This window comes from Poromitra crassiceps (genome assembly GCF_964638095.1).
Source record: "Poromitra crassiceps genome assembly, chromosome: 5".
In the NCBI taxonomy this organism is placed as follows: Eukaryota; Metazoa; Chordata; class Actinopteri; order Beryciformes; family Melamphaidae; genus Poromitra; species Poromitra crassiceps.
In genome coordinates this window covers 1,076,014-1,220,192 of record NC_139642.1, presented here as the reverse complement: position 1 = coordinate 1,220,192, position 144,179 = coordinate 1,076,014, and the positions used below count along the sequence as shown (strand labels likewise).

Below are 144,179 nucleotides of genomic sequence, written 5' to 3'. Positions count from 1 at the left end.
AACAGTTTGACAGTGTGTCAGGAGAGAACACCTGTGTTCGAAATAAAATATGTTTGTTAAATACTATATGTTTGTTAAATTCTACTAACTTTGAGTTGGTCTTTTTAATAGGTATATGTAGTTGGTGGTTAGACTTACCAACATGGCAGTTGCTCACTGCAAGATTTGAAGACAATGACAGTAAATGTCTCGACCATGGGAGTTGGATGGGTCTGTGGGGTTCACAGCAGCTTGAAGGTCTGCCATATCTTGCTCATTTAGGGGCATGGGAAATTCTGGAACAACCACCCCAGTATCTGGTAGAGACTCGTCACAGCAAAGGACACTCTCCCAGTCTATCATGTCTAGGTCTTGGAGATCCTAGGATAAAATAAAAACTTTAAACAAACTCAACCAAGCAAAGATTCTCAGTGCAATATTCAAGACTGTACTGCTTCAAGGTATATGCAGGACTCCTGAAGTTAAATTCAATACCTTTTAAGACCTTTTTTAAGGACCCTTTCAATATCATCATCATCATCATCAGTATATAAATGGGAGCTAGGGCTCTGTCTGTTTCTCTGTCCCACTGTGATGTCATAAATCCCTCTGTGATGTCATAAATCTGACATCATCAGTGATGCTGATTGGCCACACAGCAGCCGCGCATCGGCCAAGCTGCGAATGCAAGCTGCAGGGCCAGCTTGGCGAGCTGCAAGATGGGTGAGGCCGTGCAGCGGGCGAGCCTAGGAATCGAGCGCGCGAGATCCCGAGTATTTTAAAGACATCAATGCCACGTTCAGCAATAGGGGTGTTCATCACAATACGATATTCTATTGATTCTTTGGGTGATAGGATATTTGCTGATATCACAAAGTCTGCCACGATACGATTTTGATTCAAATCAGGGCTCTGCAATCGATGATATGCCCATTTACACAATCAGCTAAACACAATAATACCTCATCATATGGCAATTAAGACTTTTTAATGGCCTTAATTTTCCCTTATTTGATTGATCAACTTTTAATACTTTTCAAGACCCCGCGGATACCCTTGTGCTTGAAGTATGTTCAACAGAAATAATTGCAAAAAAGAGTGCACCTCAACATTCTGTGCCTCATCTGTGTGGTTTTGAAGCAGGCCCAACTGCCACAGTTGCTGAGGGGTCATCTGTCCCTCTGTGCGGAGGGGGTGATGGTTCCAGCCCTCAGTAAAGGTGTGAAAGTCGCTGTGGAGACGGGGTAGGAACACAAAGTGCACCAGGAAGATGTGCAGCGCGTTTGAGATGTCCAGTAGTCCCTCTTCCTCAAGACTGTGCAGGACATCGTAGTATGTGCTCGTGACTGCAGTCCACACATCACGCCAAAGCCGTTCGATTCTGTCGAGGAAAAGTATAAAATAATTTTGAAAACAAGCAGTAAGCACCTTTTCAGTTAGAGACAGTGGGGGACTGGGGGGAAAAGGGACACTTAAATTAATCATAATAGTCACACAGGCCTTTATAATCACGCAGTCGCAGATCCCTGTTAAGAGTTCAATCTGCCAAAATGTTGATTCTTACAATTAAAAGAGATAAAGTCTGCATTAGAGAAAAGAGTGTACAGCTTTCCAGTCCTTCCTGTGTCAACTATACTTTTCCCTAGTAGGCCTTGGCTCAATTTGAATGATTACAGACCTTTCCTACAGAAGCTGCTAAGATGTCACATCTTGGCAGAGATTGCAAAACAAGATCCAATATGTGACCAGCCACTATGACTTGGACCTTGAATATCTTAAGTTTCATGTTCACCCATGAATTAAGACTAAGGTCCTTAAGCCACAGGTTAACTAACATCTTTTCATAAAAAAGGGAGGCAAAAGTTACTTAGTCCTTCTCAAACTACTTTCTACAAGGTGCTACTCTAGTCCATCAAAATGTCTAAGCTGTCAATGATTGTGTTTCTCTACCATTGATAAAATGTGATATTGTAAGTCGCTTTGGACAAAGGCGTCTGCTAAATGACATAGTAATGTAACAGGGTAGAGTGGAGCAGAATGGTGGCAGCTATGCCCAGAGTCTTTGCTGACAGACTGTGTTGCACAGTTGATTTCACTACTGTTGACAAAATGTGCTATTGTAAGTGGCTTTGTATAAAAGCGTCTGCTAAATGACGTAATGTGATGTGGATGCAGCTGGGATTCATTCTTGCTGGTTTAACACAGGGTGTGTCGTGTGGAGAAGGGCACCCCTTTCTCTTGTGCATGTGGATACTACTAACCACAAACTCATAAGGTGAGTTGTTTTCAATTTGCAGTTGTAAAATAAATTAAATCAATCATATCTGAGGTCTTGACACACAACTGTAGTAGAGAGAAGCATCTGCACATCCACTATGCAAACCAGGTGCTAGACTAACAAGGCTATACGTTGAAAAGGAAAAAAGTCTGCACTCTGGAGCATACTTATGACTTGAAGGAGTTTTATTGATAACGTTTCGGTTCAACAACCTTCATCAGAAGGATGAAGGTTGTTGAACCGAAACGTTATCAATAAAACTCCTCTAAGTCTTAAGTATGCTCCAGAGTGCAGACTTTTTTCTTGACACACAACTGCACACATACCGGTACACAGAAAAATGAATTACTGTCCGTGCTGACTCGAGGTTAATGTTCTTTTGCTAAACATTTGATTATATTTACCTCTGGTTGTGGACACTTTTGCCTGAAATAAAACTTGCCCGGTCAGTTCCTCGCACAGTAAACATGAAACGAGCAATGTCGACATTCTCCACACCTTGATCTCCTCTGACTCTGGGGAGAATAAGTTATTGGAAAATTTACAATATCAGGATGACATGCACGCCATGCATATCAAGCTAAATTACATCTTGTACATACCTTGAAGGCAAACCATTCCTTTCACAAGAGGTTAGGAAAAAGGTGAGGCCAGTAGATGCCTTATTGTTATTGGCAGGTTCCAGGTACATGATCTGGACACAAATGGAAGCCTTCCTTAAATATAGGACACTATCGGCCTTGTGTTAACTCAGACTGTAAGTCATCGTTACATACTGTATATAATTTTAATCCGAGTACCTTTCTGGAGAAGCCATCAATCCCGCCAAATATCACGATGTTATACCTGTTTAAGAGAAATAGAATGTAATGTATTTATGTGTTTGTTACGGATGATTCATTTATTTTACAACTGCAATGTTAAAACAACTCACCTTATGAGTTTGTGGTTAGTATCCACGTGCACAAGAGAAAGGGGTGCTCTTACAGAGTAGGTTCTCCTGACGACACAGCCTACCTGTGTCAAACGAGCAAGAATCCCAGCTGCATCTACTCTGTGCATAGCTGCTATAATTCTGCTCCACTGTACCCTGTGGCCTAAGGACCTCAGTCTTCCCATGACTAACCTGTAGCCACTGTGGGGCATCTGGGCTTTAATTTCAGACACTAAAGTGTCAAGCTCCTGGTCTGACATTGTACTGTAGGACCCTGCCACAGAAATACCAAATTCCGCCATTCTACGAAATACTGTAACCTTGCTGACTCCCAGCAGTTTTGCTATGCATGCTATGGGCAACTGGGTATCTATCAAGGCCTGTAACTTGTCCTAGTCAATGAGGAATTTGGGCCGCCCCCTTGCCCCTTGGACTGCCTGTATCTCAACAGATGGGATATGTTGCTCATCTTCGATGTGACGTCTAACCAGGTTGCACAGTTCTCTAAGGGCATTTACTATATTCACTGGCAACTCCATCTGCTCTCCCAATGTGTCAGTTAATATCAATTCATGGGTGCACATGAAACTAAGATAGTCAAGGTCCAAGTCAGGCCTGCTGACCACATACTGCAGCCTGTTTTGCAATCTCTCTAAGATGTGACGTCGAAGCAGGTTCTGTAGGGGGGGGGAACACACAAAAACACACATCATTGTGCATTTCTCTGAAGCAAATATAGTGAGGTCAACATAAGATCTGAAATTAAAAATCACACTCAGTAGCCCAGATACCCCTAAGGCAGAGCTCCTCAACTTGTGGCCCGGGGGCCAGATGCGGCCCGCGACAGGGTGCAGAGTGGCCCTCCGACCATTTGCTAATAATTTCACGTTAATTTTCATTGTGAATTAGAATCTAATTCACAATAAAAACTAACGTGAAATAAAGTATGACTGAGCTCCAGCTAAATTGTCAAATACCGCCATCTGCTCGCTACCCAGGCACCTATGTATGTACTAACTATCCGGTGTGCACAACATTGTCAGACTAAACTCCGGCTGACACCCCAAAAACCTACATTCCGCTACAGACAAATTTATAGTTTGTTTATTAACTGGCCCCGGGCCTCCTATCATTTCTCGAAAGTGGCCCCCGGGCAAAGCAAGTTGAGTATCCCTGCCCTAGGGGTACACATACCGCAGTTTGGGAGCCACTGGAGTACAACACTTGGAAGCCAAGCGTGTTATCATGGATGTATTCTTGTGTGGCAAATATGACTTCACCAGTTGATTTTGAAGTGAGTAGCACCATTAACACAAAAATACGTACTTGACTTTGCCTGTCCATGTTGGACAATGCGAACCACTAGACTCTGATGAAGGTGACTGTCTTCTTCTTTGGGGTCCTTCGAAAGATAGGAGAGAAAAACCTCTAGCACGCTGCATGCACACGCACGCGGCGCACACGCAGACACACACACAAAACACCATTGGTCAAACCATATTTTAGCTCTAGTAGACTATGTATAGGATTATAAAAACTTATCTTAGTATAAAAAATATTGTTTGAAATGTTCTAGAACAGTGGTTTTCAAAGTCTGAAACTGCGGGCCTCCCCTCTACCGCCGACAAACCCTGGACACCCCCCCCCCCCCCAGTTTACTTGCTTCGTTTCACTCAATTCCTAGATGCCTATGTGGGATCGTGATTATGTTATTTGATCCAATAGTCTCTCAACAATTGAGCCAAGACAGCCTGATATTGCTGTTTGACTTCCGACTACATCAAATACATAAAAAGGTCTGTCTGAAGGCATCTATTTGTTTCTGACTCTGGGAGTCACACACAAATAGACTATTTTATGTGATCTCCTTTTGATTACTAATGGAATATTTTTTCACTTCCATTCATTGACTCTCCCCTGAAACTATTTGTAGCCCCCCTGGGGGGGCCTGCCTCCCACTTTGATAACCTCTGTTCTAGAATATTTAATAATGTAAGTGATAATTAATTAGGCTCTCATCACACTTTGAAAACCGCTGGTTTAGCTGAAAGAACCATGACTCACTATGATCAGAACCTGGTAGTAGGTATGGGTCTTCACCTCCTTAGCGCCGTGAGCTCCTGGGGTCTCTGGCTTGCTGGGAGAAGGAAGCAACAGACACCAGGATCTGTTATACAAATCGAAACCACAAACCAAGCTGAGCTGGCCCTGCTTGGTGGAGTCTGCTTCGGGGTTTACCTGTCAGAGATGGGAGGGTGATATCTCTGTCGTAGAGTCGGGGGCGTGCCAGGGAAACAAGACGATGCCTCTGTAGCAAAAAAGGAACAGCTGAGGAAAGCACAACAAAGAGAAACATATATAAGATAATCCTACAGGGACTTATCCTGTCAGATAAGACATCACATATAGGCTCTAGTCTATGTATAGGATTAGAATAACTTATCATAGGATAAAAAATATTATTTGGAATGTTCTACATTGTACAATGTAACTGATAATGATCGGTGGTGGATGAGTTGAGTTCCCTCCCCTGATATGTGAAGTCCTTTGAGTGACTTGAAAGGCGCTATATAAAATAAATCTAATCATATAATTATTATAACTCAATGTAAGTGTATGACCAAAAACATAAAAAAAAGTTCTACAATAACAATAAACAGGCTGCCTTATCAAAGTTTGATTAACAAACTAAGGCGGAAAACATGCTACAATGTCAAAGCCCTCGCTGTATACACCAAGGACTACACCGCGACTGCTCCCCGAAAAGGTGGAAAGAGATGTGGCTGCAGGTTGTCTCACCTCTGGCCTAAAGTGACAAGGCTTCCACTGAGGCAGGAGAGGGCAGAGCTCAGGGTGTGGGCTGACGACCGAGAAGGGACACTGGATGCACAAGGACAAAGATACAGGAAATATGTGATATGACATGTGACACACATTTCTGCTATCTAATTGATGACAGGCAAATGCTACTTAAATAGCATATTATATTGATAGAGAAAAATCCTTACGATTCTCATATTGATTACAACCATAACATCCTGCCAAAGTCTATGCTTCAAACAACATTTTTCATGGCTGCTCATCCTAGACAAACTCTCACTAGTGTAGTGTCTCACTGTAACTACATGTATATGTCACTTGGTTAACACCACTATCCCTAAAACACAGTCCACAATGACACCTATACAGAGTTACAGCAAGGCTAGAAACCAATCATACATCAGCACAGTCTGCTAAGTGCTGAACAGATACTGTAAACCAATGGCTCACGTCAAGCACCCCTAACCTGTCACAAATTAGACCACAGACCCCCCATTTGATTAGATTTTCCCCAGGGACCCCCATCTGATAATATTTTTGCTTTTAGATGTTTGATTACAGAAAGTGTACGAAACTCATAACCGAAATGTTCATACATTCTGCCATTGTGTTACTTATATCAATGGAATTATAGTGAAAATAAATGATTCCCCTTTTTGCTGGGAACCCCCTGAGGACCCCTGGAACCCACTTTGAGAACCTCTGCTGTAAATGTAACCCATGTGTTACGCCTGCGTTGTGTTCTGGTGTGTGTGGTGACATTAACGAGGCAGTACTGGGTCTGGGTCTGGTTCTTTTACTGATCTGTGTGACACATAGCAGAGCAAATGCACAACATTAGGGTGGTGTGCATGAGTGTGGTTTCGCTCCCCTCATGGGCATTCAATAAGACTGTTTGACAAATTAAACAATTATTAGATATTCTAATTAAAAATCGGACAAAACAAAATTCAATTACATAAAAATCTGAATAACACAAATACTATATGACCCATATTTCAGTGCTTTAACAAATGTAAAAATAAAACATGATCACAGCATTATCATTAACCTTCAAATGAGATGCACTAAAACTACATAGGCAACTCTGGTGTTACTATAGCAACCACACCAGCCAGACTCTATAGGAGGGATCAGCTGAGCAGCATTTTGGTAAACAAACCGTGTCACTGGGTGGCAACGCAATGGAACCCTATGGAGCCTGAGCTTTGGGAGGCTTCAGTGTCTGACTCTAGCCGGCTGACTATGTTTACATTTTACAAACTGCGACAGTTCACACAACTTTAACACAACATGCATCAATTACACATCAAACTCTTGAGCTAATTCTGCTCTCACTCAAAATGTCAAAATATAAGCGATGTGATGTACAGTTTTTGAGATATTAACGTTTGTTTGGCACAACTCATACTAGTTAACTGCCGCGGGGTTCCGCATTTCTGGGTGGTACATTTCAGGAGAGCGTTTTGAACAGCCTTTCCTCCTTATTGCCTATGGGAACGCTATGTGACCCTAACTACTGCACGAGTGTATATAGGCTACACAAAGTACAATAGTAGGGTCACGTTATGCCTAAGTTAAACTGAGTGTTAATACCTATAAGGCTATCAGGCCTACAGCCTTTCTTGGCACATTAAATAATACAAAACGTCGGAAGGCTGACAGTATTGCATAATAGTCAGGGATCCACAGGCCCAAAAGCTCAAGAAAATGGGTTGAACCTGACATGGCATGCTATACTTTTTTTTTGTGTTTTATCTATTCATTTGGACATTAAGGTCCACTGAATGAGAGGTCTGCTCTGCCGGAAACCTCGCGAAAAAAAGTTGTGGCCATTTTTGGATATGAAGCCTTTATTTTTTGACCGAAAAATGTGAAAGAGTTTTTTTTCCTCAAAGTCCTCAGTGGGTTGCGTAGGCTGTCAATAAATTCATCCCAGGTACACAGAACATGTGTGTTGACAACACCAAGTTAAGAAATACACTTACAAAACCTTTCCAAATGATTTATAGCCATTTTCTATTACAAAAAAGCACTCGTTTTTTGAATTTTCTCCATTATTTTCATCTTTACTTTGTTAGTAAGCAATTATATCCTGAAATATGACATCAGCCAATGTGTCATTCTTTTCAGCAGATATTATAGTCATTCCACACTAAAGATGATTAAAATCAACCCAAAATCAATGGATCTGTGGTGATTTTATTACCTTTATGCTCGAAATTCCTCGAGACATGTTTTTAGTTTTAACAAAACCCTGTACCCCAAAGACAATACTTGTAACACAAGAAATTCAAAACAACAAAATGATTTTAATCACAAAATGTACACTGCATGACAAGCCAAGAAAACAATTATTGTTATACAGCTTTGGATAGATTGTGACCAGTATCTAGAAAACATTAAATTAAACATTAGCTGAACAAAATTATTGAACACAACACATTAAAAAAAGAAAGAAAAAAGACTGGCAACAAGGTCTATAATATAACAAAATTAACTTTGCAATGAACAAAATAACTCAATCACTGTCACTGTCTTCAAGTGTGAGAAATAACTCAATACTGTCACTGTCTTCAAGTGTGAGTTCAATCCTTGAACATTTGTTGGGGTCCCCAGTGCAGAGACATGCGATGACACACTTGACATTGGCTCTCACACAAGAGCATCCTCGGGCACACATGCTTTTCTTGCAGTGACAGTATTTGGTGTGTTTGAATTCTGCAGGTTTTGCCTCCTTCAGCATCATGGTTGCCATCAGCTTACCACTGACAAGCTCTCTGCCGAAGTCAGTTGCAACAGGGTAGGTTGGTTGAGACATGTGTGCTCGCTTGCATACAGCAAACTGATGCAGGGCCTCGGCGAAGGTGTAACTGGAACAAAGGCATCTTCGGTAGGTGGAAGGCAACGCATGTCTCCTGTGATATTGCCAAAGAGATGGGCTCGCAGTGCATCCAAATTACCACTGAAGTCACTCCTCTCATACAGTGACACCATGTACCGCCTAGCCGCTGTCACAACATCTTCTTTAACATCCAGGCTTTCCCCAGGGTTACCGTATCTGCACAGGGGCAGAAGGTCTTCCAGGTGATCAACGGCAGTTTTGTAGGCGTGCTTTTTTCCTCTTCTGTAGAGATAGCTCACTGTGTCATATCCAGTCAGTAGGTGCTGAGGAGCATGGAGGAAAGATCTGCAGCTTGAACATCATTGTTCACTGCCAGGGCGTTTGCGATTGCATGAGCAGGTAGATATCCATCTTCTTTACCCACAGCTCCTGCAGGCCATCCATTTGTGCAATGTAGTATATGCACATCATGATCACGTCTGTGTCAGTAGCCACCACTACAGCCCGTTTGTGGTGCAGATGTTGTAATGAGTATGCAATGTGGGCAAACATCCTGGTATCTGCCTCCTCATGCTTCTCACAGGATAGTTCTGGAAGCTCAACCTGACAATCTGCTTTTAACAGAACAGTGCGACCAGGGTCACGGAAAATTACATGGATGGCCTGCAGGAGCTGTGGGTAAAGAAGATGCAATCGCAGACGCCCTGGCAGTGAACTATGATGTTCAAGCTGCAGATCTTTCCTCCATGCTCCTCAGCACCTACTGGATTCAAGATTCAAGATTCAAGATTTTTATTGTCACTCCGTAGTACAAGTATCACGTGTGAAATTCTTGTGCTGTAGGCCCCGTTACAACATAGTGCAGTATAACAGTGCAAAAACAGGGCATATAGATGCAAGCAATAACAGTAAACTTTTCCTTTTCTTTTCTAGCATAGACACCTTAAAACATAAATAAACATTCTGTTTGCACAGGTGCAAATAACATAGGCATAATTATCATATGTAATGGTAGCAGCTGCTACATGATTGTTTATTTGTGTGTGTTAAGGAGTCTCGTGGCCTGCGGGAAGAAACTGTCCCTCAGGCGATTTGTTCGTGCTTTTGGGACCCTGTATCTCCTCCCTGAGGGTAACAGGGAGAACAGGCTGTTGTGGGGGTGGTATGTGTCCTTGATGATCTTCAGGGACCTCCTGAGGCACCGCTGATTGTACAGTTCCTGCAGTTCTGGTAGCTCACATCCTGTTACGTGCTGGGCCGCGCGCCTCACTCTTCTTAGTGCCCTGCGGTCCATGGTGGTACAGTTCCCGTCAGCAGGCCAGTCAGTCAGCAGGCTTTCAATGATGCCTCTGTAGAAGTCCCTGAGGATTTTTGGCCTTAGCCCAAATTTCTTCAGGCGTCTGAGTCCGTGTAGTCGCTGTTGGGCCTTTTTGACAACAGTGTCGGTGTGGCTGGCCCATGTCAGGTCCTGGTGGATGTTGACTCCCAGGTACTTGAAGCTGTCCACCTTTTCCACCACTGTGCCATTGATGGTGATTGGGGGGGGTGCGCCCCCCCCCCCCTCCTGTAGTCTACAATGATCTCCTTGGTCTTGGAGACATTTAGAGAGAGGTGGTTGTCCTGGCACCATTGTTCCAGGGCCTCCACCTCCTTTCTGTAGGCCGTCTCGTCGCTCCTGGAGATCAGCCCCACGACTGCTGTGTCGTCTGCAAACTTCACGATGGTGTTCGAGGTTTGAGTCGCCACGCAGTCGTGGGTGTAGAGGTCGTACCAGAAGGGGCTGGAGACGCATCCCTGGGGCACTCCTATGCTGATGGTCAGTGGGGAGGAGGTGAGGTTGCCCACTCTCACCACCTGGCGGCAGTCTGTCAGAAAGTCCAGGATCCAGTCACACATTGCTGTGTTTAGTCCCAGGACCTTGAGCTTGTGCTGTGACACAGTGAGCTATCTCTACAGCTAGCTCTACAGAAGAGGAAAAAAGCACGCCTAAACTGCCGTTGATCACCTGGAAGACCTTCTGCCCCTGTGCAGATACGGTAACCCTGGGGAAAGCCTGGATGTTAAAGAAGATGTTGTGACACCGGCTAGGCGGTACATGGTGTCACTGTATGAGAGGAGTGACTTCAGTGGTAATTTGGATGCACTGCGAGCCCATCTCTTTGGCAATATCAAAGGAGCCATGCGTTGCCTTCCACCTACCGAAGATGCCTTCGTTCCAGTTACACCTTCGCCGAGCCCTGCATCAGTTTGCTGTATGCAAGCGAGCACACATGTCTCAACCAACCTACCCTGTTGCCATTGACTTTGGCAGAGAGCTTGTCAGTGGTAAGCTGATGGCAACCATGATGCTGAAGGAGGCAAAACCTGCAGAATTCAAACACACGAAATACTGTCACTGCAAGAAAAGCATGTGTGCCCGAGGATGCTCTTGTGTGAGAGCCAATGTCAAGTGTGTCATCGCATGTCTCTGCACTGGGGACCCCAACAAATGTTCAAGGATTGAACTCACACTTGAAGACAGTGACAGTGATTGAGTTATTTCTCACACTTGAAGACAGTGACAGTGATTGAGTTATTTCTCACACTTGAAGACAGTGACAGTGATTGAGTTATTTTGTTCATTGCAAAGTTAATTTTGTTATATTATAGACCTTGTTGCCAGTCTTTTTTCTTTCTTTTTTTAATGTGTTGTGTTCAATAATTTTGTTCAGCTAATGTTTAATTTAATGTTTTCTAGATACTGGTCACAATCTATCCAAATTAAGCTGTATAACAATAATTGTTTTTTTGGCTTGTCATCCAGTGTACATTTTGTGATTAAAATCATTTTGTTGTTTTGAATTTCTTGTGTTACAAGTATTGTCTTTGGGGTACAGGGTTTTGTTAAAACTAAAAACATGTCTCGAGGAATTTCGAGCATAAAGGTAATAAAATCACCACAGATCCATTGATTTTGAGTTGATTTTAATCATCTTTAGTGTGGAATGACTATAATATCTGCTGAAAAGAATGACACATTGGCTGGTGTCATATTTCAGGATATAATTGCTTACTTTACTTTGAACAAAGTAAAGATGAAAATAATGGAGAAAATTCAAAAAACGAGTGCTTTTTTGTAATAGAAAATGGCTATAAATCATTTGGAAAGGTTTTGTAAGTGTATTTCTTAACTTGGTGTTGTCAACACACATGTTCTGTGTACCTGGGATGAATTTATTGACAGCCTACGCAACCCACTGAGGACTTTGAGGAAAAAAAAACTCTTTCACATTTTTCGGTCAAAAAATAAAGGCTTCATATACAAAAGTGGCCACAACTTTTTTTCGCGAGGTTTCCGGCAGAGCAGACCTCTCATTCAGTGGACCTTAATGTCCAAATGAATAGATAAAACACAAACAAAAAGTATAGCATGCCATGTCAGGTCCTCTCAAATTTTGGGTGACTGGATCCCTGACTATAACGTTTTTAATTGGCCAACTTTGGTAAGGTTAGCTGCTGAATTTGCGTGATTACTATATAGTCAGTCACTGCTCTCACACACACAACACACACAGAACAATCAAATGAGTAGAGATGCCAGATAACCAGATGGATTTATTAATGGGTCTGATAATATGTCATTAGCGTTACGATAAGTGTATCGTTTAACGATCAGGCTTACAGTAGCAGTATAGTAACGTGATATAGTCCTGACGTCAGGAAAGTTACAGCTAGTAGCTAGTATCAATGTTAGCTGCCTTGTAGGAAGGCCTCATGAGAGTGTAAAACACAAAATGCCAATGACCCTACTGTAAGAAACGAACATTAATGTCTGGCTTCTTGCATTAGATTAGCTGGTTGAACCATCGACAGTATATAAATCAACACATTATGCCATGGACAGTAACATTGCTCAGCATGTTTACCTTGATAAACCATGCAACGCTTAGGGCTAGAAGCTAGCTAACATTAGCTAACATTAACGCTTGCTTGTTAGTTAACAGGAATGCCACGATAAAACATAAAATGAACCCAGACACAAAACACCGACTAACATTAATATCTGGCCTCTTGCGGTTGAGGCATCCACAGTAAATACCATCGACAGTATACACATTAACGCTACGCCATGAACCTGAAGTAACATTGATAGCAACATCCAATCGGAGGTAGCAAGCTAACGTTTACGACTAGTTAGCTAACAATCGCTAACGTTAAAGCTAGCAATTGTAGCGTTAGTGAACAGGAATGCCACGATGAAACATAAAATAAACACTCAAAATACCGACGAACATTAATCGCTGGCCTCTTGCGTTAGCCAGTTGACCCATCGACAGGAAATACCATTGACAGTAAAACACATTGACCTGTGTTCTGTGAGCGAATATAAGAGCTAGCGAATATAAGAAGTTCCGGTGAGATTTTTCAAAAAATTTCAAAGTAAAAGAACGATTCTGCACAATTATAGAGCAGACAGGGGCGATTGAAAAATCATTATTTTCCACATTAAACTAATAAACTAAGCATTTAAATGAAGCTATATAATACAAATGATGTTTATGTATGACAATAACTGTTTCAATAACATTGAGAACGTTCTTCTCATTATCTTAATAGATAAAAGCTGTTCACTGGAGTGCATAGCCTTTACAAATTGGACACTGGACAGGTTTGTGTTCAAAGTGGGAGCTTGCCAAACATATGCACGCGCTCTGATAGACCTCCTCTGTGACATCACACTGTCAGCTAACCTGGGGAGGGGTAAAAACAACCATGCCAGGCCGTCAAACCCACCCAGAGCCCAGAGGTCACTCATATTGTCATTTCTGGAGTAATATTGAACACTGTACACCCCTAGTGGCAGCACAAACGATGTATGCACGCGCTCTAATAGACCTCCTCTGTGACATCACACTGTCAGCTAACCTGGGGAGGGGTAAAAACAACCATGCCAGGCCGTCAAACCCACCCAGAGCCCAGAGGTCACTCATATTGTCATTTCTGGAGTAATATTGAACACTGTACACCCCTAGTGGCAGCACAAACGATGTATGCACGCGCTCTAATAGACCTCCTCTGTGACATCACACTGTCAGCTAACCTGGGGAGGGGTAAAAACAACCATGCCAGGCCGTCAAACCCACCCAGAGCCCAGAGGTCATATTGTCATTTCTGGAGTAATATTGAACACTGTACACCCCTAGTGGCAGCACAAACGATGTATGCACGCGCTCTAATAGACCTCCTCTGTGACATCACACTGTCAGCTAACCTGGGGAGGGGTAAAAACAACCATGCCAGGCCGTCAAACCCACCCAGAGCCCAGGGGTCACTCATATTGTCATTTCTGGAGTAATATTGAACACTGTACACCCCTAGTGGCAGCACAAACGATGTATGCACGCGCTCTAATAGACCTCCTCTGTGACATCACACTGTCAGCTAACCTGGGGAGGGGTAAAAACAACCATGCCAGGCCGTCAAACCCACCCAGAGCCCAGAGGTCACTCATATTGTCATTTCTGGAGTAATATTGAACACTGTACACCCCGAGTGGCAGCACAAACGATGTATGCACGCGCTCTAATAGACCTCCTCTGTGACATCACACTGTCAGCTAACCTGGGGAGGGGTAAAAACAACCATGCCAGGCCGTCAAACCCACCCAGAGCCCAGAGGTCATATTGTCATTTCTGGAGTAATATTGAACACTGTACACCCCTAGTGGCAGCACAAACGATGTATGCACGCGCTCTAATAGACCTCCTCTGTGACATCACACTGTCAGCTAACCTGGGGAGGGGTAAAAACAACCATGCCAGGCCGTCAAACCCACCCAGAGCCCAGAGGTCACTCATATTGTCATTTCTGGAGTAATATTGAACACTGTACACCCCTAGTGGCAGCACAAACGATGTATGCACGCGCTCTAATAGACCTCCTCTGTGACATCACACTGTCAGCTAACCTGGGGAGGGGTAAAAACAACCATGCGAGGCCGTCAAACCCACCCAGAGCCCAGAGGTCACTCATATTGTCATTTCTGGAGTAATATTGAACACTGTACACCCCTAGTGGCAGCACAAACGATGTATGCACGCGCTCTAATAGACCTCCTCTGTGACATCACACTGTCAGCTAACCTGGGGAGGGGTAAAAACAACCATGCCAGGCCGTCAAACCCACCCAGAGCCCAGAGGTCACTCATATTGTCATTTCTGGAGTAATATTGAACACTGTACACCCCTAGTGGCAGCACAAACGATGTATGCACGCGCTCTAATAGACCTCCTCTGTGACATCACACTGTCAGCTAACCTGGGGAGGGGTAAAAACAACCATGCCAGGCCGTCAAACCCACCCAGAGCCCAGAGGTCATATTGTCATTTCTGGAGTAATATTGAACACTGTACACCCCTAGTGGCAGCACAAACGATGTATGCACGCGCTCTGATAGACCTCCTCTGTGACATCACACTGTCAGCTAACCTGGGGAGGGGTAAAAACAACCATGCCAGGCCGTCAAACCCACCCAGAGCCCAGAGGTCATATTGTCATTTCTGGAGTAATATTGAACACTGTACACCCCTAGTGGCAGCACAAACGATGTATGCACGCGCTCTGATAGACCTCCTCTGTGACATCACACTGTCAGCTAACCTGGGGAGGGGTAAAAAAAACCATGCCAGGCCGTCAAACTCACCCAGAGCCCAGAGGTCACTCATCTTGTCATTTCTGGAGTAATATTGAACACTGTACACCCCTAGTGGCAGCACAAACGATGTATGCACGCGCTCTGATAGACCTCCTCTTCACTGATAGACCAGTGAAATAAACCTTGTCTCAAATGTGAGAATGTAGAGCGCCCAAACACAATGTATGCTGTGCTAAAATGGAAGGATGAGGAAACCAATGGGTTATAGCACCAAAGTGATTTGCAATACCTCAAAATGAAGATGTACATCTCTGGGTTCACCAGAAAAAGGGGTCTTGCACTTGTGGACAGTTAAGTGCTTTTAAAAGGAAATATACATTTTGATTTATGTCCTCTGTCTTTTATGTGATGTGTATATTTAGTCCATGGGCCAAACACCAAAATTTCACATATCGGTACCACTCAAGTGGGCAAATTCTAATCATGATTTCTGAACATGTATATATCCATAGATGATATTTTAGTATGATAGCCTTTCCAGAATGGTAGCTTTCTCACGGTTATCAGCTCATGAAGTTAGCCAGCCCCTACAATAATTTGGATTCTAGGTGCCGATGCATATCCTATTCTAGGCTCTTTTTAGGACCTTTACTCATGTTTGATGAGAATATCTTTGATATAATTCTAAAGGGTAGCTTCCTAGCTTTCATTTAAGCTCAGTTTTGTGTCTCTCTGACAAATACAGAGGTCACAGGAGCTCCTCAAACTGTCAGTGACATTCGTTTTTCCACAATTTTCGTCTAAACTATAGTTTTATTTCAGCACTGTGGCATCTAGGAACATCAGAGATACAAACAACAAACACTGGAATACTCACAGGACTATAAGGATTCAGAAAAGGTATCATGTGCCCATACTATCCCATCGTGAGGGTTGAATGTGGCCCTTAAGGTAGAAGAATGACTTCTCAAGGGAAATGAGCCAGAGCCCTAAATTTAACAAATCGGTACCAGCCAGGTGGGCAAATTTTACTTGTGATTTTTTAAAATTCATATACATCCCTAGATTATGTTTTTATATGATAGACCTTGATGACTGGTAGCTTATTAGTGCTTATGGCCTCTTAAATTATGGACTGATGTCGTTCAAAACTAGGAAAGTGCCCTCCCTGGAAATCATCTTTCTTTCATTATCCGTTGCCTAGGGTGTGTCTGGACTACTGTTAATATTACATAGATATAGGCAAACTATCCTATGATATTGTACATACTATACTAGATATACTATGCTTGTCTACTAAAGTGGCACATTTCTCAGTCAAAAACAGAGTAAATTGACACGTTTCTCACTCAAAAATAGTTTTATTTGTGTTACATTATATGAACAGCCACATTCAAAATGTTTCCAGTCTTTCAGGACAATATTAGGACAATCTACCCTTCCTGAGACACCATGCCACCCACGAGGGCAACACCATCATCGTCATTCACATCTGAGTGTGCTGGTTGGCACATTTTTGTAGTTTGCACAGGTTTGTGCACTTCAGACCATTATTGAGACCTGTGCACTCTGGTGGTTTGCACGACCTCACACACTTGCAGGAGAGCAACTGCAAAACGGTCTGGTGCTGGGGAACCGCACATCCACTGGATTTCAAGCTGCCCCTCATCGTCTGTGGTCCACCCATGGTCCTTGGGGCTTGGTACAGATGGCTGGGTTTGAAGAGACCGTCTAGAGATTGCAGTCTGATCTTTTGCATGAATGGAATGCATTAATAGCCAATCCTCAAATGGTGGAAGCTGGCTGGACTCGACCTCCCCACGTCTGGTGCAGAAAAGTTGGTATCGGAGGAGGTTGACATCTGTAATGTGTGTAGAGGGTACATATACGTAATACATGTGGCACATGATTTCCAGCAGCTTCTTGAAGAGCTCATTAGAGACATCCCAAGCACGGCCGAGCTCAAGGAAGGCTTCTTGATGTGACCAGGTCTAAATAACTGACAACGCCACCTAGGGAGTTTCACCCAAGGAAATACCAGGGCTTTAATGCCCACAGATAAACCATACAGATTCGTTTACAATGGTGAAAGACCAATGAGAGGAGCAGAGACGTGGTTTCCAGGTATAAAAGTATATTATTTATTAGAAAAAGCTCAGACTAATTGCAAATTGCCAAATTATTAAGATTTATTCAAATAGTGCTAAAAACAGCTAAATTGCAAAAACAGGGAAATGCACCTTTAAAATGTCAAAGCTATTAAGGGGGAAGGGTAAAAGCAAAGGGCACTGGAACTGAAGTGAGAGGGATTGACTGGGTTAAGGGTAAAATATGAGAAAGCTTAAGAGTAAAAGTACCTACCACACCAAGCGTGTACAATATCACACACACACACACACTTAAAGTGCTTGGTGCATAAGGTGCTTAAACAAGACACACTGCAAAGGCACACTCACACGCATGCAATATGAAAGGAAGAGGCAGGTAGGGAGGGCCCGTAGCTCACACCAGTCTAATCCCCCCCCACTCCAGTGGCCAGGCCTATGCGGGGCACAAAGAGGGAAATATTAGTTCTGGACAGTTACAACAACAATTCAATCTTTTACTAAATTACGGTACACTTATACAGCAGTAGAAGGGCAGAACAGCTAGAACAGCAGCTTAGGTTCTGTATAAAAAGAAAAGGCACAATTAGCCACAGACAAACAGAATGACATGTGACATGCTTTTAGCCCATTATTAGACTCACCAGCAGCAGTTAGCATTGGCATACGAACAGCTCCTGCTACCCAGACCCAGGACAGATACACAGTAGTCTGTTTAAGGAATGAAACAAACTCCATAAACACAAGGAGACATGCAATGTGCATCAATCAAACATAATTCTCACTACATACCTTCCTCCAATGGAGGTTTGGAGGGGAAGACACCAGAGAGAGAAGCCAGCCTTAGCCTACACTCTGTTAGGCAGGCTATTTATAGGGGCTGGCCAATTAAGGGGCAGGCCAATTGAGGTAGCCGGAAACACCTGGTGTGTGGAGATTAGTGGGCGGGACCCATAGGTATAGGTCACCCTGCCACATTGATATGTCCTGTCTGTTCAGGGTGCCCACTTTTCCGTGTCCTGCAAATACGCTGACAGTGTTGCAGCCAGTGAACGTGTGCATGCCAATCAAGGCGCCAGCAATACTATTGCCGCGTGATTTGCATAGTTTGGTGATGTCCTGGAACATTGTCTTGTTCTGTGTTCCACATTTTTGGTACATTGGGCATTGGATGTCCTTGCTCCAACCCAGAGTCAGTAGCAGGACATCTGTGTCTGCCATGATGATCACTGCCTTGAAGCCAGACTCTGCTACATGGAGAGCATGCATTAGCATGCAGGTGTCAGCTTCTTCCTGAGAGGATTTGAGCTGTGTTACCTCCTCCCATTGGTTCCTGTTGATTTTGAAGCAGACTACTTCACAGGTAACATATACAGTAAGGCCTTGTCTTGTAGTTTATATCTGTGTTTGGGTCCTTTCCATTCCTCAAACAAGAATTTGATCAGACTGACTTTGCTGGCAGCGCTGTAGAGCAGTTTCCTCCACTGCTGGATGTTGTGGCTGGAATCATGCAGGTTAGCTACATCTGGCGGGGCAACAGTTGCAGTTGACAAGCTGACAAACTCATATTGATCTGGACTGAGTGGATTCACAAAGGAGTTTCCCATGATATCAACAATGGACTGTACTTTAAGGACCATAGGTGGACCACAGATGATGAGGGGCAGCTTGAAATCCAGTGGATGCACGGTTCCCCAGCACCAGGTGCCGTCTTGCAGTTGCTCTCCTGCAAGTGTGTGGGGTCGTGCAAACCACCAGAGTGCACATGTCTCAATAACGGTCTGAAATGCACAAACATGTGCAAACTACAAACATGTGCCAACCAAGACAGTGAAGAAGAGCTTGCTGCACAGCTGGTAGACTCAGATGTGAATGACGATGATGGTGTTGCCCTCGTGGATGACATGGTCTCAGGAAGGGTAGATTGTCCTAATATTGTGTTGAAAGACTGGAAACATTTTGAATGTAGCTGTACATATACCGTAACACAAATAAAACAATTTCTGACTGAAAAGCGTGCCAATTTACCCTCTTTTTGACTGGGAAATGTGCCAATTTAGTAGACAATTAAGTATAGGATATATATCTATCTAGTATAGTATAGTATGGTATGGTATGTATAGTATCATAGGATAGCATGCCTATATCTAGACATGTAATATTAACAGTTAGTAGTCCAGACACGCCAGGGAGAGGATATAATGAAAGAAAGATGATTTCCCATAATTCCCATAAGTCCATAATTTAAGAGGGGTGGTTAAGCACTAATAAGCTACCATGGTCATAGGAATTTAAAAAAATCACAAGTAGAATTTCTCCACCCGGATGGTACCGATATCTTACATTTTGGGTTCTGGCCCATTTCCCTCAAGAAGGCATTCTTCTACCAAATTCAAAGGGCAAAATTCACCCCTCACGATGGGATAGTATGGGTTCATTATACCTTTTCTGAATCCTTATAGTCCTATGAGTATTCCAGTGTTTGTTGTTTGTGTCTCTGATGTTCCTAGATGCCACAGTGCTGAAATAAAGACTATAATTTAGGTGAAAACTGTGGAAAAATGAATGTCACTGACACTTTGAAGAGCCCATGTGAGCTCTTTATTTGTCAGACAGACACACAACTGAGCTCAAATGAAAGCTAAGAAGCTACCCTTTACAATGTTGTCAAACATGTTATCATAGAACATGGTTAAAGGTCCTGAGCCTAAAATAGGTTATGGATCAGCACCTAGAATCGAATTTATTGTAGGGGTTTGCTAACTTCATGAGCCGATAACTGTGACAAAGCTGCCATTCTGCAAAGGCTATCATACTAAAATATCATCTATGGATATATACCTGTTCAAAAATCATGATTAGAATTTGTCCACTTGAGTGGTACCGATATGTGCAATTTTTGTGTTTGAATAAGAAAATGTCCAATAAATATGAAAAGCTACTCCTGTGGAAAGGCTATCATATATTAATTTACTTATATTGAGCCTATAAACAATTTAGTATAGGTAAAGTTTTGCCCACCCATATGGTACCGATATCTGGTCTGGCCCATGGACTAATTAATGTTATATGTGTTTTAAAGTCGCACTTATAGCCACACATTGCGGGGGGGGGAAGCAGCGGGGTTATTTAATTGTTCCTGAGGATGCTGCGCATGTGTGCCGGATAGCCGGGTCTTCCTATACGTTTGCAGTGAAGTGATGACGTTTGCAGTGCAATCTGATTAGTGTGCCCTTGTGGGGTGAGATTTGTGGTGTGAGTTGCAGTGCTCATTTGCAGTGCCCTAAACTGGAGGGGTGGATTTGCTGTGGTTTTGCTGTGGTTTTGGCAATTAGCCCATACACGGGAGTAGCATATACGGCCTATGTTGCTGGCATTCAAAAGGGGGGGGTTTAGAACGCAGACTGTGTCCCTTACCTGTGTGTAAGGCTGATGGTGCCTTAAATTATTAATAAAGATTGTTATATTTTGATAACCCATTGGTTTCCTCATCCTTCCATTTTAGCACAGCATACATTGTGTTTGGGCGCTCTACATTCTCACAAATAAAACAATTTCTGACTGAAAAGCGTGCCAATTTACCCTCTTTTTGACTGGGAAATGTGCCAATTTGTTATATTTTGATAACCCATTGGTTTCCTCATCCTTCCATTTTAGCACAGCATACATTGTGTTTGGGCGCTCTACATTCTCACAAATAAAACAATTTCTGACTGAAAAGCGTGCCAATTTAGACCATTTGAGACAAGGTTTATTTCACTGGTCTATCAGTGAAGAGGAGGTCTATCAGAGCGCGTGCATACATCGTTTGTGCTGCCACTAGGGGTGTACAGTGTTCAATATTAGTCCAGAATGACAAGATGAGTGACCTCTGGGCTCTGGGTGAGTTTGACGGCCTGGCATGGTTTTTTTTACCCCTCCCCAGGTTAGCTGACAGTGTGATGTCACAGAGGAGGTCTATCAGAGCGCGTGCATACATCGTTTGTGCTGCCACTAGGGGTGTACAGTGTTCAATATTAGTCCAGAAATGACAAGATGAGTGACCTCTGGGCTCTGGGTGGGTTTGACGGCCTGGCATGTTTTTTTTTACCCCTCTCCAGGTTAGCTGACAGTGTGATGTCACAGAGGAGGTCTATCAGAGCGCGTGCATACATCGTTTGTGCTGCCACTTCCGACACAGGGGTGTACAGTGTCCAATTTGTAAAGGCTAGCACTCCAGTGAACAGGTTTTAGCCATTTACATACTGAGAAGAGCGTTCTCAATGTTATTAAAACAGTTGGTGTTAAACAGAAACATAATGTGTATTGTATACCTTCGTTTAGATGCTTTGTTTATTGTTTTAATCTGCCAACTAACCATTTTTCTATGCCTTTTAAAAACATGATTACGCCGCTTTTACTCTGAAGGTAACCGGAAGTCTTATATTCGCTAGCTCCGCAACCCGGAAGTAAACCGGAAGTCTTATATTCGTTCTTGTGAGACTGACTTTGTTAGCGCTTGCCTCCCTCTAGTGGCAAAAAGAAGTATGACCATGTTGAGGAGGGTGAAAATGGCACCACCATGACAACTGATTGGAGCCTTTTCACTCTCTTTGGTTTCAGCTGTGCCTCCCATCGGCTGCCTGTCAAGTGCTTTAAACAGACTAGACTCCTGGGATCCTGTTGCAGATGGAATCAAATTAGTGGGTGGGTATATCTCTGGCCAGCTTTATGTGTTTTCTGTGTATTTTTCTTCATCACTGTGATGCTAGCAGTGTTGGGCAAGTTACTTTCAAAATGTAATATACTACATATTACTAGTTACTTTCATTTAAAAGTAATACGTTACTTTACAATATTACTGTCTGTGTAGAGTAACTCGTTACTTATTCCACTACTTTTGCATTAGGCTACTTTTACGAAAACTACAGCAGCAGCAGAATGACAACGATGCCCCGGAACTATATAATTATAATATAATCTATATTCAAGAGGGTGTTCAAGAAATTTGAGAGCATTATTTATCAATTTCACGTTCATATTTTCGACCCTTGGACTCAAAAAGCCCCTGCGTGTGCTCAGATTTACTCTGCTTGTCCTCAAACTATACGCTCGCGCTCAAAACTTTCCGCTCGCGCTCAAAACTTTTCTTTATGGACAGATTTCATGCACTCACATTCAAATATCATGTCCTCGGACTTCGATTTTGTCTGCTTGGGCTCTCAGTCTGTGCTCCCATTCAAATTGAGTGTGCTCTCTCTTGGAATTTCTCCTCTTGGATTTTCTCTTTGCTCTTGGATTTAGAGCGCAACATCAGTATCAAAAAGATAAACCAATAGAAAGCCAGTATAATGTTGACCAATCAAATATCCCTGGGTGGTTTCTGGGTGCATTTGTTTTAGTTTTAGGCTGTCCCGTGTGGGCGGTTTTCTAAACTCCAGTAGGTGGCGGTAATGCACATACATATGTTTGCCAACCGCCATCAAACTCCAAAAAAGAAGAAGAAGAAGAAGAAAGGTCTTTTCAAAACAGCTCGTCAGCAGGTATCGTTACATTAAGTTTATTAGTCACGTTATTAGTGTTTAGACATTTGGTAGATGTGGTTTTTAATCGCTATAGTATGACTAGCTATATAGCCTGGTTGAAACAGGACACCTGGTTTAACGCTATCAGGTTATCAATGTGTTAGCTCCGTTCTATGAACGAATATAAGACTTCCGGTTTACTTCCGGGTTGCGGAGCTAGCGAATATAAGACTTCCGGTTACCTTCAGAGTAAAAGCGGCGTAATCATGTTTTTAAAAGGCATAGAAAAATGGTTAGTTGGCAGATTAAAACAATAAACAAAGCATCTAAACGAAGGTATACAATACACATTATGTTTCTGTTTAACACCAACTGTTTTAATAACATTGAGAACGCTCTTCTCAGTATGTAAATGGCTAAAACCTGTTCACTGGAGTGCTAGCCTTTACAAATTGGACACTGTACACCCCTGTGTCGGAAGTGGCAGCACAAACGATGTATGCACGCGCTCTGATAGACCTCCTCTGTGACATCACACTGTCAGCTAACCTGGAGAGGGGTAAAAAAAAACATGCCAGGCCGTCAAACCCACCCAGAGCCCAGAGGTCACTCATCTTGTCATTTCTGGACTAATATTGAACACTGTACACCCCTAGTGGCAGCACAAACGATGTATGCACGCGCTCTGATAGACCTCCTCTGTGACATCACACTGTCAGCTAACCTGGGGAGGGGTAAAAAAAACCATGCCAGGCCGTCAAACTCACCCAGAGCCCAGAGGTCACTCATCTTGTCATTCTGGACTAATATTGAACACTGTACACCCCTAGTGGCAGCACAAACGATGTATGCACGCGCTCTGATAGACCTCCTCTTCACTGATAGACCAGTGAAATAAACCTTGTCTCAAATGGTCTAAATTGGCACGCTTTTCAGTCAGAAATTGTTTTATTTGTGAGAATGTAGAGCGCCCAAACACAATGTATGCTGTGCTAAAATGGAAGGATGAGGAAACCAATGGGTTATCAAAATATAACAAATTGGCACATTTCCCAGTCAAAAAGAGGGTAAATTGGCACGCTTTTCAGTCAGAAATTGTTTTATTTGTGAGAATGTAGAGCGCCCAAACACAATGTATGCTGTGCTAAAATGGAAGGATGAGGAAACCAATGGGTTATCAAAATATAACAATCTTTATTAATAATTTAAGGCACCATCAGCCTTACACACAGGTAAGGGACACAGTCTGCGTTCTAAACCCCCCCCTTTTGAATGCCAGCAACATAGGCCGTATATGCTACTCCCGTGTATGGGCTAATTGCCAAAACCACAGCAAAACCACAGCAAATCCACCCCTCCAGTTTAGGGCACTGCAAATGAGCACTGCAACTCACACCACAAATCTCACCCCACAAGGGCACACTAATCAGATTGCACTGCAAACGTCATCACTTCACTGCAAACGTATAGGAAGACCCGGCTATCCGGCACACATGCGCAGCATCCTCAGGAACAATTAAATAACCCCGCTGCTTCCCCCCCCCGCAATGTGTGGCTATAAGTGCGACTTTAAAACACATATAACATTAATTAGTCCATGGGCCAGACCAGATATCGGTACCATATGGGTGGGCAAAACTTTACCTATACTAAATTGTTTATAGGCTCAATATAAGTAAATTAATATATGATAGCCTTTCCACAGGAGTAGCTTTTCATATTTATTGGACATTTTCTTATTCAAACACAAAAATTGCACATATCGGTACCACTCAAGTGGACAAATTCTAATCATGATTTTTGAACAGGTATATATCCATAGATGATATTTTAGTATGATAGCCTTTGCAGAATGGCAGCTTTGTCACAGTTATCGGCTCATGAAGTTAGCAAACCCCTACAATAAATTCGATTCTAGGTGCTGATCCATAACCTATTTTAGGCTCAGGACCTTTAACCATGTTCTATGATAACATGTTTGACAACATTGTAAAGGGTAGCTTCTTAGCTTTCATTTGAGCTCAGTTGTGTGTCTGTCTGACAAATAAAGAGCTCACATGGGCTCTTCAAAGTGTCAGTGACATTCATTTTTCCACAGTTTTCACCTAAATTATAGTCTTTATTTCAGCACTGTGGCATCTAGGAACATCAGAGACACAAACAACAAACACTGGAATACTCATAGGACTATAAGGATTCAGAAAAGGTATAATGAACCCATACTATCCCATCGTGAGGGGTGAATTTTGCCCTTTGAATTTGGTAGAAGAATGCCTTCTTGAGGGAAATGGGCCAGAACCCAAAATGTAAGATATCGGTACCATCCGGGTGGAGAAATTCTACTTGTGATTTTTTTAAATTCCTATGACCATGGTAGCTTATTAGTGCTTAACCACCCCTCTTAAATTATGGACTTATGGGAATTATGGGAAATCATCTTTCTTTCATTATATCCTCTCCCTGGCGTGTCTGGACTACTAACTGTTAATATTACATGTCTAGATATAGGCATGCTATCCTATGATACTATACATACCATACCATACTATACTATACTAGATAGATATATATCCTATACTTAATTGTCTACTAAATTGGCACATTTCCCAGTCAAAAAGAGGGTAAATTGGCACGCTTTTCAGTCAGAAATTGTTTTATTTGTGTTACGGTATATGTACAGCTACATTCAAAATGTTTCCAGTCTTTCAACACAATATTAGGACAATCTACCCTTCCTGAGACCATGTCATCCACGAGGGCAACACCATCATCGTCATTCACATCTGAGTCTACCAGCTGTGCAGCAAGCTCTTCTTCACTGTCTTGGTTGGCACATGTTTGTAGTTTGCACATGTTTGTGCATTTCAGACCGTTATTGAGACATGTGCACTCTGGTGGTTTGCACGACCCCACACACTTGCAGGAGAGCAACTGCAAGACGGCACCTGGTGCTGGGGAACCGTGCATCCACTGGATTTCAAGCTGCCCCTCATCATCTGTGGTCCACCTATGGTCCTTAAAGTACAGTCCATTGTTGATATCATGGGAAACTCCTTTGTGAATCCACTCAGTCCAGATCAATATGAGTTTGTCAGCTTGTCAACTGCAACTGTTGCCCCGCCAGATGTAGCTAACCTGCATGATTCCAGCCACAACATCCAGCAGTGGAGGAAACTGCTCTACAGCGCTGCCAGCAAAGTCAGTCTGATCAAATTCTTGTTTGAGGAATGGAAAGGACCCAAACACAGATATAAACTACAAGACAAGGCCTTACTGTATATGTTACCTGTGAAGTAGTCTGCTTCAAAATCAACAGGAACCAATGGGAGGAGGTAACACAGCTCAAATCCTCTCAGGAAGAAGCTGACACCTGCATGCTAATGCATGCTCTCCATGTAGCAGAGTCTGGCTTCAAGGCAGTGATCATCATGGCAGACACAGATGTCCTGCTACTGACTCTGGGTTGGAGCAAGGACATCCAATGCCCAATGTACCAAAAATGTGGAACACAGAACAAGACAATGTTCCAGGACATCACCAAACTATGCAAATCACGCGGCAATAGTATTGCTGGCGCCTTGATTGGCATGCACACGTTCACTGGCTGCAACACTGTCAGCGTATTTGCAGGACACGGAAAAGTGGGCACCCTGAACAGACAGGACATATCAATGTGGCAGGGTGACCTATACCTATGGGTCCCGCCCACTAATCTCCACACACCAGGTGTTTCCGGCTACCTCAATTGGCCTGCCCCTTAATTGGCCAGCCCCTATAAATAGCCTGCCTAACAGAGTGTAGGCTAAGGCTGGCTTCTCTCTCTGGTGTCTTCCCCTCCAAACCTCCATTGGAGGAAGGTATGTAGTGAGAATTATGTTTGATTGATGCACATTGCATGTCTCCTTGTGTTTATGGAGTTTGTTTCATTCCTTAAACAGACTACTGTGTATCTGTCCTGGGTCTGGGTAGCAGGAGCTGTTCGTATGCCAATGCTAACTGCTGCTGGTGAGTCTAATAATGGGCTAAAAGCATGTCACATGTCATTCTGTTTGTCTGTGGCTAATTGTGCCTTTTCTTTTTATACAGAACCTAAGCTGCTGTTCTAGCTGTTCTGCCCTTCTACTGCTGTATAAGTGTACCGTAATTTAGTAAAAGATTGAATTGTTGTTTTAACTGTCCAGAACTAATATTTCCCTCTTTGTGCCCCGCATAGGCCTGGCCACTGGAGTGGGGGGGGATTAGACTGGTGTGAGCTACGGGCCCTCCCTACCTGCCTCTTCCTTTCATATTGCATGCGTGTGAGTGTGCCTTTGCAGTGTGTCTTGTTTAAGCACCTTATGCACCAAGCACTTTAAGTGTGTGTGTGTGTGTGATATTGTACACGCTTGGTGTGGTAGGTACTTTTACTCTTAAGCTTTCTCATATTTTACCCTTAACCCAGTCAATCCCTCTCACTTCAGTTCCAGTGCCCTTTGCTTTTACCCTTCCCCCTTAATAGCTTTGACATTTTAAAGGTGCATTTCCCTGTTTTTGCAATTTAGCTGTTTTTAGCACTATTTGAATAAATCTTAATAATTTGGCAATTTGCAATTAGTCTGAGCTTTTTCTAATAAATAATATACTTTTATACCTGGAAACCACGTCTCTGCTCCTCTCATTGGTCTTTCACCATTGTAAACGAATCTGTATGGTTTATCTGTGGGCATTAAAGCCCTGGTATTTCCTTGGGTGAAACTCCCTAGGTGGCGTTGTCAGTTATTTAGACCTGGTCACATCAAGAAGCCTTCCTTGAGCTCGGCCGTGCTTGGGATGTCTCTAATGAGCTCTTCAAGAAGCTGCTGGAAATCATGTGCCACATGTATTACGTATATGTACCCTCTACACACATTACAGATGTCAACCTCCTCCGATACCAACTTTTCTGCACCAGACGTGGGGAGGTCGAGTCCAGCCAGCTTCCACCATTTGAGGATTGGCTATTAATGCATTCCATTCATGCAAAAGATCAGACTGCAATCTCTAGACGGTCTCTTCAAACCCAGCCATCTGTACCAAGCCCCAAGGACCATGGGTGGACCACAGACGATGAGGGGCAGCTTGAAATCCAGTGGATGTGCGGTTCCCCAGCACCAGACCGTTTTGCAGTTGCTCTCCTGCAAGTGTGTGAGGTCGTGCAAACCACCAGAGTGCACAGGTCTCAATAATGGTCTGAAGTGCACAAACCTGTGCAAACTACAAAAATGTGCCAACCAGCACACTCAGATGTGAATGACGATGATGGTGTTGCCCTCGTGGGTGGCATGGTGTCTCAGGAAGGGTAGATTGTCCTAATATTGTCCTGAAAGACTGGAAACATTTTGAATGTGGCTGTTCATATAATGTAACACAAATAAAACTATTTTTGAGTGAGAAACGTGTCAATTTACTCTGTTTTTGACTGAGAAATGTGCCACTTTAGTAGACAAGCATAGTATATCTAGTATAGTATGTACAATATCATAGGATAGTTTGCCTATATCTATGTAATATTAACAGTAGTCCAGACACACCCTAGGCAACGGATAATGAAAGAAAGATGATTTCCAGGGAGGGCACTTTCCTAGTTTTGAACGACATCAGTCCATAATTTAAGAGGCCATAAGCACTAATAAGCTACCAGTCATCAAGGTCTATCATATAAAAACATAATCTAGGGATGTATATGAATTTTAAAAAATCACAAGTAAAATTTGCCCACCTGGCTGGTACCGATTTGTTAAATTTAGGGCTCTGGCTCATTTCCCTTGAGAAGTCATTCTTCTACCTTAAGGGCCACATTCAACCCTCACGATGGGATAGTATGGGCACATGATACCTTTTCTGAATCCTTATAGTCCTGTGAGTATTCCAGTGTTTGTTGTTTGTATCTCTGATGTTCCTAGATGCCACAGTGCTGAAATAAAACTATAGTTTAGACGAAAATTGTGGAAAAACGAATGTCACTGACAGTTTGAGGAGCTCCTGTGACCTCTGTATTTGTCAGAGAGACACAAAACTGAGCTTAAATGAAAGCTAGGAAGCTACCCTTTAGAATTATATCAAAGATATTCTCATCAAACATGAGTAAAGGTCCTAAAAAGAGCCTAGAATAGGATATGCATCGGCACCTAGAATCCAAATTATTGTAGGGGCTGGCTAACTTCATGAGCTGATAACCGTGAGAAAGCTACCATTCTGGAAAGGCTATCATACTAAAATATCATCTATGGATATATACATGTTCAGAAATCATGATTAGAATTTGCCCACTTGAGTGGTACCGATATGTGAAATTTTGGTGTTTGGCCCATGGACTAAATATACACATCACATAAAAGACAGAGGACATAAATCAAAATGTATATTTCCTTTTAAAAGCACTTAACTGTCCACAAGTGCAAGACCCCTTTTTCTGGTGAACCCAGAGATGTACATCTTCATTTTGAGGTATTGCAAATCACTTTGGTGCTATAACCCATTGGTTTCCTCATCCTTCCATTTTAGCACAGCATACATTGTGTTTGGGCGCTCTACATTCTCACATTTGAGACAAGGTTTATTTCACTGGTCTATCAGTGAAGAGGAGGTCTATCAGAGCGCGTGCATACATCGTTTGTGCTGCCACTAGGGGTGTACAGTGTTCAATATTACTCCAGAAATGACAAGATGAGTGACCTCTGGGCTCTGGGTGAGTTTGACGGCCTGGCATGGTTTTTTTTACCCCTCCCCAGGTTAGCTGACAGTGTGATGTCACAGAGGAGGTCTATCAGAGCGCGTGCATACATCGTTTGTGCTGCCACTAGGGGTGTACAGTGTTCAATATTACTCCAGAAATGACAATATGACCTCTGGGCTCTGGGTGGGTTTGACGGCCTGGCATGGTTGTTTTTACCCCTCCCCAGGTTAGCTGACAGTGTGATGTCACAGAGGAGGTCTATCAGAGCGCGTGCATACATCGTTTGTGCTGCCACTAGGGGTGTACAGTGTTCAATATTACTCCAGAAATGACAATATGACCTCTGGGCTCTGGGTGGGTTTGACGGCCTGGCATGGTTGTTTTTACCCCTCCCCAGGTTAGCTGACAGTGTGATGTCACAGAGGAGGTCTATTAGAGCGCGTGCATACATCGTTTGTGCTGCCACTAGGGGTGTACAGTGTTCAATATTACTCCAGAAATGACAAGATGAGTGACCTCTGGGCTCTGGGTGAGTTTGACGGCCTGGCATGGTTGTTTTTACCCCTCCCCAGGTTAGCTGACAGTGTGATGTCACAGAGGAGGTCTATTAGAGCGCGTGCATACATCGTTTGTGCTGCCACTAGGGGTGTACAGTGTTCAATATTACTCCAGAAATGACAATATGACCTCTGGGCTCTGGGTGGGTTTGACGGCCTGGCATGGTTGTTTTTACCCCTCCCCAGGTTAGCTGACAGTGTGATGTCACAGAGGAGGTCTATCAGAGCGCGTGCATACATCGTTTGTGCTGCCACTAGGGGTGTACAGTGTTCAATATTACTCCAGAAATGACAATATGACCTCTGGGCTCTGGGTGGGTTTGACGGCCTGGCATGGTTGTTTTTACCCCTCCCCAGGTTAGCTGACAGTGTGATGTCACAGAGGAGGTCTATTAGAGCGCGTGCATACATCGTTTGTGCTGCCACTAGGGGTGTACAGTGTTCAATATTACTCCAGAAATGACAATATGAGTGACCTCTGGGCTCTGGGTGGGTTTGACGGCCTGGCATGGTTGTTTTTACCCCTCCCCAGGTTAGCTGACAGTGTGATGTCACAGAGGAGGTCTATTAGAGCGCGTGCATACATCGTTTGTGCTGCCACTAGGGGTGTACATTGTTCAATATTACTCCAGAAATGACAATATGAGTGACCTCTGGGCTCTGGGTGGGTTTGACGGCCTGGCATGGTTGTTTTTACCCCTCCCCAGGTTAGCTGACAGTGTGATGTCACAGAGGAGGTCTATTAGAGCGCGTGCATACATCGTTTGTGCTGCCACTAGGGGTGTACAGTGTTCAATATTACTCCAGAAATGACAATATGAGTGACCTCTGGGCTCTGGGTGGGTTTGACGGCCTGGCATGGTTGTTTTTACCCCTCCCCAGGTTAGCTGACAGTGTGATGTCACAGAGGAGGTCTATTAGAGCGCGTGCATACATCGTTTGTGCTGCCACTAGGGGTGTACAGTGTTCAATATTACTCCAGAAATGACAATATGAGTGACCTCTGGGCTCTGGGTGGGTTTGACGGCCTGGCATGGTTGTTTTTACCCCTCCCCAGGTTAGCTGACAGTGTGATGTCACAGAGGAGGTCTATTAGAGCGCGTGCATACATCGTTTGTGCTGCCACTCGGGGTGTACAGTGTTCAATATTACTCCAGAAATGACAATATGAGTGACCTCTGGGCTCTGGGTGGGTTTGACGGCCTGGCATGGTTGTTTTTACCCCTCCCCAGGTTAGCTGACAGTGTGATGTCACAGAGGAGGTCTATTAGAGCGCGTGCATACATCGTTTGTGCTGCCACTAGGGGTGTACAGTGTTCAATATTACTCCAGAAATGACAATATGAGTGACCCCTGGGCTCTGGGTGGGTTTGACGGCCTGGCATGGTTGTTTTTACCCCTCCCCAGGTTAGCTGACAGTGTGATGTCACAGAGGAGGTCTATTAGAGCGCGTGCATACATCGTTTGTGCTGCCACTAGGGGTGTACAGTGTTCAATATTACTCCAGAAATGACAATATGACCTCTGGGCTCTGGGTGGGTTTGACGGCCTGGCATGGTTGTTTTTACCCCTCCCCAGGTTAGCTGACAGTGTGATGTCACAGAGGAGGTCTATTAGAGCGCGTGCATACATCGTTTGTGCTGCCACTAGGGGTGTACAGTGTTCAATATTACTCCAGAAATGACAATATGAGTGACCTCTGGGCTCTGGGTGGGTTTGACGGCCTGGCATGGTTGTTTTTACCCCTCCCCAGGTTAGCTGACAGTGTGATGTCACAGAGGAGGTCTATTAGAGCGCGTGCATACATCGTTTGTGCTGCCACTAGGGGTGTACAGTGTTCAATATTACTCCAGAAATGACAATATGAGTGACCTCTGGGCTCTGGGTGGGTTTGACGGCCTGGCATGGTTGTTTTTACCCCTCCCCAGGTTAGCTGACAGTGTGATGTCACAGAGGAGGTCTATTAGAGCGCGTGCATACATCGTTTGTGCTGCCACTAGGGGTGTACAGTGTTCAATATTACTCCAGAAATGACAATATGAGTGACCTCTGGGCTCTGGGTGGGTTTGACGGCCTGGCATGGTTGTTTTTACCCCTCCCCAGGTTAGCTGACAGTGTGATGTCACAGAGGAGGTCTATCAGAGCGCGTGCATATGTTTGGCAAGCTCCCACTTTGAACACAAACCTGTCCAGTGTCCAATTTGTAAAGGCTATGCACTCCAGTGAACAGCTTTTATCTATTAAGATAATGAGAAGAACGTTCTCAATGTTATTGAAACAGTTATTGTCATACATAAACATCATTTGTATTATATAGCTTCATTTAAATGCTTAGTTTATTAGTTTAATGTGGAAAATAATGATTTTTCAATCGCCCCTGTCTGCTCTATAATTGTGCAGAATCGTTCTTTTACTTTGAAATTTTTTGAAAAATCTCACCGGAACTTCTTATATTCGCTAGCTCTTATATTCGCTCACAGAACACAGGTGAGTTCGAGGCACTGCGAGGCACACCTCCGGCACAGGCACCGAGGTATGTAATGGGGAGAGAGCTGCAGCTGGGGGGTCGGGGGGTACTTTTCTATAACTTTGCACCATTTATTTCTCTAAAAAAGTAATGTTATTGAATGTAGCTAATGTTGGCTAGGTCAGTGGTTTTCTAGCCTCAACGCTAGACTCATCATCAGTCATTCTTCCTTCAGAGTCTCGGATGCGCGGTGGCGGGTCCTATATCCACTGGGAAACTACGGAATATTTTGGAGTACCATGGCCCCGTAGGGTTGGATAGCAACATTGTGTCTGAGGTAGGTACAGTTTTATTGTGATTGATAACGTGTATATTGCGTGAAGCCATTGGTGCCGACATCCCAATGGATATATGAGGGATCAGCCGAGCAGCATTTTGGTAAACAACCCGCTTCACTGGGCGGCAACAGCAATGGAACCCTATGGAGCGCAAGTGGCGCAAGGTGACTCTAGCCAGTTAACTCTACATTTTAAACACTGCGACAGTTCACACAACTTTAACATGACATGCATATATTATACATCAAACTCTTGAGCTACTTCTGCTCTCACTCAGAATGTCAAAATATAAGCGATGTGATGTATAGTTTTTGAGATATTAACGTTTGTTTGGCACAACTCATACTATTAAAGGAACACTCCGCCCATTTTCAACCAGCTTTGTATCTTGATTAGAACATCAGTAGTATATCAGAAAACTGTAAACTGTTTTGAAGTCTGTCATTTAATTTGACAGTTATTGAGTGGTCCACACTAACTCAAATTAATAACTCATTAACTCAAATCAACTCTCAATAACTGTCAAACTAGATGACGGTTTTGAAGTCATTCATCTAGTTTGACAGTTATTGAGAGTTGATTTGAGTTAATGAGTTATTAATTTGAGTTAGTGTGGATAGGGCTGGGTATCGTTCAAAATTTTTCGATATCGATACCGTTTCGATACTTTGATTTCGATACCGGTTCCTGAACGATACTTTTTCGATACCAATTTTTAGAAAAATCCATTTAAAAAAAATAAAACTGCATTACACATTGACAATTATGATACAAATCTTTAGTTTTTTTTTTCAAGTTTTACAGCAGAAAAAAACCCCTACTGTATTTAACATAACTTTAAGTTGTCTAAAGTTATTGCTGTCCCTACAAAAAAATATTGGAGTACTACAAAGGAAAGAAATGTAAAACAAATAAATCAGTGCAATAGTTTTCAGTGCAAAACGGAGAGTTGCAAATGAGTGTTTAATATTCACTGATGCAACAGAACGCTATTCTTGTCCAAACTGATGAGACAGCTCCACTTCATGCATGGAAGACAATAGTTGAGCATTGACTAGCCTATCAATAATGGCACAAAGTGAATCCCATTTATATTCAACAAACTATCATGACATCAGCGTTTGTTAACGAGTTGCTAAAAATACACAATGCCCGCTTGCGCATAACGTTACCGCGCCAATTAATTAAACGATCTAATGCTAGCTACAACTCACAGCCAGACTGTCAGACTGAGGGATCTGATAACCGCTAACATCAACAACAAACTTGCGGTAAGCTGACCCACCTCTCGATTATTTCTCTTGTCTGTGGAAACCAGTCCCAGTTCCACTTGTCTCCGCACTGCACGCTGCCTGCCTCACAACAAACCCACACCGGCTAAAGTGGGCGTAACTTTCCCTGCATGCTTCTACATGACAGCCAATCACCAGCCGTATTAGAGCGTGGTGTGCAAGCATGTCGCATGCTTATAGGCTCAATGACGCTGTTTTGTTTTGGTATCGAAAATTGGTATCGATTGACAAGGGAGGCTTCGATACCCCTTAGTATCGATGTTTTCATTTCGGTGCCAAGTAAGTATCGAAACTCGATACCCAGCCCTAAGTGTGGACCAGTGATGTCACTGGTCCACACTTTAACACTCAATAACTGTCAAATTAAATGACAGACTTCAAAACAGTTTACAGTTTTCTGATATACTACTGATGTTCTAATGATACAAAGCTGGTTGAAAATGGGCAGAGTGTTCCTCCTGCCGCAGGGTTCCGCATTTCTGGGTGGCAAGTGACGTCACGCTGATTCGTCCTATAGGACCCGCGCATCCGAGACTCTGAAGGAAGAATGACTGATGAGTCGTGCGTTGAGGCTAGTGGTTTTCAAACTTTTTGTGGCTAATGCACACCAAAGGTCAAGCCAAAATCTCAACGCACACCTGTATTCATATCCATGCAAAACAATCTGTAAATGCTTTTTATTTACTAGTTGCCAAGCATATTTAACAAACATAATTCAAGAATTCATTTGAAACTTAAAATGACATCAAACCAGCAACATACCATTTAATCAATCCACTTAATTGTTTAAGCAAGATATCAGAGCAATTTAAACATTGTTATTAAACCTGTAACAGTACTCACATACGGGCACGCCCACCGCTGCCATATAGGTTGAGGCCACGTCTCGTCATAGACGTTTAGCTGGCTCAGCCTGGGTGGGGGCGTGGTCAGGGTGGGGTAAAACCCCCCGTTCTATCCATTCAGCAAAGTTAGAATTTAGCTGCTAGCCCAGCCCAGGCAGACACGAGGGATTTAACCACCGCAGTAAACGCACATCTGAGCAGATGTCTTGTGTTCTGCTCTAGAACCCCCAAACCTGTAGTTTAAAGCTGCAGCACCGTCTTTTGGTGAGTCAGCCCATGAGATATATGGGCGGTTTTACCCCACTCGCGCGCCAGCCATTTAACATTTTGTGGGCGTTCCCAGACATGCGGACTGTCTCTATTGTTGACATTTCCGGGACGCTCACTGTCAAAAGTGACTGACAGCCTGGTGATAGTAGCAGCAGCAGGAGTACGCTAGCCACTGTTACTAGCCTATCTAATACCGTTTTTACTGTGTCAGGAGCTACTTTTTTGATTGATTGATTGATTGATTGATTTTATTCACACACATCGTCATCATTTAGTACATTACAGTATTCATGGCATTTCAGTACTGAAGCAGGGTGTGTGTGAAAGGGTTGCCCCAAGGAACCTATTTAAAGCTTTTAGGAGGGGGCCCAATTACTCACAAACATACAGTAATAACATACATCATACATAATACATAGTAATACGTCAAACGTTTAGGCACTCATCGGAATCTAAGGTACCGTGTAGGAGTGATCAAGACAAGACATTTATAGACAAGACTTTCATACGTGAACAGTAGTTAATCATGTGTAGATATAAGTTGCTTCTTTAAGTTTTTCTTAAAGGTGGAGACAGAATATGACATTTTTAAAGTCCCTGGAAACCAGAAATATTTCTTTATTATTTAGCATTTTTAGTTCATCACATCACAGGACCCTATGTTAATAAGCTACCAGCCAAATTTGAACAATGATGAACGTTGCAAAGTATATAAATTTAGGTTTGACAGGTGTGGCAAAACGCATGAGATTTCATTATTTTTTAGAGTGTACTTTCTCCCGCGGAATGTGTGGGCGTGTCCGTCTGCAGCAGGGACATTTATCTCCTCCGAGAGAGAGAGCGCGAGAGAGAGGGGGGGGGAGGGAAACGGAGAAAGAGATCAAGTTACACAGCACTTGCGAGTGTGTGTGTGTGTGTGTGTGTGTGTGTGTGTGTGAGAGAGCCACCAGCCTGTGTGTCTCTCGCTCTCTCTCACTAGTCGAGAGAGAGAGAGAGAGAGAGAGAGAGAGAGAGAGAGAGAGAGAGAGAGAGAGAGAGAGAGAGAGAGAGAGAGAGAGAGAGAGAGAGAGAGAGAGAGAGAGAGAGAGAGAGAGAAGCAGATGGCCTGGCTGAAACCCGACACCTTGCTAATCTCACAAGCATAGCGCTTGGCAGACGCACACAGAGGGAGACGGACAGCAAGGGAGCGCTGTCACTGGGGGCAAAGAACGGACTTGCCATAGGTGGGTGCGGATTGCGCGCGTGTACAAAGGTTATATAGAGCTTATGACGTCATAAGCTCATGCGTTTTAGCACCTCACGCACTGCTGTCTTCAATGAGGAAGTACTTTGTAGAATCTTGTAGAAAAGTGGCGATTTTAAGGCTTTGGGTTGAAAGTAATGTATAATAATTTCGGAGGCACAAAATTACTAACATAAGACCCTAAATAACATAGTTAGAACGTTTTTGTGGATTTTGGTTTCCAGGGACTTTAAGTTCGCATCAAGCTCATTCCAGATCTGCGGTCCTCTGCACACAACACTGAGGCTGGTGCATTTTAACCTTCGTTTTTTTCCCAGTGATTAGGTGTTTTTCTCTAGTGTTATAGGTGTGCAGGGGAAGGCAGATTGGAACAAGGTTACATAATTTATGATTTAATTTATGGACAACTTGGAACATCATATAAGCATTCTGGAGGTAATTATATTCTACAAGCCTCTTCACAACAGCGATGGTGTGCTGTGTAATAATAGACAGCTGTAGTAAATAGCAGCAATAAAAGCCCGGGTTAGTTTTTAAGCAATCCCTACTGTCCGCAAACGTGAAGGGAAAGAGACAGAGGCTAACATTAGTAGCAAACACTGGGCTAACATGCAAGCAAGCGTCAGATCATTATCAAACAAACATTTAACATTAAGGTTATTTACCTTTGCTGTCACGACAATGTTTGATGATGATGATGTTGTTGGTGGCACAAAAGTAAGAATGTCACAGACCTTGCCACAGATGAAATAGTTATAGGACTCAAGGGATTTGAAAGCCTTCAGCTCCTGAGACGTGTATGCCAATACTGTATTCACAAGGTAGTTATAAATGTCTGGTATGTTATACGTGGGCACCTGGCAATATAATGAGTTTTCTTTACTCATGGTGGCTGTCAGTTTTTTTATAGGGGTCCACACCACCGACCAAACTTATTTTTTCATCACTTCTCTTTGACGAAGCCATAACTGTTGCTATACGTTCAGTTAAACTAGCCGGCCAGATTATGTTACGGCTGCGGTTTGTCAACAATATGGCACCGTCTGGGGTTAGCGAATAAGGTCTATTCACCTTATCATTTGCCCATATTATCAGGACGGTTCTGCATACGTCGTTTTGTAATCGTTATTCCGTTTTAGACCCGGAAGTAGATTACTCCTACCTTTATCATTTTTAGACTTGCCAAAAAGCTGTTTAATCCTGTACCTGGCCTGTGTCCCCGTATTAGGGCTGTCCCAGCGAGTAGACGTAATCGATGACGTCGACTACGTAATTACGTCGACGCACGCTACGTGCTTCGACGCGTCACGTGTGGCTAATTTTAGCGGCTAACTGTTACTTTTCGTTACTTTACATGGCAGTAAAATGCCACTGAATGACCAAATTGATTTAACTTTTAACCATTTCGATTTCCACTTTCAATACGGACCCCCAGCATTGGTTAGTTGTTAACGTCGTGACTATATTTATAACGTTAATAACGTACTCCGGTTTGCGGGCTGAATCTGTGTGTTGCGCAATAGCTACAACCGCACTCTGGCTGTAGACCCGAGTTATAAACTGGAAACCGGAGTAGCCTACGTTATAAACGTTATAAATATAGTCACGTTATAAACAACTAACCAATGCTGGGGTCCGTATGGAAAGTGGAAATCGAAATGGTTAAAAGTTAAATCAATTTGGTCAGTCAGTGGCGTTTTACTGCCATTTAAAGTAACGACAAGTAACAGTTAGCCGCTAACATAGCGCTTACCCATCAGCGCACCGTCATTTGACGTCAGCACACTCTTCTAACAGCCTTGTGTCTGGATGATGTGTGACCATCTTACATGGAGCATTTGTCTTTCTCCAAAATTAAGAGCACTGTTACTGAAAATTGCACACCATTGTACTGTAAGATGATGATTTTATGTTGGACTGCTGCTAAACTCAGTTGACATTGCACAAGGTTTTTGGTATTCCTCCTGAAAGTGACTTGAATTTAATTTATTCTACTATTTTATTTTGAATTGCACTATATTCATTTTATTTGAGGACAAGCTCTTGCTTTAATTTTATATGAGAGATTTTATGTTGGACTGTTAAAGATAATGAGATGGTTAAATAAAATACAGAAATTGAGAAGTTTTTGGTTATTTATTTGTTTTGGGTAAATTTATTGTTATATAATAAAAAAATAAAAATAATAATCGTTAGATTAATCGACTAATCGAAAAAATAATCGTTAGTCGAATCGATAAGAAAATAATCGTTTGGGACAGCCCTATCTATAAGTGACATGTGTGTCTGTTTGAGGCGAGATGTGCGTGAGCCGAGATGCAGTGTCCCAGCCATTTTGAGTGGGGTGGCCCAGGTGGGGCACAGACTCAAGCAAGGGTGGCACTGATTGCAGCATTTAGGAAGGATGTAGAAAGGTTTTCCCTTGCCAAAATCTAGCCTAACGTCACTCTAGCTTAACAATTAGCCTGCTACAGCCTGAAAGACGGTATTGTTGGCCAGCACCCTCAGGATTTTGGGGTGGCCAAGGCCACTCACTAGAAACTCCCCTGCTGAGATGTGTGCACAGGATTTGAACAGTGCACCTAGACTCCTCCCCCCGGCTGTACAAGGATTTGAGAGTGGAGACAGAAAGTGCCACGGCTCAAAGCCGGTGAAACATGCACGCACGCGCACATGCATGCACACACATGTGCGCACACGCACGCACACACAGTGCCAGAGAGAGGAGTGGGGGAGAAGGGTCTGACTTGCGCAAACCTGCATCGCTTCAACACCTAGGATTGATTTATCAGATTAAAAGTCCTCTGCTAATTTCATGTTTTTATTGGGGATGGGGGGGGGGGGGGGGTGCACATGGCAGGGGAATCAAATAGGCTACATTATACATGACCTTATTCCTCCTTTATGAATAAACATTGGAGAAAGCAAATTTAATTTGAGGATTTTGCATGAAATCTCATAAATCCCTATTTTTAAGGGGATTTTGGCAATTTAGGGGTTAATATCTGAAAATGCTCAAGGGTACTCACCGGGCACCCTCCTGTATTTTGAACAGGTACCCCCAAACTACAAGAATCAGCAGAGAAAAAAACTTTATCCGACGAAACAAGGTTCATCAAAAAAACAGCCTTTGGCTCCCGGACTATATAGAAAGCAGGCTAAATTGCACCCCTTCCCCCAATGTGTGACAGTTTCTCTCTTGACATACAGTAACAGGTTTTATTTTGAAAATCGACAGGATGTTTTATTTTATTATTCTCGTGAATTCCTGCCCAGCTCGATCTGCTCTGTGCTGCTTGACGCAACTCAAAGAGAGAAGCAAAAATACACAGGCCGATTTGTTTAGTGGAGCAGAGTGGAGAGCCGTTTCGGGGACGCCTCTGGTGGACACAGGCGTTCACTAGACAGGCTGCGTCCGCCTGGCCTTGCGGTCGTAATGCAACGTTTCCTGGTGGAATCTCAATCTGCCCGGCTGCCCGGCAGAGACTTTAGTCAGAAAAGAGAAAAAACTTGAATGGAGGTGCATCAAAGGAGATTTAGAAGTGAGTAGACGCGAAGAAAATGGATAATAAAGTAGGTGCATCTACCCTCCACTACACCATTGGTGCCGACCATTTCAGTCGCCAGCAGAAGGAAATGCCTTTCCGCTCCCTGCAAGCTCTGCCATTTGGCCCAGACCGGCTCCGCCTATTAAATCGTGTCACTCTCAAATACCTCCGCCGCTGTGAAACAACAACGTGCTAGTGTACACGCTGAAAATGGCAAGTTCTGACGAAGATTTGGATTGTGCAATAAAGCAGGCCTGCTTGGTACTTTCGGTGGATGGTTGTAAATAGGGGTGCTTCGATCACGTTTTTTTGCCACCGATCGCCTATGAGAAATATCTGCCCGACCGATAACCGATTTATCACCGATCACCAATCACGTTTTTTTTAGCAGCTACAGTATACAGTAGGGGGGGGGGGAAATCGATTCACTTGATTGGTGTAAGTTTACCAGTTTATTGTGAAAGATATCCTTCCGCCTTGAGTGACTGTCACAAGCCTGTGTGACAATGCGTCCACCAGGGGGAAACAACACCTTGTACCGCTTTGAGGCACCGGGCTGGATGTGTTGTAGCTTCCTCCATGAAGGGAGATCGATGCTGAGAACGCTGGCTGGTTTTGTGGGGCGTAAACTCTGGCTTGCAGAGGACTATACAAGTATGGTAAGCACTTCATAAGGTGGGCATGAGCGCCATCTATCACATGACAGTGAAAACACTGACGCTCCGTGACGCCGATGGCCGGGAAGCATTGTCTCTTAAATAACGTTAGTGGATGGCAATGGCGGAGAATGAGTTAATAAGCTTAAAATCGCGCAGGTTATCTAAAGTTACAGCTGCTTTTATCTGGTTCAAACAATCATAACATGCAAATGCGCATCACTTTATGTCCGTGGTAATAGCAATGGTTTATTGTGAGACTTTAGGTTGTATTAACTGAATAAGTTGTGGCCAAAGAAGTGTTTGCAGTTATAGCATAATAAGGCATTAACCATACATTATTACAGGCAATACTATAGTATTGTTTCCCATGTCTATATGTGTTTGTATGTCTAATATCCTTGTTTAGGTCTGTATTTGGAAGCTAGACTACAATAAGTAAGGGTTAATGCACGACGAGGTGTCCATTATCACTTTTTAAGGGACGACGTTAGTGCTGCACGATTTGGGGGAAAGGTGCGATTAGCGATTATGGTGGACAATATTGCGATTTGCGATTGTGATTGCGATATAATAAACAAGAGGTATCTAGGGATGTGCCGGCATGAGTTTTTGACGGTATGATAACCTTGGACAAAAATACCACGGTTTCACGTATCACAGACTAAAATACATGAAATATGTTACAATTTAAAATATATTAAAACTAAATAAATAAAACAATTTGAAATAAAATTATCTTTACAAAAAAATAAAACATTTTGAGACATTTGCCTGTCCCAAACATGTAAAAAAGAAACACCAGAAAAATAGAAACTGCACTGTGTTACAGCACATAGAAGATGGCTCAGACTGGCAAAGTTAGTTACATGTCTGTCGAGTAGTGAGGTCTCTAGACCATATTTCAAGCTGAAGGCCATTCGTGCATAATCTAATCCGATCACCCCCTGACGTCAGTCAAGTTCTAGTATGACGTGGTCCGTCAAAGTCTTAGTATGACGTCTGTAATGACGTCAGATATGACGTCAGTTAATTATCATATATATAGCAAGGGTTCTACGTCACCTCTCTCTCTCTGGCCGATCATAGCAGCAGCAGCTTCACGGCAGTCCATCTCCCCTGAGCCGTCCTCCGAAGCGTTGTTTTGCTCCATATCTGCAGACCGAATCAGCATCCTCAAGCCTTCTCCACCCGTGGATATTCCCCGCAGATCTCTCAACGCTCCCCACTCCATTCCTGGTATGTCGAGTTCCGAGCCAGAGCAGTCCATGGACAGTGACGACAGCATCGCTTCCCTGTTCCGGACCGGCCACGGAGCGTACTTGCCTTCCGAGGCGTCTGACGAAGACGTTGGCGAAGCGGCCGGACCACAGGCTGCCAGCATAGCCCCGACGAGAAGGCCCAGCGCGCGTTCCCGTGGCACGGGGCGCGCCACTGCGACGGCCCGTGATAGGAGAGCAGAAGACGAAGCGCCGCGCCGTGGACGCCCAAGAACGCGTGCGAGCGTGCCGGAGGGAGAGGCCGCTCGGCGCGGACATGCGAGAGGCCGCGGGCGAAGACCAGTAGAGACAGCTGCCCCGAGAGCCGGGAGCCGCCGGGGAATTGCAGGCCGCGGGGCTGCCGTGAGACGCCACGTCCTTCCTGGTCGCACTGACCCCCAGGCCGCCGCCCCGGAAGCGGAAGCGGCCCCATTCGTAGCTCCGCCGAGCCGACGGGTCGTCAAGAGCCATTCTGCTGTCTCTGCTAGATGCTAGCAGATCAGTAGAAGCTCGTCTGAGCGCCCTGGAAACCCCCCCCCCCATTCCCCCCACGTCCGCCGCAGCCCAGCTGGCGCAGCAGCCGATCCTGCCCCCGCCCATGCAGCAAGCCGACGTGCTCCCCACCACCACCCAACCCGCCCAGACGAACACCCTGGCGTCCGCCACGCCCGCCATCCCATTCGGTATGCCTTTTGTTTCTCCATGTGCCAATGTTTCTCCCAGGCTGAGGTCCAAGATTTTAAAGGGCAGAGACATTAATTTAGTTAGCATACTCCTGCCATCTCCCGAGTGTAAAAGGAAGGTTACGGGCGACCCAGATGGCCCCGTCTATTTAAAGTCGTCCGACCCCCGCCTGCCCAAAGACCTTTCCTTATGTGACTTCCTGAACACGTTTGGCGTCTACCGTGACGTGATTTGCGAAGTGTACCCAGAGCGCCGCCATGAGCTAGACAAATATCTAGCGCTAATAGGGGACCTCTACTCCAACCACGGTAAACTATTCTACCAATATCATAAAGCATTCTCCGCTAAAGCCGCCCTGATGATCACTCAGGCTAATACGCGGCTTAACTGGTCCATCATGGACATGCAGATATTCACGTCGCTGGTTAGCGGGCGGCCGGCGAACACCTGTGACTCGTGCGGCGAACCGGGGCACTCTGCACAATTCTGCCCAAAGGCGGCCTTTCAGTCCGGCGCCGCGCCCTCCACCAGCGGGTCCTCCCAGGTGCATACCCATACCCCCAGCTCCCTTTGCAGATATTTCAATGAAAACGTGTGCACATATCCCGAATGTAATTTCCTGCACGCATGTAGCACCTGCGGGGACGCCCACCCCCGCTCCGGCTGCCCGCAAAGGATCCCCCCCCCACCAAAAAAGGGATATTGATTTACATTGCTTTGAAAACACCACATGTACTGTAGGTGTCCCTTGTGTTTTGATTAAATAAAGCGAGTTGATTGACAATTTATCTGGTCTGTGATCCGATCATTCCATCATTAAACGCCCACTAATAACAATAGTAATAATACAACTAAGAGGAAGGAAAAAAAAAAGAAAAAAAAATACATACATGTTAAAAGCCGACAACCTCCGGATTCGGATTCCGGACCCCTCATCGTACAATTCGGTTCACCATACAAACCCCGAAGTCACCCAATTCCAACGCCAAGTCAAGTCACCCAGGCCAAGCCGGGAACCCCTAAGTCAGGGGGAAGATCCGGACTCGGATTCCGGACTCCTCGTTGTACATTTGGTTCGCCATACAAACCCCTAAGTCATCCAAGTCCAGCGCCAAGTCAAGTCACTAAGTCACCCAGGCCAAGTCGGGAACCCCTAAGTCACTAAGTCACCAACCCCTAAGTCATCCAAGTCCAGCGCCAAGTTGGGATATCACTAAGTCACCCAGGCCAAGTCGGGAACCCCTAAGTCACTAAGTCACCAACCCCTAAGGCGGCGATCCTCAAAGTCCGGACTCCGGTCCGCATCCGGACCGAGACACCGTCCTATCCGGACCGAGCGCTATAACCTACAAATCATTGATAACTTACATTTTCACGGAGCGTTTCTATTTTAACCGGCACATGCTTTTATAGTATTTACGGTACTACTGGTTTATCTGCCAGGAAGCTCACAGACCAATGCACGCGCTGTAAATCATCACACGTGATGCTACTCGGCCAATCAAATAAGCGAATCGTTTCTCTCTGTTGCTTCGAGTGGTGCTGCGAGAGCACACGGACGGAGGGGAGGCGACGCGAGGAGAGAGATAGTAATTTCACACGGTGTGCTCAAAAGAAACCACTCTTACATGTCCATTCATTGTTCTTACGGGCAGATTAAAACCAGTATGTCTCGTGTGAAGTGCGGTGCGATCCTGACCGGTCTATGGAAGCGCCACACATGAACAAACACACATACACACACCAGGGCACACTCACTGCCCAACGCAACGGCATGTGAGGTTGATCGACAGACAGACAGACAGACAGACAGACAGACAGACAGACAGATAGATAGACAGATAGATAGACAGATAGATAGATAGATAGATAGATAGATAGGGAGCTCACTTCTCTCAAGAGAAAAGGTTGTTTGTTGGCTGAGAGTGTTAAATGTGAAATGGAGTGAAGAAAAGGGGAAACTTATTTCTCTTAAATTTAAGCACTTCATTTTAAGATGCACATTTTTCCAAAGCACTCTGTTGTATGTTATTTTTAAATGCATTATTTTACTTGAAATGAGAAAAGAGAATTTATTTATTATAGTAGGCTAGTTATGTATAATTAATCCAGTTAAATATGAAAACTGTAAATAAGCATTGTTGATGTTTATTTTGATTTAACAGTCAGTTGTTGACTACATACAGACATTGTACCATTAGGCTACTTCAATCATTGAGTTCAATGGCACTGAATCATAGCGTAAGCTACGTTACAATGTTCCGGACCTTTGCTTGAGGAAATTTTCTCTAACTGGACCTCTTTGAATTTTAATTGAGTGCCCCTGCCCTAAGGCATCCAAGTCCAGCGCCAAGTTGGGAAGCGCCAGCCGTAAGTCACTAGGTCACCTACCCCCAAGTCACTAAGTCACCAACCCCTAAGTCATCCTAACTTCTGGAAACAATCTACTCCCCATGGCTCGCGACATCAGGCTCAGGCCTCAGACTGGCCCCCGGCTCCCCCGTTCCTCATCGCACCTCGTCATCACATGACAAGATCCTGGTTCATCCTGCACCTCAAGCGGACGCTCCCGCTGGTCTTCATCAGCTCTCCAGCTACACCCGCCCGGAGCAGGCAGCCATACCGTGGCCCAAAGAACCCTCCTCCCTTAATCGGCGAGCATGGCAACGAACAGTGTCCCGGGCTTCCGTGCCAAAATGTCTCGTTGGTGGTGGCTCCCCGAAAAGCACAGCGCCCAGTAAGGCGCAGTAAATCTCCCGGATCATTTTTGGGGGGAAGAGAGAGAGAGTCGAGAGAGAGAGTCAGGGTCAGTCAGAAGGCCAAGTCGTGCGACGCGCAAGGCCCGACCGAGTTGGGAAGCGCCAGCCGCAAGTAGGGGGATCAAGATCGAAGGCCCGTAAGCCGTAAGTCGTTAAAAAAAAAAAGGTTGAAGGCCAGAAAAGGCCAGAAAAGTACAATCAACTACTAATGTACCAAGATCGAAGGCCCGACCGAGTTGGGAGCGCCAGCCGCAAATAGCTGTAAGTCGCTAAAAGGTCGAAGGCCAGAAAAGTTCAATCAACTACCGGTGCCCGCAGATCTCAATTAACCTCCGGTAATCAGATCTTCCTTTTGGGGGATCTCCTAGCCTATGCAGATGCCCTCCTCTTGCCTCAAGAGCAGCGCCACTGGCTAATGGAGTCATGCGCCAAAGTATTTGCCATGCATGCCGATTGCTAAATAAAGTTCGTTAAATCCTACCAACTGGCCTCTCATGATTGAAGTGAGGTCTCTAGACCATATTTCAAGCTGAAGGCCATTCGTGCATAATCTAATCCGATCACCCCCTGACGTCAGTCAAGTTCTAGTATGACGTGGTCAATCAAAGTCTTAGTATGACGTCTGTAATGACGTCAGATATGACGTCAGTTAATTCTCATATATATAGCAAGGGTTCTACGTCACCTCTCTCTCTCTGGCCGATCATAGCAGCAGCAGCTTCACGGCAGTCCATCTCCCCTGAGCCGTCCTCCGAAGCGTTGTTTTGCCCCACCCACCTCCCCAGTCCGCCACCAACGAGTCGTGACTCCTGATCCCCCACTGGGGGGGGTCTCCTAGCCTATGCAGATGCCCTCCTCTTGCCTCAAGAGCAGCGCCACTGGCTAATGGAGTCATGCGCCAAAGTATTTGCCATGCATGCCGATTGCTAAATAAAGTTCGTTAAATCCTACCAACTGGCCTCTCATGATTGAAATACAATGATACACCCAGTTTATTTATTTTGTAGCGACAGATGGCCTTAAACGCCACACTCACGTGACGCTTCTTGAGAGAGAGGCGAGGTAACGTGCATCTTTCTGCAGACTTTATCGAGGGACCATGAAAGCGTCATGTGACAGGCTAACACTAGTTGAAGCCTGGAGGTGCTGCTGATGGCAGCCGACAGTGTTTTGCTATCAACGTTGTTAATCTCGCTTATTCTTCATCACAGCGGGGCATTACCCACTGTCCACTAGTTCTGCATAAGCACCTGCAGCTCTCTCCTTATTTTACTGACGTTCTCACTAATCACACGGCTGTTTACATGCGTTTCTGAACGGCAAGCTAGTTATTAGCCTGGCTCGCTGTTAGCGATCATGGATGTTCTCTCTCTCCCTCTCGGTAAGATGTAACTTTGCTGCGCATATCATTACTTATTTGCGGAGTGCATGGGAGAAGCCTCCTGCTAGTGTTGATGCCCAGTGTGATGGCAGAGAAACGTGTGTTTGCTGCGTCGCGTGTAATGTTAGTTTAGAGGACACACACACACACTCAAAAAGACGTGAAAAAATAATAATAATCGCACACTTTTGCGGTTATGTAATCGCACGTGCTGACATCGCGATTGCGATTGCGATTAGATTAATCGTGCAGCACTAGACGACGTGGAGGCGTGAACCGTCCGAGGCGAAGCGAAGTCCCTTAACACATTCACTGCCAGCCGTTTTTTTTTTACTGTAGGTAGCTTCTGCCAGAGGGTTTTTTTGAGGATTCTGGCTCATCTTTCAAGACCCGAGGATTCTTTTCTGCTAAGATTTTGTGAACACAAAATATCTCAAAAGAACTAATAGAATGTGTGCTTTCTCTGTCTAAAAGAGTTAGTTTGTAGAGTTAGTAGTTATGTAGGCATTAGCACTTGAATACAGCATGGTTTCAGCGTCTGAAAATTTAAGCTGAGATAAATAGCTTTTTGTGAAATTCGATAGAACAGTCACTTTAACCATTCATTTTTGGCATCAGTAAGACGTCAGACATCTAAACAATAGTTTTGAACAGTAATTTCCTCCATAACAGCAGGAAACACCCCTCTCCTTCAAACTCCTCCCTCCGTGTGTGTTCTTCTTGGCTGCAGCGGGCGTGTCACAAGCTCGTTTCTGCTGCTGCTTTGCTGCTGCTCCTGTCTGCTGGCGGCCGCTGGGCAAGTCTGGATGGGCTCGCTCGTTTCTTGGGGTTTGGGTTGAGAGCTTTGATGAAGCTTTTGCGATTCTGGTCTTATTTATGCTGCGTGTTTCAAAGTGTGTTCCACCCGTAATCTATTATGCAAATTTGCAATCCCGCACTGCCAGCTCCCAAGCGCGAAAGCGAAAGCGTTTTCGCCAATCCATTTTCATGAGAATGGCTTCCTCACACTGCTTTTTGCTTGCCTTCCTCTAGTCTGGAGAGCACTGTCGCCACTTAGTGGGTCGGTGGAATGGGTTGTACACGTTCGGTGGCTCCAATATTTATATAAGAGATGTAAAAGGGTTAGATGCACATCCCACGGTCAAAAAACAACAACGTGTGTTACGACGTGTGTTAACACGTCATTGGCAGTCAACCGTTGGATTTTTTTTGACGTGTTAACACGTCATTGGCAGTGAACGTGTTAAAAAGTGATAATGGACACCTCGAAGTGCATTAACCCGCTTATACCATGGTCACTTGCCAAAGAAACAAAACAAGACCATTCATTTATATTTGCATGCATTTTGCAATCAAAATCTAGTTTTCATAACCTTGAATATGAGTTGAGAACCGGCGAGACAAAATAGTCCCCTCGAGATTAGGCTATCATTGGATAAAATGGCTGCTTTGTTTCTACACCTGGCACAATTCTAGAATCAAGCTAACTAATAATTTCGCCAATCGTAGCCTATGTAACAACATACAAAATAAAACGGCAATGTCTAAGAATGCAACGCCATGTAACTGGGTCGTTTAAACTCGCATTCCAGGGAATTGCGTTAACGTCTGCGGGGTCTTATAAGACGTAAATGGCGCGAGGCAGAGTGAAAACTATCTGCTTTCAGTATGTTGGACTCCAGGTATGTTTTGTACAAGGACGTCTCTCAGTGTGTTGCTGTTAACTCCCCATTTTGTTGTTTTATTTTTGTTGATCTCATCTTTTTCCTCTTTGACTTGATTTGTATCAGTGATAAGAGGCAGCGCACGCTCTCCCAGAGCGCCTGGCTGCTGGTTGCTGCAAGTTGTAAACAGAGGGTTTGACAGTTGACAGCTGAGAGCCCGGCTTCTGTCAGCTGACCAGAACAGAGCTGGCTTCTCTCAGGAGAGGGAATCTCCGAAACGAAAATCAAAATTGTAAATAAGAGTTATTTTTGATAAACTGAGCACACAGGGGTGATTTAAATAGTTACTTTGACCGACTAAATTTTTTTCTCAACTTCCAAAAGTGTCATATTAACCCTTAACGGGGGTATAGAGCTCAAACAGCTCTCTTGATACCACTGTTGAAACTATGGCGCATTGATATGAATGGTGAACAGACCATTGGCTGAATGACTTTACCAACTGTACATTATCACTTTTTAATGGACACCCTGCAGCCAATCAGAATCGAGTATTCACCCAGACCATGGTATAAACATTATTTACGGATGGGTTTTTATATAAAATAAAGATAATACTTTGCAATTAGTCCGAACTGCATTTTTTACCTGCTCTGAGCCCTGGATTATAACAAATCCAGTCATATTTACAAGTTTTAAAAAGCTGCAATTTGACGGCAACCACTTTTTGGCAATCACTTTTTGGGACAATATGTATTGATAACATCAAACAGGGACACTACAGCGGTCCACATATAACATGTAATGAACATGCCTTTTCTACAAGCATGACAGGGAGTAAACAGGTTAATTCATATTGTCACCAAAACACATATTGGATCATAAATTGAAACTACTGATGTGATTTTGTGATTGTTTTTCCAATATTTTATTTTCAATTTGTTAATAGAGCAGTACACAAACAAGACCAAACAAACTGGGTAGAGGAGTCTCTTGCGCTTCAGCCCCTCCACAGAGGGAGGTCGGTGCTCTCAGGACAGGACAGTGTTCACAACAGAAATAAATGGCTAAACCCAAGAAGGACCTGGAGCACTCCATTCACTGGGATACATTCAATTCAGTAGTGCTGCATGATTTGGAGGAAAGGTGCGATTAGCGATTATGGTGGACAATATTGGGATTTGCAATTGTGATTGCGATATAATGGTATCTTGTGCTGGCAGACTAAAATACATGAAATATATTACAATTTTAAATATAGTAAAACTAAATAAATAAACAATTTGAAATACAATTATCTTTCAAAAGAATAAAACATTTGCCTGTCCCAAACATGTAAAAAAAAGAAACACCCGAAAAATAGACACTGCAGCACTGTGTTACAACACATAGAAGATGGCTCAGACTGCAAAGTTAGTCTGTCCAGTAATACAATGATACACCCCGTTTTCTTTTTTCTGTTGTAGCGACAGATGGCCTTAAACGCCACACTCACGTGACTCTTCTTTTTTTGAGAGAGAGGCGAGGTGACATGCGTCTACAAACTTTATCGAGGGACCATGAAGGCGTCATGTGACAGGCTAGCTAGAACCCTGGAGGTGCTGCTGCTGCAAGCAGCTGCAACAGTGTTTTCTCTGCTCTCAACCTTGTTAAAGGGATAGTTCTGTTTGTTTGAAGTGGGGTCCTATCAGCTAGTTCCATACACTAACTGAAATAGGTACAGTGTTCTGGACTGAGCGCACCGTGTATCGAGACCCAGCACTCTGAAGCAGCAGCCTCCAGGGCTCTGTCTCTCTAGGTCAGGGGGCCAAGAACTAAAACGTAATGTAGCCACCTAAAACAACGCCCACCTAAACAAATCAATATCAGTGTACATGGACACTCTATTTTGACAATTTTCAGCGCTTTACTTTACCGTCAAACAGCCATCTCATTCAGCACTACGTTTTCTCCCAATCGCAGAACTACCGTATTACTCCGCCAAACGCATTCACAGCGCCGCGGGGCTCGATTACTCCGCAGATCAGCTGGGATCTGGGTCATTTTTCCTGTTTGTTGTTGAAGAAAACACAACAAATACAATACACAAACGAAAATATGAATGATTTTGATAGCGACGACGATATGCCGTTCACCATGATCTGGTGAACGTCAAAATGAGCCTGCATTTAGACAGAAGAGAAAATAAAATGGCGATAGTATAAGCATGGTTTCATTCATACTTCATATCTCACCTGTGGTCTAGGTACAGTATATGGTAAATGGTAAATCTTCAGAAACTGCTTGTCTTTCTTATCTGCTATTGGTTTTTGATAATCCTCTTCAGAGAAATGTTCACTGCAAACGCAAAGTTCTGTTAAACTTTCTGGAGGAGTGTTGATGTCTCTATTCAGTGCCACCATTGCAGTGCAACAAGCCACAACTGTGTAATACTTCTGTCCTTCAAAGGAATACGGTGAAACTGATACCAGACCAGGATCTTTGTCTGTTTGAACAGCCAGGAAATACACAAACGTTGAATTATTTATGAAAAAAATACTCCAGACTTGCTCGCGATCTATTTGTACTTGGTGAGCTGAGATAACCTATGATCTGCGGAGTAATCGAGCCCCGCGGCGCTGTGAATGCATTTGGCGGAGTAATTAGGTGTGGGGGGGAAAATCGATTCACTTAAGTATCGCAATTCTTAATGTCACAAGTTTTTGAATCGATCTTTTATTCCAGAATCGATAATCGCGTCATTTCTTTCTGGTAATGTATGTGCATGTATTCTCTGATGAGGTGAAATAAGTTACCACTTTCATCCAGCACATTATAGAGCGCTTCCCTCTAGGGATTAGAGCCCGACCGATATATCGGTTCGCCGATATTATCGGCCGATATTGGCCGATCACCGATATATCGTATCGGCCGATATTGTGGCCAATATTGCATTTTTTTTATATATATATTATAGACAGCATGTGGTGTATATTTGTAATTTTTTCTTAACTATTTGTTCTATTTCTTGTGTTTTTGTATTTCTAGTTATTTATAATTATTAAATTCCCAGTTAAAGGACGGCTTTACTGATTTTCAACTAGATTTGTATCTATACTATAATTCCGGGATTGATTTGTCTGTCTGTCTGTCCTTCGCGTATCTCGAGAACCATTGGTCGGATCGACTTGAAACTCGGGGGGTGCGCTGATGGCGACCCGATGGAGGGCGGTGCCCTGTGTCCGTGCGATTCGGATGCAAAACACGTTTGATATTAATACATTTGTGTTCAATCAAGCGTGTGCTCCTTCAAGGCCAGGCTGATCTGGGCTAAGTGTCAACACTGCTGTGAGGACAGTCGTTGAGTAAACAGAGTCGTTAGCTAAATCAACATCAGTCCTTGAGATTGAATGGGGGGGGAGGAGGGGGGGGGGGGGGTGTTCTCTTATAAGGGGTCCTTGGCTGAAAAACATTTGAGAACCTCTGCTCTAGGGCAACACCACTTCCGGGAACCCGCATCCTGTGTAAGTAAAGCCACTTCTTAACATGCAGTGGAATCCGTATTATAACCTGCACCTAGCCGGTTGGCCTGCATGTTAAACAACAATTAGCCGGCCTACGCGCACTCCCGCGACTCCGTATCTTATCTACCTCGACCACCGGTATAAGATCCGCTTCCACGCAAGCGCTGGTCATGTTAAACAGTGGAACGATATGATCCGCATATGTCCGTAGTGGGCGGGTGTGGCTCTTCGTGACTCACTTCACGTTCGCTAGTTTATTAATTAATGAATCGTTCGGGCAATCGCTTATATCAACGAGCAAACTCACGGTTTCCTCAAGTGTTGCAAAAATGGCTTGAATTGTTAAGTGGGGGCTAGAATGACCGTGCTTTCCGAGGTGAGGGCTGGCTTGACTGCAGTTGCAGGCAGCCAGGTCCAGTGCATCAGGAGGGAAGCTGCTGCGTTGCTTGCTTGCTCCCATGTCAGAAAAACAAAGCCTAACGTTTGTGGGAGATTCAAGTTGTCGCACTTATTACTTTTAGCTAACGCTACGTTGTTTTTTCATCAAGGCAATGTCCAGAAGATATGGATTCATGAGTTTCTGCAAATGCAGATAGATAGGCTATAGTAGGAGCATGCATGCATGTTGTCTGTTTCAATAACGAAAGCGTCCTTTACCGAGAACGACGTGCTGACCAATTAAATATTCTTGCTGCGAAATCGGCCTCTTTGACAACACTGCAATAAATAAGATCGACTACGACTATAGAGGCTATAAAGAATGGACTATAGAGAAATAAATGGATTCAAAACGTTTATTTAGGAAACATAGGCTATCAAACTTTTGTGGGGAGAAATACATTTAAAACTAGTCAGATATGACTAGTTGCCACTTGTAAAATAAATCACCCACAGTGATTAAAACCTGACCATTTCCACCACTGCTTATGGATGAGCATCATCTGCTGCATGCCATCGAGAACCGTTGGTCGGATCGACTTCAAACTTTGGGAGTGTGCCCTATTGTGCAGTGCAGTGCCCTGTTTTTGTGCAATTTGGCATAGCGCCACCTACTGGCAACATAGAAAATGTGGTTTATCTCAAGAACCATTCGTCAGATCGACTTCAACTTTGGGGAGTGTGCTGAGGGGAACTCGACACAGTGCAGTGCCAAATTTTGTGTAATTTGGAACAGCGCCACCTATTGGCCACACAAAAAGTGGTTTATCTTGAGAACCGTTCGTCCGATCGACTTCAAACTCGAGGATTGCGCTTAGGGGGACTCAAGGAGGTGCAGGGAGCTGAATTATGTGCAATTTGGCATAGCGCCACCTACTGGCAAGACAAAAAGCGCTTTATCGCCATAGCCATTCATCTGATCGACTTCAAGCTTAAAACTCGGGGAGTGCGCTTAGGGGGACTCAACGGAGTGCAGGGAGCTGAATTCCGTGTAATTTGACATAGCGCCACCTACTGGCAACACAAAAAGCGGTTTATCTCGATAGCCATTCATCTGATCGACTTCAAACTTGGTAAGTGTGCTGCTGGGGACCTGACATAGAGCAGTGCCAAATTTTGTGCAATTTGGCACAGCGCCACCTACTGGCAACACAAACAGTGGTTTATCTTGAGAACCGTTCATCCGATTGACATCAAACTTGGGGAGTGTGCTCCTGGGAACTCAAAGTAGTGCGGCGCTGAATCGGCCTCGACCGGTAGTCCACATAGCCGATTCTGTGTGCCGGTCGGCTTTCCCCTGTTTTTGTTTGGTCAATTACCTGCAGCTGCACGATGCACGCGTTCACGTGACGTGCGCGCACCCCAAGCAGCCAAAAGGAAACACACGCCAGCATGTCCTCCTCATTGTGAAATTTTACAGTTTGTCACACATGCAAGTCGAAAATAAGCCGCAGAGGGGCAGGGTACGTTGCCGAGTCCCGCTCGGCTGGAGTCCACTCCAGTCTGAGCGGCTCGCTTCACCTCACCGGCCCCTCTCTCTCCCCGGCCACAGCGCAACACAGCCGGCTTGGCGAAGTGAAGGTACTGAGCCATGTGTCCAGTATGGTTACATTCCCCAACCAGCTGCAGTCCACATCCCCGCAGCCTGCTGCAGATCAGCTGCTGCTGCTGCTGCTATCTGTCAGTCACGTTATAACGTGGATACAGGAGAGGACTATTTGTTTCGTATTGCGAATAGAACGACGAACATAATAATAAAACGCATTGGACCTGTGTGCAAGGTTTACTGTGTGGTTTTTTTCCGGGTGGCGGATTAAAAAAAAACGGACTGTGTGTAAACTCTGATATTCAAACTGAGTCAACTCAAACTAATTTCCTCATCTACTCAAGAACAGCCAAAATTCACAACTGTAGAGTGGGCATGGCTTCGAAGGTCTGGGCTCCAGACCTATAGGCTATAAACTCCTTGTCCATGGATAACATTTTGATTTATTTTATTTTATTAGTTTGTTTGGCAGGGACATATACAAAAAAACATTAAACCCCATAGGGGAAGAGATGCTTTGTAACAGATTTAGCCATATGCTACTTTCCATCTGGAGCCCCTGTTCTGTTGCACCTTTTTTCTTTTGGAAAAGTAAATGCATGATAGCTGTGAGATATACTGGAATTAATTGTTAGGGCCGGCAGCCGGGCCTATATCATCCCCTCTGTCGCCGGACACATTATGCACGACTCCACACACGGTAATGTCTCAGTGGCGGCCGGCCACTAGAGGGCGCCGCCCCACCTACCCCTGGCCCCTTCTGTTTCTCCACCGGAGTCTGTGTGCTGCAGCTTTGCTCTGTCTGTTTCAACTCCCTGTGGGCATGCCAAGTCCGCCCTCCCCTGTCTCACAACACTCCACTCTCCACTCCTCTCCTCTGTTCAGCCGACATGCAGTGTTGCCAACTTGGCCACTTTGTCGATAGATTTATCTACTTTTCAGACCCACGTGGCCACTTTATTTCTCAAAGGCGACTAGGGACAAATCTGGCGACTTTTTCTGACCATGGGAAGCAACGTTAATGTGTTGAATCTCTACGGATTTTGCCTGTAAATTGTGTGCGGGGTGCTGCTGCAGCGGGTGCTGCGGGCTTTTCCTCCCTCCCTCCCTCTCTCTCTCCTCTCTGCCTTACCTGTCTGTGTCTAGTGACAAAGCTGTCCGTCTGTAAAACCATGTTTACACAGGCAAAAGGGACACAACACGGTCGTCCACTTGCCAAAGCATCTCTCCAACAGACGATCCGACTAGTACAAAGTGTGACAGTTTAGCGAATGTGATAACGTCAAGTCAAGTGAGTGTGATTTATTTTGTGAGAAGCAAACTTTTTTCAGCGTCGTTTGACGAGGCGAGCGCCTAACCTCTGCCAAGGAGGTAGGCTATTGAGTCATGACGGTGTTTAACTCATTGAGTGCCAGCCACTTTTGGAGAACGGACGCTCCCAGTGCCAGAGTTTTCAGAGCGTTTTCAGTGATTTCTCGAGGCCCACAGAATATTGTGTGATATTACTATGTAAACACCGAACACGCACAAAGAACGAGCTGGCTCTATTGTATCATCAGCAAAAAAAAGTTTATTGATACCATTTTCCGTTCTTTAGTTATGAGCCGGAGAAGATAGGTTGTTTTGAGCAAATACAGGCGTTTGAAATTATTAGCTGAGATATTCCGCCTTTTGTGAAATGCAGCATTTCAAGCACATTCACTGAGTCTGAAGATAATATTTTCTGATGTAGTGACGTGGTGTAGTTGTGTGATGCCCTGCGTGCCCCACCCCCCTCTCCCCCCCCTCCCCCCCTCAGCTGCAAACTCCTCCCCACACTACACAGCCTCACGCACCCACTCTATTTTCGGAGTGCTCCGTTTGTGTGTGCCGGGCGGCTCCCAGCGCGACAGGGAAGAGCCAAACCGGACTGCTGAATGGTTTGGCGTCGGGTGCTGCTTTTCTGGCTGCTAATCGTGTGGAGAAACTATACAGACAGACAGACAGAGACAGAGGGGCTCAGTTGTGGGCGCGGATTGACTCCTGTTCGCAGCCAACGTCAGCTCCAGACAGAGCAATCTATATGGCTCTGGCTGCAGCATGCATCGGTTTCTCTTTGATCACGGCTTTTTCCTCCTGTTTCTCCGGACCTGTCTCTAATCTGGAGAGCACTGTCGCCACCTAATGAGTCCGTAAAATAGGTTATACACCTTCAATAGCTCCCATATTTGTACAGGAGATGCCTGAGGCTTTCATCCACGTCCCACCGTCAAAAAACGCATTTGACGTCGATCGACGTCCGTGGCACTCTACGTCACTATTTACTTTGACGTCGATCGACGTCCGTGGCACTCAATGAGTTAAGAGTGATATGAGGTTGCAAACTGTATAACGTTAACTGTTAAAGAAATCACATACACTAAGTATAAGGGACATCAGATTACTGCATGTAATAGCTTTAATAACACTGAAAATTATTTATTTATTTAGAATAATCCATGATTAAGGTTATACTAATTGTCAAAAACTCACCTACATGTATGAACAAACAAACAAGAAAACACTTGACACCACATACCACATAGGCCTACTGTACATTTTATTGTGAAAAATAATAAACATACATGACATTAACTGTAAATCTGGCACTTAATGATCAAGCTCAAACTCAGGATTATACTAAAGTAGACTGAACAGAAATTATTCTATTCTGCACTCTACTGAACACATTTCCTCATTTTCTATTTAGTCAAATGAGATGCCAGCAGAATCAGCACCAACTCAGTTGAGGCAGCCTTCCCCAGCTATCTTTGAACACCACAGAAAGTATGATGAAGACTCAAAACATGCATTTTAACTTCCATGTTCTTCTGTCATCCATTATTACACGACTTTTCCTGTTGTTTTCGCCACATGGGTGACGATACCATGCCGGCCCTATGGCAGGTGTCGACCTGGCCTTGTTTTATATTCATTGTATTTACACAAAAAAGAAAAGCTCTGTCCAGTAACCTGGAACACTTTTATTTTGAGATGTTTTTGAGTGAGATCGTCCTACCTCATGCAAATGATAAGAAATGTGACATGAATCTTAATTTTTTAAAGCAAAGTCAAAAAAAAAAGTCAAAAAATAACCGGCCAATTATTGTTGGGCGGAGTCTTGATGGGTATATAAAACTGATATGGAGAAATGTACCGCATTTTCAGCCAGGCAAGGCTTTTTCTCGCTCAACCAACGGCGCGCGGTCGCCCTCCAGCCCTACTTAAGCCGTTTTCACACATGCATACAGGAAAATTACCTGTAAATCAATATCGGCCATTTCCCGGAATTTCCCTTCACACCTGAGCGCTGCATGTGTGAATATAGTCGTCAAATAGCCTGTATGTTGGGGGGCGGGGGGGGGGGGGGGGGGGGGCGTATTTTGGGGGTCGGCAAAACTCCAACGGTGAAATAAGTTCGCTTGTCACACAATAAATCACACTCGTTTGACTTAAGATTATCTACCTACTTATCCTTCACATTCGCTCATGGGCTGCAGTGCAGAGTAGTATCCAGGCAGCGTCAAGCCAGCGTAATAAACAGCCGATTTCCCCCCTCCCCTCTCTGCTCGAGAGAGGCCAGTCCTTCAGTCCTCCGTACTTCGCAGCAGCCCGACACAGGACAGACACAGCGAGAATGGCAGCGGCTTGCAAGCCGCCCAACGCTTGTATGTATGTAGAGAAAGCAAATGCACGAGGCGAAATGTGGAAGTAGTTTGCTTTGATGTGCGCGAATGATTAGATGATGCACGCTGGAAGTGAACGTTAAGTCAAGTCAAGTCAAGTTTATTTGTATAGTACATTTCATACACAGAGGCAATTCAAAGTGCTTCACATAAAATGGTTGACAGGAAAAGAAAAGAAAAGAAGAGAATAAAATGGACATTTAAAAGCATCACAACAAAACTTTAAAAAAAGAGTATAAAAAGTGCATTAAGCAACTTCATAAAATGGTTGACAGGAAAAGAAAAGAAAAGAAGAGAATAAAATTGACATTTAAAAGCATCACAACAAAACTTAAAAAAAAAGAGTATAAAAAGTGCATTAAGCAACTTCATAAAATGGTTGACAGGAAAAGAAAAGAAAAGAAGCATACCGCACTTCTGACTGGTTCCAAACTGGTGAAATGTCCGCGATGACGGGGGAACGCTTATACCGGAAAACAACTTTCACACATGAAGGCATTAGACCGCTTTCCGGTCATTTAGCGGTAAAAAGCGCATGTATGAAAACGGCTTTAGTGGCAACGTTTTTTTTTTTTTTTAGAAGGCTGGCAACGCTAGGCTATGTCCTCAAAGTAAAATGTCACCATGTCTCTAAATTACTGCTTGCAGTTGCACTCGGAGCATACAGTGTGTGTGTGTGTGTGTGTGTGTGTGTGTGTGTGTGTGTGTGTGTGTGTGTGTGTGTGTGTGTGTGTGTGTGTGTGTGTGTGTGTGTGTGTGTGTGTGTGTGTGTGTGACAAATTAGGCCTACCTGTGTGCCTTGAAAATAAGGTGGTTCAAAAGAAACTTGTTAAATGCAACCTTTTTCTTCTCATGTTTTTATTAATAAAAATTAATAAAAAAGGTAATTAAAATTATCAATAATTATCGATATCGACTGATATGAAAGATGTTATATCAATATACTTTCTAACTATATTGCCCAGCTGTACTCATGATATAATATACAGGGCTCTATCTTCCCAAAAGCGCTAATTTAGCGTTTGCGCCTTGGGCAATGCAAATTGGGGGTGGACACAAGCGCATGCCTGTGATAATTGTACTGGGCATTGGCTGCCACAAGCCAAAGCAGGCGTTCCAGCGCTAAAATGTGGTGATAGATGGCATTATGCTATCGTCAGCAGCGCGCAATTACTTTGCGCTAAGAGCTTTGAAAAGGACCTCTTACGCACAAATACCTCTCTGCGCTGGGTGCGGTGCACGGAGATTACGGCTGCGCTCCCAGCGCAGAGAGGTATTTGCGCAGTGGAAAGTGGAATTCCGTTTGGATATGTCATTACGCACAGCCTTGCCACGCCAAGACATCAAATTATGCTGCTAAAATTGGGTATTAGCAGATAATTCAGTGAGGTAATCAACTATAACTCACTGAGAAACTTTTATCACATCGCAAAGAGGGAAATGAATTGAGAACACTTGTGGGACAATGGACATAGGGGCCCCTATCGTTGCATCGGCGCTGTTTCTAGGCCGAGCGCCTGGCGCAGCGCAAATCAGTGGGCGTGGACCAGCGCACTTGATATCGTCGTGCTGGCGCTACACGCAGCCTAAAGCATTACAACCACGCCTTTTAAGCGTAAAATTATGCACCATCATGCTCATTGGATAACTGCAATAAACGAATCGCACGCTTGCCTTTTTAGCTCCAATTCCAGTGGTCCCGCAAAACCAGATGAAAGCCAAACGCTCTGCCCCCCCCCCCCTCCCTTCATCCAGTCTGTCTGTCTCCATTATAGGCTATTATTCCATATTATTATGCTTCTCAAACCAATAACTGCAGTTTAAATACGCTACACTATAGCAAGATCAAAGTGAAAAGAATGTTCTAAATGCATCGGATAGAAAAATATAGCCTATCCCTATATGATGAGATTAATTTTATATTGGTGAAAGTTTGTCCAGAACGATATCGTTTTCTCTCCCCTGCTGCAGGTAGAATGATGCACATAAATATACCCTACATTATGTAAAGTCATTGCATAAATGTGTTTTTATTGTAAAACTAAATGTTAAGTAGGGCCAAGTTATTGGAGCGGACATCACAGTATAGCACATGACAGTAGAAAGCGTTCCGCAGCGCGTTCCGCAGCGCGTTCCGCTGTCACTTATCTAAATCACGTTAAAACGACAAGAGATATATATAGGCCCAGGAGGACATATATGTTTCACATATGGTGGTGTATTCATTTCGATGTTTCATTTGGTCCAATATTGAAATGTGTACAATTGCAGGTTGTGTTACCATTACACATTAATTTAGATCGACCTTTTATATCTATTTCGCCTCATTTGGTTGCTATTTAGTAGCGAAATGGAGAAGCACAATGCATGCTGGGACAGGCCAGACAATTTACAACTTATTTTTCCTATATGGGAAGTGTGTTGTGCCTGTCTAAGCGAGGGAGTCAGAGAGAGAGAGAGAAGGGTGACAGAAAAGAGGCAGAAGAGCACTGGCGCACTAAATAGGCCTGGTTTCAGAGAGAGACAGAGAAGGGTGACAGGGGAGAGGCAGAAGTGCACTGGCGCACTGAATAGGCCTGGTTTTCAAAGGCGCAAAGCGCTAAATTTACGGCAGGTGCAAAGATATCAGTACGCCGAGATTTAAGGCCGACACGCCCACTTTGGCCCATTCTGGGACTGCGCCACGCCCATTCGGCCTAAAGCGCATTTGGCAGCGTAAAGCCATATTGATATCGTCCCAAAACAGGCGCAAGGCACGTTTTTTTTGCGTTTAAGGCCCGTTTTAGCGCCGAAGGCTTGTGGGAGAATAGGGCCCAGGCTATTTACCTTCATAAGCCAGAGGGGCGTTGGCACCACAGACGATCTGTCAATAAGCTCTCTCTGTCCTCGCACGAGTGAGTAGAGCTGCTCGATTATGGCAAAAGTCATAATCACGATTATTTTGATTGATATTGAGATCACGATTATTTAACACGATTACTCATTGACATTGAGAACATCATGAATTTATTGAACATTGACACTGGCTTTTCTTTTTAACATTGGATGTCTTTGGATTTTAGATATAATTGAAAATAAATAAATAAGTGAAAATAAATAATAAAAGTGCAAAGATTTAGAAATAAAATAAAAACTAAAATAAATATACAGTATATGTAGGCCTACTATGTTGCAGTGAACTGCCACAACCAACTGCAACTATTAATCTACATTCAATACTAGTAGTCCTTAAACCTCAAATCTAACCAAATGAGAACGCTATTGAGTAACGTTCGTTTACATTACATTAAATTACTCATCTGGCAGATGGTTTTATCCAAAGCGACTTACGTTTAGGTTCATAATAGGTTATTGTTAATGTTTATCTGTTGAATATGCGGTCGCATTGTAAAGAGTGTCCTGAATCGATGACTGTGTTGTGGCAGGAGTAACTAGATGGGGCTTTGTCTTTTTGTTCATTTAGCGTTATTTCTTGGTCATAGACCACTTTGTGAGTGGATTTCAAGTGATTAAACAGAGGGAGAGGTCGTGTTGCGGGGTGCTGCCACGACCGCGCATATCTTGACAGGTGGGTCAAAACTCGCATCGCAATTCCGTGCTGTATATTCGCATCGCTCTTGATGTGTAAGTTACACATCAGTTACACATCAAGAGCGATGCGAATATACAGCACGGAATTGCGATGCGAGTTTTGACCCACCTGTCAATCACAGCCACAGACTTGGAACAAACAGTGCAAGATATGCGCAGTGTAAGGACCTTTAAACTCGGCGAAACCATAGTGTTTCCACCCCACATACGTTGTTTCACCTCTCTTCTCGACCAGCAGCTCTCTTTCTGTGACTTCTGTTATCTTATTCTTGTGCTACCACGGAAATAAGCGGGGAGGAGAAACGTGCCGTGGCTCTTCACACGACAGTCATTCACAACTCGAGCTGGTGTGCTTTGGGCTTTGGGGGAGGGGCCGAGCAAATTAAGGGGTGCGCTTGATTTACAACACAAGACAGAACGAGAGAGACAAGAGCCGCAAAATCGTTTGATGTCGATTATCTTGTTTTCATAATCGTGGACAGCCCAAATCGTAATCATGATTAAAATTCGATTAATCGCCCAGCCCTACGAGTGAGTACACTCTATTACGCAGGGAGATAATTACAGCATATTGCACGCCTCGTGCAAACAAACCATTGCGAGACGGGAATCTGATTGGTTTGATTGACGTAATGCCCAGCATTGCCTGGCCACGCCTGTGAATAATTCTGGTAGTTAAGACCGCCCAAATCCCGTTTGCGCAGACATTTTGAGGCGTAGATGATTTTGGCACCCCTCTAATTTGCGTCTGCGACAGGTGCCGTGAACGTTTCCGAGAATTGCATCCCCAACATATTTCGGGGCTGTTTTAACTTGAAATCAGGGAGGTCACGTCTACCAGACAATTATATCACTTTTAAACAGTTCCATTTCTGTATAAATCATTGCAATATGCTCCCGTGAGGTGGGGATGCTGCTGGCGCTGGGGTGCAAAACTCGGCATAACACCTGGCGGACGGCGTAAGGCGGAATGCTATCTTCCGTGCCTTAAGGCACGCGCAAACAGATGCGCAAGCCCTATTAGGGGATAGCGCCTGTCGGAAGATAGAGCCCATAGTAATTTAGACCCTGGTGTACATAAACTACAGGTGAGCTTCCTTTTTTAAATACAAAAATGTGAAATTATTATCGCTTATCGGACAGGAGAAGCAGATATCTGTCGGTTATAGTATCGGCTGAAAAAATTCCCTGCAAAGTCTATAGACCCCCCCCCCCCCAAATCTATAAATCTTCCCTATCTGAAGAACATGAGGGGGCAATTCCCCCCCAGTTTGCAAAGTGAATTTTAAGCCCTGGGACTGCATAACGTAAACATTCAAAACTCAGCCGCTGTCTTGTCTGGTTTCCATAACGACAATGTTAGTCCCGGTGAAGAAGTTAACGTAATGTTGAGAAAGTGCATTTCTGTTAGTGGAACAGCGATCATAAAGGCAGTGTGGCATTAACATCTGAATAGGAGGAAAGCCACAGGACCAGATAATCTCAGTGCTTTTATTTTGAAAACCTTTGCAGCTGAGCTTGCACCTGTGTGGCAGCCTATTTTCGAGTGTTCAATGGACACTCATATAATTCCAACAAAGTGGAAGACTTCACACATAATACCTCTTCCAAAGAAAACATGTCCAAAGGAACCTGGCGATTATCGTCCTGTGGCTTTAACTCCGATCGTTATGAAGGCATTGGAGAAAATCGTGGTTGGGCAGCTTGCCAAGTCCATTGATGAAAGATTAGACATCTATCAGTTTGCATACAAGCAGAACCGCAGCACAGAAGATGCAGTGGTAACTCTGACGCACGTCATTTTGAAGCATCTAGACAAGCCTAAAACTACAGCTAGGGCTTTATTTCTAGATTTCACATCTGCATTCAATACGATCCAGCCAGAGCTCCTGCTGGCCAAAATGCTGCAAATGGAGGTTAATCCTTATCTGATACACTGGTATCATTCATTCCTCACAGACAGAGTACAGCTAGTTAGAGTCAATCAGACTACATCTACTTCCATCTTTACTAACATAGGATCACCGCAGGGAAGCGTGAGCTCACCATTTCTTTTCACAATTTACACAGACGACTGTAGAACTGCAGGTCCAAACTAGGGATGTCGAAAATCATAATTTCATAATTTCATTAGAAAGCGTTTATTTTACATCTACAAGCAGAAGAAAACACATTAACAAAACGAAAAGTTGAATCCTCCAGCCATCTAAACAAAAACATTCCTCCGATAGGCTATACTGCTTAGAGCTGCACGCATTGCATATTAAGGACACGTCAATTGACACGCAGCCGCCCTGTGAAGTACTGTTTGAGCGGAAGACAGCCCAGGCTGCAGGGCGCACTGACAAAGCGTGCATCACTACAGTATCTTCTACTTTTAGCAATAATACCTGCTTTTGGTCTCACTCCTTCTCCCTCCGCATGCAGCTGTCAGTAGCTGCTTTCACACCCGCTTTGAAAGTGTCAATGAATGCAGTCTACAAACAATCCGTCTCTCGTTGTGAAACAATTTCTCCGAACTGCTCTGTGTTGGACAGTAACGACTAACGTTAATTGTTACTTTTCAATCGTCAATTAGACGCATGTCTGCATTTTTGTAACACGGTAAAAAACTACTGTTTGATCATTGAGTGCGAGCGTGTGCATGATGAACATGCAGAGAGGGAGGGAGAGAGAGTGAGACCGAATGAACCAGTGAAGAAAAAGTAATGTGCGCGTTCCATCAGGTTTGACTCCAGACACGGACAAGGTGTCGGGTTTCAGGCCATGCGCTCCTGTCCTGACCAAACTGAAAACCCGTTTCATGACAGCGGCTGGAACACAGAAGCAGCAGAGTGACTGGCTGGCTGTAGTCTGCACAGGGCAGGCAGAGGGGGGCGGGGCTGTGGCGCATGTGTGGAGCGGACAGTGAGAGAGATAGAGAGAAGTCAGTGGTGACAATGCACACTGCTTTTCTCTCAAACATTTGGAAAAGCCTTTCTCTAAATGAATGTTGTTCTGGCAGGAGCTTTTAATTCCTATATCCTGCTGCTACAGTAACTAATTGTTAACATTGCTTACAGCGAAGGAGGAAAAAAAACACCATACATTGGCAACACGTTGTATGCCAATTTAATATGCAAATTAACCGTTTGACTGACATGCTTAACCGACCAATGACGTTGTCGGCGGTTAACCGGTTAACGGTTAACCGTCGACATCCCTAGTCCAAACACATTTATACTCCAGTTCTCAGATGACACTACATTGTTGTCTCTGCTGGACACTAAAGACGACCCCAGCATCCATCAGGAGCGGACAGATAGATTAGTACAGTGGTGTGAAGACAATTCACTCATCATAAATGCAGTGAAGACAAAATAAATCATTTTTGGTGTTAAAGAGAGTGAGTATCCTCCTCCAGTTACCGTTCAAAACATACAGATTGAACAGGCCTCTGCATATTAAGGTGACCAGACGTCCCCGATTTCCGGGGACAGTCCCCGTTTTGGGGGACCTGTCCCCGGCTGGAGCTGTCCCCGAAAATGTCCCCGATTTTCTACTCTTCGTCCACGGCCGACATTACTGTCTTTCAGAGGCTCTCCGGGCTCATTTTTAAAGCTCTAGAGTGAAGATACTTATATCATATGAAACTATAAGACCTAAGACATCCGTTGGTCCCTCCCAACCATGTCATGCTACAGATGTTACTCATTTAGTGCAGTCTCATATGTCTAAAGTTTTTTATATCAAATCACAGCATGAGTTTTTCTATGGTGTTCCTCAGGGTCTTGCCTTAATGTGGTATTTTGGAGGGATATCAGTCAGCCTGCACCATAATTTATTACAGTACAACAGTAACCATGGTCAAAATACATGACACCGGAATTGCCCCCCCTTTTTTCTTTCATATACTGTATAATAATATTCAATATTTTAAATTATATATTGACTACACTGGAAATGTCCCCAATTTTCATTTCAGAAATCTGGTCACCTTACTGCATATAAATATCTGGGCATCTATGTGGACACTGCTCTATCCTGGAGGGCTCACATAGACTACATTTGCAGTAAGGTGCAACAACGTATTTACTTTTTAAGAAGACTCCGGTCTTTTGGAGCAAACACACAGATCTTGCTGCGGTTTTTTCAATCAATTGTGCAGTCTTATGCTGTATGGGAGTAGTGCATGGTATAGCTGTCTGTCTGTGCAGCTTAAAACTAGACTAGGCAGGTTCATCCGCATATGCTCGAAAACTGTCGGACAAACACTTGAAACAAACTTTCAAGAAGCACACACAAGAAGAATGTTGTCTCTAGCAGGTAGCATAATGTGACCCAACTCACATTCTTTTTAATGAATTTGAGCTGTTGCCGTCAAACAGAAGATTCAGAGTCCCACAGGCTCGCTTAAACAGACTGAGAAACTCTTTTGTGCCCCAGTCTGTCAAACTGTTAAATCAGGTTAGAGGCTCTAGGTTAGGGTTTAATCCCGGGAAACGGGATTCCCGGGAAATGCCATCCAACCCATTTCCCGTTTCCCGGGAAATTAATGATGGGAAATTGGGAAAAAATTTAGTTGTATTTTTACATGCAGAACATATTGGAATAGGCCTATATTTAGAAATATGCTGACAGTTTACTTTCTTAAATGATATAGCCTATGTTATAAAAGAACATGTAATATATTAGGCTACTGTAAGCAGTGTAAGTCATTAAATGATCACGATATATAGGCATTTCAGAAACATCAAAGTGAATCAATCAACCAACAATCAATCAATTTTATATTTATATAGCCCAAATAATGAGGTATCCAAGGCAGATTTTAAGATTAAATACTCTCCGACAACAATGCTACAGCCTGTAATCTGAAATTAGATATCCTTTGCAGAGTGGAATTCATTTCTGATTTTACTGTATTTCGGCGTGTTTTGGCTATGCACCTTTGTGCGCTGTGTGCCGGTGGAACACACTGAAAGCTTATTGCACCTAGCCCAATTAATAAACACAAAGCCCACGATGTTTCTTTTCTACTACACTTCTGACTTGCTTGAGGGGATTGTGCCATGACCGTTAATGCAGTAGCCTACGACACGGCGACACGAGTACCGTACAAACTTCACCAGCGGTGAAAACGACAACCAGCCCAGCCGTGCGTCCTCGGTTCGTGTGCCCCAGGTTGGGCATGATGGTCTAGTTGTAGGTGATGTCCGTGCACAGAGGGGTGGAGATAGTCTGATAAAGCCGTGCTACGGTATGCGGTATGGAGATTATGGCTATAGGCACGGCTGGAAGACGAGCGCGCAGCCGAAGATTATGACTGGGCTCGGCTGGAAGATGAGCGCGCACCCGGGCAGAGCGCAGCGCAGCAGCCCATATCCAAAAGCACATGGTGCCAGGTATCAGACAGCATTGATGTTGCGCATAAAAGAGCGTGAAAACGGGGCTGATCGACGTGTTTACGGCTGCATTCCTGCCACGGCAGTTTAGCCTAGGCTACAGGATTTATTCATATGCCAATCCAGGCTATTGGTGAAAATATAAACCCTAACGGCATATTATGTTCGTTAAATTGCAGTGTTTTGCTTTAATTAATAAATATTAATGCCACCAAATAGTGAGGTCTCTAGACCATAGTTCAAGCAGAAGGCCATTCGTGCATAATCTAATCCGATCACCCCTGACGTCAATCAAGTTCTAGTACGACGTGGTCAGTCAAAGTCTTAGTATGACGTCCGTAATGACGTCAGATATGACGTCAGTTAATTCTCATATATATAGCAAGGGTTCTACGTCACCTCTCTCTCTCTGGCCGATCATAACAGCAGCAGCTTCACAGCAGTCCATCTCCCTTGAGCCCTCCTCCGGAGCGTTGTTTTGCACCATATCCGGAGACCGAATCAGCACCCTCAAGCCTTCTCTACCCGTGGAAATCCAACGCAGATATTCCCCGCATATTCCTCAACGCTTCCCACTCCTTTCCCGGCATGTCGAGCTCCGAGCCAGAGCAGTCCATGAACAGCGACAGCAGCTCAGCCAACGAGACCCCGTTCCAGATCGGCCACGGTGCATTCTTGCTTTCCGAGACGTCTGATGAAGACGTTGGCGAAGCGGCCGGACCACAGGCCGCCAACGCAGCCACGATGAAAGGGCCCGGCGCGCGTTCCCGTGGCACGGGGCGCGCCACTGCGACGGCCCTTGGAAGGAGAGCAGATGACGAAGTGCCGCGCGCGAGCGTGCCAGAGGGGGAGGCCGCTCGGCGCGGACGTGCGAGAGGCCGCGGACGAAGATCAGCAGAGGCAGCCGCTCCGAGAGCGGGGAGACGCCGGGGAAATACAGGCCGCGGGGCCACCGCGAGACGCCATGTCCTTCCTGGTCGCACTGACCTCCAGGCCGCCGCCCCGGAAGCGGAAACGGCACCATTCGCAGCTCCGCCGAGCCGACAGGGGTCGTCAAGAGCCATTCTGCTGTCCCTGCTAGATGCTAGCAGATCAGTGGATGCTCGTCTGAGGGCCCTGGAAACCCCCCCCCCCTTTCCCCCCACGTTCGCCACAGCCCAGCCAGCGCAGCAGCCGATCCCGCCCCCGCAGCAAGCCGACGTGCTCCTCACCACCGCCCAACCCGCCCAGATGAACACCCTGGCATCCGCCACGCCCGCCATCTCATTTGGTATGCCTTTTGTTTCTCCCTGTGCCGATGTGTCTCCCAGGTTGAGATCCCAGATTTTGAAGGGCAGAGACATCAATTTAGTTAGCATACTCCTGCCATCCCCCGAGTGCAAAAGGAAGGTCGGGGGTGACCCAGATGGCCCTGTCTATTTAAAGTCGTCCGACCCCCGCCTGTCAAAAGACCTCTCCCTATGTGACTTCCTGAACACGTTCGGCGTCTACCGCGACGTGATCTGTGAGGTGTACCCAGAGCGCCGCCACGAGCTAGATTTATATATAGCGCTAATAGTGGACCTCTACTCCAACCACGGTAAATTATTCTACCAGTATCATAAAGCATTCTCCGCTAAAGCCGCCCTGATGATCACCCGGGCTAATACGCGGCTTAACTGGTCCATTATGGACATGCAGATCTTCATGTCGCTGGTTAGCGGGCGGCCGGTGAACACCTGCTACTCGTGCGGCGAACCGGGGCACTCTGCACAATTCTGCCCAAAGGCGGCCTTTCAGTCCGGCGCCGCCCCCAGCCCCGCCCCCTCCTGGGCGCCCGACACCAGTGGGTCCTCCCAGGTGCATGCCCATTCCCCCGACTACCTTTGCAGATATTTCAATGAAAACGTGTGCACATATCCCAAATGTAATTTCCTGCACGCATGTAGCACCTGCGGGGACGCCCACCCCCGCTCCCGCTGCCCACAAAGGACCCGCCCCCCACCAAACAAGAAATATTGATTTACATTGCTTTGAAAACACCACATGTACTGTAGGTGTCCCTCGTGTTTGATTAAATAAAGCGAGTTGATTGACAATCTACCTGGTCTGCGATCCGATCATCCCATCTTTAAACGCCCACTAATAACAATAGTAATAACACACAAAAAAAAAAAAAAACCCTAAGTCACCAACCCCTAAGTCATCCCCTAAGCCACTAAGTCACCAACCCTAAGTCATCCAAGTCCAGCGCCAAGGCGGGAAGTCACTAAGTCACTGAGGCCAAGTTGGGAACCCCTAAGCCACTAAGTCACCAACCCCTAAGCCACCAAGTCACCAACCCCTAAGTCATCCCCCAAGCCACTAAGTCACCAACCCCTAACACCCCCTAAGCCACTAAGTCACCAACCCCTAAGTCATCCCCTAAGCCACTAAGTCACCAACCCCTAAGTCACCCCCTAAGCCACTAAGTCACCAACCCCTAAGCCATCCCCTAAGCCACTAAGTCACCAACCCCTAAGCCATCCCCTAAGCCACCAAGTCACCAACCCCTAAGTCATCCCCTAAGCCACTAAGTCACCAACCCCTAAGTCACCCCTAAGCCACTAAGTCACCAACCCCTAAGTCATCCCCTAAGCCACTAAGTCACCAACCCCCCTAAGCCACTAAGTCACCAACCCCTAAGCCATCCCCTAAGCCACCAAGTCACCAACCCCTAAGTTCATCCCCCAAGCCACTAAGTCACCAACCCCTAAGTCACCCCCTAAGCCACTAAGTCACCAACCCCTAAGTCATCCCCCAAGCCACTAAGTCACCAACCCCTAAGTCACCCCCTAAGCCACTAAGTCACCAGCCCCTAAGCCACCAAGTCACCAACCCCTAAGTCATCCCCCAAGCCACTAAGTCACCAACCCCTAAATCACCCCCTAAGCCACTAAGTCACCAACCCCTAAGTCATCCCCTAAGCCACTAAGTCACCAACCCCTAAGTCATCCCCTAAGCCACTAAGTCACCAACCCCTAAGCCATCCCCTAAGTCACTAAGTCACCTACCCCTAAGTCACTAAGTCACCAACCCCTAAGTCATCCTAACTCCTGGAAACAATCTACTCCCCATGGCTCGCTACATCAGGCTCAGGCCTCAGACTGGCCCCAGCGCCAAGTTGGGAAGCCACTAAGTCACCCAGGCCAAGTCGGGTCACCAACCCCTAAGTCATCCAAGTCCAGCGCCCAGTCGGGAAATCTCTAAGTCACCCAGGCCAAGTCGGGAACCCCTAAGTCACTAAGTCACCAACCCCTAAGTCATCCAGCACCTCAAGAGGACGCTCCAGCTGGTCTTCATCAGCTCTCCAGCTACACCCGCCCGGAGCAGGCGGCCATACCGTGGCCCAAAGAACCCTCCTTCCTCAATCGGCGAGCATGGCAACAAACAGTGTCCCGGGCTCCGTGCCAAAATGTCTCGTTGGTGGTGGCTCCCCGAAAAGCACAGCGCCCAGTAGGCGCAGTAAATCTCCCGGATCATTTTTGGGGGAGAGAGAGAGTCGAGAGAGAGAGAGTCAGGGTCAGTCAGAAGGCCAAGTCGTGCAGCGCGCAAGGCCCGACCGAGCTGGGAAGCGCCAGCCACAACGCAAGTAGGGGGGTCAAGATCGAAGGCCCGACCGAGTTGGGAAGCGCCAGCCGCAAGTAGCCATAAGTCGTTAAAAAGGTCGAAGGCCAGAAAAGTACAACCAACTACCGGTGCCCGCAGATCTCAATTAACCTCCGGTAATCAGATCTTCCTTTTGGGGGATCTCCTAGCCTAAGCAGATGCCCTCCTCTTGCCTCAAGAGCAGCGCCACTGGCTAATGGAGTCATGCGCCAAAGTATTTGCCATGCATGCCGATTGCTAAATAAAGTTTGTTAAATCTTACCGACTGGCCTCTCATGATTGAAGTGAGGTCTCTAGACCATAGTTCAAGCAGAAGGCCATTCGTGCATAATCTAATCCGATCACCCCTGACGTCAATCAAGTTCTAGTACGACGTGGTCAGTCAAAGTCTTAGTATGACGTCCGTAATGACGTCAGATATGACGTCAGTTAATTCTCATATATATAGCAAGGGTTCTACGTCACCTCTCTCTCTCTGGCCGATCATAACAGCAGCAGCTTCACAGCAGTCCATCTCCCTTGAGCCCTCCTCCGGAGCGTTGTTTTGCCCCACCCACCTCCCCAGTCCGCCACCAACGAGTCGTGACTCCTGATCCCCCACGGGGGGGGGATCTCCTAGCCTAAGCAGATGCCCTCCTCTTGCCTCAAGAGCAGCGCCACTGGCTAATGGAGTCATGCGCCAAAGTATTTGCCATGCATGCCGATTGCTAAATAAAGTTTGTTAAATCTTACCGACTGGCCTCTCATGATTGAAATACATTCGGTCATGTTGGGAACTAATAGCCTAGGTATATTTCTCCTTGATGCATAAAAAAAAACTAAAAAAAACGATAAATGTCCCGGGATTCCCGGGAAAGAGGGCTTCATTTCCCGTTTCCCGGCATGGCTCATTTTTGGGACAAATATTAAACCCTACTCTAGGTAGGGACTAAGGAAGCACTGCAGCCACTTTTCTTGTCTCTTGTTTTTGTTTTTTGTTGTCGATTACATGTATTGAAGTTCCACAGTATGTAGCACTTTGATGATGGTGATGGTGTTGTCGTTTGTATTGTACACCTGTATGTATTTATGAGAAACAAGTGTCTTAGGATGCAAGACAAATTTCGGACTCTATCTGACAATAAAGTGATATCTTATCTTATCTTATACCGGACATGTATTGGAAATATTTGGTAAGTCTGCTGTATTGTCTGATAGAAGTGCTGACCAGCTTGTTACTGAGCTAACATTAGCAGCTGCTAATGCTAACGTTACAGGCAATGAGTCTGAGTCAGAAAGACTGCTATTCACTTCCTGTGTGAAACAGGGGCAGTTTGGTTTGGTTCAAAGTGAGCGACTGTGTTTGTAGCCTGTGTGATTAATCACGGGTAACGGGTCGGGCCACGGGTCTTATATTAACGGGTCTGGGTGCCCAGCCGGCACAGTCACAGGATAGTTCCTGTGTACAGACAGTGCTCCCTCATCCTCAGTCAATAGGGCTGGCACGTATTAGAAAACCCACGGTTCGGATTTAGATTTTGAGCCACGGATCACAGATTTTTCGGATCAGCAAAAAAAAAAAAAACGATTTTTTTTATTATTATTATTATTTCGATTTGATTTTTTAATACTATTATACTTCTCTAACCATTTGTTGCCATGCACAGCTCAAAAAATATTTTTTGAGCTGAATAAGCATACATTTTATGCTTTTACTCTGAAGGCAGAACAACCCAACTTCCTGTTTTAGCATGGTGCTGCTATGCCTAACTTCCTGGCTGTTGCTTGCTAACCTGCAGTCACTTGACACGGGTACAGACAGGGTGAGTCTGGAAACATATAACATAACATAACGTAACGTTAAGCTACTCGGTGGCCCCACGTGTTGTTTTGTTGTTATGTGTCCTAAAGGCAACATTTCAACGTCCGGTGATAACGTGTTCGTGAAAAGTGTGTGTGTGTGTGTGTGTGTGCGTGTGTGTGTGTGTGTGTGTGTGTGTGTGTGTTGTGGCTCTCGTTATCTTGTGCAGCCCGCAACACGCTGCTCGCATTCCTGTGCTTTTTCAGAGGTGTTGAAATAAGTGTGTTGTGATGCTGTCTTTAGTAGCCACTAGCCACAGCCAAGTTCAGATAGACTTTACAGCAGGGAGAAGGGATGAGGAAGCTCAGGCGCTCGCCATGATGATGTCTGTCTGTGTCTGGCTGCGCTGCAGGGGGGGGTCCGCGGACGTTCCGAACCGTGTTCCGAACCGTGGGGGCTGATCCGTACGGGTCACGGATTATCCGTGATCCGTGCCAGCCCTATCAGTCAATGGAGGAGCAGGGCATATCTGCTCGAGGGTGTCCCCTTAGAGCCAATCACCTCTTGGAGAGAAGTGGTGACCATGGAAGGGGGTGGTTTGGCACCACAGGGTGGCGAGGGGGTTCTGGAGTGCACAATGGCGACAGGAGCACATCAATGTACTCAAACTCCGTGCCGTGTTCCTGGCTCTCACACATGGCTTCAAGCTATCCCTGCGGGGCAAATGTGTCCTTGTTCAGTGTGACAGCACCGCAGCAGTCTGCTACATAAGTCACCAGAGGCGTCAACCTCTTCACATCAGAGGCCTCCACTCATTGCCGTCTGTGGTTCTCCTGAGTCCACAGGGCCGCTGGGTCAGGATTAGGGATGCACCGATTGCAATTTTGTTGGCCGCTTCCTATTTCCGATTTTTTAATAGTCTGACTTGCCGGTACAGATTTTTGCCGATTCCGATTTTCTTTCTAAGAAGAGTAATTGACAGCTTACACAAACATTTTGTAACTTTGTTTGAAAATTAAGATTCATATAACAATTCTTATCATTCGCATAAAGTAGGACCATCTCACTCAAACACATCTCAAAATAAAAGTGTTCCAGGTTACTGGACAGAGCTTTTTTGTACAAATACAATGAATAAAAAATAAAATAAAATCCAATAGCCTATCAAGGATCAAGGATACTTTAGTGTCATTCATCATGCCAAACATAATGAGCGAAATGCAGTACTCTCACTACTCAGGTCTCAGTACTAAGTAACCTAAAAACTATAGCATAAAATAGAACTATTAAGGATTAAGAATAAGTACCTAAAACCAAGACAGCTCTATTTAGTTAGATTAAAATTAATTAAATCTAAACTACAACCAGCTAAAACAACAATCGATAGCAATAAAAACATACTAAAAGACACAAAAACAACTAAAAGACTAGAGAGAACTAAAAGACAGCAGCAATGGGGTAGCAGCATGATACATCTATAAAAAGTGCACAGCTATCATGCATTTACTTTTCCAAAAGAAAACAGGTGCAACAGAACATCAAAATGTGATCCATGGACAAGGAGTTTATAGCCTGGCTCCAGACCAGTCCGCTTGAGTAGAAGGGGAAATGAGTTTATGAGTTACAGTAACGATCTTCAGTCTGAATATCAGAGTTTACACACAGTCCGAAATTTCGTATGCGTTTTTTTTTATCTGGCATCCGAAAAAAGATCGTCACGCACAGAAAACCTTGCACACCGAGTCCGACGCATTTTATTACACATCACGTGAAAAAGGGGGGGAGCCAACCGGCACACACCGGCTATGTAGACTGAAGGTGCGTTCACAGTAGGGCATTCACTAGTAAAACCACTAGTCGACACTGTGCCTAGTAGTCCACTAGTCGTTTAATTTTTTATTTTTTTTAATCTTTAAGAAAGAACATGAGGTATTTACACGACATACATGGACTATCATATCCCATATCCCCCACAAAGAACATCAAAACACAACAAAACAAGAAAACTGCATAAGATACACAATAATCCAAGAACAAACAAGACTATTGGACAAACAACCAAACAAAAACAATGCATTCAAAGTAAGCCGGTATTTGTTGCCGTGGGCCGGCAAATTAAAAGGTCACCGGCTCAAGTGGCCGGCTGAAAATACGCCAGATAAATAAATTAATTCTATAAAATAGCCTAATATTGTGTGAGCTATAGCCTAAGTGATGTTGCCAATAAGATACGACTTAAATAGAGACTTATTACATCATATTTTTTCCGCTCCCTATACATTGAGTGTTGGTGAAAAAGAAAAATATAGCAGACGCTTTCGTTAGTGTAGAGCTCTGGCTCTTGAGTTCTTTCTCTCAGACCTCTGAGATGCTCGTGGTGAGTTCATCCTCTCAGGGTTATCAGAGGTAGCGATCTGGGGGTTTGGGGGCGGATGGACAATGAGTTTATCATACCTGATGTATGCAATGTTCCCTTTGCTCTTTTCAGCCCTCATAGCAGGGATGAGTTCCCTTCTCTTCTGGCGCGCCGCTTCAGGATAATCCTCATTCAGGAAGATGTTGGTTCCTTTCAACCTGTGTCGTCTCTCCATCACAGCCATCTTATCCTTGAAACACAGGAATTTTACCACTATCTTCCTGGGCCTGTCTGCACCCCCGCTGTTTCCCATTCGATGGGCCCTCTCCACCTCGATCCTCTTTTCATCCATCTGTAGTTTTGCCTTGAGCAGCTCCCGGACTTTGCTCTCTAACTCCTCCTCCTTGCCGCTGGTGCTTATGGGCCTCTGCCAGCCCCCGTTCATGGCTCTGGGACAGGTGGTTCTGAAATGGCTGTCAGTTAAAACAGTGCTGTTGTTGACCCTCATCTTAGCACAGGGGGTGGTTGAGCTCCTCGCCCTGTCAGTGGCCCAGTGTGTATGTATGTAGCTCCTCGTCCTGTCAGTGGCCCAGTGTGTATGTATGTAGCTCCTCATCCTGTCAGTGGCCCAGTGTGTATGTATGTAGCTCCTCATCCTGTCAGTGGCCCAGTGTGTATGTATGTAGCTCCTCATCCTGTCAGTGGCCCAGTGTGTATGTATGTAGCTCCTCATCCTGTCAGTGGCCCAGTGTGTATGTATGCAGCTCCTCATCCTGTCAGTGGCCCAGTGTGTATGTATGCACTGGAGACCTGATGAGTCTTTTTATCCAAGACTCTGATGCCCTGCTTTTGCCAATCAGGGCATCGAGCTAGCGGCATACAAGTCTGCCCAGGAGTCAGGCACCTTGACTGAAGCCCAGTGAGGGCTTTGAAGCAGTATGTGGAGGTGAAGGCGGGCTTCCACCACTCCGATGCACCGTTCGTTTGCTCCGGCTGGTCCAGGAAGGGCGGTGCCTTGTCAAAACAGGGACTTTCCAAATGCATTACATCACTCAGGCATACAGGTCCAAGGACCTGCCTGTTCCTTCTGACATTAGGGCCCACACCACGAGGAGCATCTCCAGGCCATGGGCAGCCCTGAGGGGAGTTCCCCTCGGTGATGTCTGCCCGGCGGCCACTAGGGCCGTGCACCTTCGCCAAGTAACCAATGTCGTGAATATATAATGATAGTTACATATATAACTATGGATCTCTGAGGCCATGTTCAGACTAGGAGGCCAAATCTGATTTGTGAACTTTAATGACCTATTAATGATTCTATCCATATTGGTTTTATGAGTCTGGGTGCTCCAAGTCTCATTTGTGTCACTTGTCCCAAACCACATATGTGACAGCTGCTGGCGTTTTGACCCACAAGTAGGCCGAGGTCATTTTTCAGTTTTTTACAGATTCTGAAATGGCAGACTGTAAGCTTTCAAATGATGTGTCACACATTGTAATCTGAAAAGAATTGAAGGAGATAATGGCCCCTATCTTCCCACTGGCCTTAGGCGCTAAACTGGCGTTAAACGCAAAAAAACACGCTTTGTGCCTGCCTCGGGAAGGTAGTATCATGTTTTTAGGCCCCGAAATGCGCTTTACGCCGAAGAGGTGGGGCGCAGTGCCGGAATAGGCCAGAATGGGCTTTTGGCCTTAAATACCGGCCTAACGCTATCTTCTCCACTGGCGTTAATTTAACGTTTAGCGCTTTTCAAAACCAGGCCTTATTCAGTGTGCCGGGGATATTATTGTGCGTAATTGCGCGCAGCTCTCCTCTGCCATCTCACTCTCTCTCTCCCTCTCGCGCGTCAGACAGGCACAATGACGATGAAAAAAAAAAGTTGTTATACCGTAGTTTTGAGCCCCTGTCATTCAGAGGCTGTTGCATCATCCTACCTGTGCAGTGACGTGGGGGAGAAGAAAAGGTAGCGAGAGAAAACGATATCATTCTGCCCAAACTTTCACCAATCTAATCTCATCATGACATCCAGGAATAGGTTATATTTTTCTAGCCGATTTGTGTAGAACATTATTTTCACATTGATCTTGCTATAGTGTAGTAGTGTATTTACATGCTTGCTGTATTTAAACTGCAGTAAGATTGGTTTGAGAAGCATAATAATGTGGAATAATATATATGGAGACAGACGGGGATGAAAGAGGGAGGGGGGAAGCTCAGAGCGCTTTGGGCTTTTCTGATCGGATTGGATCGCTCCGTGGAATGGAACATGAAAGGGACATTGTGATTTGTTTACTGCACTTCTCCAATGAGCACATTGTGAATAATTCTACGCTTAAAAGGCGTGGTTATAATGCTTAAGGCCACATCTAGCGCCGACATGGCCACACCCACTAATATGGGCTGCACCTGGCGCTAAGCGCTCATTTAAGGCCAGTGGGACGATAGAGCCCATGCTTATTTGATTGTTCACACTCTGGAAAGTAAGACGCTGAGAAATCGGCCCTCAAAGTTGGAGAAGTTTTTCACACCTGAGGCAGCCAGTTAATGGGGGAGTGAACAAATAGCTGCTCATTTACATTAACCACTCCCCATCCTCTCCAGCTGATCACTGTCACTCCACTGAGACGATGAGATGATGAGATGAGATTAGATGAACTTTATTGTCCCAGAGGGGAAAATTGTCTTGGGCATAAAGTGCCATACACAGCCACATATCACAAGTACATAGAGGTTTTGACACTATACATACAACAGACAGAAAAAAACACATCGAAACATACAGTGTAGACCCTTGCTAACATGCACACTAAACTTCCACTGGGAAATTGTGCAAGTGGTGTAGTATAAAAATAAGACAGCGAATGCTGGTTGGTTCATTGGTTCAACACTTCATCCTAATTGCACAAGTCATCATGGGTTTATTGCACAACCCTCATTGCAATTTCCCATATGATAATGTAAAAGAATAAGAAGATAAAATAAATACAATTTTAGGAGGTACAGACCCCTCCTCAAGAGCAGTGGGGTACTCAACTAAATAAAACCAGTAACTCAAGACACTGGGAGACACTGGGAGACAGTCCACAAGTAAGACAATGATAGAATGTAGTACTGTTTTGGTGATGGGTTTCATACACTTTCTGTAATAAAACATCTGAAAGCAAAAATCTTATCAAATGGGGTACGCGTGGTCTAATTTTGAGGTATCCATGCTTTTATCACTTCTCATCTGGATTATTGTAATTATTATTACACTAGTGCAGTGCCCGTTCCCCCATGCACCACCCCGTGGGCGCTCCCCCCCCCCCCCCCCCCCCGCACACACACTGCACTCTGTCAGGTCCCCCTAAGCGCAAGTTTGAAGTCGATCCGACAAACAGACAGTCCTGGAATAAGTCCAAATTGCATAAACCACTTTTTGTGTTGCCAGTAGGTGGCGCTATGCCAGATTGCATGTAATTCAGCTCCCTGCACTCCGTTGAGTCCCCCTAAGCGCACTCCCTGAGTTTTAAGTTTGAAGTCGATCAGATGAATGGTTATCAAGATAAATCGCTATTTGTGTTGCCAGTAGGTGGCGCTATGCGCAATTGCACGAAAATATGGCACTGCACTGCACAATAGGGCACACTTCCAAAGTTTGAAGTGGATCCGACCAACGCTTCTCGATGGCATGGAGCAGATGATGCTCATCCATAAGCAGTGGTGGAAACGGCCAGGTTTTACTCTGGGAACCCTACTTACACAGGATGGGGGTTCACGGAAGTGGCGTGGCCCTAGAGGATATTATTTCTGAATGCGTGACTCATTATAGCCTACCATTATAGCCACATAAAAATCTCACTTAACTAAGATCACTGAGCTCTACTGATTATTTCCCCTTGATTTTATTCATGACAAACTTAACACGTTCACTGCCAATGGCGAGTTGACTCGTCAAAAAAAATCGATTTTTTTTTTTGACGGTGGGACGTTGATCTAACCCTTTTACGTCTCCTATACCAGAATTGGAGGTATTGAATGTGTATAATCTATTTTACCGACCCACTGAGTGGCGACATGTCTCTCCACAGTAGAAAGAGGCGAGCCAAAACTGGAGGGAAAAGCGCGAGGAAGCCGTTCTCATACTGTAAAATGGATGGCGAAAACGCTTTCACTTTCGCGCTGACGCACAGCGGTGGCAACGGTGGGGGGTTCCAAGAATAGACTGGATGCACACTTTGAAACACGCACCATAAATAAGCCCAGAATCGCAAGAGCTTCATCAGAGCTCTCAACCGGACCGCCAAGAAACGAGCGAAACCCATCCAGCGAGCCCCATCCAGACTGCCAGGCAGCAGCAACTCGTTTGTCACAGACCCGCTGCAGAGCCAAGGAGGGCGGAGGAGAACGCCCACGGAGGGAGGAGTTGGAAGCAGAGGGGGGTTTCCTGCTGTTATGGAGGAAATTACTGTTCAAAACTATTGTTTAGATGTCTGACGTCTTACTGATGCCAAAAATGAATGGTTAAAGTGACTGTTCTATCGAATTTCACAAAAAGCCGTTTATCTCTGAATAATTTTTCAGACGCTGAAACCATGCTGTATTCAACTGCTAATGCTTACATAACTACTAACTCTACAAACTAACTCTTTTAGACAGAGAAAGCACACATTCTATTAGTTCTTTTGAGATATTGTGTGTTCACAAAATCTTAGCAGAAAAGAATCCTCGGGTCTTGAAAGATAAGCCAGAATCCTCAAAAAAACCCTCTGGCAGAACCTACCTACAGTAAAAAAAAAAACGGCTGGCAGTGAATGTGTTAAATATTAATGCTGCTTATTCAGCTTACAAATACATGTTCTCCTACTATTCTCTGCTGCTTTCAGGCTGCCCTCTCTCTCATGTTTACTTAACCCCCCCCCCCCCCCCTCCCCATTCAATCTCAAGGACTCGATGTTGATTTAGTTAATGACCCTGTGTTGACTGTTCTCACCTCCTTAACTCATTGAGTGCCACGGACGTCGATCACCATCAAAGTAAATAGTGACGTAGAGTGCCACGGACGTCGATCGACGTCAAATGCGTTTTTTGATGGTGGGACGTGGATGAAAGCCTCAGGCATCTCCTGTACAAATATGGGAGCTATTGAAGGTGTATAACCTATTTTACGGACTCATTAGGTGGCGACAGTGCTCTCCAGATTAGAGATAGGTCCGGAGAAACAGGAGGAAAAAGCCGTGATCAAAGAGAAATCGATGCATGCTGCAGCCAGAGCCATATAGATTGCTCTGTCTGGAGCTGACGTTGGCTGCGAACAGGAGTCAATCCGCGCCCACAACTGAGCCCCTCTGCCTCTGTCTGACTGTATAGTTTCTCCACACGATTAGCCACCAGAAAAGCAGCACCCGACGCCAAACCATTCAGCAGTCCGGTTTGGCTCTTCCCTGTCGCGCTGGGAGCCGCCCGGCACACACAAACGGAGCACTCCGAAAATAGAGTGGGTGCGTGTTGGCTGTGTGTTACGTGTGGGGAGGAGTTTGCAGCTGAGGGGGGGAGGGGGGGAGAGAGGGGTGGGGCACGCAGGGCATCACACAACTACACCATGTCACTACATCAGAAAATATTATCTTCAGACTCAGCGAATGTGCTTGAAATGCTGCATTTCACAAAAGGCGGAATATCTCAGCTAATAATTTGAAACGCCTGTATTTGCTCAAAACGACCTATCTTCTCCGGCTCATAACTAAAGAACGGAAAATGGTATCAATAAACTTTTTTTTGCTGATGATACAATAGAGCCAGCTCGTTCTTTGTGCGTGTTCGGTGTTTACATAGTAATATCACACAATATTCTGTGGGCTTCGAGAAATCACTGAAAACGCTCTGAAAACTCTGGCACTGGGAGCGTCCGTTCTCCAAAAGTGGCTGGCACTCAATGAGTTAACGACCCTATGGCCAGATCAGTTGGAGCTTGAAGGAGCGCAGAACTGAAGACAGATATTCAAATATCAAACGTGTTTCGCATCCGAATCGCATGGAAACAGGGCCCTGCACTCCGTTGGGTCGCCATCAGCGCACCCCCCGAGTTTGAAGTCGATCCGACCAATGGTTCTCGAGATACGCGAAGGACAGAGAGACAGAGAGACAGACAGACGCTCCCACAATTATAGTATAGATGTGTGCCTGTTATGTTCTTTTTTGGCTCCTTGTGCAGAGCAAATTCCCTGAGGGGCAATAAAGGTTTCATTCATTCATTCATATAATAATAATAATAATAATAATAATAATAATAATAATAATAGGATATAATATGAATAAGGATTTGATAAGGGAGTTCAGAAGCTGCTGAACAAAAATAAAAAACACAAAGACATTGGTTTCAGACTGTGCTTCAACTCAAGCTAGTTAACTAGCAAGCAGCAGATAAGCAAACACGACAGACACACACACACACACACACACACCGTGGCTAGCAGGCCTCGCTAGCACGCTAAAGTTTTATTTTGTTCTCAACAAGAGATGGTTGTGATGGGGGTATGCTAGCAGTAGTTTACCCACCGTGTTTCCCCTCATTGATTGTTACAGTTGATCTGAAAATAAGCGAGTAATCTATTGTTAGATGATGTCATACCTACATCTCCCCATGAAAATGAACTGTTAGATGATGTCATGACTACATCACTATCTGACTACGTCACTGGACGCTGTTAGGATGTCATCATTGGGATGTCGACAGTGAGGAGGTCACAATCCATGATCATGTCATCACTGATGATGTCACAACGCAGTGTGATGTCATATTCGGGACCTATAAGGGTGTGCTCTGCAAGTCCTCTGTAGTTGTTCATAGATTGATCTCACGAGAACCCTCTGCAACAGTTCCCATCTTCGAACCTTGCAGACTCAGCTATAAAGTGCTACAGCGTTCCTAGTTATCGAGACTTCAGCTTACCAAGTGTGCCTTGTACATCAAGTATCTGCACGTAAATCCACCAGTCTCACAGCTCGCCTAACATCTATAGGCTATGGTTTATGTCCCGCCAAAGAACTTATTGATAAGAAGCGCTGGCGAGGGACAATCGCACACAAGAGACGCACCATTTTGGAGACACCCATGACGATGACACCACGCAAAAGATAAAGATAAAGTTTAAAGAATCGTGCTTAATCCAACAAGATCATCTCACGGGAAACACTAACGTTACAGCTGGCATTCCTTGGGAATTCTCCACGTTGTGTCAGGAATGTAAACAAAAGCCGTATAGCCAATCGAAACTCGGTATGCAAATACAAGAATGGTTCTACCATTAACCTTGCTAAACAGTGTTAAAGCGAAAGTGTTCCCGAGTTATCATTACTGTGTTATAGATTTAGAAATACAAATATGTGTTTCATTTCCATGATGCTGTGTATTTATATTACAAAATAAATCATTTTCATCATTTAACATAACTTATCTCTGTCTGGTTTGTTTTCAGATTCACTCAGAGAGAAAATGCCTCCCACACCAGAGGAGCATCTCTCCTGTACTGTCTGCTGTGACATCTTTAAAGATCCTGTCATCCTGAAATGTAGCCACAGCTTCTGTAAAGCCTGTCTGCAGAGATGGTGGACAACGAAACCCGTGCGTGAGTGTCCAGTTTGTAGGGCTACATCTTCACAGAGAAAACCACCATGTAACTTGGTGTTGAAGAACATGTGTGAGGCCTTCTTACTGGAGAGAGATCAGAGAGCTTCAGCAGAGTCTGAGCCTCTCTGCAGTTTGCACTCTGAGAAACTCAAGCTCTTCTGTCTGGACCATCAGCAGCTTGTGTGTCATCGCTGTCTGGATTCAGACACACACAACCACCACAGAATCAGATCCATTGATGAAGCTGCACGGGATCACAAGAACAAACTCCAGCAATCTCTGAAGACCTTAAATGAGAAACTGCAGCTCTTTAATAAAGTTAAAGGAAACTGTGATCAAACAGCAGCACACATTAAGGTCCAGGCCCGACACACAGAGAAGCAGATTAAGGAGGAGTTTAAGAAGCTTCAGCAGTCCCTTCAAGGGTTTCTACAAGAGGAAGAGAAGGCCAGGATCAATGCACTGAGGGAGGAAGAGGAGCAGAAGAGTCAGACGATGAAGGAGAAGACTGAGGGTCTGAACAGAGAGATGGCAGCTCTTTCTGACACAGTCAAAGCCATAGAGAAGGAGCTGAGGGCTGAAGACATCTCTGTCCTGCAGAACTACAAGGCTACAGTGGAAAGAGTCCAGCACTCCCTGCTGGAGGATCCACAGCTGGTCTCAGGAGCTCTGATAGACGAGGCCAAACACCTGGGCAACCTGAGCTTCACAGTCTGGGACAAGATGGGGGAGATGGTCTCCTACACCCCTGTGGTTCTGGACCCAAACACCGCCCATCCAAAACTGATCATGTCTGAAGATCTGACCAGTGTGAGCCGTGGAGAGAGACAGCAGCTTCCTGACAATCCAGAGAGGTTTGACAAGTTTTGCAGTGTCCTGGGCTCTGAGGGCTTTAAGTCTGGAACTCACAGCTGGGATGTTGAGGTTGGACACTGTACAGGCTGGAGACTGGGTGTGTTCATAGAGGGTCCGAGGAGGGGACTTGCATGGTCTGCATTATGGAGAATATGTTTATTTACTAATGGTAAATACAGTGCAGTCTCTCCATCAGGTACAGTCACTGAGCTCAGAGTGAAGAAGAAGCTCCAGAGGGTCAGCGTGCGTCTTGACTTTAACAACGGAAAGCTGTCATTCTTTGATGCTGATACTGACTCCCACATACACTCCTTCAGACATCCCTTCACTGACAGGCTGTTTCCTTTTTTTTCCACTGTGGAAGATGGAAACACTCTGAAGGTAATACCAGTGAAGGTCTCTGTTAGACCCAGTTAGAGAGAGAGAGAGAGTCTGTGTGCGTGCGCGTAGGTGTGTGTGTGTGTGTGTGTGTGTGTGTGTGTGTGTGTGTGTGTGTGTGTGTGTGTGTGTATGCGTAGATAAACCCTACTGGTGTGATAAATGTGGGAAGAGATTTCGTCACTTAAATTCATGTGTCCAACACCAACATATCCACACTGAAGAGAAACCATACCACTGTGACCAATGTGGAAGGAATTTCAGTCAGTCAGTTCACCTAAGAACACATCAACATACTCACACTGGGGAGAAACCCTACAGCTGTGAGCAATGTGGGAGCAGATTCAATCAGTCAAGTCACCTAAGAACACATCAAAGTATTTACCACATTGGGGAGAAACCCTACCGGTGTGATGAATGTGGGAAGTGTTTCCGTGTGTCATATGAACTAAGAGTACATCAGCGCATTCACACTGGAGAGAAACCTTACCTCTGTGGCCAATGTGGGAAGAGTTTCAGTCAGTCACCTTCCCTAAGAATACATAAATGTGACAAGAAATTCTGTTTCTCAAGTGAACAAACATCACCATAGCACATTCACACTGGAGAGAAACCTTTCCAATGTGGGAGTTTCAGTGATTCACATACCCTAAAAGTACATAAACGCATTCACACTGGAGAGAAACCCTACTCATGTGACAAATGTGGGAAGAGATTCTGCCACCCCAATAAGGGACACCACTGTAGCTAACGTGGTGAAGAGTGCCTCCACTCTAGTGAGACCAGAGAGACATTTGGAGAAGTCCTACAACCTTGATGTGTCCCTTTTATGGCTCATTTCCACCACATGGTACTGCATAGTACGGCTCGTCTCAACTCAGCTTTACTCGTGTCGACCTGAAGTAGTGTCTGCTTCCACCGCAAGTAGCACTCGCTCAATCTATCATACTTGTTTAAATGCATAAATTGAAATCAAGACCTTCCAGATACTTTTCACAAGTTTATTTTATTGTATCATCAGACATTGACTCATATTCAACTAGTTGAAAAAAATATTTCCATTTACTGTTTTTGTCATATATCAAGACATACATTTTTGTCAAATTAAATTTAGAGGTCAAAAGTCATGGAATTAACTGAATATGACAGTGAAGTAGGGCCATATGAAACTCATTTTATTTTTTCCAAATTCCATTTTATTTTTCCCCAAATTCAATTGTTTCTATTTAAATTTTAATTTAGGGATTAGGCTCAATATTTTATTGCTTTTTCGGTGACTTGGCTCTTTGAGATGTCCTTTTTGAGATGTTTCTCAAAGTGAAAACCAAGTTGTGAGGTGACGTAAGGGTCCTCGATTAAGACCCACCCCCTCTCAAAACACCCCAATCGAAAACTGAATAATTTCTCTAGGCCTATTTTACAATTATGAAATAATTTAGGTTAGTACAATAATTAGGTCTGCTTTTGATTTTGGTATTTAGGCCTACTTTGATCAGTTTCAGCCAAATTATGTGAAATTCGGCAATATTCCATGTTTTACAGTTGATTCCATTTGTATTACCAAAATCCATGATTCTGTCTGTTTTTTTCCCGTTTTGTGGAAATAATATGGCCCTACACTGAAGTCATTATCTTCTTTTCCACCCTTTTGGACTTAGTTAAAACTAAAATCTTATTTTATTATGCACCTACTGGTAAGGTGCTTCTTTTTGGATGTAATGTATATACTGTAGCTACTTGAGGTAGTTACTTTTTTCTTTCCTTTTTTCTGCGGGAATGTCCCTGGATGATGGCAGATTGAAAACTCCGTTCTTCTGTGGAATAGAGAGAGAGTTAATCAGCATTGTGGGAACTCATTTAGGCTTGAATGCAACCTATGTTCATTTATACAGTATCTAAAAGTTACACGTTCTAGCAGTAATACACTTTAGGCTTATTTGATGTTTTCTGTGTGATTATTTTTAGATTGTCTTTATTTGTTTTTTGTTCTCCATTTTTTGAGCAATACTATTTGATTTGTCTCAATAGTACTCTGAACAAGCCTTTTATGCTTCCTTTCTCTAAAGTGCTGTAACTACTGTCTTTTTTCTACTTGAAATGTTTTTATATGCTAAACTACTAACATGGCAATAGAGGTTGCACATTCCAGCATAAACAACTGGTATCGATCATCCATCAGGATGAGGACTACTAATGAACAAAGAAATACTAATGGAATACACACAATCACCCACCCCCAACTTGCACACATATGGAAACACACCCCTAACTTGCACATGTATGGAAACACACCCCTAACTTGCACACATAATATAACACACAATATATACATTTGGAGTGCCAGAATGCTCTGATTAATCAGACTAAAAAGAGTCTGTCACCATTGTATGAGACTGGAATCACCATGATGGAGGAACTGCTGTGACAGTTTCCAGAGTTTCAGTCCTCTCATTCTCTGACACTAACCTGACATTGCCAGATGGGGGCGGTATTGTTTGTTTTCACAAACCAATCCAGCTTGCTTGCAAGGTTACTCTGACAGGAATGCCATAAATCTCCCCACATTCTTGTAAAAACTTTCAAATATCTTAACACACTTCCTCTTGGCTCACCCTCCCCAATATAAAACACTCCTTTTGGGCACCGCCGCATTGGTAGTCTGGAATCCAGTCATGAGTCCTGATTGAAATGTTAATCACATTAGAAACACAAGTTACATATGAGTCAACTTGGTGAAGGCTTTATAGCCACATAATTAGATCACAAAGGTTTATTTGATGTCCTATGTTAGTGTGCCATATAAGTTTGAATACAAGTTCACAGGTTATGTTTTTTTTTTCAGTTGACAACAGTAATCAGTGCAGATGTAAAACCTCTGTCTATTATTTTAAAGTAAATCATTAGTATGTCACATTGTAAATGAGGTAAAGGAATCATTCCCCTTTTGTATTCCTCCGCCCGCTATTCTCTCCCTCAGCCCGAGGTGAAATCTTCTCAAACAAAGACATTGCTATAGATCGCTAAGTTATCTGCTAACGTTAGCATGTCTGACCCGGATTGGAAACGTTTGGGCGGTATTCCATCAAGGCGGATAAAGGAGAAGCCAGGGTTATTTTGATAAATCGCTATTTAAGTGCAAGTTCTGTTCTATTAATGTGGCTTATAATTCCCTACTCGGTACCCAAGGTTCATTGACCCATAGCCTACTGTGGTCTGCGTTTTACTGTTGCCAATTTATTTCCTCATTTCATTGCAATTTCCCCATCATAGCCTACTTATTTTGTTTCATTGCATCTCATGTGTTTTTTTCTATCTATAGTTTCAATAGGCCTACCTCATTCTGGTGATCAATCTGTGTCTTATGTTACTAATTTCATTGGACATGCTTGATTATAGTTAAATAAATATTCAAATTTATTGCAGAGAAGTTGTTCGTGTTTGTTTGCAGAGCAAAGTAATCCCTGAACTCACAACTTTAGATTGATGACTGATTGAAATAGTAAGCGTCTAATTTCCCTTCACCTATGGTGCCCCTTATGAGTGTTAATTTGATATCTGGATCAAAGTTCATATTTTCATACCTTTACTAAGCTAGATTTGATCATTTTAACTCTACATGTTACACCACTGTCTGCAGGGGAAACAAGCTTATCTGTCCAACCAAACGTAATAAATAAAAGTTAAATGACAGCAAAATCTGAATGTGCAGAATTGTGTTTGTTTCTCATTCATTAATCTTGCCATTTGATTGCTAGAACCATTTGTAAACAATTTAAAAATGTCATTACAAACTAAATATAGTTTGGGTGGAGAGCTTATGACACTGTGATGGCCAAGTGTCTCATTTGTGATTACTCTGGCAGAATAACATGGAGCCAATATCACCATTATTTTTTTCTGACCCACCATACAGATTGTCATATTTGTAATGAGATAATTGAAATTAGATATATTGTCCCTCAAGCTCACTAACATGAATTAACAGTGACATCAACAAAGACAAGTTCAAATTAAAGGCACAATAAACAATGTAAAGGCAATTTCTGATTATGGTCAAACGTCAGTCGCTCGTTTAAAATGTATAGGAGATGTATTTTTATTCCAAAGCATAAATCTAGTCTGCAGAGTGGGGTGTCGGTGCAAATTCCAACCAAGTGCCCGAGCCAAATAGCTCTGTGTCTTATACAGCGAGATAGCCCCCACCTTTGGAAGCTGGTAACTTTCCATTACTCATAGGAGTTCAACCTTCCCATGGACGGCTCCCTGGAATACAATGTTATCAGGTCACGGTCATATTGGGCTACATAGTCCTTAGCTTGCTCCTTGCTATTCGTGTTGCTGTAAGTTAACTCCAGGGTTCATGACAGAGTATTGGGAATGGGTGGAGTTCAGATATTGGCAGAGTATATGGATGGAAAAAGATCTTGAAGCTTGGTATTCTTAAAGAGCCCAACACCAAATAGGGCAGCTATTGTCTAGACTCTAGAGGACATCATGTATCCTGTCAGTTACAGGAAAGGAGTCATTCAACCTGCCTGTTCTCTTTCTTCCTTGAAAGGAAAAGTCAACCCAAACAGTAAAAAAAATAGGCTTTATATATTTTTTTATGATTTTCAATTATGCAAAACAGCTCTAATGGGCCTCTTTTGTAAAACATACTCATGCACTAATTGTGTATCAAATTCAAGCTAAAGTTGTGATTTATGGACATTTGAGCTGGGTGCCAAAACAGTGATGACACTTTTCTTTGCATACGATCCAGAGATCCACTTATTCAGTGTGATGGTCTGCAGTCTGAGGGTCCAAGGCAAAATGCTCAGCAGATCAGCAGGTTGTCAGTCTTCTCCACTCCAGGGAGCACAGCAAACAAACGGAAACAGAAACAAGACATCTGAACCACAAATTCTTTCAGCCATACCTGTGGTGCTGCACTCATTCATTTAGGGTGTGTCTCGAACATCAAAAAGAGCTTTTTTAAGCTACAAACAAAAGGACAATCCAAGCACTCCAAATGTAAAAATATAACCACCAGGAAGTAAATATTTAAGAAGCATTTATTGTAGGCTAGTGGCTGAATCATTAGAAATGCCAACATGTTTCGACCCAATTTTTTGACCCTTAAATGTTGGTGGGTCAGGGTAGTATGCTATGCCTTCTGCATGTTCATCTCCAAGATTGGATTATGATGAAGAAGGGGGAGGGTCCATAGTGTAGTATTTTAAATTAAATCCAAGTTTTTTTTAAAGGTTTTGGTCTGAGTGAAATGTTATGTGGTCTCTCCTGTTTCTAAATATATCTGAACCGTTTCGGTTGACCAAGTAAAACTATTTGTATAAGCATTTTACGAAATGTCTATGAGAAAATAAATGGGGGATGAAAATCTCTGGTACAGTGCTGAAGCAGGAAGTGACGTTCACTTTGGCTCTGTAGCATCCAGTGTTGGGGGTAACTCATTACAAAAGTAACATATTACATGTAATATATTACTTTTAGCAGTAACTCAGTAATATAACATTACTTATAGGATTTCAGTAATACCAGTTACTTTGTCAAGTAACTCAATTTACAAATTTAGTTAAAAATAAATAAATCAAAGCACATATTTAAAAAAGATACAATCATTTCCTAATCAAACTGTTTGTTTTTATGCAAATGACCACTATAGATGACAATAAAAAAGGAAAATAATAACATTTAGAATTTTGGATTGTTTACACTGACTTCAAGGCGGTTGAATTTATTTGTCGGGATGGTTCCGGGGCATCGTTGTCATTCTGCTGCTGCTGTTGTTTTGGTAAAAGTAATGCAAAAGTAGTGAAATATGTAACGAGTTACTCTACACAGACAGTAATATTGTAAAGTAACTTATTACTTTCAAATGAATTGTAAAGTAACTTATTACTTTCAAATGAAAGTAACTAGTAATATGTAGTATATTACATTTTGAAAGTAACTTGCCCAACACTGGTAGTATATTACATTTTGAAAGTAACTTGCCCAACACTCCTAGCATCACAGTGATGAAGAAAAATACACAGAAAACACAAGATGCTAAAGCTGGCCAGAGATATACCCACCCACTCATTTGATTCCATCTGCAACAGGATCCCAGGAGTCTAGTCTGTTTAAAGCACTTGACAGGCAGCCGATGGAGGCACAGCTGAAACCAAAGAGAGCTGCAATGAGTGAAAAGGCTCCAATCAGTTGTCATGGTGGTGCCATTTTTACCTTCCTCAACATGGTCATACTTATTTTTGCCACTAGAGGGAGGCAAGCGCTAACAAAGTCAGTCTCACAAAAAGGAACATGAAATAAAATCCAACAATTTGCTCCAGAATGGCATGCATTTGTAACAGTGCGTACACAGTCATTTTTAATTACATTAGTGTCAAGCTGCTCACTCAAAAGTTACATGAAAGCAGTGCAGAGACTTAGTTACTTACTTAGACTTAGCTGACAGTGCGATGTCATAGAGGAGGTCTACCCGAGCGTGTGCATATATGGTTTGTGCCGACACCTTGGACACAGGGGTGTCCAGTGTCCAATTTGTAAAGGCTATGCAGTCCAGTGAACAGTATTTATCTATTTAGATACTGAGAAGAACGTTCTCTATGTTATTGGAACAGTTATTGTCATAATTTGTATTATAGAGCTTTGTTTAAACTTTAAATGCTTAACTTAGTTTCTGTAGTGGAGAGAACAAGGGACTAGGTGCTAGTCAGGGGTTTTGTAACCAAGTTCACGCCGGTGTGCCGGCCAGGACACCACTTAAAGCCTCCGGCCGGGTATGAGTAAGAAACAGCTGAGACAGGATGCTGTTTCAGTCCTTCTTTACTGGTATTTGCAAACAACATATACAGGTGGTGAGTCAGGGATATCTTTGAACAGTTGTGGTTTACTTTTCTATAAAGAAAAGAATAACAAAAAATTAAATGAGTGATACCAAATATAAATAAATCCCATTAATATCCCCATCTGCATAAATACTATTACTCCCCTTATCATTACAGAGCCAGAAATAAACGACATTGACTTATTAATAGGTTTCCAAAAACATATTAGCTACTGGTCCTTATATCACCCGTTTTACTGGTGAGACCTTTATTCTGAAAATCCACACTTCCTGTTGCAGTTAACTATCCGAGCTTAACCTCGATATAAATGCAGGCATCAATAATAACCTCGGGAGGCTCGCTCCATCACAGAACATCACTCCACACAATACCAACAACAGGCAATAAACAATAGCCTACAACATAAGAACATGCCCAGGACAATAATATTTACACTCCAACTTTGGGGCCTTTTCTACAGTTTCACTGTGTAAATGTATCATTTTTCAATGGCTTCTGTGTGCTCTAGGCTTGTGTAAAAAGGCTCTTTTACTTTGAAAAACGCCCACCGGAAATGCTTATTGTTGCTGCCTTTCCAGCTAATCAAAGCCCGAGGGCGGGAGCGTTCGTCACTTCTAGGCGCTAAACTGGATTCATTCCGTCAGACAGACACCCAGAGCGGAGCACAGGAGCGGATAAACGACACTACAGAAGCGTCTTTCAGTGTGCTGCTTGGGCGAGATAGTCGAGCGAGGCACTGCGAGGCACACCTCCGGCACAGGCACCGAGGTATGGGGAGAGAGCTGCAGCTGGCGGGTCGGGGGTTACTTTTCTATAACTTTGCACCATTTATTTCTCTAAAAAAGTAATGTTATTTAATGTAGGCTAGCTAATGTTGGATAGGTCATTGGTTTTCTAGCCGGTTTTCTAGCCGCTAGACTAATCAGTCATTCTTCCTTCAGAGTCTCGGATGCGCGGTGGGAAATTACGGAATCTTTTGGAGTATCCTACCATGGCCCCGTAGGGTTGGATAGCAACATTGTGTCTGAGGTAGGTACAGTTTTATTGTGATTGATAACGTGTATATCGCGTGAAGCCATTGCTGCCGACATCCCAATGAGGGATCAGCCGAGCAGCATTTTGGTAAACAAACCGCAACACTGGGCGGCAACAGCAATGGAACCCTATGGAGCACAAGTGGCCCCAAGCGTGAGTGTCTGACTCTAGCCAGTTAACTCTGTTTATATTTTAAACACTGTGACAGTTCACACAACTTTAACATGACATTATACATCAAACTCTTGAGCTACTTCTGCTCTCACTCAGAATGTCAAAATATAAGCGATGTGATGTATAGTTTTTGAGATATTAACGTTTGTTTGGCACAACTCATACTATTAACTGCCGGCGGGGTTCCGCATTTCTGGGTGGCAAGTGACGTCACGCTGATTCGTCCTATAGGACCCGCGCATCCGAGACTCTGAAGGAATAATGACTGATGAGTCGTGCGTTGAGGCTAGTGGTTTTCAAACTTTTTGTGGCTAATGCACACCAAAGGTCAAGCCAAAATCTCAACGCACACCTGTATTCATATCCATGCAAAACAATCTGTAAATGCTTTTTATTTACTAGTTACCAAGCATATTTAACAAAAATAATTCAAGAATTAATTTGAAACTTAAAATGACATCAAACCAGCAACATAGCCTACCATTTAATCAATCCACTTAATTGTTTAAGCAAGATATCTGCAAGGAGACGTTTTTGGTGTGTCCCAGGCGTAACTTTAACAGCTACCTGTTTTGAATGGAGAGAAACACCTGTTTTGAATGGATGATTCTGTACAGCTAATTTACTGTACTAGGCAGAGTAGTAGAGTAGAAAAGTGTATTTATGTGTCACTCCGCAATACAACAACAGCATGAAAACAATTCTGTACATACAACAAGTATTGCGGACCACTCACTAGGAGTTATGAGACACAGGGCCCTATGTTCCGACAGGCGCTATCCTAAGGTGACCAGATTTCTCAAATGAAAATCGGGGACATTTTCAGGTCCGGTAGGGGGGCCCAGGGGGGGCTGTCCCCCCCCAGCTTTTAGAAAATTGTGTACATTTGACAGTAAAATGCATCAATCTGGTGCACTTTGAGAGCAAAAGTAAGAGGCTAGATCTATGAAGAACTTTGTGATTTTTCAACAATTGAAAAAGAAGCAGTTTACAATGGTTACTAGTTATCTGGCACATTTTACCACAAATTAGACTATGGTGGCCTAGGTAATTAATGGGAAATACTGGTGTGTTGTGTAGAGTGGCAGGAACATAGAGAGGGACAACTTCTCTATTTGACCTCACCAACTGGTGGATCATTTATTTCCACAAAACAAAAACCATCTGCTGCATACCATCCGGTCTGCTTAGAACACTGCATAGCATAGCTAAAACTAAGGAATTCAAAGCATGTACTGTACAGATCCCGTCCAAAAAATTAGAATATCATGGAAATAACATGGATGACCGTGGGCTTCAGCGGATTGTCAAGCAAAGACGATTAAAAAATTTGGTGGAGATTCAGAGGGAGTGGACTGAGGCTGGAGTCAGTCATAACTGAGAAGTAACTGCTGATTTTCTTCACACTATTCTAATTTCTTGAAATACTGTTTTTCCATGATATTTTTTGGAAAGGATCTGTATATCCTCACTCCTTTATCTATTAGCATACACTATCAGCATTGATTAGATGGCATTAGTAGACATTTCCTTAATGTTAATGCACCAAAAAAATACAAGTAAAAAATAGGGCTGGGCGATATGGCCTCTAAAGAATATTGCGATGTCTTTCGGCTATATCGCGATACAACGATATATATCTCGATATTTTTGAAATCTCTCATAAATGCTCAATTTAACCCTTCAGGGTTCATACACATTTTGACCAATGGATTTCCATGACTTTTCCATGACTTTAAACCAAATTTCCATGACCAAACATTTTGTAAAGTCTCGTGTAAGAAAGGGCAGATGTAGTGAGCAAAGATGGATGATTTAATATTCCATAGCTCTGACCTAAGCAAATCTGACATCACTATTGTGAACACAAACAACACTTCTGATATAATATGATTGTTTTAGTAAAGTGTATCACTCAATAGTCAATACAAAAAATAATGGCTTTTATAGAACCAAAAGCCTAGCTGCTTAGTCTGCAGATAAAACATAAAAGGCATACCGTAAAACTGCCAATAAGGGCCCGGGCGTTTATTATGCAGAATCGAGTTTGACCCCAGGCGGTTAAAGGAGACCAGGCGGCAATTGGGGGGAGGCGGTTATTTCTTTATTGTACCAAATGGACCCAGGCGATTATTATTTTTTGTACAGAATTCCTGGTCAGAAGTATCAAAAAGTATCAAAATGCTCAGTAACAGTAGAGGGTGGGTACAGGCAGTTGTGAACATGCCTCTAAATGTACCTAGTGCAACAAATATATAAAATAAAATACAGTACGGTAATGCTCAGTAACAGTAGAGGGTGGGTACAGGCAGTTGTGAACATGCCTCTAAGTCTAAATGTACCTAGTGCAACAAATATATAAAATAAAGGTAGTAACATGCAACAATTAGTGCAACAAATGTACCGTATACTGTAAAATACACCATACCGTACAGTACAGTAATACAAAAAATAAAATACAGTATCCTCTTTCTTTCTTTTGAAATAAAACAGCACCTATCGGTAAAACAAAACAAAGAGCAGCAATAAAATTCAAGTATGGTAGACCTCCCTCACACACAAACAAACCACAATTGTAATATGGCCTCTAGTCCTCCTCCTCCTCCTCCTCCTCAACCACACCCTCATCATCCTCTTCCTCAATCAACAGTTCATTATTGAACTCCTCTTCCTCGTCCACTTCCTCCTCCACCTCATCAACCTCCTCCTGCCCCCTTGCCCTCCTCAGCATCTCCCTTCCTGCCTCTGGCATCCCTGGCTTGAAACAGTGGATCTCTCTAGAGTTGCTCCGATCGATCGGCACTTTTTCGGCTTTGATCGGAGTTATCAAAAGTGCCGATCAAACAAGGCCGATCAGAATGACACAAAATCTGCAAGAATTACTACCAGAGACGTTTCAATATAGAGATAGTGCACTCCCAGGCTGCCAAGTAGTATTCTTCCGGTCTCCTAAAGGGCAGCTTGTGATTGGCTGTCTCTCCGTGTCATGAAGCTTTATTGGCTCCCAAGTTTCCTTAGGGGGCGTGGTGGTAGTGGCGAAAAAGTGTTTGGAAGTTGCACTCTCTCTATAGCGAAAGCAGCTTGGGCGAGAACAAACAGCACAGCAGCTAACATGGCGTCGCCTGTCTGGCAATTTTACAACTTGTTGGAGAAGGACAACAAATTTGCCGTTTGCATTGTGCTCAAAGGAGATACCGCGTGGAGGAACGCAGCAGAAGAGTTTCAACACTACGAACCTCATAAGACATTTGAAGGTTTCCCACGTCAAGGAATTTGAGGAGTTTACAAAGTTGGCGAGCGCTAAGGCAGCGAAAGAGCGTGCAGCAACCCAAATGCCACTCACTCAGCTAACTGTAACAGAGACATTGAAACGACAGCAACCCTACAGCAACGACAGCAAGAAACGAAAATAAATAAATGCAAAGCTAATGGAATTCATATGTCTTGATCAGCAGCCGCTGTCTGTTGCGGAAGACCTCGGGTTCAAACGCCTCATGTCCTGCTTGGATCCACGTTACACGCTGCCAGGACGTAAATATTTAACTGACGTTTGCCTGCCGGAATTATACCAAATTGTGTACAAGCACATCGAGAGCCTTATGAAAGACAACACCACGTCAATCAGCTTCACGACTGACATTTGGAGTTCGAGTGTCTGTCCTATGTCCATGCTGAGCCTAACTGCGCAGTTTATTGATGAAAAGTTCGACCTGAACAAAGTTGTACTTCACTCACAAGAGTTTTCTGGGTCACACACCGCGGAGGCTATCGCTGCAGCTTTCACAGACATGTTCCAAGCTGTGTTGGTGCACATGTTGTGTACATAGTATTATATTTTTTGTTTTATAAGACTGTATTTTTCCACAGGAAAGCTACAGTATACAGTCTACTCTGTAAGCTCCAAGTTGTCTAATGGCTCATTTCCACCGCAGGTAGTAGCGCGATCCCGCTCCGCTCGACTCGATAAATTGTCTCATCCCACCGGTTTAAACTGTCCCAGCCCGGGTTGTATTGGAGTCGAGTCGTGCTACTTTTCGTACCTGCCTCGTCGGGGTTCTATTCTGTCAACCCGGGTTCATACGGTGACGTGAAAACATTGTAGACGACTGATTGGCCAGGCAGAATCGTGTTTACTCTATCTACTGACTGTCAATGCGCTGCATACCAGTTTAGTGGGCTTACATTCTCTTCTGATTTCCATCAGTCTTTGTGTTGCTGCCTTCGCCTTTGTGAAATAAAGTTGTGGCGGTGGTTTCAATTGTTTTCAGAGTGAAAAAAGTCAGCTGCTCAGCAAGCTCCTGTAGTTAGTTGAGCTGCAGCGCTCCGCTAGGCCGCAGCGGGTGTTTGGTGAAGCCGCGGTCTTGCCTGAGAGGCCGCGGGGTACAGGGCAGGCTTCACTCTGTTGCGCCTCTTCCGTCCGCGCGCAGCGCAGCGCGTGCCTGAGTTTGACTAACTACAAAGTGATATCCATTTTCCTGGCCGATTGTCACATTCGCCCATGTCCACTGTAGGTCATTTAGAGGCACCAGTATTTCATAAACAGTTTAAAAGTTCTGTGGATGGATTTAATTGTAATGTTATGTCTACTTCGGCTATAAGCGAAGGACAGATATGCGGTGGGCGGGGGTGGGTGGGGGCAGATGATCCGCGGTGGAAGCAAAACGTCCATCGAGCCGAAACGATTAGAGCTGAGTGGGGACGAGCTGTGCAGGGCTGTTAAATGTGGTGGAATTGAGCCATAAGAGAGTGTCTCTAGAGAGAGTTGCATGTTGCCTTAGCCTGCAATAAAACGGTTGTCAATTCATGATACTTTCTCATCTCCTAATTTTAATACTTAATATACAATGTCGATGTTGTTAAGAATAATTAAATATATGAATAATGCGACACAATAAATAGAAGGCTTGAATTGATGGTGATCGGTGATCGGCCATATCGGGATCGGCAGATACTGCTTCCAGTGATCGGTGATCGGTGATCGGCCTCAAAAAAGCTGATCGGAGCATCTCTAGATCTCTCCATCCTCGCTGCCATCAGCCGTCAGCCCACACACCTTGAAGGATAATACAATCAGCAAATTAATTACCATGTACTATGTACTAGGCTACCACGTACACACACACACACACACACACACACACACACACACACACACACACACACACACACACACACACACACACGTAGCCTACCTTGAATGATTTCTTCACCATGGCTACATCCAGCATGTCCCAAGCTCTCTGGACCCAGCTCACCAACAGACGATGGGAAGGGGCTCATAAGTTCCCCCCCCCGAGTGTACTCTTTGTCAGTGTCACCAGCCATCCAGTCATCATAAGATGCTTTGAATGGTTGGTTCCACATGACATCTGGTGCCTGGATGTGTTTGGTACACCCCCCAGGGATCACAGCTGATTGGATCTTGTATCCTCCTCTTCTCAATTCAGCCTTGGTCGCTTGGCTGATGTGGCATCTGTATGAATCCCACACAAGGAGCCGCTGCGTGAAGCTGAATCTCCCGACGACTTTCTGCAGCCAGTGTGTTGTTAAATCGTCATTCATCCACCCATTCTTCGATGATGCTATGACAACACCAGCAATGCTCTGCATCGCTTTGACATCCCTGACAGCAGCCTTATACACCACGTAAGGCTTCAGCTTAGTGCCGTCTCCCTTGGCAGCCAACACGACAGTCAGATGGCTCTTCTCATGGCCTGTGCTTTTCAACGTTACCGTCTTGGCCCCTCTTTGATTCACTGTGCTTGATCCGACCATATCGAACCACACGGCCGTTTCATCCATGGCTATGATGTCTTTAGCCTGGATCTTCTTGCTCTCAATCATTCGAGTTGAAAACACAAGGAAATTAACAAGCTTCTCCGTGTCCGTACTCTCGTCCTTTTGGGCCACGGTGGTACGTCTCCTCACAGAAAAGTTGTTACGCTTGAGGAATTTATCCACCCAACCGCCACTGGCATGGAACACTTCCCCGTCTAGCTTGTCAGTTGCAGAAGCGTAGATCTCCTTGGCTTTTGCCCTGATCATTTTCCTTGAAACTCTGTTGCCACACGCTCGCCTCTGATAGATCCAGTCATGCAGTTTCACCTCCACTTCCTCGCTGGCCTTCTTCCGCCCTGCTCCACTCAAACGAGCCCGCTTGGGGTTCCCCTCGGCCAACGTTACAAGTTCGGCTTTGTTTTTCTTCCATTCTCGGATCTGCTTAGGATCGACGCTGAAGTGCTTGGCTGCAGCCTCACCAGAGGTCTGCTGTGCATATGCCACCGCTGCCAGTTTGAACTTAACATCGTACTTCTTATTCTTTTTCTTTCCTAGACCTTGAGGTGCATTTTGCTGCATTCAGATCTGCGTTGTCGGTTTCGTCTGCGTTAGGTGCCTCATCTGCACTGACATTAGGTGACTTGTCTGTGTCTGTGCTAACGTTAGGTGTGTCTGTGCTAACGTTAGGTGTGTCTGTGCTGACGTTAGGTGTGTCCGCCATTGTAGCTTGATAGCTCTCATCTTGTGTGTTCGGTTCGGACTTCTTCGTGTGTTCGTTCTTCTTTGTCGTGTGATTACCGTAAATGTTGTTGTAGAGGGGCATGCCCCTCTAACCCTAACCGCAGTTTAGATTCAAGATTCAAGATTCAAGATTTTTATTGTCACTCCATGGTACAAGTATCACGTGTGAAATTCTTGTGCTGTAGACTCCGTTTACAACATAGTACAAATATAACAATGAGTGCAAAAACAATAAGCAATAAGGCAATAAGCAATAAGCAATAAGCAACAATAAGCAATAAGGCAGTGTAGTGATAAGACAGTCCGAGACAGTGGCATATTCACTGCACATAGGTGCACCTTACATGTCATGTGCATACGTTAAATTCGACGTATTTGACATACAGGTGCAAATAGCATGTACCTTATTAAACATACAATTAAACATTAGACATACGTAATGGTAGCAGCTGCAGCACGGTACGGTACGACTACTACACTATTTGTGTATGTTAAGGAGTCTCGTGGCCTGCGGGAAGAAACTGTTCCTCAAGCGATTTGTGCGTGCTTTTGGAACCCTGTATCTCCTCCCTGAGGGTAGCAGGGAGAACAGGCTGTTGTGGGGATGGTTTGTGTCTTTGATGATCTTCAGGGACCTCCTGAGGCACCGCTGGTTATACAGTTCATGCAGTTCTGGCAACTCACATCCTGTTACGTGCTGGGCCGCGCGCCTCACCCTCCGTAGCGCCCTGCGGTCCATGGTGGTACAGTTCCCGTAACAGGTGGTGAAGCCGCCAGTCAGCAGGCTTTCAATGGTGCCTCTGTAGAAGTCCCTGAGGATTTCTTTCCTTAGCCCAAATTTCTTCAGGCGCCTGAGTCCGTGTATTCTCTGTTGGGCCTTTTTGACAACAGTGGCGGTGTGACCGGCCCAGGTCAGGTCCTGGTGGATGTTGACTCCCAGGTACTTGAAGCTGTCCACCCTTTCCACCACTGTGCCGTTGATGGTGATTGGGGGGTGTGCGCCCCCCCCTCTCCTGTAGTCCACAATGATCTCCTTGGTCTTGGAGACGTTCAGAGAGAGGTGGTTGTCCTGGCACCATTGTTCCAGGGCCCTCACCTCCTCTCTGTAGGCCGTCTCGTCGTCCCCCGAGATCAGCCCCACGACTGCTGTGTCGTCTGCAAACTTCACGATGGTGTTTGAGGTTTGAGTCGCCACGCAGTCGTGGGTGTAGAGGTCGTACCAGAAGGGGCTGGAGACGCACCCCTGGGGCGCTCCTATGCTGATGGTCAGTGGGGAGGAGGTGAGGTTGCCCACCCTCACCACCTGGCGGCGGTCTGTCAGGAAATCCAGGATCCAGTCGCACATTGCCGTGTTTAGTCCCAGATCCCTGAGCTTGCGTACCAGCCTGGAGGGTACTATGGTGTTGAATGCTGAGCTGTAGTCCACGAACAGCATTCTTACATATGTGTCCTTCCCCTCCAGGTGGGACAGGGCGGTGTGGAGCACGTGTGCTACTGCGTCCGCTGTGCTCCTGTTGGGGCAGTATGCGAATTGTAGCGGGTCGTGGTCCGTAGTGTGGGGCGTATCTTTGATATGACCAGCTTTTCAAAGCACTTGCTGGCTATTGGCGTGAGGGCTATTGGGCGCCAGGAGCGGGAGGAGAGAGGGGGGGAGAGAGGGGGGGGGGGAGAGGGGGGAGGGGGGGGGGGGGAGGGGGGAGGAGAGAGGGGGGAGGAGGGGTGGTGGTGGTGAGAGGTGGCTGAGGGAGGAGGGGGGGGAGGAGGGGAGGCGCTCTGGCAGAGGGGTCGAACCTGGCGTAGAACGCGTTGAGTTCGTCTGGCAGGGTGGGAGACGCGTTGGCTTTTTGCTGTTTTTCTCCTTTACTGTGTGTATTGGGATAACTGAAAAGAAAAAATCTAATAATCGCTCCCGGCTGTTATGGGAAGACCGGCGCTTATGTGCAGAATTGAGTTGGACCCCCTGCGGTTATTGGAGACTCGGCGGCAATTGGGGGGAGGGCCCCTATTAGAAGTTTTACGGTAGTAATTTAGACTCTTATTGGCATGACGTTACCGGCAACATATAAGCTGTCTGAATTTTGCATTGGGGCCAGTTCTATAGTGAGGCTTGACTTTTTTATAGATCTTGACTTTTATGTAAATGTGCGCATTCGTTTTCCTTATAGATCATGACTGCCCGCAGCTAGCTACGTTAGCTTCACGTTACCTTGCATGTAACGTTAGCGTTAGTTGCTTTTGGAGACACAAACCCTGGACGTTTCATTTTGAGTAATGCATGAGGTTCTCTATTGTTTACGCCAGCGCTGGGAGTATGAAGTGCTTTAAATGCAGGGATTTTGGTCACAACAAGCTTGTGGAGCGCTGCCTGCTGAACTAGGTAGCCACAACCAGCTAGCTAACGTTATCCACCACAACAGCTAACGTTAACGCCAAACAAATCCGCTGCCTCCTCCCCACGTTTGGTTTAGCGTAACGCCAGCTCAGACTTTCCCCTAATCTCAGAAACCTTGCGGGACATGTATTGCAAATTGCAATAGTGGTTTTGTTATCATTTGAAACTGTCAACAGCCACACTGGAGGCGGCCATGTTTCGCCAGCTGCTCGGGTTGGTTGCTGGGGACGGGTGTGTCTGACGCGATTTGACGCGTTTGACATATCCATGTGATTCCCCCTCCCTTCCTGAGTGTGACAGAGCTCTACCTTGAGAGGGAGAGCTGACAAGAGGAAACGTGAAGCGAGTCATGCCGGCGGCTTAAGTTATAAACAATGCGTGACAATTATACTCACACAAACTCTTTAAGACACTCCCCCACGGCAAGAGACTGAGGTCTGCCAAGACCAGAACCACCCGCCACAAGACCGCCATCAGCCTCACCAACAACCTGACTGGTAAATTGATGTAAATTCCCTGCACATTGATGCCCATTTAACTTAGCCTGTAAATTTCATGTACATTCAATTCAACTCTTATCTAACTCTGACTGTAAATTCATGTAAATCCACTGCCTATTTATGATGAAATGAAATGAATGAAACGGAGACAATAGTATGTGAAATACTTGGCTAACATACTAAATAAATTAGATTTGTAATATACTTATACAGTACCAACCTAATTAATCTGTATATTTCTCAGAAGAATGTATTTTCTTCAGGATTGCTCTGTCTTTGGCCAGCTTCTCCATGAACTCCTGGCAGGTGAGGTTGAAGTTGGTCTTCACAATAAGCATGGCCTTGATGGTAGGAACAGTGAACCTATTTCTTGCTGTTGTCCATATATCATTCATTTGGGAGAACACTCGCTCGACTGGTGCATTGCTTCCAGGTAAGCACATGATAACAGATGCTAATCTAGCCAGGTTAGTGTGTGGGATCTCATTCTGTTGGAAGTGGGTAACCACTGTGCTCCATCTCTCACTAAGCGGTGTCTCAGATCTTTTCCATTCTTCAAGCGATCCCCCTTTTAGGAACTCTTGCAGGGCAGTAACCTCGTCAAACAATGCATCCTCATTGATGGTCACATTGGGGCATTTTTCCTGCAGTGTGGCTGCTGCCTTCTGGATCTCTTCATCATGGGCCATTTCCTGAGGGGGGGCTCGGCGGGAATGACCCCCACAGGTATAGAGGTTCCCTTCATTGGACTTGCCGCTGGTGCTTATGGGCCTCTGCCAGCCCCCATTCATGGCTCTGGGTCAGGTGGTTCTGAAATGGCTGTCAGTTAAGACAGTGCTGTTGCCACTAGGGCCGTGCACCTTCGCCAAGTAACCAATGTCGTGAATATAGAATGATAGTTACATATATAACTATGGATCTCTGAGGCCATGTTCAGACTAGGAGGCCAAATCCGATTTGTGAACTTTAATGACCTATTAATGATTCTATCCATATTGGTTTTATGAGTCTGGGTGCTCCAAGTCTCATTTGTGTCACTTGTCCCAAACCACATATGTGACAGCTGCTGGCGTTTTGACCCACAAGTAGGCCGAGGTCATTTTTCAGTTTTTTACAGATTCTGAAATGGCAGACTGTAAGCTTTCAAATGATGTGTCACACATTGTAATCTGAAAAGAATTGAAGGAGATAATGGCCCCTATCTTCCCACTGGCCTTAGGCGCTAAACTGGCGTTAAACGCAAAAAAACACGCTTTGTGCCTGCCTCGGGAAGGTAGTATCATGTTTTTAGGCCCCGAAATGCGCTTTACGCCGAAGAGGTGGGGCGCAGTGCCGGAATAGGCCAGAATGGGCGTTTTGGCCTTAAATACCGGCCTAACGCTATCTTCCCCACTGGCGTTAATTTAACGTTTAGCGCTTTTGAAAACCAGGCCTTATTCAGTGTGCATATTATTGTGCGTAATTGCGCGCAGCTCTCCTCTGCCATCTCACTCTCTCTCACTCCCTCTCGCGCGTCAGACAGGCACAATGACCGATGAAAAAAAAAAGTTGTTATACCGTAGTTTTAAGCCCGTGTCATTCAGAGGCTGTTGCATCATCCTACCTGTGCAGTGACGTGGGGGAGAAGAAAAGGTAACGAGAGAAAACGATATCATTCTGCCCAAACTTTCACCAATCTAATCTCATCATGACATCCAGGAATAGGTTATATTTTTCTAGCCGATGCGTGTAGAACATTATTTTCACATTGATCTTGCTATAGTGTAGTAGTGTATTTACATGCTTGCTGTATTTAAACTGCAGTAAGATTGGTTTGAGAAGCATAATAATGTGGAATAATATATATGGAGACAGACGGGGATGAAAGAGGGAGGGGGGAAGCTCAGAGCGCTTTGGGCTTTTCTGATCGGATTGGATCACTCCGTGGAATGGAACATGAAAGGGACATTGTGATTTGTTTACTGCACTTCTCCAATGAGCAATTCTACGCTTAAAAGGCGTGGTTATAATGCTTAAGGCCACATGTAGCGCCGACATGGCCACGCCCACTAATATGGGCTGCACCTGGCGCTAAGCGCTCATTTAAGGCCAGTGGGACGATAGAGCCCATGCTTATTTGATTGTTCACACTCTGGAAAGTAAGACGCTGAGAAATCGGCCCTCAAAGTTGGAGAAGTTTTTCACACCTGAGGCAGCCAGTTAATGGGGGAGTGAACAAATAGCTGCTCATTTACATTAAAGTCCCTGGAAACCAAAATCCACAAAAACGTTCTAACTATGTTATTTAGGGTCTTATGTTAGTAATTTTGTGCCTCCGAAATTATTATACATTACTTTCAACCCAAAGCCTTAAAATCGACACTTTTCTACAAGATTCTACAAGATACTTCCTCATTGAAGAGAGCAGTGCGCGAGGTGCTAAAATGCAGGAGCTTATGACGTCATAAGCTCTATATAACCTTTGTACACGTGCGCAATCCGCACCCACCCTCCTTTTGTCCGTTCTTTGCCCCCAGTGACAGCGCTCGCTCAGTATGTCTGCCTCCCTCCCACTCTGTGCCGAGCGCTATGCTTCTCTCTCTCTCTCTCTCTCTCTCTCTCTCTCTCTCTCTCTTCTCTCTCCTCTCTCTCTCTCCTCTCCTCTTTTCTCCTCTCCTCTCTCTCTCTCTCTCTCTCCTCTCCTCTCCTCTCTCTCTCTCTCTCCTCTCATGTGAGAGAGAGCACAGAGAGAGACACAGCCTGATGACGCGAGGTTACTCACACATACGAGCAACGAACACACACACACACACACACACACACACACACACGGTGTGTGCGTGTGTGTGTGTGTGTGTGTGTCGATCTCTCTTTCTCTCTTTCTCCGTTTCCCTCCCCCACTCTCTCTCGCGCTCTCCGAGAGACAGAAATTTCCCTGCTGTAGACGGGACACGCCCACACAGTCCGCGGGAGAAAATACACTCTAAAAAATAATCGATTCTCATTACTTTTGCCAGACTGTCAAAACTAAATTTATATACTTTGCGACGTTCATCATCGTTCAAATTTGGCTGGTGGCTTATTAACATAGGCTCCTGTGATGTGATGAACTCAAAATGCTAAATAATAATAAAATATTTCTGGTTTCCAGGGACTTTAACCACTCCCCATCCTCTCCAGCTGATCACTGTCACTCCACTGAGACGATGAGATGATGAGATGAGATTAGATTAACTTTATTGTCCCAGAGGGGAAAATTGTCTTGGGCATATAGTGCCATACACAGCCACATATCACAAGTACATAGAGGTTTTGACACTATACATACAACAGACAGAAAAAAACACATCGAAACATACAGTGTAGACCCTTGCTAACATGCACACTAAACTTCCACTGGGAAATTGTGCAAGTGGTGTAGTATAAAAATAAGACAGCGAATACTGGTTGGTTCATTGGTTCAACACTTCATCCTAATTGCTCGTAAGCATATTGCACAAGTCATCATGGGTTTATTGCACAACCCTCATTGCAATTTCCCATATGATAATGTAAAAGAATAAGAAGATAAAATAAATACAATTTTAGGAGGTACAGACCCCTCCTCAAGAACAGTGGGGTACTCAACTAAATAAAACCAGTAACTCAAGACACTGGGAGACACTGGGAGACAGTCCACAAGTAAGACAATGATAGAATGTAGTACTGTTTTGGTGATGGGTTTCATACACTTTCTGTAATAAAACATCTGAAAGCAAAAATCTTATCAAATGGGGTACGCGTGGTCTAATTTTGAGGTATCCATACTTTTATCACTTCTCATCTGGATTATTGTAATTATTATTACACTAGTGCAGTGCCCGTTCCCCCATGCACCACCCCGTGGGCGCTTCCCCCCCCGCACACACACTGCACTCTGTCAGGTCCCCCTAAGCGCAAGTTTGAAGTCGATCCGACAAACAGACAGTCCTGGAATAAGTCCAAATTGCATAAACCACTTTTTGTGTTGCCAGTAGGTGGCGCTATGCCAGATTGCATGGAATTCAGCTCCCTGCACTCCGTTGAGTCCCCCTAAGCGCACTCCCTGAGTTTTAAGTTTGAAGTCGATCAGATGAATGGTTATCAAGATAAATCGCTATTTGTGTTGCCAGTAGGTGGCGCTATGCGCAATTGCACGAAAATATGGCACTGCACTGCACAATAGGGCACACTTCCAAAGTTTGAAGTGGATCCGACCAACGCTTCTCGATGGCATGGAGCAGATGATGCTCATCCATAAGCAGTGGTGGAAACGGCCAGGTTTTACTCTGGGAACCCTACTTACACAGGATGGGGGTTCCCGGAAGTGGCGTGGCCCTAGAGGATATTATTTCTGAATGCGTGACTCATTATAGCCTACCATTATAGCCACATAAAAATCTCACTTAACTAAGATCACTGAGCTCTACTGATTACTTTACTTTACTTTACTTTATTGGTATTTAGCAGACGCCTTTATCCAAAGCGACTTACATCATGATCATATACAGCACACAATAACATGAATAGATCAAATAGAAAAACAGTAGTAAAAATATGAGAAGCCAATATAAAAGGGGAGATTAAAGGTGAGAACAGTTAAAGGAGCAATCATATAAGAAACAGAAAATTCAATTACAAACACATGGAAAGCAGGCAGAGGGAAGGGAGGGAATTCAGGAAGAGTCAATATAAAGTCTGAAGAGGTGAGTTTTAAGTTTCCTGCGGAAAATGGGGAGTGATGCAGCAGTCCTGATGTCCGGGGGAAGTTCATTCCACCATTTTGGGGCCAGGTAGGAGAAAAGTCTCGACCGAGAGCGGCTTCTGAGCCCACGTAGCAGGGGAGGGGCGAGACGTCCTGCACTAGTGGAGGGGCGGAGTGGGCGGTGAGAGGTTTGAAAAGTGACCATAGACTGTAAGTATGAGGGGGCTGTTTGGTGAACGGCCTTGAAAGCTAGTGCCAGAGTTTTGAATTTGATGCGTGCTAGGATGGGAAGCCAATGAAGCTCTCGGAAAAGGGGGGTGACATGGGAAAATCTAGGTCAATTGTAGACCAGACGGGCTGCGGTGTTCTGAATGAGCTGAAGAGGAAGTATTTCAGAGGCAGGGAGGCCTGCCAAAAGGACGTTGCAGTAGTCAATGCGTGACAGTACCAGTGCCTGTACCAGAGTTTGTGTTGCTTCTCTGGTGAGAAATGGGCGGATCTTGCGAATATTGAAGAGGGAGAACCGGCAGGAGCGTGCTGTTGCGGCAATGTAGGCAGAGAAGGTGAGTTGGTGGTCAAGGATCACTCCCAGGTTTTTAGCTGTTTGAGATGGAGTTACGGTGTGGTTGTCAATAGATATGGAGAGGTCAGGCAGGGGGGATTCTTTGGCAGGGAGGAAGATGATCTCGGTTTTTCCAGGGTTGAGTTTGAGGTGGTGATCCGCCATCCAGACACCAACGTCTTTCAGGCAGGCAGAGATCCGTGACCCAATTGAAGTATCAGAGGGGGGAAGGAAAGGTAAATCTGTGTGTCGTCGGCCTAGGAGTGATAGGAAAAACCATGAGATGAAATGACGTGACCAAGTGAACCCATGTAGAGGAGGAACAGGAAAGGACCTAGAACAGAACCCTAGAACAGAACCTAGAACAGAACCCTTGATTTTATTCATGACAAACTTAAATATTAATGCTGCTTATTCAGCTTACAAATACATGTTCTCCTACTATTCTCTGCTGCTTTCAGGCTGCCCTCTCTCTCATGTTTACTTAACCCCCTCCCCCCTCCCCATTCAATCTCAAGGACTCGATGTTGATTTAGTTAATGACCCTGTGTTGACTGTTCTCACCTCCTTAACGACCCTATGGCCAGATCAGTTGGAGCTTGAAGGAGCGCAGAACTGAAGACAGATATTCAAATATCAAACGTGTTTCGCATCCGAATCGCACGGAAACAGGGCCCTGCACTCCGTCGGGTCGCCATCAGCGCACCCCCCGAATTTGAAGTCGATCCGACCAACGGTTCTCGAGATACGCGAAGGACAGAGAGACAGACAGACAGACGCTCCCGCAATTATAGTATAGATGTGTGCCTGTTATGTTCTTTTTTGGCTCCTTGTACAGAGCAAATTCCCTGAGGGGCAATAAAGGTTTCATTCATTCATTCATATAATAATAATAATAATAATAATAATGTGCATAATAATGACAGTGAGGAGGTCACAATCCATGATCATGTCATCACTGATGTCATATTCGGGACCTATAAGGGTGTGCTCTGCAAGTCCTCTGTAGTTGTTCATAGATTGATCTCACGAGAACCCTCTGCAACAGTTCCCATCTTCGAGCCTTGCAGACTCAGCTATCAAGTGCTACAGCGTTCCTAGTTATCGAGACTTCAGCTTACCAAGTGTGCCTTGGACATCAAGTATCCACACGTAAATCCACCAGTCTCACAGCTCGCCTAACATCTATAGGCTATGGTTTATGTCCCGCCAAAGAACTTATTGATAAGAAGCGCTGGCGAGGGACAATCGCACACAAGAGCCATTTTGGAGACACCCATGACGATGACACCACGCAAAAGAGGCGATTTTCGGGCCAAAATGGCGGCAGCGCTGATCTAAGACTCGCTTCTTTCCTTCCATATTCTTTGTTACTCTTCGACGACTGCACACGTCAAAACGTGCTAAAACATTTATATTATACAGTCTATGGCTAAAACACACATCTATCCATAACTAGATGCTCGCACAGTCCCTAAAACAGAAACAAAACGTAACTTTAGGGCTCATGATTAACTCATTGAGTGCCAGCCACTTTTGGAAAACGGATGCTCCCAGTGCCAGCCCTTTCAGAGCGTTTTCAGTGATTTCTCGAGGTCCACAGAATATTGTGTGATATTACTATGTAAACACCGAACACGCCCAAAGAACGATGAGACTATCTTGTATCATCAGCAAAAAAAGTTTATTGATATCATTTTCCGTTCTATAGTTATGAGCAGTAGAAGATAGGTTGGTTTCAGCAAAAACAGACGTTTCAAACTAGAAGCTGAGATAATGAGCCTTTTGTGAAATGAAGCATTTCAAGCACATCACTGACTCTGAAGCTAATATTTTCTGATGTAGTGACACCTCAAAAATAATTTCCTTCAATAAAAGAAAAAGGAAAACAAAGGAATTTTGATGGCAAAATAATATTTTTTAGCTGCAACCAGCAGCGCTGGCCCCTGCGTGCGCAGACCCTACACTTTCTTGCTGGTCTTGATTTACTGCTGGTGGGCATCAGATATTCTAGCTTGTGTTTGCCAATCTGTCTGTCCATCAAGCCTGCTGTCTGGGTCGGTGTTGTATGGTGCCCTGCGTGCCCCACCCCCCTCAACTGCACACTCCTCCTCCGTGGGAGTGTCTCTGGTGGCTCTCTGCTGCGTTTGCTCTGCACTGAAAAGTGCGCTACACCCAGCTTTTTCACAGCGTTCCGCCGTTTTTGTCGCCGGCTCCCAGCGCTTCCAGCTGAGAATAATGTAACCTTTTCTGGCAACTAATCATGTGGAGGGGCTATCGCAGCAGAGACGGAGGGGCTCAATTGTGGGAGCAGCTAACGTTATGCTTCATGCATATCGATGCATACCGATGCGGTTTCCGTTTCCCCATGACTTCTTCTCTGTTTTTTCCTCACCTTTCTCTAATCTGGAGAGCACTGTCGCCACCTAATGGGTCCGTAAAATAGCTTATATACCTTCAACATCCCCCATATTTTTACAGGAGATGCATCAGGCTTTGATCCATGTCCCACCGTCAAAAAACGCAATTGACGACTTTAGTCGTCATTGGCACTCTACGTTACTATTTGATTTGACGACGATAGTCGTCATTGGCACTCAATGAGTTAAATACAAACAAACCAAGGAGGAAAAGCCAGAAAGTGCTTCACACTGCTGCAGTCATCAGTAACTCTCATAATGTTGTCTGTGTTCTGCGCCTGGACCGCACTCGCAGATAAAGTTTAAAGAATCGTGCTTAATCCAACAAGATCATCTCACGGGAAACACTAACGTTACAGCTGGCATTCCTTGGGAATTCTGCGCGTCCTCAACGTTGTGTCAGGAATATAAACAAAAGCCGTATAGCCAATCAAAACTCGGTATGCAAATACAAGAATGGTTCTACCATTAACCTTGCTAAACAGTGTTAAAGCGAAAGTGTCCCCGAGTTATCATTACTGTGGTATAGATTTAGAAATACAAATATGTGTTTCATTTCCATGATGCTGTGTATTATATTACAAAATAAAATACGTTGCCTTTTGTTCATCATTTATTATATATGATCTCTGTTTTGTTCGTTTTCAGATTCACTCGGAGAGAAAATGTCTTGGAGACAAGAGGAGCATCTCTCCTGTACTGTCTGCTGTGACATCTTTAAAGATCCTGTCATCCTGAAATGTAGCCACAGCTTCTGTAAAGCCTGTCTGCAGAGATGGTGGACAAGGAACCAAATGCGTGAGTGTCCAGTTTGTAGGGCTGCATCTTCAAGAAAACCACCACCATGTAACTTGGTGTTGAAGAACATGTGTGAGGCCTTCTTACTGGAGAGAGATCAGAGAGCTTCAGCAGAGTCTGAGCCTCTCTGCAGTTTGCACTCTGAGAAACTCAAGCTCTTCTGTCTGGACCATCAGCAGCTTGTGTGTCATCGCTGTCTGGATTCAGACACACACAACCACCACAGAATCAGATCCATTACCATCCATGAATCTGCACGCCATCACAAGAACAAACTCCAGGAATCTCTGAAGACCTTAAATGAGAAACTGCAGCTCTTTAATAAAGTTAAAGGAAACTGTGATCAAACAGCAGCACACATTAAGGTCCAGGCCCGACATACAGAGAAGCAGATTAAGGAGGAGTTTAAGAAGCTTCAGCAGTCCCTTCAAGGGTTTCTACAAGAGGAAGAGAAGGCCAGGATCAATGCACTGAGGGAGGAAGAGGAGCAGAAGAGTCAGACGATGAAGGAGAAGATTGAGGGTCTGAACAGAGAGATAGCAGCTCTTTCTGACACAGTCAAAGCCATAGAGAAGGAGCTGAGGGCTGAAGACATCTCTGTCCTGCAGAACTACAAGGCTACAGTGGAAAGAGTCCAGCGCTCCCTGCTGGAGGATCCACAACTGGTCTCAGGAGCTCTGATAGACGAGGCCAAACACCTGGGCAACCTGAGCTTCACAGTCTGGCACAAGATGGGGAAGATGGTCTCCTACACCCCTGTGGTTCTGGACCCAAACACCGCCCATCCAAAACTGATCGTCTCTGAGGATCTGACCAGTGTGAGCCGTGGAGAGAGACAGCAGCTTCCTGACAATCCAGAGAGGTTTGACATGTGTTGGAGTGTCCTGGGCTCTGAGGGCTTTAAGTCTGGATATCACTGCTGGGATGTTGAGGTTGGACACTGTACAGGCTGGAGACTGGGTGTGTGCGTAGAGGGTCCGAGGAAGGGATTCGCACTGTCTGCATTATGGAGAATACGTTTCTTTACTAATGGTAAATACAGTGCAGTCTCTCCATCAGGTACAGTCACTGATCTCACAGTGAAGAAGAAGCTCCAGAGGGTCAGCGTGCTTCTTGACTGGGACAGAGGAGAGCTGTCATTCTTTGATCCTGATACTGACACCAACATACACACCTTCAGACATCCCTTCACTGACAGGCTGTTTCCTTTTTTTTCCACTGTGGAAGATGGAAACACTCTGAAGGTAATACCAGTGAAGGTCTCTGTTAGACCCAGTTAGAGAGAGAGAGAGTCTGTGTGTGTGTGTGTGTGTGTGTGTGTGTGTGTGTGTGTGTGTGTGTGTGTGTGTGTGTGTGTGTGCGTGTGCGTGTGCGTGTGCGTGTGCGTGTGCGTGCGTGTGTATCTCTCAGTGAGGACAAGCCATTGTCCACCATGACAGGAACCTTCTGCACAGTGAACTCACACACCTAATTTTGATTTTAAGTTGTATCAGTTTGGCTGAGAACAAAAATCCAGTTTATTCGATCTAGTTTCATTTTGAAATAGATATATTTTTGTGTGTGTGGGTGTGTACTTGGCCAATTCCCCCTGTTTTCCCAGTCGTTGGTCCACCCCCTCTGCCGATCTGGGGAGAGTTGCAAATGCTTCCTCTGATACATGTGCAGTTACAAGGACTTCTCACTGACACCCCAGAGTTTCACCAGCAGGACGTAGCGTGTGGGAGGATCACAGGGGACAGGCCCCCCGACCGACCAGTGCAGTGACCAGGACACATACCCTTTAGCCCGTTTCCCAGACAATTAACCAAGCCGGAGGTAACACGGGGGCTCAAACCTGCGAGCCTCTGGTAGGCAGGGAATCTATTGCTGCACGCCCCGGACTACCTGTTTATTTTATTTTGTATTATTTTTATTATATATATATTTTTTGGGTTACCTGTTTATGATAAGTAGAAACAGAGCACACTGAACTGGCATCACTCATCTCTACCGTGCCTCTGGCTTGCCCTCGAGGTCTCGCCCTCTTCTCAGACACAGCTCTACTGGCATGCTCTTTGTGCATGCACAGTTGAGCAAGTGAACAATTCTGGGTCGTGCCAACTTTTTGCCCAATTATATTAGTAGGATGTTTTAAAAGCATGCATCAGATTGTTTTGACCTTTTTCTTCTTTTTGTGAAGAAACGTGTTAAAGGGATGATCGTTCAGTTTGTTTGAAGTGGGGTTGTATGAGATACTTGCATACTGTCAGTGTTCTACATGCAGTAGAATGCAGCCAGCGCGCTCCCAGTTTGGAGAAATGGAGACCAGCTGCGTTAGGCAAGTAGAGCTGTCTGCTGAGTGTGAAGGAGGCCATGAGCAAGAACGAGATAAACAACAAACACAACACAACAAAATGCTTCTATACTGCTCACCTGGCATAATACAAGTCTCCACAAGCCCTGAGATTTTTTTTTTTTTTCAGATTTCAGATTTCTGATTTCTTTTATTCACACACACTTGAAAAAATATATAACTTGAAAACTTTAAGATGCCACGTTGACATGAAAATACATAATTTACACCCTGTTTTGAGCTGAAATCTTGTAGCCAGGCACGCAACTCCACTTGTACTAGCAGGTACTGCCGCACCTGGCTACAGTGAACATTTCAGCTAAAAACAGGAAGTAAATGACATCTTTTCAAGTCAACTTGGCATCTCAGGGCTTGTGGAGAGTTTGATTATGCCAGGTGAGCAGTATAGAAGGATTTTATGTATTTGTTTCCGGGTTGTTTTTTTTTACATTTTTGCTCATGGCCTCCTTCACACTCAGCACACAGCTCTACTTGCCTGACACAGCCGGTCTCAATTTCTCTAAACTGGAACCGCGCCGGCTGCATTCTACTGCATGTAGTACACTGACTGTATGCAAGTACCTCATAGGACTCCACTTCAAACAAACTGAACTATCCCTTTAATGGCGTTGGATGGAAATTCTTTAACTTTGGAGACAAAGTTTATTATGTTATTGTTAACAATAATAATACAGTTATAAGTTATTTTGTACTAAGGCCCTGTTTACACAGCAATGCTCCCTGGATAAAACGGCAAACTTTTTTTTTGTTAGTGCCTTCCTTTTACACGGGAATGTCGTTATTGGTGCCTGAAAATGCAAAAAAAGTGAAAACAGGTCCCAGAGTGGAATTCTTGATAACGGCCTGTTGCATTTAAGGTATAATTTTATCGGCCTGTCATATTGGCAGAAATGTTTGTTTCAGCCGCTATTTTCTTTTAAAGCCAAGTTGGATCTCTGTGGTCCTGCAATTCTTCAAAGAAAAATAAATAAAGAAATGTTGGTTCTTCAAGTTCAGCTATTTATTAACCATGCAGCACACTCAGTTACAGATACATCCAGCCTGATGTAGCGTCCTCTACTGAATATCTGCTCTCTAATCCAGACTAACGTATGTGTGTGTGTGTGTGTGTGTGTGTGTGTATGTGTGTGTAGGAACGCTAGTTGTTTCTGCCCTCTGGTAGCACATTTCATACACAGAGGCAATTCAAAGTGATTTACATCAAATAGATGAAAGCCAAGAGCGTGCAGAAATAAAAAATATATATTACAAAATCAAAGTGAAAGTGCTAATATATTTTTTTACCGCTCTAAAGAAAAGGCAGAATCAAGTGGCGTTAATTCTTGGTATTGAGTCGTTACGTCACACTGGTAAGTAAGTAAGTAAGTAAAATTTATTTATATAGCACCTTTCACAGAGCAAGGTCACAAAGTGCTTCACAGTTCACATCATCAAATACAGTTAAAACAATGAATCAGCAATTTATCAAACAACAGTGAATCATACAGAAATGAATGAATCAAATGCAACACAAGTAATACACAGTGATAAACAAGAGGCTAAGTAAAAGCCAAACTGAAAAGATGGGTTTTTAGCTGCTTTTTAAAAATGTCGATGGAGGCAGCACATCTTAAGGCTAGTGGAAGGGCGTTCCACAGATTGGGAGCAACAGACTGAAAAGATCTGTCACCTTTAGTTTTAAGCCTCGAGCGAGGAACAGCTAGAAGGCCCTGGTCCGAAGACCTAAGTGGCCTGCTAGTGGAGTAGGGATGTAACAGATCACAGATGTAGGCAGGTGCTTGACCATGCAGGGCTCTAAAAGTGAAAATAAGAACTTTAAACTGGATCCTAAATTTGATGGGCAGCCAGTGTAAGTGAGCTAAAATGGGGGTAATATGGCATCTCTTAGTGGACTTGGTCAACAGCCTCGCAGCAGCATTTTGGACCACTTGTAGTCGGTCCAAAGATGCTTTGCTAAGGCATGTGAAAAGAGCATTGCAGTAGTCAAAACGAGAAGATACAAAGGCATGTATAATCATTTCTAGCTCAGCTTGAGAGACAATAGAACGGAGTTTAGAAATATTTCTAAGATGAAAAAATGAAGTCCGGCTCACATTCTTAATATGTTTGTCTAAGCACATGTTTTGGTCAAAAACAACTCCAAGGTTCCTGAGATTGGTTCGCACTGAAGATGAAAGAGACCCCATACATTGCGCAACCTTAGGAACAATACTGTCCAGGGCAACAATAAGGACCTCGGTCTTGTCAGGGTTCAACTGGAGAAAGTTATTGGCCATCCAGTCCTTAATGGCTGACAGACAGTTGAACAGGACAGACAGATTGTCCATTTTATCTGGCTCGAAAGAAATGTGCAGCTGAACATCGTCAGCGTAACAGTGATAAGCAACACCTTCAAATTGTCTAATAATCAGACCTAGGGGAAGCATATAAGCCCCGAATAAAATAGGACCCAAAACCGATCCCTTGGTGACACTAAGGGCCCTATCTTCGCAACGGTGGTCATTTTGCGTTAGCGCCGTTTTGCGCTGGAATAGCGCCACGCAAAGCCCTAATTGTGGGCATGTCGGGCCGCTGCGCTTAACGTCATCTCGGTGCAAACGTCCATAGGCGTGTTTATGCCCATAACAGGATTCACAAGGTGAGATCCCTCCCCTTAAAAGCCACAGCGTCACTGCCATCACGTCTGTGACAGCAGCTTCTTTCTTGCTCAGTGCAAACAGAGTGACAGAGTGAGAGAGAGAAAAGAGAGAGGGAGAGGGAAGAGAGAATTGGAGGATGAACCAGTTTGGATTCGTAACGAAAATTGATGCTTTTGTAATTAGTAGCCTATTAATTAGTCGTTTCGCTCATATAGGCTATAACATACACATTTAAAAATATTTGTTTCTTTAATAGGGTAGGGATGTGTGAGACTTTAATTCTAGCCTATTTCAATAGCCTATACCAGAATTGTTAAGCTATTGTTGCATGGTGCAATTGCAGGGAGAGAGGTTACTGTATAGCCTACTGGCCGGTGTTGTGTCAAAAAGTGATTTGCTGCCAGAAACTGATTTAGATCCGCGGGACCGCACACAGCGCTGCCTCAGTGCCTCTACCCACCCTGTGCACCGACAATGGCACCGACCCATCCAGCCTGCCTACCCGGCCGAGCTCACACCTTCTCCGGGGAGCCTCCAGGACACGGCACACTAGCCGAACACTTAAAAGCACCCCTCCCCGCGCTACACACAGACTCCCGCCCCGCCAGACCCTCATTCCCCTGGTAATCCAATTCAAAACGCAAATCACTTTTTCGCACAATGACAAACAAATTATCATTGTTAAATCAAGCCATGCGTAATGGGCCTATCCAAGTGAGGATTTCCTGCACTGCGCCAGAGAATACTGTCTGTGCTCAGGCGTACGCCTGGCGTAGAGGTTTTTTTTGCGCTAAGACCAGCTATAGTTATATACCTATAGCTCTCGCCGGCCCTCTTCGCCGTCGCTCTCGAGCCCCTTGCCTTAAAAATACGTGGTCCACCCAGGTATTGCAGGCCTGAAGGTCGGGGGTATCGAGACACGTATTAGTTTGTATGCTGACAAGCATATGACGCGGTTCGCGGTCTTAAAGGGATACACACACAAATGCTGCATCAATGGGTTAACCCTCAATCTTAACCCTCAAGCTCAACCCTCAATCTTAGTAGCCCTCAAAACTGCGTGTTAAGGGCTATCTTGCGACTTTAAAATGGGACAGCCCTTAAAAGCAGATACGTCTTCAGACTGTGGGGGGCAGCAATACGCCAAAGCTCCATCCAGTCTGTCAATTCAAAAGAAGAAGAAGAGGAAAAAAGCATCCCTACAAATGTAAATATTTCCTTGGGTAACCCTTTATTTTACAGGTACCCTAGTTACATATGAACTATTTGTAATTACACATGAACACCAAATGTAATTACACAGTAATTACCAATAGTTCTAAATTACGTTCATATGAAGTTACATTGTAACAGACCTGTAAAATGGAGTGAGTCTGTTCAACTGTAGTTCATATGTAGTTACATTGTAACAGACCTGTAAAGTGGAGTGAGACTGTTCAACTGTAGTTCATATGTAGTTACATGGTACCGGACCTGTAAAGTGGAGTGAGTCTTTTCAACTGTAGGTCATATGTAGTTACATGGTAACGGACCTGTAAAGAAGCTCCGGGCTGGGACAGAGATTGCTAAAACCCAGTGGTGGATTTGAACCACTGAACTTCTGATTGCAAAGCAAGCGGCTTTAACCACTCAGCCACGCGGGCTTTCCAAATTTCATGGTGGAGTTTAAGAGGATAACTATGTCAGTCAGATGTAGTTGCTGTCACTTCATAGCTTTGTTATTATACACAGAGACTTGGGGGAAAATATTAGTTACAATGTAACTACATATGAACTACAGTTGAATATACTCACTCCACTTTACAGGTCTGTTACCATGTAACTACATATGAACTACAGTTGAACAGACTCACTCCATTTTACAGGTCCGTTACAATGTAACTACATATGAACTACAATTGAACAGACTCACTCCATTTTACAGGTCTGTTACAATGTAACTACATATGAACATCATTTATAACTATTGGTAATTACTGTGTAATTACATTTGGTGTTCATGTGTAATTACAAATAGTTCATATGTAACTAACCTGTAAAATAAAGGGTTACCTTTCCTTGTTAATATAGATGTAGAAATTACGATAACCATTGTATTATCTTAGTTTAAATGTCTTTTTTTGGATTTCCGTTTTGGAGCCTAACACAATTGTCGTTGCTAACTATCGATAGTCAGTAGCCATGCTGGTGTGGTCAAGCCATCTGAATGGATCTAGCTGATGACACGCAAGGGATTCTGGGATCGCACGTATAATATATAATATATATGTATATATACCGTATATATATATATATATATATTATAATTATATATAATATAATTATTATAATTATATATATATATATATATATATATATATAATATATATAATTATAATAATTATATATATATATATATATATATATATATATATATATATATATACACACACACACACACACACACACACACACACACACACACACAACTTCACATTTTAACAACTAGGTCCTAGGGTGGAGACTCTGGAGATGATGCGCCATGGCTGCAGTTATGGAAATCGCCCGATCTGCCGCCTCCCAAAATCATGACTGACAGACAGACACCACCCACCCACCTGGGCACCATCATGCAACTGTGCGCCATTGTAATGCTGTGATATTGAACCCAGGAGCAGAGACGACAGAGTCAAAGTCAGTTTTAAGTCTTTTACTGAGACTTTCAAAGTTCACAAAAATAAACAAGAAAAGAGTGAAACCAGCCTAAAGGGTGTCGGGCGGCTGACAATAAACTAAAAGGATCATAAGGCAGGCAGGAACAGTCCAGAGGCTCAAAAGGTTCCCCAGGAAGCAGGATCAGTCCAGAGAATAATTTCACAGAGGAACTCAGGGAGGAACAGGCAGTGACACAGCAGCAGTGGTTCAACGAGCAGCAACGGTGTCTGAAAGCAGAGATGATTATATAGGTGGCCAACCAGGTGCAGAAGATCATAAGGAATTAGCAAAGAATTATGTCACTGTGTTTTCAGAGGCTGCTTTCTCCCGCTGCTCCGCTTAGCACGGGATGGCTGCCTAGTACCACGGAAAGCAACGGCCTGGGCCTCTGCGCGCTCTGGCTGTTTCAGCACCTCGGACAGTTCCTCTGCTGTAGCCTGGCGCGCTCGTTTCAGGGGATGTGTCAGCCATCGCTTCATACTACTGTTTATCCTGCCTTTTAGACAGAAAATGGCAGCTGTGAAAAGGGTCTATCATGACAGACACTGCCGCCAACCACGCCCACTTTTTTTGACTTTGTCAAACCAAACGGTTGAGCTATATTTAGAATCGGGAGAGACCATAGAACATTTCACTAGGACAAAAAAAAAAAAAAACTTGAAAAAAATATTTTCTTTAAATCAATTTTTTCTTAAGGTTTTGGTCTGAGTGAAATGTTATGTGCGCTCTCCTGTTTCTAAATATATCTGAACCGTTTCGGTTGACCAAGTAAAACTATTGAATGAATGAATGAATGAGAGTATATATACATGCAGACATAATATGCCTATACATATACTATACATTCATACATACCTGCACATAGAATACGAAAATAAAAACAAACAAAAAAATAAACTATAATTTATCAGTTATACGTCAACCTTCTCCTCCTGTCCCACGCTTTAGAAAGAAATTCAGAGAATGCAAAAATATTATCAAAAAGATATTCGAGTAGAACTCCGTTCTCACTATCTATCATATTTAGCTCAGGAGTATGGACTATTTTAAACATTGTTTCTCTCAAGTCATGATATACAAAGGACAATATAAAATGAAATGAATTTCATTCTCCACCTCATTCAACTCACAGTATTCACATATTCTATCCTCCTCAGCTACCCCTCTGTATCTTCCTGTTTCAATATGTAATGGTAGGATGCCACATCTTATCTGTGCACGGAGCGATCTCTGACTTTTGGACAAATTATACAAAACATATTTTTCACATTTATAATCTTTTTTAAATAAACAATATGTTCTTAATTTTGGCTTTTGCCAAATTTCTTCAGCCCAGGATTGTAGACATTTAACCCGGATTCGATTTTTAAACTCCTCCACATTCACAGTTTTTCTTTGAAAATAATGGTCTTCCAGACCACATTCCTGTAGTAAGTCATACAGTTCAGAAACCCATTCCCCTTCAGCAAACAAATCCCAAAAGAAAATATGGCTAGCCACCCTGTTGGGTGGTAAACCCAGCAGCCTGTTCCAAAGACCCACCATACTGGCCTTCCACCTAATTTCACAGGAGTCCCACCCCATATCTCCATTAGCTGCCAAAATGGGGGCATATTTATGAAGTCCCAGGTAGAATCTGATTGCTCGATTCTGGACTCGTTCATTCAACTGAAACCTTTTGAAACCCCAAACCCCCGAAACATAATCTAAGACAGGACATACACACGTTTGATACAATTTCGAATAAGTAGAGTAGCCCATGTCTCTCAACATTTTGGTCTTACCCATAATACCTCCCAATGCCCTGCTTGCTGAGTCTGCTAGAGCAGAAACACCATGGAAAAAATGTATTCATCAAAAAACAAACCAAGGTACTTATACTTATCTGTAAACTCGAGTTGTTTGTCCCCAATACAAAACTGAAAATAACTTTTCTCTCTACCTGGATTTCTAAAGTGCATTACTTGTGATTTCTTTTGATTAATACACAATCTCCATTTCTTACACCACTCATTAACACATATCAGCATCATTTGTAAATCTTCTTCCCTTTCTGAAAGCAAAATAATATCATCCGCGTAAAGAAGGATGTTTACAATTACCTGACCACATAATACCCCTTTCCCCAGTTGCTTTATCTCTCTGGCCAAATCATTAATAAAAACGGCGAATAGAGTTGGAAACAAAACATCCCCTTGTTTGACACCAGAGAGAGTAGAAAACCATTCTGTAAAATAATCCTTCACTTTCACACAGGCAACAGGTTGTTTGTATATTGAGGTAATAGCTTGATGGAACTTTCCATTTACCCCAATTTGGTGAAGCTTATATTTAAGGAGGTCGTGATGAACAAGATCAAACGCCTTCTGGAAATCAATAAAACAACAAAAAGTGGGCTTTTTATGCTTCAGTCTGTTTCTAACGACTGTAGTCGCTGTATAAATATGATCTATACATGTCTCTAAACTCTGTCTCTGACAGTGCGGTGTCTAAATTCTTCAAATCATTTGTAGAATATATCACATCTGTACGGGCCAGCTGGGACATATTAAAGTGGAACTGAACCTGTTCGTCACGTGCATAATGAGTCCATTTCAGACTGAAAACATAGTTTGTCTAAGATGACAGGTTGAGAGGCAGGTCATCATGTCGATGATTTTATTTGACAATTCTGGGGACTGGATTGGGCTTTGGCCAATCCTGGCGTGTTCCGCCTCCAAATCGAGTGTGTTGTGGCGCTCCCCTCGGGAAGAGCCTTTTGACGAGAGGAGTGGAGCTCAGCGAGCCGCAGGCAGCCAGCTGCCTTCGTGTTGCCGAGCGGAGAGTGCAGCACGTCGGCCTGTAATCTCCGAGGTGCAACCCCTGACAACCAACTTGTTGACAGACTCAACGGAGTTAACCATCCTCTCTGTTTTTCCTTCATCTGCAGGCTGCCAGGGTGGAAGAGCAGGCCCATGCCAAAGCAGATAGCGGACATGCTGGGCCAAAGCAGCACAACCACACCCATCTGCACCCCCATGAGCATCTGCACTCTGCCATGCCCAGTACTCCCAGTACTCCCAGTACCAGAGCGGACCAGACCATCAAGCCCAGAGGCTCTGTTGGGACTGTGGTGGATCGCCCTGCTCCTTCCAGGTCGTCCCCAGCAGCAAGCTTCTGCCCCGGCCCTCGCAGACACAATTTGGGCATAGTCAGACTTAAGCTCTGATTGGCTGAGTCTGGACAGAGGCGTGCTCTGATTTTTTTAATTGGCTTAACTTCACTAGCTGTAGAGGAGGCGGGCTGAGGACATGGGTACACTAACAAGTACATTACAACATCACAAATTGGTGAAACTATCCAATTTGTACTCAATACATCAAATCAAATTAACCATGTCCTTTTAACAAAGAACGTCGGTCATGTTTTGCTGCAATGCAACGAAGGGTGTAACTTAAATACATTCTGCAAACTAGATGCAATTATATTGGATAACACTTGGATACAACTAACACAATTAAATAATAATAATTTATGTAAGTTGCTTATCAGGAGTAATTCATATTAGCTCATTAGTAATGAAATGTAAGTTTTCTGATTGATAAGTTAAGAGTACCACTGCTACCTCACTTGTACATGATTACCCACTAATAGCCAGTGTTGATAAAGGAACATTTTGGGGCGTCCTGTAGACTCTGTGTTATGCTGTGTATAATGGTTTGGACCCAGGAGCAGAGACGACAGAGTCAGGAGTCAAAAATACTTGTCTTTTACTTGAGACTTTGAACACAGGAACAAAATAAACAATAACAGCAATTAAGCCTAAAGCTAATTCTAGCCTATACAGTAGTCGAAGACCGACGAATAAACTAATATCTTGAGACAGATGAATTAGGAGCTCAGTCCAGCATAAAGTTCAGTGAGGTCCATCCAGAGAGTCTCGAACCGGAGTAGCCAGAACACAGCAGCAGCTTGGCAACGATCGGCACTGGAGTCTGCAAGCAGAAGAGGTTATAAAGGCTGCCAACCAGGTGCAAACTATCACAGTAATTAAGCGAGTGACGTCATGGCCTTTCCCTATCCACCTTATTTTTGAATGCCCCACTGTAAAAAAGAATCGTGGGTACAAGGTCCGGTTTAACATGACTCATTGTTGCCGCTTGCCATTTCCTTTGTTATACTCTGGCTGCAGACCCGAATTATAAACCGGAAGCTGGAGTCCGTTATAAAAGTTATAAATATAGTCACGTTATAAACAACTAACCAACGCTGGAGGTCCGTATGGAAACTCGAAATGTGTGTTACTCGAAATGGTTAAAAGTTAAATCAATTTGGTGGCGTTTTACTGCCATGTAACATAGCTAGCTAGCCGCTAACATTAGCCACAGTTAGTAGCCGACTACCCACAATGCATTACGTTATCCCAGCACCCGAACGACACGGCTGTAGAGCAGAATGGCTCTGCTGTAAAAGGGTAAAATCCTCATAGACGTTTTTTTTGTCAGGGGCTGGGGGGTTATCTAAATTGGTTACACCGGAAATAGAACCCATACTTAACGTAAGGCAAAATGGCCGCCAAAAATAAGGTGGATAGGCTAGTTTCTCCCGCCGCTGTTATGAGCGCGGGACCTCTGTTCAGCACCCTGGACAGCAACGGCCCGGCGCGTCCTGGTTGCCAGCGCTCCGGCTGCTTCAGCACCCCGGATAGCCCCTTGACCACTGCTTGATGCCTCCTCCCTGAGTCGCGCTCCCAAGGGTGTGTCACTCTGTGGTCTAAGAACTGTGCTGTCCATGAAAGCAGACATGTTTAAAAATATATATATAATATATATAATTTAATTAATAGTTAGATTTACATAGGAGCCAATCATGTTACCATTGGTTTTAGTGATGATGTATGAATTTGTATGTTGAGCGCTAACAAGTAACGCTTTAATGCTTCATAAATTATTCATAAATATTAAATTGCTGCACTGGACTTTACTCTGTATTGATTTGTTTGTGCATTTCTCAGACATGTTAAATCGTTTTTGAAGCTAAAGTCTAAAGGTCCAATAAGCACATAGTGCTGGAATTTTGTTTATTTTATCTTAAGTGTCTGGATGTCAGAAACTGCAGGAGCTACAGGTCCCAAAGTGGTAGATGTTTCAAAGTCGACCCACGCATCCAACCAAACACAAGAATTGGTCACAGTGTTTTTCCCCACCTGCCGGCACCATTTTTCCATTAAAAGCAAAGCGAAGCAGCCACAAGGTGAACAAAAGATGTCTGTTTCCCTTTCTTTCATACAGATTTGGCCCTAGTGAAAAATGTACTTGACTTCTGAGATTATAGTCAGAATTCCTGGCAGGTGATTAGATGAACCATCTGTCTATCATGGCGCTCGCATCTGGCCGTTGTCACACCAAAGCCCGCCCGTATACTGTAACTGCCTCTGGACGCTGATTGGTGTGATTCAGATTCAAACTAATAGATTGGAGTGTGGCGAGATGCATTTGTCATGTGGTCTTGTGATCATGTGATCTGACTTGAATCCAGCTGCCTCGCATGGTTACCAGGACCACACTATTCTCAGGATGTACTCACATCCCAAAGAGCATAAACCGCCCATACACACTTCCTGTGTGCGTGCGGACATAATCCCAGGTGATGACACCTAGTCTTTCATCCTTGGCCGTTATATGAGATTGGAATCTCATTGAACATCTTGCCTTTGATAGGTTTATGGCGGAGTGTCTTTAGGCACTGGACTGAGTAAAGGGCCCCACTCAACTGCCTGTGAGAGAACGTGAAGCGGTTCTGGAGGGGAACAAGTGGTCTACGGGCCGGCACTCTCCAGGTAAAGCCCGGTGAATACAAATGCATTCTCTTCTTTAGAGCCCACAGGCTGCCCAGCAACAAAGTGACTCATTTGTTCTGTTCCCGTGGCACAGAAGGCCATTCTTCTCCATGATGTGGAACACGTGGCGCGCTATAGAGATGTAGCCACCATCAACTGTTGCTCTACTCTGAGTTTTCTTCTCATCGGTTTTCTTTGAAATGCTCAAAATAAAAGATTGGTCTGGCAAGCAGCTGCAGTGGGAGGCATCCGCAAGTAATAAAACAGATCAGATATGTCAAATAGCCTATTTCCAAACTGCTGCAAGAACCAAGAAAAGTGCCGGTCAAGAAACACACTAGAATATGTGTAACCGAATGAATGTGAGTCCTCCTGAGTCCCAAGTGGTAGCGAGTAAGGCCACAACTAGGGATGGGGGAGAGTACTCGGGTACTCGAGTACTCGTTTGTAACGAGAGTACTCGAGTACCGTTTCCGCTGTCCGGGTACTCGCCCCACCCCCCTCCCCTATAAAAATGGCCGATCTAACGTTAACAGCGTCTGGCGAATCGCCAGCAACACAGACGTCCATGTATATTAACGCAATCTATATTCAGCAGATGTAAAATAAACAAGATTTGATTGCAGTTGTTTTCCGTTCATGGCCAATTTATATATAGATGTGCAAGCAAAGATGGTAACGTTAGATGTTTTTTACTCGGACGGACCACTTTGACTAACGGACCCCTGACAGTAACTTTGTTTACCATAGCCAAACGTTCCGTGTTTCACCACGGGCGGGGACCATCACTCGGATGTTGTTGGTGGTTTTTGCGGTTAACGTTAGCAAACATTATTACTTTTTGCAGTTATCATGTTTGCAGTTATCACTTTTTGGCAGAACACCAGAGTTTTTAATAAGTGGATTTACTTAACAGTGATCAAGAAGCAGTATGGAATGATTACCGACATGTATTGGGAATTACTTTTACTGAGGTAGGCTAACGGCTAACACCGGATCACCTTATCACAGTCAATCTGTAAAAACTAAAAAGTGCACCAGGCAGCGCTTTTTCCATGCAAAATTGCTAATGTGTGTGAAGTTGCTGTGAACAGCCCCATACAAAGCAGATCACCCCTGCTCTCATCACAGGCATTTGGCGAATGCTAATGGTAACTGCTTAACATAGCCAAACTTAGGATCTTTCATGTGTGTGTGTCGTTCCCCCGGGGGGGGGGGGGGGGGGGGGGAGTACTCGAGTACTCTTTCATAACAGAAGGAGAGTACTCGAGTATTTAAATCCCTTACAATGCCCATCCCTAGCCACAACAGACTCGTCCGTCAGAGCCTCGCCCCGCCCTGCCCGTATGACGGCGGGTGGAGCGCCGTCATGCGGGGAGGGGGCGTGCGTGACGTCAGCTGCACGAGAGTTGTGATTGGCCGTTGCCTTGGGCCTGTAACAGAGATCTCCGAGGTAGTCTAGCGGAGACCTGATGTGATTGAGTCCTTACCGTCCTCATCATCGTAAAGTCGCCTTCAAAGCATGACGTTAGATTATAACGAACTAGTTGTGTGGCTTAGCCTTCCCAAATGTTGAGGGTCGTTTTTTAGAATTTACTACATAGAATTGGGAACGTTACATTCAATTTAATTCAGACTGCCTGGCACTCAATCGCCGCCATTTTCCCACGGAGCTTCCACAGGAGGGAGGGTGGGAGGAGGGAGGGTGTAGTGACGTCCTAGCGTGTAGTGACGTCCTAGCGTGTAGGGATCGCTGGCGCAGGCAGACGGCTCCAATTTGAGGCGGACGGACGAGTCTGTTGTGGCCTTGTGGCTAAGTTGGTTAAACTCCCTCCCCAGTATAAAGGCCCGTTAAGCAGCTTTAATCAGGGAGCTTGCTTTCTTGGTGTAGTGGTTAGCGTGTGCGCTTTGGAAGCCAGAGGTCGGCGGCTCGAATCCACACCTGGGCTAAGCCCCTAACATGGGTTGCTGCAACTGCCATCAACACAACGCCGTTACATGCAATGATGAACCGGCTTTTTTTCTTCTTCACTTTCTACCCCTTACATCCCTTAAATATGCGTTTTTTAACATTGTGTTGACAGTCCGCACTGGGAGTCGAACTCGGAACCTCCAGCATGGGAGATGGACACTAGTGAAGAGGCTAAAACCATCTGGCTCTAGAATGTGTCACCAGGGCATCTGTTTGTCAGGAGGGAGGTTTATAAACTGCACAGCACGACCACTGGCTACCATTAAATGAGCTTGCATAAAAAATCATTTAGTCTTTTCTATATGGGGTTTATTGCACCAAGACAGGGGAGTGCACACATAGTAGGTATGTGAGAAATGACTTAAAGTCCCTGGAAACCAAAATCCACAAAAACGTTCTAACTATGTTATTTAGGGTCTTATGTTAGTAATTTTGTGCCTCCGAAATTATTATACATTACTTTCAACCCAAAGCCTTAAAATCGCCACTTTTCTACAAGATTCTACAAAGTACTTCCTCATTGAAGACAGCAGTGCGTGAGGTGCTAAAACGCAGGAGCTTATGACGTCATAAGCTCTATATAACCTTTGTACACGCGCGCAATCCGCACCCACCTATGGCAAGTCCGTTCTTTGCCCCCAGTGACAGCGCTCCCTCGCTGTCCGTCTCCCTGTGCCGTCTGCCAAGCGCTATGCTTGTGAGATTAGCAAGGTGTCGGGTTTCAAGCCATGCGCTCCTCTCTCTCTCTCTCTCTCTCTCTCGACTAGAGAGAGAGAGAGAGAGAACGGACAGAGATCTCTTCCTCTCAGAGCCACGGAGCAACGCGCGAACACACACACACACACACACACACACACACACACAAACACGGTGTGTGCACTCATCTCTCTTTCTCTCTCTCTCCGTTTCCCTCCCCCCTCTCTCGCGCTCTCCGAGAGACAGAAATTTCCCTGCTGTAGATGGGACACGCCCACACATTCCGCGGGAGAAAGTACACTCTAAAAAATAATCGATTCTCATGCGTTTTGCCACACCTGTCAAACCTAAATTTATATACTTTGCGACGTTCATCATCGTTCAAATTTGGCTGGTGGCTTATTAACATAGGGTCCTGTGATGTGATGAACTCAAAATGCTAAATAATAAAGAAATATTTCTGGTTTCCAGGGACTTTAATATAATTTAGCACCTTTCTAAACTATTGATGGATAGATTTATGAGTGAGAGATGTTGAGAGCATTTCTGCATTTCACACTGTATCCACATGGTGTCACCCTTGCATGCTTTCACTTGGCCACATCCACAGCTCAAAGTCACTCAGAGGAGATGTGGTGAAGCAGCACAGATAGTGTTGACCAATTTTATTGAACACAATAAAAAAAAAATGAACAAAATAAAAAAGTATACAAAGTACAAAATATTTGTACATCTTCTAACTAAACTATTTGTTTAAATAACTTTTAACATTATATAAAATACAATTACCAGACAAAATGCAAACAAGCAAAAACCTCCTGAACAAACAATAATGAAAACTGCTCCTATTTTTTAAGATGTGTTTTTTTCTTTTTCAAAATAATATGTTGGAAAATCACCACAAAAAAGCTCAGAACAGTGTGATTCTGGTTCAGCTTGGTTTATAAGTTCTTATTCTATAACTATTTGTTTGCAAGGTGTGTTGAAAGAAATGGGGAAGGGAACCAGAACAGGTGAACTTTTTCTGCTGCCTAACGTGGGCCAACAGCACCGAGAACAGGAACAGCACTGCAGTACTGAGACTGTTAGAGTGTGAGGAGAACAGTCAAGGGAACAGGGTCACAGCCAAGGGGAAAAGTCTGCTTCCTCATCTCTATTTATTACATGAAGGTAGTCAGAAGGCTCCTCACCCGCTGCAGCAGGCTTCCACTGTCACATGACGAGGGAGACATACAGCAAGCAAGACAAAGAGAGAGATGGACACAGACTCTTGGTTGAAAGTTAACTGTAAAAAAAAGTTTTAACCGTTGGTGTGGTTTATCATTAGTGTTTTAGCGGTAGAATATTGGTTAAAATCCTTAAACAACATATTAAAATTATATTTTTGACAAAACTGAGAGATTTCTTCTTTTAAAATTTATCAAATACCACCAGAATCAGTGTAACTGAAAATAACAGAAGAGTAGCCAAATACATCACTCACTAGTGATGCATTCAGATATGTCGGTCGCTCGGGGAAATCTTAGACTCAATAATGGAGTGGGAATGATGGCCATTCAGTGTGTTTATCAAGCGAGACTAAAGGCAAAATACAATGGAAAAGAGTTTGGGTTTCCTCCTGAATGATGAACTATGATGATGTGTCTCTAGTTTATTGTTCTGTTACTGCTGAACAGTTCAGCTCAACCAGCAGCTCTGCAGCTTCACCTGCTGCTGCTCTCACCACAACACTTATGTTCTTTGACATGGTGCTTCCAACCAAATGTTTTCCTACAAACACTGCAACTGAACGGTTTCTCTCTTGTGTGGACTCTCATGTGTGACTTCAGGTGTGCAGCTTGACTGCAACTTTTCCCACAGACTGAGCAAGTAAATGGCTTCTCACCTGTGTGGATTCTCATGTGTGACTTCAAGTCTCCTTTACTCCTAAAACCTTTACCACAGACTGAGCAAGTAAATGGCTTTTCACCTGTGTGGACTCTCATGTGTATCTTCAAGGCTCCTTTACTACTAAAACCTTTACCACAGACAGAGCAAGTAAATGGCTTTTCACCTGTGTGGACTATCATGTGTATCTTCAGGTGTGCAGCTCGACTGCAACTTTTCCCACAGACTGAGCAAGTAAATGGCTTCTCTCCTGTGTGGACTCTCATGTGACTCTTCAACACTCCTTTACTACTAAAACTGTTACCACAGAGCGAGCAAGTAAATGCCTTCTCTCCTGTGTGGACTCTCATGTGTCTCTTCAAATGACCACATACCATTTTGCCACAAAATGAGCAACTAACCTCTTTCTTCCCAAGAACCTCACTTTTTTTCTGTGGGTTTAAACCTGGCTGAGGTTCACTAGTTTCCATCCGATCATCATCACTGTCTTCAGTCTCAGGTTCAGAAGAGTCTGAAGTCTTGCCATCCCTAGTTGGATGTAATTGACCAGCTGGATCTAAGTCCCTGGCTGGTTCTGATACTACACAGTCCTCTCCATCAGCTTCTGTTTTAATATGTTCAGTTGAGCTGCTGGCTAGAGGCTCTGCCTCTCTGTTCTCCTCAGTTTGGGTTTGATGAAGCTGTGAGGACTGAGGTTTCTCTTCATCATCTTCACTCTTCACAGGGATAGGAGTGAATGTGGGCTCTGGGTTCTCCTGAAGCTTTTCTCCCTCCTGACTGGTCCAGAGTCCCTGTTTAATGTGTGGTGGTTCTGGGACTTCCTCGTCCAGACTGGAGCTCCAGTCCTGCTGCTCAGAGAGATCCTCTTCTTTACAGACCAACAGCTGCTGGACATCTGGAGAGAAGACAAATACACACATTAGGCAAAACTGTGAGTAAGTTAACCTAAGCTTGTTACCATTAGTTCATAATATTAAAGACGAGCTGAAATTAGATCTCAGGGTCTGTGATGACGTATCCGACGGAAAACAAAAAAATTGCTTTGACTGGAAGAGGGTAGAGAGGCGGGACATAGCGTGTGGATGATTTTATTTGACCGTTCTGGGGACTGAAGTTGACGTTGGCCAATCCTGGTGCTTGTATGGCATGTTCTACCCCCAATTGAGTGGGATCCACAGAGAACAACATATGCTCCAGGACGACGATGGACCATCGTACAACATTACCGTAATAAATTACATCTAGTTACTCGCAAAGTTACTGACTACTTGAGTAGTTTTTTTAACTGTTACTCAAGTAATTATTTGTATGACTTTTTACTTCTACCGAGTAAATATATTATACAGTAACTGTACTTTTACTTGAGTACCATTTTTGTTTACTCTATCCACCACCAGGGGCGTAGCCAGGGATTTCGGGCCCCATGAAAGGATATCACATCGGGCCCACGGATGCCGCCGTCCGAAGGGCGGCAGCGGAAAATCTTGGCCATTTGAAGCACAATTTAGAGGAATATCTAATTTTAAATCAGAGAGTTCCCCAAACTTTTGAGTAGGCAGTCAGATTGAAAAAGTAGCCGGATCATGTTTTCGCGGCGTTTGTTCCAGTGGTCCTTTTCCCAATTAATAAACAAACCTCAAATATCTATCGATGAGTGTGACAATTGAAATAATACAAATAAACATTCTTATAAAGGCCCAATGCTCAATTTAATTATAAATAAAACAATATCCATATTGTAAAACACAAACAGGCAATGTATATTTTTAAGAACAAAGAAAATACTAATAACTGTATGTTTCCAACAGGATTTGGAGAGATTGTGGTGGGTAGACCTTGCTTGGACCCTCTTGGAGGGTTCGGGGGGCCATGCCCCCTGTAAGAAAAATGTGTACATTTTAAACTAAAATGCATGAATCTGGTTCACTTTGAGAACCAATTTAAGAGGCTAGATCAGGGGTTGGCAATTATTTTTCATGGGGGGCCACATGAGAAACCCAGATTGTTGCCGGGGGCCGAACAAATATTGTCATGCCGTAACCCAGGAACTTTGATGATAGAGAGGACCACAAAAAAATTTCCCAGATTTTGCTGAGGGTTGGGGGCCGAACGGCGCTGGCGCGGAAAAATTTTGGGCATTTGAAGTCAGATTTAGAGGAATAACTCATTTTAAATGAACAGTTGTGATGTCGTTATTCAGTCTTAAACACCAATATTTGCTCCTTTTCTCACTCACTCCTACGTCACCACTTGCTTTCCCTGCAGGGCTTGAAATTAGCTTTTTTGGCCACCTGCCAATATGGCTGCTAGCAGTTACCAGCCAATTAGAATTTCCACTAGCCAAAATGTTTTTCTTGAAATAAACCAGAATATGAGTGGGTTAATTTAAGCATAAGTATCAGTAAGTGGCCCGGGATTCTCAAAGCCTGTGTTGAGGGTCACACGAACAATGCACTCTTGAAGTAAAATAAATCCAAAACCAACAAGTTAATTATTTACATTTTTTTACTTCAATGTAGAACAGTCATTTCTTACAGATGAGATTACTTTTAGCGTTTTAGTCATAAAGATTATTGAAAGATATTCCATATTCCAGACTGAAATGTTATAACAGAAGAGTATTGGCCAGAATGACATGAACATTTGGACACTTATTCAACGGGTATCTTGTATGTTGCGTTCAGGTGCACTGTAAAAAAGAAAAAAATTGAGGGCCCCTGTCAGTCAAGGGCCCTTGGAATCGTCCACAGTTTCCTATAGAATACCACGGCCCTGTCCACCACTGCAGAAATATGATAGAATGTGAGAAAAGAAAATTGTAATATCACCAACCTGCTCTGTGTAAACGCACTTCAGGATTTAAAACAGTGTCCAGCAGCTTTTGTTGACGGTCGATCTTCTCTTTTGAAAGAGCAGCTTCCTCCTCGTATTCTGCTATCATTCTTTCAAAGAGCACAAATACCTCTTCAACAGCCGCAATCAGTCGCTGCTTCACCACCGTTCTCAGCTTCTGCACTTTGGAGTTCATTCTCACACAGTGACGGCAACTTTTCCTCCTCAACTATTTACTGACAACCTTAGCATGAGTAGCTAGCCTAGCCTAGCTCAGTCCATAGCTTCACAGCTAACGTTAGCTGAAGCTGCTGAACCATTCATCTGAGACCATGCGGGAGAGAAGATTCTTCTTCTTCTTCTAGAAGTAAACGGCTCCAGATATCCCGATAGTATCACCAATACGAGTCTCCTGTTGGTCAATTAAAGTTTAGAGGAAGGGTGAACAAACTCTTATTTATATCTATCTTGTGCGAGCGTGACGCGACCACCGCGAGACAGGAAATTGTCAATGCGTTCTTCTTCTTCTATTGAACTTTTATGGCGGTTGGCATCCAAATGTTGCATTACCGCCACCTACTGGATTTTGACAACTTCATAACGCAAACGATTTACAGTGAACTTTGGGTGGGCTGGAGACATGATGATATGAACCTGTCCTCTTTGTTGATACGCTGCTTACAAATGATGCTTAAACCACTGATTCTCACACATTCTATCTCAGTCAAAATGGAGATTATTCCTCTCAAATTAATCAATAGATACTTTATTTGCTTACGATAGGATGCAAAAATTAGTGAATGCATCTCCCGTCTGTTTGCATGAACAACATGTTGACATAGGAAAACAAACATCCTGCATCTTTGAAGTAGGATGAAATAACAGAAAGAATGGTTGACATTCTTGTTGTCACCAGAGTGAGAGTGACTAATACCACTTTTGATTCCATGTTTCCTTTAGAGGAGTACAACATCTTTCTATTTTGTAATCTTTTTATTTCTCAATGCTCTTTTCTTTGTATTTATTTTATGTAAAGCACTTTATGTAATTGCCTCTGTGTATGGAAATGTGCTATCCAAATAAACTTGCCTTGTCTTGCCAAAGTAGCCTATATTTTTGAATACATACATACATTTGAAATATAGGCCTATGTCATATTCTGTGGTGCATGCCTACATCATGGGATACACATCCCCTCACCCAAATTGACACAATGGACACACCAACACACACATTCGGGAATGGGGGGGATAGTGTCTGAGCCCCTCCTCCAGAAAGCCACGGTGCGCCAATGGAAACAGGTGGGATCTCCAGAACCCTCCAATCACAATCACACACTCCCCTCCACGTTTTCCACAGGATGGCCCAGGGAGGCTGGACCCATCTCACCAACTAAAAATGCCAGCCCCCCCCTCCCCCGCTCTGAGATATATAACTCAGCTTATAGGACTTTATCATGCTGCTCTGAGATATATATCTAACTCAGCTTATAGGACTTTATCATGCTGCTCTATGATATATATCTAACTCAGCTTATAGGACTTTATCATGCTGCTCTGAGATATATATCTAACTCAGCTTATAGGACTTTATCATGCTGCTCTGAGATATATATCTAACTCAGCTTATAGGACTTTATCATGCTGCTCTGATACAGTATATATATCTAACTCAGCTTATAGGACTTGTCTTGATTATCTGCCAATATCCTCAGTATCGTTGTGACCGATCTTAATACTGGTAGAACAGCTCTCCATTCAACGGGTCCGAAAGTAACAGCTTAATGTGTATAACTCCACCTAGCTTCTGCCACTTTAATTAAGCTGTGGGGCGGGAAACGATTAGCCTAGCTCTAACTGCCGGGTGTTTATTCCAAACTCCTTACCCCTCTTCCACTGACTGAGCATCTGGTCAGTGCATATCATGATGTTTTTTGCAGCCCCATTGACTCTCTGCCAGGCGATGTTCACTTCGAGCTGGACAGCGATGTGGTGCCTGTGCAGTGTGCACCACGAAATGTCCCGGTGGCCCTCAAAGCGGCCGTGAAGGCACAGTTGGATCAGTATGAGAAGGAGAGACACCTTACCACTGTCACACAGCCCACAGACTGGATAAGCAGTCTAGTCATAGTGAAGAGGCCGGATAAGTTACGGCTGTGCATCGACCCCAAGCCCCTCAACCGCGCTGTCAAACGATCTCATTATCACATGCCCACCTTGGATGACGTGCTGTACCAGCTGCCGAAGGCACGCATCTTCACGCTGGTGGACGCACGAGACGCGTTCCTGCAGTGCCACCTGGATGACGAGAGCAGTCTGATGACAACGTTTTGGACGCCGTGGGGCAGGAAGTGCTGGCTGAAACTCCCTTTCGGCGTGTCAGTTGCACTGGAGCTGTACCAGAGAAAGCAGCACGAGCTCCTGGCTGGATTGAGGGGGATCGAGCCCATAGCCGATGACATCTTGATAGTGGGCTGTGGGGACACGGAAGAGGAGGCCACCCGCGACCATGATACGAACCTGGTGTCCATATTCACCAAGCCCCTCCTCAGCGCGCCAAAGCGCCTTCAAAGCATGCTCCTCACACTACAAAGCTACTGTCTCAGAGTGGTGTACAAGCCGGGCCCGGAAATGTATATCAGCGACACTCTCAGCAGGGCCGCCACTCCGCCGCGCAGCACAGACACACAATACAGGCGGGAGATGGTCTGCAGCCTGCAGCAGGAGGAGTGCGGCGCCGCAGCAATTCAGCAGGTGGACTACTTGAACGTCAGCAGCCAGCGCCTCGCACAGATAAGGCAGCACACAGAGGAGGATGTGTGCCTTCAGGCCCTCAAGGCTGTGGTGCTGGAAGGATGGCCGGACTGCAGAGAGGAGACCCCCATGGCCATCAGAGAGTACTGGGCCATCAGGGATGAAATAAGTGCACAGGACGGTGTGCTTTTCCGGAGCCAGCGGGTTATCATTCCAAAGACTTTGAGGCCTGAAATGCTGAGGCGTATTCACTGCAGCCATGTAGGGGGGGAAGCTTGCTACAGGCAGGCCCGCGACACGCTCTTCTGGCCGAACATGCAGGGGGAAATGAAAGACTTTGTGCAGCAGTGCTCTGTGTGCAGCAGTGCTCCGTGTGCAGCAGTGCTCCGTGTGCAGCAGTGCTCCGTGTGCAGCAGTGCTCTGTGTGCAACGAGTATGCACATGAGCAACAGAAGGACACCATGATGGCTCACCCACTCCCCAAGCGCCCCTGGCAGATAGTAAGCATGGACTCATTCAACCATGCAGGGAAGGATTTTCTGCTCGTTGTGGACCACTTCTCGGACTTCTGGGAGGTCCATCTGCTTCCCGACCTCACTGCAGAAGCGACGGTCCTGAGGTGCAAGGCTCAGTTTGCGCGGCATGGCATACCGGACCGGGTCATCTCCGACTGTGGATGTCAGTTTGGCTGTGGGCCTTTCCGGGCGTTTGCGAGGGAGTGGGGCTTTGAGCACGTCATGTCATCGCCTAGACACCCGAAGGCCAATGGTAAGGCGGAGTCTGCTGTAAAGATTGGGAAGGAAAGCGGCAGGTTCTGGCGAGGACCCGTGGAAGGCGATACTCCACTGGAGGAACACACCCACAGCGGGCTTGCAGTGCAGCCCGGCACAAAGGCTGATGTCACGGAGACTGAGGACACACCTCCCTGTGACAGACCAACTGCTGGCACCTCAGGTCGTCACGGGGGTGCCAGACAAGTTGCGTGTGAAGCACCGGATGGCGAAGCTCACTTATGACAGGTCAGCTAAGGACCTGCCGGAGCTGAACGTCGGCCAGCCCATCAGGATGAAGCCGCTCCCCGGGGACAGGACGGGTCGATGGAGAAAAGGTGTGTGTCGCCAGCAGGCGGGCCCCAGGTCCTACCTCGTCGACGTTGAAGGGACTATGTCCCGCCGCAACAGGGTCGATCTCAGAGCAGCAGAGACGGCCCCTCCCCAGCCGTCAAGCCACTCAGTGCAGCCCCCAGAGCAGCCCAGTGATGCGCCTGCAGCAGAGGGGCACCCCGGGAGTGAGGACAGCGCCGTAGAGGACGACACCAGTCACGGGGGGGCGGACCATCCATCACGCCCTCTCACACAGACTGTTGTGACACCACGTCGAGAGGAGCAGAGCTGTGCCTACTCGCGGAGTGGGAGGCTGATTAAGCCTTGAGACAGACTAGACCTCTAAGTTGTGATTGACTGGTTGTTAAAAAAAAAAAAAGAAAAAAAAGAGAGAAAATCAAAGTCTATGTTATAATGTGAAACTTGTGGGATTTGTTGTGCTCTCCTGACATTTATGTATGAGGCAGTTGGTTAAGATAATTGCATGCACAGTTCCATAATCAGAATGCTGGTTAAATTTAATCTCTGCAAGATTTTATTTTACATTTGGGTTTATTGAGATCCTGTTCATGAAGCTACCAGTCCAGTCAATGGGTTTGTTTATCTTGTTACAGAAAGGGAGATGTTACAGGGCGTCTTGTAATAGCTGGTTAGTCAACAGCGCCGCCCTGTGATCAGTTCTAGTATCAGAGTTTAGCACAGGAAGTGTGCTGTCACAGTGTGTGTATGATGCATGATGCCGGCTGTCAGTAAACGCTTGGAGCTTGAACCACAACAACTGACTAGCGTCCTTATTTACTAGCATACAACAGTTATGCAGTCCAGTGAACAGTAGCCTATTTATCTATTTAGATACTGAGAAGAACGTTCTCAATGTTATTGGAACAATTATTGTCATAGTTTGTATTGTATAGCTTTGTTTAAATGCTTAACTTAGTTTCACTGTGTACATTTATTTACAGTGTTGGGCAAGTTACTTTCAAAATGTAATATACTACATATTACTAGTTACATTAATTTAAAAGTAATAAGTTACTTTACAATATTACTGTCTGTGTAGAGTAACTTGTTACTTATTACACTACTTTTGCATTACTTTGACCAAAACAGCAGCAGCAGAATGACATTGCCGACCCAGAACCATGCCGAAAAATAATTTCAATCCAAAATTCTAAATGTTATTATTTTCCTTTGTTATTGTCATCTATAGTGGTTATTTGCATAAAACACACAGTTTGATTAGGAAATGATTGTATCTTTTTTAAATATGTGCTTTGATTTAATCAAATGTAACTCAATTTGTAACTTGAGTTACTTGACAAAGTAACTGGTATAATATTACTAAAATCCTATAAGTAATAAGTTATATTACTGAGTTACTGCTAAAAGTAATATATTACATGTAATATGTTACTTTTGTAAAGAGTTACCCCCAACACTGTTTATTTATCATTTTTCAATGGCTTCTGTGTACTCTAGGCTTGTGTAAAAAGGCTCTTTTACTTTGAAAAACGGCAACCGGAAATGCTTATTGTTGCGCGTCTTTCAGTGTCCTTGGGCGAGTCGAGCGAGGAACTGCGAGGCACACCTCCGAGGCACCGAGGTATGGGGAGAGAGCTGCAGCTGGGGGGTCGGGGGTTACTTTTCTATAACTTTGCACCATTTATTTATCTAAAAAAGTAATGTTATTTAATGTAGCTAATGTTGGCTAGGTAGGTCAGTGGTTTTCTAGCCGCTAAAGACTCATCAGTCATTCTTCCTTCAGAGTCTCGGATGCGCGGTGGCGGGTCCTCCTATATCCACTGGAAACTACGGAATCTTTTGGAGTAGCCTACCATGGCCCCGTAGGGTTGGATAGCAACATTGTGTCTGAGGTAGGTACAGTTTTATTGTGATTGATAAAAACGTGTATATCGGCATCAGCCGAGCAGCATTTTGGTAAACAAACCGCTTCACTGGGCGCGGCAAGGCGTGATTGTCTGAATCTAGCCAGTTAACTCTGTTTATATTTTAAACACTGTTCAAGTTCAAGTTGTACTTTATTGTCCACAAGGGAAATTCACTTTGTTAAGGTCAGTACAGCAAAAACAAGACAAAATCTAAAAAAGTGAATAGATCACAGCATACAAAATACCACACACAAAAAAAAAACATAATTACTCTAAAAGTTCTAAAATGGGGGGGGGGGGGGAGGGGTAGCACACAACAGGGCCAGGTTTCCCTCATGGAGGGGAGGGGCGGGGGGGGGGGGGGGTTTAGCGGGGGCTATGTTTGTTAAGGAGCCTAATAGCAGAGGGGATGAAGCTGGCCCTCCCCCTGTTAGTTTAAATATAGGGGCAGCATATCTCCTACCAGAGGGCAGGATCTGAAAGCAAGTGCTGAGGTTATGAGTTGAGTCCCTCGCGATCTGACTTGCTTTCTTCACCGCCCTCTGGTCATAAAGCCGTTGGAGGGGTGAGCATTGCGCCCCGCAGAGCTTGGACCCCAGGCTAATCCCCAGGCTAATCACCCTCCTATAGTTCTGTGACAGTTCACACAACTTTAACATGACATTATACATCAAACTCTTGAGCTACTTCTGCTCTCACTCAGAATGTCAAAATATAAGCGATGTGATGTAGGCCTATAGTTTTTGAGATATTAACGTTTGTTTGGCACAACTCATACTATTAACTACCGCAGGGTTCCGCATTTCTGGGTGGCAAGTGACGTCACGCTGATTCGTCCTATAGGACCCGCGCATCCGAGACTCTGAAGGAAGAATGACTGATGAGTCGTGTGTTGAGGATGGTGGTTTTCTAGTCTCGGCTCCCAGACGTTTGGTGAGCTGCGCCACCAAAGGCGTGACAGGATTAATTACAGGAGTGAAACGGATTAAGACTGAGGGCTGAGTCTAGTGGTTTTCAAACTTTTTGTGGCTAAACACCAATGGTCAAGCCAAAATCTCAACGCACACCTGTATTCATATCCATGCAAAACAATCAGTAAATGCTTTTTATTTACTAGTTACCAAGCATATTTAACAAAAATAATTCAAGAATTAATTTGAAACTTAAAATGACATCAAACCAGCAACATACTGTAATAATCCGCTCCCAGGATCATTAAGTGAGGAGGAGAAGAGGCAATACTTGGTACAGTCTTTATTTCTGGTTCACACTCATAGCTTCTAGCTACACACACAGCTCCTAGCTACACGTCCTGTCCGCTTCCTCGTATCCCAGACTCCCTCGCCACCCGAGACCGGAAGTTCCCTACTACCCTGGCTGGTCCGCTGCCTTCACGTGACGTCGTAATCGCCACCGACATGTCAAACTCTGGATCGCCACATTATCCCCTCTCAACAAGAGCCAGCTTCCACGCTGGCACCCACAACCCACACACATCCCCTGTACCAAAACACACCAACACATCAACGCTTTTCCCCAATATCTTTTTTTCTATCCCCACATTAAATTCTAATTCCCCACAACAGTCTTTTCTTTTCTTTTTTTTTTCACACACCATCACATTTTCCCCCTTTCCTTTTACACTCATTTTCACTCACATTTTAATTATTTCGTTTCTCTTTTCCCATTCATTTAAACCACCACCATTTCCATCCCCCCTTTCAAAGCTTCTGTCCCATCTGAAGCACTCTAGTCCTTCCCTTGTGCTCTACAGTCATCACATGCACTGCAGTAGCTCCGCACGTCCTCTTTTTGTTTGCCCCAGTAGTACGTGCTACGGGTGCGGCTGAGTGTCTCTTCAGGCCCGAAATGCCTTTTAAGTCTGAGATGACCTCTTACGGGGCCCCTGTGCATCCACCGCAAGACCAATTCCCGCAGGTAGCTGGGTACAACCGTCCGGGACCCCTCTTTCCCGTGTCCTTTCCTCACCAACATCCCCTCTTCATCCAGACGCAGGTCCGTAAACATGTTCCACAGTCCCTTCGTGGCACCGGAACACTTGTGAATGTCCTCCACAGGGGGCCGGCGTCCGGCCGCCACCCACGCGAACACCGGACCGATATCCGTGTCCTCCTCCTGTCTGCGTATCCACTCCTCCTCGTCGACATCCATGATGGTCACGTCGTCTCCCGTCAGCCCAAAGTCTACACAGTAGTTCTCCAATCCCCCACCCCCAGGGGGCGGCGCTTTCATTCCAGTAAGGTCAAAATGACCGACGGCGATCTCCACCGTAGCTTCCTGCACCGCAATTGTGGGGGGTGTGGAGCAGTCAGGTTGGGCTGGTTCCTCCGGCGTTGACCCCTCTCGCTCACCCGGAGACAGGAGCGTTGCTCTCCCGACTGTAACAGCGTTCTCTTCCCCCCGGCTGCACACATTCTCCTCTGGAGACACAATCGTCAGTCCCCTGACTCTAATAACGTTCTCTTCAGCCTGTGTCCCTCCTTCGTCCTCCACAGACTCAGTGCAGTTCCTGGCCAAATGTCCAGGCTTCTTACACGACCAACAGAGTCTCACCTGCCAGCCGCCTGCGCATCTCTCCTCTCTCGCTGTCCTCTGTCCTCTGACAGCCTCCGGACACTCCCTGGCCAGATGTCCAAACGCCCCGCACGACCAACAGACACCCGGGCGCCCCCAGTACCGTTGCTCCACGTACCTGGTTTGCCCCGAATGCATGCTGTGACACCACCTCGCCAGATGTCCCTGTGCTCCACAAGTCTAACACAGTTTCTGCGGCTCCTCCGTCTGCCGTTCTCTGCACTGCGTGGCTTCCCTCAGTAGCTTCATAAGCTCCTCTGCCCAGACAGGCGTCGCTTCCAACAGCCGTCTGATCTCCTGCATCAAGCGGGCCTCCACGCCGGCAAGCACCGCGCTGAACTCCTGCTTCAGGCGTGTCTCCATGCCAGCCAGTACCGCGCTGAACTCCGGAGTCGGTAGCTCCTCCCTCCCCCCGTCCAACGACGAGGGTCCACCAACGTGTGCCATTCCACGTGGTGTTTGTAGCAGTTAGCACACCAGCTAACCCCCAGCTAGCACACCAGCTAGCCTTGCAGCAGTTTAGCAGACACAGCTAACCTTTCAGCAGCTAGCAGACACAGCTAGCCGCCCACGCCTGGCCGATCCTCCAAGGCGTTAATTTTCACTTCTTCTCCGCTCCACTTCTCTCCGCGCTGCCTCTTCACCCGCCCACTGTAGCACTCCAGCCGACTTACTTGAGGGAAATCCAGCCCGATTAGCTTGCAGCTGGCTGGAACCTCCGCGACGAGCAGCAACAGTCCGTCCCTCCGTTCCTCTTTTTTTGATGTTACCGCACGAGGCGAGCGGCAAAGTTCGTAGTTAACACTTCTGTACACCAATGTAATAATCCGCTCCCAGGATCATTAAGTGAGGAGGAGAAGAGGCAATACTTGGTACAGTCTTTATTTCTGGTTCACACTCATAGCTTCTAGCTACACACACAGCTCCTAGCTACACACACGTCCTGTCCGCTTCCTCGTATCCCAGACTCCCTCGCCACCCGAGACCGGAAGTTCCCTACTACCCTGGCTGGTCCGCTGCCTTCACGTGACGTCGTAATCGCCACCGACATGTCAAACTCTGGATCGCCACAATACTGTAACGTTCCTGGTAACTCATGAGGCAGAGGCTTCTTGATGGTACAAGGTTCTTTATTCTCAGTTAGTTATATTACAACTCTCAGCGGTTGTCACGCTCATAGCTAGCAGCCTTCCCTTCTAGCAGTGTGTGGAGACTTGCTCAGTCCTCCCCGGAAGTATCCCCACAGCATAGTGTTCCCCAATACAACACTCCCACACATCAGTTCCTATCTGTAGTTGAGACACTACCAATGCTCACCCCTGTATGTGTACTGCTGATTCGCTACATACTCCCCGCCCAACAATAAGGTCAACGCCCACGTTGATAACACATCACACACCCCCTTGTACCAAAACATCTTTTTTTTTAACAGCTTCTTTGTTTTTTTCTTTCCAACCACATTTTATGTTGCACTCTCAGACTTTCCCACATCTCCTCCCCCACAATATCTCATGTCATGCACATCCTTTACTTTCTGTTACAACATTTCAACATCCATCTCCTCTCTTTTTTTTTTTTTTTTTTTTTTAATACAACTCAAAGTTGTTAAATCGTCCTGGAGCCCTTGGCTCTCTCCGTGGCCGTGTTAGTCTCTGTGAATCTGCCTGCGGGGCTGATCCCACCTGCAGTGTCTCTGGGCTTTCACTTCCCTGAGTGGGGTCCGCCCGGTCATGGCCGGACGCCCCTCTCTGTGGAAACAGAGTCCTTCTTTCAGCCGGTCTAGGTGAAACCGCCGGGCGGCCGAGATCTGGGGGAAAGGTGCACCCCCCCCGGTATGGGGCCAACCTGTCTCGGTGGAGTACCTTCTTGCCACCAAGTGGCATCTGCACTCGGTACACCACCTCCCCCATTCTCTCCATGAGCCTGCATGGGCCTGTCCAATGACAGTCCAGTTTAGGGCTACGCCCTTTTTTTCTCCGGGGTGTGTATACCCAGACCAACTCCCCCCCCTGGAAATGGTTTCCCTTTGCCCTCACATCATAATTTCTTTTTTGTTTCATGCCTGCTTTCTCTAGCTGGTCCCGAGCGAAGTGGTGAGCGGACTCTAAGCGATCTTGTAGCCTCCTGGCGTACTCTCGCCCTGGGGGAGCGTCCAGTGCATCTGGTGGCTTGCCGAACGCCATTTCTGCTGGTGTCCGCAGTTCTCGACCTAACATGAGCAGAGCTGGTGTGCAGGAGGTGGACTCTTGTGTGGCAGATCTGTAGGCCATGAAGATGAGAGGCAGGTGCGTGTCCCAGTCCTTCTGGTGTTCCTCCGTGAGCATGGCCAACTGCTTTTTCAGCGTTCGATTGAGTCTTTCTACAAGGCCATCGCTCTGGGGGTGCAATGCTGTGGTCCGTGTCTTTTTAATGTTCAGTTTCTCGCACATGGTGGCGAACACTCGTGACTCAAAGTTTCTCCCTTGGTCACTGTGTAGGGTCTCTGGTGCTCCGAACCTACTGAACATGCCGGTTACTAGTGCGTCGACCACCGTCCCCGCCTCCTGGTCGGGTAGTGCGTACGCCTCTGGCCATTTTGTGAAATAGTCCATGGCGACCAGGACGTACTTATTTCCACTGTCTGAGCGTGGGAAAGGTCCCATCACGTCTACCGCTACCCTCTCCATGGGGGCTCCTGCTGCTAGCTGTTGGAGCGGGGCGCGAGACTGGTCTAACGGGCCTTTGTACGCTGCGCAGAGGTCGCAGCATCGACAGAAGTCCTGTACGTCTCTCCCCATCCTCCCCCAATAAAAGCCTTGTCTGATGCGACGGAGGGTTTTGTTTACCCCAAAGTGCCCAGCCCCTACAGTTCCATGGCAGCTCCTGCACACCTCCTCCCTCAGTGTCGTCGGCACTACTTTCCGCCACTTATGCTCTCCTGTCGCTGGCTCCTTCCAGGACTTCATCAGCACTCCGCTACTCATCATCTCAGGGTGTCGAACCCTGCCCACAGCCCTTTGGTTGTGTCGGTGGCCCCTGCCACCTCTTCCCAGGGCGGCTTCTGGCCCTCTTCTACCCATTGCAGTACTGGTGACAGCTCCCTGTCGTTTTCTTGGTGGCCCCTCCAATCCGCTGCCTCTGCCACCCGCAGCGTCTTGCACACTGGTCCATCCCCCATGTGGTTAGGGCAGATCCTAGCTTCCTCATGGAGCTCTCTCTCTCTTCCTTCTCTCTTTTCGCAGTACGTACACCCTCTCTCTGCACAGGGTCGTCGTGACAGGGCGTCTGCGTTGACGTGGCGCGCCCCTGCCCTGTGTTCTATCGTGAAGTTGTAGTCTGCCATTTTCTCTAACCAGCGGCACATTTGCCCCTCCGGCTCTCGGAAGGACCATAGCCACTGCAGCGCCGAGTGGTCGGTCCGTATGGTGAACCGCGGCTGTCCCAGGAGGTAATATCTAAAGTGTCGTAGTGCTTCTACTACGGCGAGGAGCTCCCGGCGGGTGACGCAGTAGTTACGTTCTGCTTTATCGAAAGTCTTGCTGTAGTACGCCACCACCCGCTCCCCGTCCGGCCCCGCCTGGGACAGCACGGCCCCCATACCCCCGTTGCTGGCATCAGTGTCTAGTAGGAACGGCAGGGCGGGGTCTGGTGCTCTAAGCACCGGAGACTCGGTCAGCGCTTTCTTGAGGGCTTTGAAGGCTAGGTGGCATTCTGTCGTCCAGTGGAAGTCTGCGTTCTTCTCTTTTAGCCTGAACAGTGGTTCCGCTATTTTAGAAAACCCGTTTACGAATTTCCTGTAGTATGCGGCTAGCCCTACGAAGCTCTCGAGTTCGCCTTTGTTTCTGGGGGTGGGCCACTCCATGACCGCCTGAGTCTTCTCTTCCAGGGTGCGAATGCCCCCCTCGCCGATGCCATGCCCTAAGAACTCCACCCTCCTCTTCAGGAAGTGGCACTTGTCTGGGTGTAACTTTAGACCCGCCTCTGCTATCTTCTGCAGGACTTTTCGTAACGCCCCCACTGCTGCCTGGAACGTGCCCCCGTGTGTCAAGATGTCATCTAAATACACGACGCATTCGGATCGGGGAATGTCTCCCAGCAGCTTCTCCATTAACCTCTCGAACGTTGCTGGTGCGTTGCACAGCCCGAAACTGAGTACTCGAAACTGCCACAGCCCCTTCTCTGTGCGGAAAGCGGTCTTTTGTTTGGCATCTCCCCCGCGGCACTCTCCCGCGGCGTCTAACAGTTCCTCGATGATGGGCATCGGGTATGCGTCTTTTTTCGTCACTTTGTTCAGCCCCCTATAGTCTACACAAAATCGCATTTTGGGGCTATTTTTCTTTCTCACCAGCACTACCCCTGACGCCCACGGGCTGTCTGATGGCTCAATGATCCCCGCCCGCAGCATGTTCTCTACAGCTTCGTTCGCTATCTCTCTCCTCGCTGCTGGGACCCGACGGGGATATGACCTGACGGGTCGCGCCCCCTCAGTGTCTATTTCGTGTTCCACCAGGTGGGTACAGCCTAGCTCATCATCTGACATGGCGAAAATGTCTTTATATTCCTCTAGTACCCTCCACAGTTCATCGCTCTGCTGGGTCTCTAACCCTTCGCTCTGGCGTTGGTGCAATCCCCTGAGCATCTCTAACCTCTCTCTCTCCCCCTCTGCCTGTTGCGCTGGCTGAGGGCAAGTGTTTGGAGGTGGGCTAGGGGCGGGGCTTTGTGGAGGGGCTTGGTCTGCTGGGTGGGGCTCATGCACTACGGTGACGCGATATACAGTGATGTTATTTACATTAGCTCTCTCCTCTGGAACGGTGGGAGGGTGGCCCATCTGGACTACTGGCCCCCCTGCAAATGTCAATGTGCTTTTTCCTAGGTCTACTGTGCATTTGTTTAGCGTCAAGTAGTCTTCCCCCAGGATGCAGGGTCCCGTCATTTCTACCACCCACACAGGAAAGTCCACTGTCTGTCCCCCCACTGTTATCATTACGTGTCCCCTCCCCCTCATTGGCATCAACTCACCGGATACTGTTCTTAGCAGTTGTGCTGCTGGCTGCTCCAGGCGCGTCCCCTCGGGCATCATGTTGACGTTCACCAGCGTTGCCGTACACCCCGTGTCCACCAGGGCGGCGCAGTATCTCCCCTGTAGGTAGACTGGAACATGGCAGCCGTTCATCGTGCGCGGCCCGCTCTGCATGTTGACAGCTCCGGCGATGTCGTCTACTTCGGGGCCCGGCGGAGCCCCACCTCCCCGTTGCTGTCGGTGGGCTCCTTCCTGCGATGACGTGGCTACGGGGACTGTGGCATCGTAGACCCGTCTCGCCCCATCTGGACGGGCCCTGTGCCGTTTCCCTGGTTCCACGCTCTCCGGCGGCAGTCTGCTTCCCGATGCCCGGGGCGTCCACATCCCCAGCAGATCATGTTCCCTCTGGCCCAGCTGTTGTTCCGCTGGGTGGGCTGCCGAGCGGGGTTGGGCTGCAGGGTCGCT

The 144,179-nt window shown here is 44.9% G+C and overlaps 2 protein-coding genes across 2 annotated transcripts; both read left to right on the top strand.

Annotated features, from left to right (window-relative positions):
• Positions 1-82,160: 82,160 nt before the first annotated feature.
• On the top strand, positions 82,161-90,323 carry LOC310777403 (E3 ubiquitin-protein ligase TRIM35-like; the record flags this gene model as incomplete). The annotated part of the gene is made up of 2 exons (XM_083637733.1): positions 82,161-83,262; positions 90,289-90,323. 2 exons carry the CDS (start codon positions 82,161-82,163, stop codon positions 90,321-90,323), a joined length of 1,137 nt encoding a protein of 378 aa, XP_083493859.1.
• Positions 90,324-109,351: 19,028 nt separating this feature from the next.
• LOC310777402 (nuclear factor 7, brain-like) lies at positions 109,352-120,378 on the top strand (the record flags this gene model as incomplete). Its single annotated transcript, XM_083637732.1, has 2 exons — positions 109,352-110,416; positions 120,100-120,378. 2 exons carry the CDS (start codon positions 109,352-109,354, stop codon positions 120,376-120,378), a joined length of 1,344 nt encoding a protein of 447 aa, XP_083493858.1.
• Between the last annotated feature and the right edge of the window lie 23,801 nt (positions 120,379-144,179).